The following is a 103,091-nucleotide window of genomic DNA, read 5'->3' on the forward strand; positions in this document are numbered from 1 at the left end:
TACTTTCTTGGAAACACCAAAACATCAAGTTGAACAGTTTGTATAGCCATCAAATCATTTATATACAAGTGGAACGCCTCTGGCAGTCTCGCCTGCATTACTCAGTTCAATATAGCAGCAGTGCTGACTTTGATGGTCAAAGTTCATTAATGGACAAGTCCACCCCAACAAAAACACTGACATGGCAACACACCTGGCTCATGACATACTCCATTGAAAGTGCTTTTGTTGTTTTTTGGAAGCCCCCCAGTTATGGCCGCCACAAGTTACAGTGAGGTGAAGTCGAATTCACCTATACTTTTCTTAAGCCACTTCAAAAATTTTAAAGTGCCTTTTAAATCTGAAGTACTATTATTGCAACTTTCAATTAGAATAATATTAGCAATGAATTAATATTTTTTTTTTTTGGGGGGGGTGAAAATTAAGATATAGGACCTACTCTTCACTTTAAACCCCTATGAATTAAACCCTGGTGTGATATTGGTTTATAGGCTTCAGGAGGATGTTCTCAATTTATGAATCAACTCTGGAGATAATTTGAGATTCAATAAATCAATTATCACGAAAATTATACTGATGTGTAATCTTCTTTACATTGATGCTAAACAAAAGTTAGCAATCAAAATACTTAATCAAATGGGCAAAATCTAATCCCTTATTCTCATAAGTAGAATTCTATGGTAGGCAATGTTCTTTTCTTAATCTTTCGAAGGTTAGGATCTCACTGTGATAGTGAGTAATACATCATTTCAAAACTTATTAGAATTTCCTGTGTTAAAAGAGAGATTAAATCCAATATCTATTTCTTCTGACTTTTTAAGAGTTTTGTGGTGCCAGGTCTCATATGGCCTGTCAGTTGAGCTATCTAAATGGACATGCCTGCGACAGCTTCACTCACTCACTCAAAATTCTGCTGATATTTGTATAAACCTTAAATGAATTTTAAGCATCAAACTTACCTGGCTATGCTGACAAAGCAATGCCTTCTCTCCAAAAATAGTAGGAATCAACAGAAGTGCTCCACATGATTTGATCACTGCAAAGAAAAAAAAATGAAGACTAAACTCAAGCAATGTAACTCGAACTCCAGAATATCAGTATTTTTGTGGTTGTCCATTCAGAAATATTAAAAATATACAGTATACAATATACATTTTGACCAACTGGCCTGGGTCATCCTTCTTTAACCATTTGAATTGCACATCAGGTATAAATAGAAGAGTACACTTTGGAGCCATGTAATTATTGTCTTTCTCTCTCTTGAAATTAAAATGGGGTATATGGATTTGGGGCTGGTAAAACTCGGGGGGGGGGGGGCAAGTACAGTAACTCTTTAACCATTTTCAAAGTTTTCCTCCCAAGAATAAAATTATTGCAAACCCACTCCTTATCAAACATCTCAATAACATACTTTTCCTGGTGTCTTCATTTTCTGCTGCTGCAGCCAAGATCAGGTTTTTGAGCTCCAAACCTTGCTTGGGAGTCTTGCATATCTCTAGTAATGGATCAGCATATTCAAATGTCCTGCTTCCAACTTCTGCTTAGTTGGGTCCTCTGACAGTCTCTCAAACTCTTTCAACATCAAATGAAAAGAATAAAGAGGGAATTTAAACAGGGCAGTCTTATGTTTCTCTGCGTGAAAAAAAAAAAAAAAGAATAGGTGTGTAAAAAATGGCTCAATCAAGAATAATTTTGAAGACTATGTGCAAATCTCTACACTCTTGATAAAATGACCCAACTGACTCCAGTCTTTCTTTGTCTCCACGAGTTGGAATCACTTTCATTCTATATATACAATAATCAATGTATTGAATTCATATGGAAATTTATTGGTGAACAATTACATACAGTTCTTGAAATGGGCCTATCACTTAACCCATTCACAAAGATAAGTTTTTGCATATGAGATGCTCAGTGAAATTGTCCCTTACTTGTCAGCAAGAACAAAAATTCTATTAATTAAGAACGAAGAGTAAATATTTTGCTCTTGTAAATTTTAGTACTTTGCAAATTTTGATCTCCTTTAACTATCATAATTTTAAGCCTGTACACGCTACTTACTGCATTGAGTGTGAAATGGTAGGACCTTTAGATTCTTCTCGATCAACAGACATGATATGATTGAGATCAGATAAAGATTAAAATTTCAAACTTTCTAAATATTATGTTTTCACACAATTTCTTGATTATTTCAAAGATGGATACTAATAAACTAGGTTAAAATACAGAATGTGATTGCATGATCCTAGAAATGTGAACATACCCATTTCTATAAAACTTATAGCTCCAATTCTAGTTAACCCTAACTAGGCCGGGTTTTTTTTTGGCTGTTCTGTGGCCGGGGGGGGGGGGGCGGGGTTGATTCAACCCCCCGGCCTGTTTAGGGTTAAGCATGGACTTGCTTATTGCAAGAATAGACCCTTGTTACACGTAAATCTAATGATAGATTCTTGAAGTTTCTTGATCTGTATTAACGCTGATTTGAACTTACCTCATCTTCATGGAAAAGGTAAGGGTACATATCCTTCAAGTAGGATTCAGTCCAGTTGCTGTTGATGATACCCTTGCGCCTATGGGCATAAGTTAGTAGATTGTCTATCATCAAGCTGTCCTGTCTTGTTTTTCTGGATTCATTCTGAAGCATCTTGATGTGAGCATTGATCGTTTCTTCATCCTCACTTTCTGGGGATGCAGGAAGGTACTTTCTTTATGCCATACATGTGTTTGCCTGCAGCTTTGTCTGGTTTGGGTGTAGTCCCCTTTCTTTGCTTCCATTTGTCCTAATGGATTATCACGTTCATGACATTTCCTGCAATTCCTGAATCTGTTGCGTAGTGACTTCTTCCAGTAGCCCTGTAAAAAAATAATAATAAAATTATAAAAAACAAATAAAATGTGCAAAAAAGAAAAAAAATGAATTGGAAATATTCTTAATGTTATTTTGATGGGATAAATGTGACATATGCTTCAGATAGTGACTGCATTTCCAAGTTAATAAAAACAAACACCACATCCATTCAAGATGGGGGCTCACATCTCAACATTATCTAATAAAAATATTCATCTTAATTATTGTTGGGAAAGGGGCACTTATCAAATTAAAAACAACTCAGTAGACCAGGAATAGGTCCTACAGTACACCTCTACATTTTTCTGTGAGAAGGAAATGCATGTAGTCCAGACTCACCCAAGGGTTCATTACATGCCTGCCTGTGGGGAATCTAGGACTATATGGAATGCCAATGCTGTACACAGCACACAATTTAAAAAATCATTAAAATATCACTTTTGTGACCATAATACTAATTTCTGTACAGTTGCAATTCATTTTTCATTAGTAGCTTGGGGGTAATTTTCGTATTCACCAGAGCACTTGAAAACTTAAATTTTGGGCATATTTTTGTGTACGCCCTCTATTAGTGGAAAAATAAAGGCAAGACAATTGTAGTTTTTCAATCTCTATTTTTAATTAAGAAAAATTAATTTAAAGAATCAAATTTAATTAAGAGACAAGTTACATGTATGTGATAAATAGCTGTAATGGAACCTAACATTGTCAAAAAATTAAACATTAGTCCCAAAGAAAAGGAGAAAATAGGCCAAACATTGCCAACCTTATTTCACCACACAGGGGGCAGTAACACTAACAGAGAACAAGGTTATATCATAACCTTGTTCATAGAATGAGTGGTCTAGATTTGATCTACCTGACAAAAAAAACATAAGGATCGATATGTGAGAGTCATTTTGAACTCAGATTATATCGATAGGCAAGTGACAAATAATAGTAAGTGCCAGACCTATCATCCAATAAGAGCAAGAATTGAAAAATACAGGAACTTGTTCTTCTCAGTACCGGTACCATCATCAATCATATGGAACCATAAACTCGCCATCGACAAACTCATTCAAGAATGCCATCGAAAAGACCTTCTAATCATCCCTTCGCCCTCCCTCAAGCTCACCCGATCTCAGGCTCATCCGATGCGTTCATGCCCAGGAGGGCCCTGCATCGTACACATCCAGATCCAGATTATAGGCCTAACTGTTAGATGTGGTAATCTGTTTCGTAGGATGTAGGGTCAGGTGTCCGGACATTTTATATTTTTGAAGCCTTCTTTTTTGTCTTTTGATTAGCTTACCCTAAAAATATGAATTCAATAGTTGTAATCATCTTCTATTTTGTAATTCTCTATAATATTTCCTACATTTTGTACTAAAAATTGATGAAACTTCGCCTGTAAATTTCTTTGACTTGCTAAAGTCCTGACACCCAACCTGTCCGAACACACAACAATACATATCTACACTCAATTAAACAGATGCGCAGCGGAGCTACACTACAGCCCTACAAGTACAGCCATATAGCACACACACACATACACGCATCCGTCTGGTGCACGAAATCCCGCACGTAATCCTCTCAAAGTTCCACAAATCATCACCTAAATTGAGAATCAATTATTCTTGTCCACCAAATTTCCTCTCATTCTCTTCAGCAAATTAATTTCTCAGCGGCCTACAGGTGAAATGAACAAAATTATTCTCAAAACTGCAGGATTAAAACGATTTTACTCACAATATTCTCTTGATCCAATTCAGCAATGGCGACGTCAAACGGGAATGTTCGCGCGATGGTTGACGTCATAGCGTGCAAGTAGCGCATGCGCGCACGGCTTTATTCTTGACTCATTTTTTTTTGTAAATGAGTCAATCGCCGATCTTGACTCATTTTTTACAACTATGTGAGTCAGTCGGAGCATTCTGCAAGTGAGTCATTTCGTTATTGACTCACTTGTTAATTACAGATGAGTCAACTAAGACTCATTTAATTTTGTTAGTGAGTCAAGTTTCGCCTGACTCACAAATATTATACATAAATGAGTCACATGACTCACTTTTATCTGTGGGTGTAGAGTTGACTTGATGGCAGTATCTATCTTCTCTCAAGGTCGACAGTATTTGCAGTGGCGTAACTACGGGGGGGGGGGGGGGGCATGGGGGCACGTGCCCCCCCCCCATCGGCTGGCCAAAGAAAAAAGAGGGAGAAAGTGAGAGAAACGTATTGGGAAGGAAGAAATTATTGTTAATTATGTTATATTACATTATAATTATGATATGTTATATTACATGAAAATAAAAAAATATCATAACTTTATGAAACATAATTTGCTCAGGGCCTTTGTCTTCATTGTTCCTGATGCTCGCATTGTCTGTTTAACGAGATATATAATCCTGTTGTACTAAAACCTCCTGTTTTCAAGTCAATATACACCAAATATGGCACATATCCACCAAAGGTGGATATGTGCGCGATATAAATACCCTATATTATGATTATTATTATTATTACATATATTTCCTCGCACTTCGAATTATTATTGTTTTATGTAGTGACATATGATTTTAAGGTCTTAATGTAAAAAAATTCCCTTCCGCGCTTACGTTCGCATTAGTGGATTAATGAGATATGTCTGTTCATCATGAATTCCTAAAATCAGTCCTTAAAATGTCCCTTTTTCTGATCTGAATAAAAAAAATCAGCTTGCGCTCGCATCGTTTGGTTAGGAAATACGCATGGTCTACATGAATTCCTACAAACAAGCCTTAGAATGCCCCTCTTCAGGTGTGAATTTCCTAATTTTTCAGCTCACGCTTCGCGCTCGCAATATTTGACTAGTGAGATGCGCACGATAATCATGACTACAATGACTTCAAAAAGTATGTCTCTATGTGTAATTCTAACTAAATCAGCATGCACTTGACACTCGCATTAGATTACTATGGTGAGATATGTGTACTCATAATGGATTTTTTCAAAAAATATTCCTTAAAATATCCATGTTTGGGGTCAATTTATACAAAAATTTCAGCTCGCGCTTCGCGCTCGCTTCATTTGGTTAGTGAAATACGTATGGTCTACGTGAATTCCTACAAACAAGTCTTTAAAATGTCCCTCTTCAGGTCTGAAGTTCCTAAATTTTCAGCTCGCGCTTCGCGCTCGCAATATTTGCTTAGTGAGATGCGCATGTTATCATGATTACAATTACTACAAGTGCTTTATGTGTTTGGATGCATATAATTCTAAAAAAAAATCAGCAAGCGCCTGGCACTCGCATTAGATTACTACGGTGAGATATGTATACTCATAATAGATTCCTAAAGTATAGTCCTTAAAATGTCCGTTTGGGGTCAATATATACAAAAATTTCAGCTCGCGCTTAGCGCTCGCATTGTTTGTTTAGCGAGACAGGTCATATCATGATATAAAAATTTGCTTATAATGTCCCTTTTTATGTCTGAATATCAAAAATTTTCAGCTCGCGCTTCGCGCTCGCATTATGTGATCAGTGACAGAAATATTCGTTTAATGACACTGTCCTTAAAATGTCTCTGTTAGATCAGCAAACCTAGCAACTGAGCGCGCTTCGTGCGCTCACTAGGTAACTCAAAATTGTTGACGGTGCCCCCCAATGCCGTGACTCACGGTACGCCACTAAGTATTTGTAATGGTGGACCTTAATTTTGTGCACTAAAACTGAACATTATTGGATTTTTTGAAGAACCCCCACGCACGGTAAAAAAGAAGAAGTGATGCGATTTCATTTAATAATTAAAAAGCTCACTTTATCTGTATCACACGACGATGATCATTTGAAAAAATCAATTTCTGCTATTTTACTAAAATTGAAAAGTGCATAAGGTCGCCATCGTGGACGGGGTAGACGAGTCCCACATAAGAACTTGTGAGTGTGGCCCTGGAAGGCGCGGATGCCGCAGGTGCTTCAGCCCCCCCCCCCTCGATTTTTCAAGGAATGCTGCCTATGGTGAAAACCATAGGCAAATGAGATTGACAAACAGGAACAAGAAGAAGAAGAATTGGCTTATTGCTACCAAGTGTCGCAGATTTTGGAGCAATAACTTAATTTTTTTCTGACGACAATCCCCTAAACAAACCCCCAGCACCCCCCATCTAAAAATGCATCCTATTTATAAAGATATCATCAATTATATCTGTGAATATAATAAAATATTGACTACAGAAAATTTATGATTTCTTAGAGTTCCAGGGATATTTGTTTGCTCGTTCAAAGTTTTCACTAAATCCTCATCCATATTTACTTTTAAAACACCCCTTAGCTAGTGCCTAAACCAAAGACCTTATAGACATTCACTCCAAAGTGATATGTTTTACAACCAAGTTATAGAAAAGTGAAATAAGTTGAAGTTATTAAATAAAATCAAAATGTTCCTACTAAATCTCATGCGTGACAGTAATACAATTAGCTTCCTTTTCGGCGGGTTTTTTCCCTCATGCATATCCTCATGACAAAAAAAATATCCAGTGCAATTCTTTGCACCCCCCCCCGGAAAATGGAAAGATTTGTCTTGATGATTATAAAGGGAGATTCCTGGCTGAAAATCATATGATGCAAACAAATTATAAAAAAAATCAGACAAACGATCACTGAAAATTTGATCAAAATCGGACAATGACTAACAAGGTTATGGCATTTTAAAGATTTGCATTTATTCCGGTGAAACAGTTCTAGGCATGTCTTCATGAATATTCAGTGAGCAATTTGATGATGCCATATCTCCACTGTCTTGTTCTTTTGTATTTTATTTTATGAAATTAGGTTTATTTAATTTTTTTCTACCAAGAACTTAAAAAATGGATTTAATGAATTATTAATGGCTGCAACTTATTTCATTATAAAGAAGACACATTGTTCACACATGTGTGAACAAATGAAACAATTATGATTTCGTATGAAGAAAGTGTGGATGTGATATCACCAGCCCACCTAATGAACATTCATCATGACATGTATATAACTATTTTCACAAAATATTACTAAACTTTAAAATTCAATAACTTCGTTATTTGTTATCCGATTTTGATGAAGTTTTCACCATTTTGCTATGTGAATTTTACTCTATGTATTTAGATATAAATATTTTCAGCCCGGAGTACCCCTTTAATATGACAAAAAATGGTATCTTATTTCAGATTTATCAAATTAAAAAATAAATAATTAAACAAATTATAACTTTCCGTGCACACAGGTTTCCAAATTTGGCACATTTTGCCTCGTCAAAATGATTTTATTTTATCACCATATAAAAGGGAAATGAAACAGAAAATACCATGAATGGAATGACTATTGTTAGACTTGAGTTTACTTGAAAACAAAAGGGAACATTTCACGGTGGTTAATTCTTATCGTGAATAGCAGATATTTTGTGGTCTATTTTCGATTGCGGTTCCAATCATTTCATGTTCACAATGTTTGTATTCTTAGAAGGAAATAAAGAAGTTTTAACATTAATATAATATCATAAGGGAAACTGAGCATGTTATTTGTGTATGTGTGAAACCATTTTCCCTCTATATCCTTTTTCGTTCTTAGAAATTAGTATGCATTATGAACCTATTTGTGTTTTTTTCTGGATCAGGTTTCGTAGTACACAATACCACTGTATAAACATGCACCAACCACAGTTTTACCCGGAAAAAAGCTGCAATTTTCGATTGCTTTAAATACTTAACTGTCGATTTATCCTTTTATTCTTCTGTAATGGAGCGAAACAAGCGAGCTGAAATTTAATTGAAGAAATAATGGAAAGAGTTTCATTTTTATCTCACCTGCATAGCAGAGTGAGACTATAGGCGCCGCTTTTCCGACGGCGGCGGCGGTGGCGGTGGCGGCGGCGGCGGCGGCGTCAACATCAAATCTTAACCTGAGGTTAAGTTTTTGAAATGACATCATAACTTGGAAAGTATATGGACCTAGTTCATGAAACTTGGCCATAAGGTTAATCAAGTATTACTGAACATCCTATTAGAGTTTCATGTCACATGACCATGGTCAAAGGTCATTTAGGGTCAATGAACTTAGACCATGTTGGAGGAATCAACATCAAAATCTTAACCTGAGGTTAAGTTTTTGAAATGTCATCATAACTTAGAAAATATATGGACCTAGTTCATGAAACTTGGACATAAGGTTAATCAAGTATCACTGAACATCCTGCATGAGTTTTATGTCACATGACTAAGGTCAAAGGTCATTTAGGGTCAATGAACTTTGGCCGAATTGGGGGTATCTGTTGAATTCCCATCATAACTTTGAAAGTTTATGGATCTGATTCATGAAACTTGGACATAATAGTAATCAAGCATCACTGAACAATTTGTGCAAGTTTCAGGTCTCATGATTAAGGTCAAAGGTCATTTAGGGTCAATGAACTTTGGCCAAATTGGGGGTATCTGTTGAATTACCATCATAACTTTGAAAGTTTATTGGTCTAGTTCGTTAAACTTGGACATTAGAGTAATCAAGTATCACTGAACATCCTGCGCGCATTTCAGGTCACATGACCAAGGTCAAAGGTCAATGAACTTTGGCCGAATTGGGTGTATCATAACTTTGAAAGTTTATGGATCTGATTCATGAAACTTGGACATGAGAGTAATCAAGTATCACTGAACATCCTGTGCGAGTTTCAGGTCACATGATCAAGGTCAAAGGTCATGTAAGGTCAATGAACTTTGGCCATGTTGGGGTTTTTTGTTAAATAACCATCATATCTCTGTAAGTTTATTTGTCTAGTTCATAAAAAGTGGACATAAGAGTAACCATGTATCACTGAACATCTTGTGCGAGTTAGAGTAGTTTTCAAATTCAGCACTGCTGCTATATTGAACCGCGTGATGCAGGTGAGACGGCCAGAGGCATTCCACTTGTTGTCATCAAAATGTATTTTTTAACTATTGCACATAGACGCGATTGGTCTGAATTCGTTCCTTTTACATGTTTTACTGAAATTGGAATGATAATGATATCAAATACCCCCCCCCCCCCCGATCGCCAACTAGCATGCCTTTCCATCTGGTTTTGATATTTTTATAATATAATAATAATCAAGTCGTGTTATGATGGAATTGGTTTCCTATAGGGTGGCATCATGCAAAAGGGTGCTTATCGATGCTGAATTTCACCAAGCACACTCATAAAAGATCTTCTTTCGGTATATGGAATCAACAAGGTTATAATTCAAAGGATTCTCCCTTTAAATACCGATTTCTAAAATATTAATATTACTATGTTTATCATTTATCGGTTTCACAATTATTGGTCAAACAGTGAATTGTGAGCGAAGCTAGTATTGTAACTCACAATTCCCTTTGTAAAGTGGATTTATAATCAGTTGATATAGCCGGTCGAAGCAAATAATACCAGTAATAAAGATTGACTGTAATATCTGGCGGAATTATTCTCCTGATTAAAATCATTTGACCTTCGATTGCATAACACGAGAAGTGACCCTCTTGATTGGATTCTCGGAAAAAATAGCGTCGCTTTGTGATTGGCGTATCCTCTCGGCGTATCTAGATATAATATCTGACCCCTCGGAAAATACCGATTGCCCCCACCCATGTCCTACAACCAGTTGGTCTATTATACAGTTTGGTCTTATTCCTCATTTAGCCCATTTACAATTTTGTCTTTTTCCAGTTCGGCTTTTCACAATTTTTTTGTCTAACACCACTTTGTCTGTTATGGTTTAATAGATGAACTGTTTGGGTACCAAATTTTAATTTGACAACATAAAGTGGAAATTGTGGACCAACTGCGAATTAGACTCAATGAGAATTCGACCGAGCGTGTATTAGACCAATGTAGGGTAGACCAAATGGCAATTATACCAAATTGATGCAAAATCAAAGACCAAATGGGTAGATTAGTTGAGAAGTATAGACAAAATTTGATTGATGACAAAGTTAAAATAATAATCATGAGGCATCGATTATCTCGTTGAATAATTAGTGGAAGTGCCGTGGCCGAGTGGTCTAAGGCGCCTGGCTATACATGGAAAGTCCGGGGTTCGATCCCCGGCCTTGGCACCTATGCCCATGAGCAAGGCATTTAATCTGCAATGCTCTTTTATCCTGCTCTCAAATAAATGGAAATGCTATATGCATTATTGCGAACTAGGTGTGCACTTGTTTTTTTTTTTATAATAATAATAATGGCGGGCACCATCTACGGAGACGAGTAGGCCTACCCATAGCCAGCGAGGCAGGGTGTACACAATAAATGAACCACTATTCATAAAGTGGAAAAGGGCATAGCTATTCATAATTCGTATTCACTATTCCTAAAGACAACAACAGACAGTTTCAACACATGGTTGTGATTAACAGAATGATGATTATGTGCGGGGCGCCATATAGTCTAGTGGTTAAGACTATTTCGTCTTGCAATCTGAGGGACGTGGGTTCGATTCCCAGCCATGGTATGTTTTCCTTCAGCAAGAAATTTACCCACATTGTGCTGCATTCAACCCAGGTGAAGTAAATGGGTACCGACAGGAAGTAATTCCTAAAAAAAAATATGTGAGCGCCGGAATCGGTAAACTAGCCTATATAGTCGCCTAATTTTGCCGGGGTAATTGCGCCTTGAACACCTAAAAGGTGGATGCAATGGATGTGTGCGCTGTATACACATCCTATATTATTTATGTATTTTATTATATCACAAATAATAATTACAATTATACCAACAACATGTCGGACCTACTCATCTATTCAAATTTATGAAGATCTACGGGTATTTTTTTTTTATATCATCAGCTGACCCGATTGTGGACCGATCGATTTCATGACACTTTTGCTGTATGATGAGGAAATTGTAGAATTCTGAGAATGATAAGTACTTATATACTTTCGATTTCACATGCAATGAGGATTAATCACAGGAATAGAGATATGAAACTTGTTAATTTTTCTAGTGTCAGAGCGTCGTGATTTTAGATGATAGAAAAATACGCACACAATGAAGTGCAATTATGGACGGCTTACTTTGCAAAATCATAATAGTCTGATATCATTCTTGGATTATTTGAAAATTCTACAACAATCCGTTAAATCTGAATATTTATGTTTCTGTTTCTGTATGTGTTAACTCCCGTAGGAACTCGGCAGGACAGCATTTTCTGCTGGTAAACGCCAAGCTGGTATAAACCAATTACCTTGGAAACATTTTACGTCTAGGTTAATCAGTCATAGTGGCTGACGTAATAGACGGCAGATATCACTCTTGGGCCTTTTTAATCAAAGTGGAGACAATGGCAGAGTTGGGATTCGAACTCACAACCTTGCGATTATGAGTCCAATGCTCTCACCACTGGACCACACGACCCGTGTATGACGGATTATTATTTCAAAGATTCATTCCTTCATTTCATTGTCATCTTCAACAATGATAATGAGCTTCGATATCAGCTCCTTGGTTTGATATTGTATCAAGACAGTGCTGGTTTCAACCCCCCCCCCCCCAAAAAAAAAAAAAAAAAATAGCAACTCGCACTTTTTCATTTTTTTTAATAGATTATGAAAATACCATGAAATTTCAGGACGGTGGTATTATTTTCATTGAGGTCATCGACATGACTGATTCAAAGTTTGGTTTCCTCTTTTTTCTAATAGATCTCACTAACAAAATCCCGGGTCTGATTTAACCCTGAAAGCGATTGAGTCAAACTCTGTTCCAGATGACCCGGAATAAAGTCTGTTTGAACCATTTCTTGGTCAGATCTGGCCATTTCTCTGAATAGTTATTATTGGACATAAATTATTATTCCAACTCATTAATTTCGGCTCAAAACTGACCTTTGATACCTCATTGGGGCTTTTTTGCAATTGAAAAAAAACCAAGAAGCTATGCGTTATCTAAAAATAGAGAAATGGGGACACAGACAAGTAATAGATGCGTTATTATCAGAGGGAAATGGAGAATTAAGAAATGTTTTAGATAATTATACATTGAGTGCACCGAATAACTTTTAATATGATAAATTCGACAAAAGTAGATTGTAGCTTTATTATACAAACTGACGAATTCAAAACTTAAAGTAAAATGCGAAATGGATAGAGAGAGAGGGATAAACGGGAGAAGAAAGTAGGAGAGAGTTTGGTGAGAGAAGAGTGAAGGATTTAACTATTACCATCATGACCAGGGGCGTTTCATAAAACTTCTTATATATAATTACAAATTTGCAATAACAGTTAAAAGCTATTGAAATCCCTTTATTTGATTGGCTGACGATAAATTTGTTAGAAAAATTGTGCATTTCTTACTATAACACGTTTTTATGAAACGGGCTCAGGTAAACAGTTTGACTAATCCAATAATGATCATAGTAGTTTGATACGTCATTAAACTATGGACAATAGTTTGATGGGTTGATGTGTGCTTGTGGTTTTAAGCCTATACGACGAGTCGTCTATCTGGTTAGGGTCTGGTATAGAATTCAGAGAAAGGGGTTGATAAAAGAAAAAATAATCAAGATCCGGAATAGAACTTAAGAGTTTAATCGGTGGCCCATTGACCTTGTAGGACAGTGCGTATGAACTTTCGTTGTAAAGCATTTTGCATTACAGTCGGGCCAATGAGACCCTGACACCAAAGTGTGCTCCGAAACGACATGATAATTTTGATCGGTATTATTTGGTTTTAGATAGTTTGGTCGGGCCTTTTTGGTGTGACTGAAAGATTAAGAGAAGAAATAAGTGTCAGTTATACTCCCGGTCATGATGATATACTGTATGGGGGTTTGCATTACTTTTCGTTTACTCTTGAAAAAAAATCAATTTCATTAGTCTGAAGATCAGTAAGATAATGGAGGGGCACTACCACTCTCGCTTCGGGTCCAGCTTTGGACTACTGAAAGGGAAGAGGGCGTATGAGACGCAGATGGCGCTGCTCCGCTGATAATAACATAAACACTTCTCTCGAGGCGAGGATCCAGGTGCAGAAGATGTGACTTTTTTTGCTTATCAATTTTTTGGGGACAAAATGCAGCCCACCCCCCCCCAAAAAAAAAACCCTCGTGCACATAGATCTGCGCCTGCTCTCTGTGCTAATATCCTTAATTTTGTAATACAATGAGATTCACAGTGGCCTGGGGAGCGTTTCATCAATATTTTCATCCGACAAGTTGTCAGATCTGACATCTTTCCATGATTTTGATTGGCTGAGAGGCACTGTTCCTATGGTAACTGTCGGATAAAATGGGACTTGTCAGATAAAACGTCCGACAAGTCCTTTCATGAAACGCCCCCTAATGGACTTAACCTTTCAAATCGATAGTTCTGATACTCATAATTATTATGTAATTGTTTGATTGTTATTTTTTAATTGTTTATGTTAAGGATATTTTTGTATGTTTTTCCTTATTTTTTTTTCTTCAAAATGAGATCTGAACTGGATGTTTCTGCAATTTTACTCCGAGGGATGATACCGCGCATGTGAGACTCGAGATATCAGTAATGAAATATAATTATCAGCCTAATTTCCTCTCTCTTTAATATATAACAAATCCTGATCGGCTTCCAGTAAATGTATACTAAAAGCATACATGTTAGAATTATGTGGACGATATTCCCAGTTGAGTATTCAATCAGAAATAATAATTAAAAAACAATTGACAATATTATAAATTCAGGGTATGTTGGCCTGCTGTCGCCCGTATACTATCTCACTCTCTCTCTTCAATTTCAGATTCCACGAAATCTGGAATAATAATGAGTCTTGAAGGATATAACCTTGCGACAATGACCTCTTTCCAGCCACGTTCCAAAGTATCTTTATAAACAATGCACGTCCATTTTTTCTCTCACTCTCGATCTCCATCTCACTCTCTCCTTCCCCTCTTCCAATGATTATACCTCGTTTCTTCTTCTGATTCTTCTTTTCCTTCCTTTTGTTCATCTTCTTATTGTCATGATTGTTATTCTCGTTCTTCTTTTTCTCGTCCTCCTGATCCTCATTCTTGTTCTCACTCTTCTCGTCCACTTTCTTGTCTTTCTTGCTCTTCTTCTTCTAATTCTTCTTCTTCTTTCCTCTCCTTCTTTTTCTGCTTCTCACTCTTCTCTTTGTCATTCCCACCGTATTCCTTCTCCCTTCCCCATAAAAGAATAAAATATAAATCCTCTCCCCCTTTTGACTTCCTGTACAATTTTACTGCCCCCTCTTTCTCTACCTCACACGTAGTTCAGATTTGCTGCCCCAGTTTCTTTGAAAGTGAATGGGAGGTTATGGCTTTACTACGTTAATCTATAACATTGACCTTGGGATTAATTTCCTTCACAAAATTGAGATGTTCCGTTTGACCTATTTTATCCCCTCATTGACTGCTACCCCTCTCATCTCATTTAGTGCTATCTGTTACGAACACCGGTTATGCTGATTTGTTGTTGATGAAATTATATTATAACATTGAATAATGGCCTGATTCCAGGGACCTAAACTGTCGTTAGAGTTATAACTTGGCATGTCAGGAATATAAGTCCTATCATGGAGAAAGCTTCCATTTTCTACGTACGGATTTTAGGCATTTTAGGCATGAAGGGGAAGTTCACACTTGGGTCAAGTTGGCTTCAGTAAAAAAATTGAAAACGGCAGAAACATTAAAGTTTTGAGAAAATCCATTTATGATTATTTTATTACATGATTGTTTTATTACGTGATATATGGGAGCAGCTCCGCCTTTATCTTATTTTTTCAGATAATTTTCAATTATCATTATTATTTATTTATTTTTGCATATTTATGGATTACATATATATTCCAATGTAGAAAAGAATATTCAGTTATCTTGAATCATTAGCAATTTGCGATTTATGTACAACGTACGCGTTTGGCATGCTTGGGAGAACTGATCGCATGTGACGTCACACAATTAAAAAAAAATCAAACTCCACAACATTATTAATCTTTGACGGATTTTCACCAAAACTTCGTTGACGTGGTTCTCTCATGTTATTATTTTGTTTTTTATGTGTGTTTTGAAGAAAAAAAAGTTAATTCAAAGATGGACTTCCTGGGTGCGTTTGTCACTATTTTGTTACCCTATAGAATCATGATCTGAATTTTGAAAAACGTTTCTGTAGAATTAGCCGTTCAGTCTCTTTGCCAGAATGTAGGGTCATTAATGATTCATTAGTGCAATTTAAAAATCCATGGATTTGAACCAATAAATAATAACGAACGAAGAAAAGGCCTATAGTGAAATCCCAAACAAAATATTCAAACTCAGAATCAGAAAATTATTGCCAATTAAAAAAAATCCCTGAGGGCTGGAGGTAATACCGTGAATCATTTTTTTAACAAATGAACTTTTTATGTCCTCAGAATAAAGGCTGTTCGAAACCGCTAATTCTTATGGTTCGTATTGTAAGATAAGTGTTTCTGAGACTGCTCATTTCAGTGTTCCATGCACTGATGGGTATACAGATTGTCAGTGTCCCTCCCCAAATATTGTAATAATTTTGTCGCATGATGGCGACATTTCATTTAGAATTGTCTACACTATAGAATTGAAGGTATGTAGGTTTCCATTCCATAGTTTGTGATTAAAAAAAATCCACAATAAATTTACCATGTGAGGGAAGTACAACCGTTTCATGTAATCAATGTTGTTTGGGATTCTTTGACGTAAAATAGATAATAATGTTTATTTCATTTCCTTAGATTTCATGGGCACAGCATAAGAGCCATAGTCAAACGGCAAAATACTTTTAGTACATTCTGATTCCAATGAATCACTGATTTATAAGGAGCGCGAAACAGGATACATAGGCCTTCATAATTATCAATTAATAATTCAATGGTATATACGGATGAAGCTTTCTGATCTCTAATTCGATCAATCCATTTGAATTCCTTTCATAAGAAACATACGACTAACACGATAAAACAATATATTGGATCAGTAAGTTTGGAGGATAGAAAGTTCAGCCTCCTTGTCAAAACCAAAATAATTATAAAGGTGGATAATTTATCCACCTCCATGAAATAAAGCAACAGCAAATCACTGGTGTTATTTGGACAAAAGATGACGCTATCGCACTTTCAATTCTTGAGTCATGAATAAAAAAAAAACTGTTGCCTTTGGAAGGATAAATCATTGAAGCAGACGCTTTTTGACAAACTATATTAAATTACAGTTGCCACGGGGGGGGGTGGACTGGTAATAATAATAGCGACAACAATAATAATAATTGTACATTTATATTGTGCAATTTCTGTATGTATATACTCAACTGTGTATTACAATAATGTTATTATTACCCCAGCTACAGCCGTGCTACCTACATGCGCTTTGCATGGCATTCGAGGAATTTCTTTCAGACGGGTACCCATTCGCCTCACCTGGGTTGAGTGCAGCTTAATGTGGGGAAATTCCTTGCCGAAGGAAAAGACACCATGGCAGGGAATTGAACCCACGTCCCTCAGATTGAAAGAATAACCACTTGACCACTACGCAGCGTGACGCCCCCACATGCATGGTACAGCATGGAAGTCTAAAAGAGAATTTCTGGGGAGAGGGTTAATTGACAAAATATCAACATTTGTTACTGTACCTATAAAAAACTCAGTCCGCTCGTATGCCTTGTTGATTTGGTGTATTTCATATAGACATGATACAGAAAATCATTACTTTAGTTTATTCGGTAGAAATTATGTTTTGGACGACAAATTAAGATCATATCAGCAGAAAAGGTGATCGAAAATTAGTAATTTTTAAAGTATTTTGTTGATGATAATATATATGCTCACATTTTTACTCGGTCGCTGTGCTTTCTCATATTGGATTGCATGATATTTTGGAAACAAAGAAATGCATACAAATGTAAGGTGTGAAACAAAAGCAAATTAAATATGTAATTACCAAAGCATGTAGTTACAATATGGGTTTTAGTGGCGGATCTAGGGCTGGCTCCATGCCCCCCTCCCCGCCTTTTGAAATCCCTGAAAAATGTATTTTTTAGTGTCAAATGCCATGCATACGCAATATATATATATATATATATATATATGTGTGTGTGTGTGTGTGTGTGTCTTATTTTTAACTTCTGGATCCGCCCCTGGTTTATCTTCTGCCAGCATGGTCAAAATATTAATTTTGTTCGGAAAGGACACTTGTGAGGACAGAAACTGATTTAATTTAACAGCATATTGGAATTATCATACCTACCAGATTTGCGGGGAGTGCTGCCTATGGAAATTAACACGCACAGCATGCACCCCCAAGGAAAATGTTGCACCCCTGTTTCCCAGGGCCATGAAATAATGAGTCGAAAGTTTGATGAATATGGCGCTATACAAGTGTTAATTTCATAAACAATTATTAATCAAGACTATGTGTAAAATATCGAATTCGGAGAGGATATTTTTTATAATCAAATTTATAAGGTTTTCAGGTATTTTTCAGTTTTAAACAATCGCTACAATCGCATTTATCGATCGGTTAAACATTATTCCTAACAATAGCTGATAATGAAGGAAAAAAATAAAGGGAAAACTAACCGAAAATCGCCAGAAAAGGGGCCCCTTTCAAATGATACCGGCCGGGGGGGGGGGCACTTACATTGACGAGTGGATACCATGCGCGATGACCAAAAAAGGACGAAAGGATGTCTTGTTCAGGATAGGGCACATTATGCACGTAACGTAATAAGGGTGTCAAAAACACCAAAATAATGAAAAAAATCTATTTTCGCTAGGAAAGCTACGTGTTTACTGAGGGTCACATTTGCGAGGGTACAAACACTTAAGACTAAATGTTTATAAAGGATGTACTTTTTGAGTCAACACTCCCGGTCAACACTACGTGTGTCGAGTACGATTTGCGCGAGAGGTGGGGCTGTACTAAACCCAATTATGTAAGTAAAGGTAAAACGGACGATTTATTAATCGCTATACTTGTTTATTAGGGGTTCAATTGAGGGTTGCCAAGAGTAACGTTTTGTTTTCAGTACTTAGTTAAGAGTTTCACACGCCATAAGGGGTGAATTTTCAGAATATGGAAAATACGTGTTTAGGGTGATTTTCGAGACCCCTTGGTCGCGCATGGTATCCACTCGTCAATGGAAGTGCCCCTCCCCCCAGATACCAGCCCAAATAAACACTCTCTTTTGTATACATTGTCATCTATCGGACAATGCTATATTATTTTCTCGATATAAATCATACCTTTGACATGATACTATTTTTCAGAACATTTTTACTTCAGAATGCAAGTGCTAGAAATGCCTACAAATGATATGCAATGTGCGTTTAATGATTTTTGCTGTAATTTACTTTGGCAAAGAAATTAGTGGCAGCGGTGGGATTCGAACCCACGCCATCGAAATGACTGGTGCCTAAAACCAGCGCCTTAGACCACTCGGCCACGCTACCTTCGTTGCCATTTGGGGGCAAAATAACACTTAATGGACAAATTGGAATATTTATTCTTGGGAGGTTACAGTTTAGGTAAATGATGACGGTGAATGCAAATTTACCACTTTAAGATTACCGCTTGCTGCATATTTCGGAATATTTTTAGAAGATAAACTGAACAACGTGATTTTTTTCTCATCCAATCACACAATCGTTTACTTGCTGCAATAACTTCCGGGTTAAGCAGCGGACAATAACAATAATATTCACTTCACGTGCACACATAAATATACACGCAGAGCCACTTGATTCATGCCATGCATGCACTGCACCACTGACACAGTCACAGAGCTCGTCCATCCCGGCCGGCCAGCCGACAGCGCACCTGTACCTCTCAGCTCACGAGGCGTCGCACGCCGATTTTATTGCGGCCCAAATTGTAAGTGAACTGAACTTAATTCTGAAGGAATCGTGAATTTGCTACCTTGGAAATCGAGCTGACACCAGGCAAGACCGTGCCGATGTCGAGTTTCACTTTGAGGTTAATAAAGGTGGCGGATGCAATGCTTAAAGCCTCGGCTTTAGCTAATTAATGGTAAGTTTAAAATCATTCATAAACTTTATGATAAATTATTAAATAGGCCTCTAGTCTAGGGCTAGGCCTAACTTAAACTAAAGTTTAAAGTTAAAGCCTAGCCAGGACATGTCAACCCCAACAAAAACTTGATTTGAATAAAAAGAGAAAAATTCAACAAGCATAACATTAAAAATTTCGGCCAAATTGTTTGTGGTTTCGGGAACCACTCGTCAATTATATACGGTACGTGCACTTATAAAAAGTCGAAAGTGATTGGAGGTGGAAATAGGGAACCGTGCGTGTGACTGAATAAATTGCTGCTGAATGAAGTGAACGGTCATGACGGTGGTTCCCAATATCACGATAATGCCAAAATATCAAAATCGGATGTAAAATACGAAAGTTATGACAATTTAAAATTTCGCTTCATTTCACAAAACAGGCCTACATGTACCTGCATGACCTGTATGTATCATATGCACATCTTGGTCGGTATGCAAATGAGGAACTGATGACATCACTCACTATTATAATTTCTTTTGTATTTTATTATATGAAATATTTTGATTTGCTTGTCATTGTCATGTGAAATAAAGTTTCATTCATCCCTGAACACGTGGAATTTCATTATTTTAACATTTTGTGCTTCAGGCAAGGAGGTCCTAATCAATAAATCCTCAAATTCGTAAAAATTGAAATATTGTAGATAATTAGGAAGAAGCCAGTACGACAATACACCAGACGGTGGACTGTACTGTTTCCAGAAGAAGAAGAATTCAAACAATAAAAAACAAAAGAAAAAGTGAGTGAGTGACATCATCGACTTTCTCATTTGAATGTAACTAGCTTGTTCACATAACTACTTTGTTAAAAATAACCGAAACTTTGAAATGTCATTTACATCCGATTTTTATGAAATTTTCAGCATTGTGCATGTCTGATTTTTCTCTATTGATTCAAATGAACATTTTTCTGAGGTGGACTTGACCTTTAATTCTTGATATAAAAAAAAGAATATAGACCCAGGCTAAATCTAGATCTAGTTGTGTAAGACTATTAAACCTTTAATTTTTTTACGAGTAACGTTACGTGTAAATCAATGTAATGAACTTTGAAGAAAGGGGGGGGGGAGGTAGGTCTACAAAAAATGAAGAGGGGGAAATCAGGCATAAAATAAATGCTAGTAAAGGGTCTATAATCAGGGTGACCAGACGTCCCATATTTCCTGGGATCATTACTGTTACCTTTATACCGCATCTACTGGGAAAAATACAGCTGGACTGGTTGTGTCTGCAGTCAAGTTTCCAGGTCTATCTTGTACTGTACTTTGTCTTCCTATATTGTAGCTTGGATAAATTGCTATAGGGCCTACTGCATCTGTGCTATTTGTGCTTTGCTGTGCCAATGCAGTGAAGAAATCGCTATTCCCATGCGTCAATGCCACGCAGACCAAAACTTGTCTATTTTTGTTTTGAAGTGATTGACTGTTGTGTTGATGCTGTGACTACTTCAGCTGGCAAAGAATTTCAAACGCTGACCACTCTAACACTCCCGTACAACTGTATTTTGCTCCTTTGCCCCTGCGTCCCGACAAACCTTGTCCCGCCATATTTCAGAATATTGAACAAAACATAGATCTGAATTATAATTAAAAGACTCTACAAAGAAAAAAAAATTTCATCAAATAACTAAAGGAACAGATGATGAAGTACAACAATAAAATTGTTGTAATTGGTAATTGTAAACTTTTGCAAGTTGTGACTTTTTTGCTACCCAATACATTGCAAACAAACTGGCCTTCTGCGTGTGTGTGGCGGGCTACATACATGTAGTACTGGAGCAGATTCTCAACGGTGCAAACAATCTTACATGCTAAACATTTTTTTCACCAAAATAATTTCAAAAAAATTGGCAGGAAATTTTTATAATTATATCATGGATTCTTAGATTACTGATTTGGTGATGTAATCGGAGGAGCAAGTTATTGAGTTTTCATAACTAGATCTAGATCTAGTTTTTTCTGTTTCGTTTTGAGTCTTGTGATTGGTGCGAACTTGTAATGGGATGAGAGATGCCTGTGTGTGATGACACAATGTTTCATCTAATTTTCAAGTTTGACAATGCTTCATTTTGAAAGTTTATTAATTTCTAGTACATTTCATATTTTTAATTTTTTAAATACCTGGTATATTAAAAAAAATATATATCATTAAAGGTCAAGTCCACCCCAGAAAAAAGTTTATTTGAATAAATGTCTTGTGTGAGTTATGGTAGTTTTCAAAGTCAGCTTTGCTGCTATGTTGAATGGCGTGATGCAGGTGAGACGGCCAGAGGCATTCCACTTCTTTCTTTCTTTCTGTCTTTCTTTCAAATAATGAAGGAAACATTTTCCTTTCCTTCATTCTTTCTTCCTCCTTTTTTTCCTTTCTTTTATTTTTTCTTTCTCACATCTTCCCTTCCTTTCCATCACTATTACCCCTTTCAGTAACTCGCTGGCCCGGGCCAGGCCCGGGCTAAGTCGTAAAAAATTGGGAGTTTATGAATGGCGCAGGCCAAAATAGCCTGCGCCAGGCCCGGGCTATTTTGGTGCTGCTTTTATCAGCGCCAGGCCCGCACCAGGCGCCGACCAAAGAGTTTATGAACGGATAGCAGCACCAGGCCCTGGCCAAAATTCCTCGCACGGTCAAAGGTCACATAATTCTGGCCGTGCCTCCGCATCGCGTGTACATCAAATTTACCGCGCGAATATTCAGCGAATACGGAGCACTTCCGCTCTGTATATGGCGTGTTCAGTTACCATGACAGTTTGCCCGTACGTGCCCGAGTTTTTGAATGGGTGATCGTAAAAGTGGCGCGGCTCTGCTATAGTTACTGAAAGCATTTTTTATCGCTTGATGCGGACTATTTTAGCGCGGGCCTGGTACGGACCCAAAAATCATGAGTTACTGAAAGCAGTATATGTAGCCTTCTTTGTTGATGTATATTTTTTTATTAAGACCTCGCTCGTACAGCGTGCTTTGTCGATTGTCCCTTATTTCATTAGTTGTAAAATCTAGTTACCCTGAGTCTTATATAGGGGTCTAATTTTAATTTACCAGGAATTCGACATGTGCTGCCATTCTGTTTGACATGTATCTCTTTTTGTCATAACTAATTTCACAAGCAGTACAGTCACTGAGTCAGTCACCAAAACACACCAAATACCCCCCAACAAATGAGTTTTTGGTATCCTTTCTTCAAATTGTTTTTTCTCATTGCATGAATGAGGAATAATCTAAATAATTTCAGTTGAAAGAGGAGATTCTAAGCTTTACAATGGTACATGTAGGTCACTTGTCTAATGTATTTGTGATTAAGTTATGATAAATTATTGATAAATCTCAGTTTCGTTTTGGGTGGGATGCACTGTATAGTCATATTTATATAATATTGGATGGCCTTGAGGTTAATACAAGGAAATATTGGACGAGCTTTGCATAAATATTGGACGAGTCGAAGACGAGTCCAATATTTTGCAAAGCGAGTCCTATATTTCCTTGTATTGACCGAAAAATGGGACATCCGGTATTATGATTATTATTCATACAGAGAATTTTAGCAAATAATTTTTAACTTACCCTCCCGCCCTGAGACTCTGACTCTGCTGTGTGATGGGGGGACCTAAAGCTACGCACTTTGTTTTCAAACAATAAAAACTGTCCCAATTTTAATATTTCAACAAATTATATTTCACTAATTTGTGGCAAACATTCTAAAGATCATTAACCAAGGAGAAAATATCACAAAACTCACTAATACGAAAATCCCGTCGTGTTTTTCGAAAACCTCTTAATTTCGCCGCCCGATGTAGAAGGGGTCCTAAAGCTACGCACTCGATTTATCATGCAAAAAAATAGTATTTCCTGTGCCTCAATTTCTAAAATATATTCAAATTATTATAGGATAAAATGAAATTAAAGCGAATATAACTCCAAACTTCCTAACAGTTGTTGGTTTTCTCTGCATTTAGAGATTTACTGCAGCCTCTAAAGAAAAAATTTAATAGGAATTGTTCATCACTCTGCAGTCACAGTTCCACACACAGTGCGCATTTGCCATTGAAAACTGCATGCGCGCGCGATGAGTGGTGCGTACACTTCGGGAATTCCCCTTCTAGTCGTCCAATATTTTCAATATTGTGTCACCTCGGAAAAAATATTAGGCGAGTTCAACAAACTTTTTAAGTGGGTCGAGTGCACCAACAAAATAACACTTGTATTTGGGCTCTAAAATTGTCTGTATGAATAATAATCTTGAATATTCATGAATAAAGTTGCGATTTCTGTGCAAACGCAATTTGCAATGTTTTGGAATTAGCAATGATAAATACGTGTGAGGAAACTGATACTGGCTCTAAATTACCAATTTTGAGACTGATAGAAGCGTGAAACTTTGTGAAATGTGAGATGAGTTGGTTTTGATGAATTTTAAGGTTATTTTCTTTCATGTGTTATATATTTTCCCCCATAAAGTGACGGACTAGCAGAGCGAGTTACCATGATGTTTGCAGAGCTACCAAGTCTCACGCATTATGCGTGAGACTCAAGCATTTTGGACTCTTGTTCATCCCCTCAAATCTCTGTCTCACGCAACTATCACAGCCTATCCCCATATAAATTGTACACAATGTCTGTGATCTCACTCAAATTCACAGAAAATCTCACGCATAGCTGGTCTTTGAACTTGGCATCTCTGTGTTCGGGTAGGTGTAGCATAGTGTAGTGGTACATGTAGTGAAGTGGGGTGGAGCCTGCATGAACATCACTTGAGGTACAGGGTGATATGCACTGGCATAGGCCTACAGATAGAGGGGGCTTGGGGCCATGAACCCCAACCCCCCCAAAAAAAAAGGTTTCTCGAGGTTCTGCAGCTCTAGTCGCCTTTAAATGCATCGTTTTCAATGTTTCATGTTTGCGTTTGCAAGATGTAAATTTTATTTTTATGACCGACAAAAATTGATTGAATACAATTGTGGTTAGAACTTTGTAAAATAGTGTCAATTGCATGTCAATCTACATGTACATGTACATGTAGTCTACTTTTCCAGATGAGGAAGTTGAGTTCAATGATAGATCAAGTGATGACGGAGCCTGAATAGTTTTCATTGTGCTCAGTATCATGTATCTAGGCCTGCAGTATTCCAGCAAAACATTGCCAATATTATTTATGATGGACAGATATTTAGAGAGAGGGAGGAGATGGTGAGAGGGGAGGAGGAGTGCATGTAGGACGGTTGAAGTTTTTGGGAGGATGCAAGGCATTGAACCTCTAAATATTTGGAAACCTGACACTTGTAGGACACTCACTTGAGGACAGGTTAGTCTCCAAGCATGCCAGATATTTTTACTACACTAAGGAGTATGCTTTTATCCACCATCAGACCAAGATTGATCTTGCTGGAAATAAATCTGGGGTTGGGGGTACAGATTTTTTAAAATATACTGATTCTCCATAGTTACATAAAACTCTTTATATTAGAGTATGGAATATGACATTTTAGTTTTGAGACCTGGGATTAAAACAATCATGTATTTTTTTCACTTTTTGGTGGTCAGGACACGTTAAAGTTACTGTTATGATAAACTTTGTCATCCAATGGTAACTACCCTAAATGCTGATCAACAGCCAATCAGAATCAAGGATTCCATGGAAGTTACCATTGGATGGCAAAGTTACCATAATTGTAATTTTAATGCAACGGGCCCAAGACCCTGGTACATGTATGACAAAGTAACCCAAGCTAGAGAGGAAAGTCAAGGATAATTCGAGATATTGCGTGAGATTTTACTTCCCAAGGTTTCTATTGGAATTTGATGTAAAAAAGCAAAAACAAACAAACAAAAAACAATAAACAAGCAGTGAAAAAAAACCTTTGTACATGTATTACAAAATGAAGAACTCCCACAATATATATGTGTATTTATGAAGAACTCCCACAATATATATGTGTATTGCATTAGTGACATTATTATGAGCCATAGAGTTATGTACTAACAGTCATTCAGATTTTTCTCCATACATGTATTACAGTCATATGCTGCATGTACCATCTGAAACATTTACATCCTGCTGTACATGTACAAGACAACGCAACTCTTGTTCTTTCATGGTTCATCCTGACCTCATTATGACGAACTCCAATATATGATATTGACCTTGTCCTATTAGAATGGCAGGCTGGTTTTTATGTACACAAAGAGCGGCTGATATCTGCAGAACTGCACGTATGCACCAGCGCCACCCACTGCCATGTTTGGGAAATCAATTGTCATTCAGGGCCTGTTGTGATGATGTCATCAAGGGTTTATGGGATTGTTGTCTGACTATGTGACGTCAAGATTTGTTGTGATTGTTTGCAATAGACTGGTACTAGAAACTTCTGGTGCTGTGTTGTAAACAGAAAGTAATCAGCTTTATATTGTGGCTGATCTATCCAAAATGGAATGTGAACTTGAGTTTCAGAATTATCTTTATTCTTTGCCGATCATTCTCGAACATAGTTAATTCAGGGGCGGATCCAAGATTTTCCATAAAAGGGGGGACATTTTTCCACTGATAAATTGACAAGCAAAAAAACGATGTCTTCTTTTTCAAGGGGGGGGGGGCACGGGCCAGCTGTGTGCCCCCCCCTGGATCCACCAGTGCCCTTCTTGGATATCATAAGCCTATTTTGTATAATTGTTCTGGGGCATGTATGAAAATTTTTACCATTTTTTTTTCATTTCAAACCCAATTGCTCCCTCTGCTGTTTCACTACATTTGCTGTTTAATAAATAATCCATTTGAAAATACAAAATAAGTACCGTGTGATATCATTTTCTCTATTTGCCTGATTCACTTTCATGATGGTCCAAATGACCCCTATAATTCTCCAGGTGGAATGCTGTGGGGGTGAATATCATTTCAAAAGTCGCCCAAGATCTGCTACAAACTATTTTCAACTTTTTTAATATATTTTTAAAATCAACATTCTCTATTTACATTGCAGAATAATATTTACTTCAATCATATAATTCCTGATTACACAAAAAAGAGTAGCCCCTTTAAACTTAAGAAATAGCATGTAAAGCTCAGCAACTGCCTAAATGTGTAAAAAAAAAATTGCTTCTCAAAAGTAAATATTATTTCATTCACGTACTTGTGCAATATTGAATACATAATGGCTTGGAAATATATTCAAGGTGAGTAGGTCGATTCAGCCTAGGCCAAGTAAATTTTTTTTTACCTAGTTTCCTGTTTTTCAGTTCCAAATCACTAGCTTCCTAGGATGTTATTTTCCTCCAGTGCTTTATACTCTCCAACTTCCTGTTCATCTTTCAAATTTACATTTTGTTGTGTCGTTACAGGAATGCCCTTAGTACCATACTGTCGCGCATTGCAAACGTGCAGAAACATCCTTAGTTGTGCACATTGTGTACATGTAAGGTGAGGTGCGCGGAAGTGTGTTGCTACGGGCGTTCCTACACCAACACCACAATTTACAGTGTATGTTGCAAAAAAACATCCCTTGTCCAATAGGCCTTCTCTATTACTCGCATGTACTGGTACACTGTTTTATTTTGTTTTTTTTTAGTCCACACTTAATATTCCAAAAACCTAGTTCTCAGTGTGTACAGTGTACATATTGAACATAACTGACAATGGTGTAGAACTTTCATTGTTTATACTAGCAATCCACATCGGATTTATTTCATCAGGATGTCATTTAAATCCATTTTAATTGTAATTTTATTTTTTTTTGCATTGTATTTCTGGAGATAACTATATTAATGATGTAGCATGCAAAGGATTGATCTTCAACCACTCATCACATTAAAAAAAACTGAACAGTCCTGTTAATGGTTTGTGCAGTACAGTGCATGTAACTCGGCAGAATTTTTGTTAAGTTTGGGTAATATCTATTAATTTATAGCAACATTAACATCTAATTACATACATAGTGTATGAGAATATGAGTCCTTTTTTTTCTTCTTTACATTAAAACTAATAATCAAAACAAAAATGTGTACAGTAAAGGGACCACTATGAGTTTCATATCCTATATATTATGTTGACCAAAATAGTATTTTTGCTGTGTTTGATTACAGGTACTTGGTGCTTTTATAGGAAATGTCTCTTTAATACTTGCTTTCTTTTGAAAATGTAGGGAAAAGAAATTTCAATATTGTACAAATATCAAGTCTTTGTATACCTGTTCACATATTTGTATTTGAAATTCTTCCCCCGTTGACATTCTAATTAGAAAGTTAATAGATCAAAGTTACAAGATGGAATTCTTTAAAATAGAGTGGCATATGGTAGAAGAAACTTAAAATATTACAAATTACTATTTTATGTCCTTCCCATAATAAGGAATACTTTGTGTGCTACTCACAAAATTTATTGCTTGAAAATGTAATGATCCTTGTGAGGTCAATACTCAGTCAAAGTTAATTATGGCCATGGTTCAGCCCGGGAAGCATTTCACAAGACTAATTAGCCCTCAGCCAATCAGATGTAAAGATTTCTAGGAGCTTTAAAGATAAATTCCAGTTCTGGTAACAATCTAAAAATGACTTTTTTACAGAATCGAATATAATGACCACCCAAGTGTCTGTTTGTTTTAAACAATATGTGCCAAAGGATTCTGGAAGAAATTGTGTAATTGCTGAGAAATAAGCAAAATAAGCGCGGATTCAGTCACTTCTGTCGAGTCTTTATTTCAGCAATAATAATACACTGTCCCACGTGTGCCTATCTGTGTTGGTGATCTTCAGTGTGAACATTTTTCAGGGTAGATTTCAAGATTTCACAAAGTTCAGTTTATGTAACTGTACCAGGTCTAGATCCTCGATGGTATACTGACAATTAAGCCTGGTTTTACAGACTTTCTCATGAAATCAGTGTTTACTGCAACTCCTGGCATTTCTCTTTAAAGGGGAAGTTCATCCTGAAGAAAACTTTGTTGTGAAAATAGCAGAAAAAATAGTAAAAAATATTGGTGAAGGTTTGAGGAAAATCCGTTAAAGAGTAAGAAAGTTATTAGAGTTCAAAATTTTAGATTTGTGACGTCATAAACGAGCAGCTGCCCCATGTGTTATGTAATATAAAATGTATGAATTTCAAATTTTGTATGGTTCCTGATGACTCAATTTTGTTTTCTTTTCATGATCGGGTGTGAAATGATTTGTCTATTGATATACAAAAGTTACAGTGAAAACCATTTTCAATTTTCTGAGAAAATGACATTTCATTGTCTTGATTTTTTACCATTCGCTATGTAGGAATGCTGCTCGCATATGACGTCACAAATCAAATAATTGAAATTCTAATAACTTTTTAATTATTTGATGAATTTTTCTCAAACCTTCGGCAATATTTTTTTATTTTTTTTTGCTATTTTTACAATAAACTTTTTGTCAGGGTGAACTTCCCCTTTAAACAAGTGAATGAAAAATCACTGACTGTATGTTTCATGAAATGCTGCTCCCCAGGCCCTTCTCAGAATCACAGTAGGTTGCCGGTGCTGTTTTTTTTCAGAAGAGAGATATTGCATTTTGATTCTTGTCCTGGTTTACCAATCATGCATACATGTACAAACAAGCAGCCTTTGGTCCATGTTGTGATTTCAAATGTAACTTGTCTTTTGGAATTCATCATTTTTATGCTCCATTTGTATTAGGGTTGCAAAATTCCCGGGAATTTTCACATTGGAAACTTTCCATGGGAATAAACGGGAATTTATTGGGAATTTTGGGAATTTTCGGCAATTTTCGGGAATTTTCAAGAAGTGTTGGGAATTTTCAAAAAGTAGCAATTTTCTGATATTTATATACAGGAATTGAAAGGATTGCCCTGGCAGATGATGCTTGATTGTGCTTTGTCAGCAAGTTTCAAGCCAAATATAATGCTAAGACAGTCAGACAAGGCAGAATTTCATTTAAAAGATGAATTACAGTATTAATTACTAGTTGAATGATATGTGCGATGGCAGTTCATGTAACACTGCAAATGCTTTACACAAAGGATATACATTGTTCAAGGATTGATGCCTCTTGGATATTCTGATCTTTTTGCAGATGAGAATCATTATTAATAATTATGACATTATTGTTATTAGCATTATATTATTATTATTATATTATCATTACTTTATTTCTCATTTATTTCTGCATAACAGAAGTGAGAACTTGGTGCTGTTTGCAGCATTAATCTGATAGGCCAACAGTTTTCTGGTCCAAGCTTAAAGTTAATTCCAGTTCAATTATCCCTCTATTTTGTTCATTATTTTCAAAATACTAGATCAAATTAAATGAGATTGTCATTTAATATTACAAAAGATATGAGATTGATAACAAGTTTCTCAATCTCAATCAAGGTCAAAAGTCATTTGAGGTCAACAAACTTTAATAGTGCATTTTTTTCTCCCTTTGTGAAAAATTATTCATCTTGATTGTTTTCAATGTCAGCCATTATAATATTGTTATTTCTTGCCCCTCATTTTTTTTGGGGGGGTGGAGGGGGCATCAGAAATAAATTGGTAATTCAACATTTTTCGTTCCTGGACCTGATTTTATCGCATTTAAAGACTCAAGCCAGTGCCATAGCTGCTGGTGGGATTAGTCTGCTGTCCAAAACTAGTCTGCAGGCACAGGCCCTGATTGAAACTTTGATCAAAAAGTGGGTCTCCATGCAAAGACTAGCACATAAAATCTTGCTGTTTCCTGAGTGTGAGGGCCTTCAGTTTACAAGGCATGAGTAGGCTACACATTCAGACCTTTAACTCGAGTGAAGGCTTTACACAGCAGAGTAAGTGCAAACCCTTCACTCGAGGAAAGTGGTCAGAATATGCAGCCTAAGGTTTCTGCCAATGACTTGTGTACAGAAGGTCCTTTTGTGAAACAGAAAGTTGTATTCGTGCTAGTCTTGTGTGAAGTCCCACTTGTGGATCAAAGTTTTAATAAGGGTCTATGCATGCAGACTACATGCAGGGGGCAATGTTCTCCTTACATTATATAATGGCAGGATCTCACATAAAAACATTGACATTTAAAGAAAAATGAAAAAAAAGTGTATTTTTTATTTTTTTCATTGAATTGAAAAGCTTAAATTTTGTACATAATGCTCTACATGTTACTGGATACATACATATGTACTCTAATGTATTTAGGTACAGTTTGATGAATATTTTATACCCTGGGCAATTTAAAGAATGAAGAATAGTATAAATACAAATGGAAAGTATGATATTTGAGAATATCAATTTATAAATTTGTATTTAAAAACAGAATTTATCACTTTTCGTGAAAAAATGAAAATTCCCGAAAATTCCCAAAATTCCCGGCAGCTGAAAATTCCCGAAACTTTCCATGGAAATTTTCCAAAATTTCCGGAAAGTTTCCAGCCCTTTGCAACCCTAAGTTGTATGTTGTATGGATGAATGAGAGAGAGAGAGAAAAAAGACATTGAACACTTGCTTGTATTGAATGTACATTAGTGATTAAAAGATCTACAGTTGTAATTCAATCTTTCTGTTCATTTCTTTGTAGGCCTGTACTTGTGTTCATATTTTAGATATTGAGCTATCATTTATCTGTTTATTTATTCTGCAAGACCTGCATTATATGAAAATGTTTTATGGAATTATTGTTTCCTATTGTACCTTTGCTAAGTACATGAATCAGTTGAAGCAAGGACTCTACCCCCGGGGGGGCACTCGACCAAAAAAGTGGTGGGGGTGCGCTGCGGGCGAGACAAAAAACGGGGGCCTTGGAGCGGGCTTATTGTAAAAAGGAGGGTCCTTGGAACGGGCTTCGGAACGACAAATGTTTGTGAAAACGGGGGTCCTTGGAACGGATCGCCAGCATATGAGCGCGTATGCATCCCAACGGAACGGTCATGCGTGCATGATGCAGCTAGCGCGGCCTCCGCCGGGGAGCTCTGCGGCCGCTTTTCAACAAAATTGCAGCTCATCCAACGCGATCGGAGCGGCGTAACGAAAAATATGCGAAGCTTTGGAGCGGATTTCTCTCTTCTTTTTTCTCGATAAGAAGAAAATGCTATGCCTTGGAGCGGCTTTCTTTGTTCTTTTTCTCAACAAGGCAAAAATGCTATGCCTTGGAACGGAAATTTGAGTGTAAAAATGGGGGTCCCCTCCGCGGCACATACCCACTATGCGTTATATACTGAGTGCCCCCCCCCCCCCCCCGGACTCTACCACAAGTGGCTGGAGCTTGTCGGACCAAGAAGATATCACCTCTCCTTGGTCAGATCATGGACCTGCCATGGTCAGATCTATAGTTCCCAGTTTCCCTTTGTTGACCTCACCCATTGTCCACATTAAGGTCACTCAGACCCCAGGGACTGACCAGACAGTCTGGCTACCATGATTGGCCAGTTTCTCAGAAACCAACTAGCAAGTAGGTCATTGTGATCTGAGCTGACCTTCTGTTATTGTCTTAGAACCATTGGTCATCCTGTTGTCTTGTGATGTCACACACAGTGTGGTCAAGTTAGTCCATTCAGGCCGACCAACACAATGGCTGGAAGTTTCTAGAGGAGGGATAAGGAAAAGCAGGTCACTTTTTGTGAAGTACTTCAACTTCATCTTGTCTTTCATATTTTTGCACAGGTCTTCATTTACAGTATGTACAGTTATCCTCTTCCACTTTGGTATTAAATTTAATTTTAATTTTCTAAATGAAGTAGAGATGTGTGATATTTAATGTAGTGCCTATTCTATGGATAGTGCCCACAAAGACAGACCTCAACAAACAAATAATGCTTGACTTTACATCTAGGTCTACATTTAGAACATGTTAAAAATAGTACAACATGTATTTAATTTATTTTAGACATGCATATATTTGATCAAATGTTCTGAGAGATTCATTTACATGCATGACTCATTTATAATTGATTATGTCCTTCTCAAACTATATTGTAAGTACATGTATCCGCATTTGGATATCTTTTTAATCGCATTTTCTGTATCAGATCAATAGTTTTATCAGATCACCTGCAAATTAAAGCATCCATATTGCATGTGAATGTATATCCACATCCCCAATCCACACAGCTACATGTATACTTGTTTATGATGACGAGCATTATCCACTCTTGGCCAAAACAAACCTCAGGAGAGAAACACGAGATCGTGCCACACTGACCAATCACAGAAGAGGTCATGTGACGTTACAGACAGAATGGGATGACCAAGTTCAACTTGCAACCAGTGTATAGTCTTCAGAATTCAGACTTCATGTTATTTGAAATTGAAACCCAAATTAATTGTAATAAAAATGGTGTTGTTTTTTTTTGTTAAGCACACACTGTCCAGATGCTCATAGGGTAGTATGTGTTTTTTTTTTCTAGCAGCATTTCAAGCTATGCAAAGAGTCTTCAGCACAGAGCTTTGTAATCTCATACATGTATACTATTTTAGAAACTGATTCATAATTCAACAAAATACATTTATATGTGGTTTTGGTCAATAATCTCTATTAAAACTTTAATCCTTAAATTGGCAGTATGAAAATGTCAATATATATGTATATACATATAATTGTACTACACTATACAAAAACTATATTTTAAAAATCATATTGTTTCTTCCATCCAGATTGGTAATTTTCATTCTAAATATGGGCCAAGTTTTTTGGAAAAAAAATCATTCAGCCAGATTTTGATGGTCAGCTGAGTTATGCTGTACTCAGTAGGTTGATGGCTTGCAGTATGCCTACAAAAGATAATGCATGGACATACATGTAGCAACAACAGTATTTGCATGAACCATGGAGCTATCAAATACAGAAAATAGCTCTGTGCATAAACCACCAGCTAGACAAGTGTTGTTCTTCTGTGGAAGCCCCCAGTTACTCAACTACATGTAAAGTTTAGTGCTCTTGGCCCAGTCTTACAAAGAGGTACGATTGATCTGATCAACCTCAATTCTATGGAATTCCATCAATGTCATATTTTTTTCTACAGGAAATTTGCTGCACAAAGTCCTTTGTTTAAAGCGAAGAGGAGCACACTAAATTTTCAGGAAAACAATGGATGTATAGATATACTGCATATCAAGAAAAATCTTTGAACAAACATGCATTTTAGATGTTGATGTTGCTGGCTTTCCATTGGTGTGGTGGATCAGATCATTCCCAACTCTTTGTAAGATGGGGCCCTGAAGTTGGAATCATGAATCTTTTAATAGCTGGTGAGCCTGGTGCAATGATATAGGCCTATATCGCTGAATGTATCTTCATTCTGAATAGTTGATGTGGTAGTACAGCAATTGGCATGAGAGAAAATAATTGGCACATTTGACATTGTCAGTCATCATGGTGTTTCCCAGACCTCAAATCAATCACTGAAGTGACATTCATGTACTGCATTTACAATGTAGTGCATCAGCATGGAGCTATTAATACATGTAGCTCCATGGCATAAGCATGCTTGATGTAGATCACTCATACATATTTTGATTTGCTGCCAAATAGATTTAAATCTCCTTGATCACGCTAAAGGGTCAGTAATGTGATTTATACTTGAGTATCATCCAATTTCAGTCTAATACCCTTTTCATAAACCTATCCTCCAATTAGCCGCCTAAGAGTAATGCGGATAATTCAATAAAAATTGCGTTCATAAACTCCAAAAATAAGCCGCATTATTTTTACGAGCGCCCGTCCTGAAAAAGGGGGATAATCGCCATGACAACTGGACACGCCCCCTCCGGTGTGGTTGTGTTGGAAAAGGGTGACCTTGTGACCGCACCATGGCAATTATCCGCATAATTTGGAAATGCGTTCATAAACTCAAAATCTTGTCCCGATGCTGCTATTATGCGGATAATAGCAGCATCAGAGTAATGCGGATAACTCTTGTCCTCCTCCAATTTTACGACCAAATTATGCTGCTATTAGCCGCCTAATTCATTTTAATGGGGTTTATGAAAGGGGTATTAAAGAAGTATAGCATAGCAGCCAATGAATTCTTTCTCAACTGGAAATTCTTCATGAAACTGAAAATTAGAATTTTGGATTTTGGCGTAGGGCCTGTCCATTGAATATCGCCCTTTATTCTTTTCAGTGATTGGATGTCAAAGAGGTACAGATATGTCCTGAAATTTTCAGCCCATTCCATATCTGAGATTAAGAAATGGGTTTATATCGAAAAAGAACAAAAAATACTTCGATACATTATTTTGATCTAGTACCTGATCAAATTGATGCTCAGGCAAAAATGCTAAATTTTTTATGAATTTTCACTTTATATCCTTCACTTAATACCTGTTGTAGGGCATACACATTTGAGGGAGATTTCATACCAAAACTTGAAATAAACTTAAATAGGGGCTAACATTGATGCTTGTGCATGAACAAATAATTGTCTGGTTCAATGAATTCAAATTCTAGAATATTCTATACAAATAATCTCTTTCCATCAAACCACTAAAAAACCATGACTGCCTTGGGCATTTACATGTACACAGGCAGGTATATTTGCATTTGAGCCACAAACCGCAGGCTTTGTGACCTGAGCATACAGAAGGGTTGTTTACCAGAGACTATACCAGGGTTCAATGCGTGGGCAATGCGTTTACCAGGGTTGTACATGTATTTCCATCCTTTGCAAGCAGCACTAAAAGAGCATGCAGCGTGAGAGACATTGTTTTGGTCGGCTAGCGAGGCTGTAACAGCGATTTCAACAACTCGTGTATTGCTCCATGCGTAGTGTATGTTTCCCCCATATGGTTCATGTGTCGCATCATATTCGTCATTGAAGTGGAATGTTTTGGCTGTTGTTGTAATTATCATTGCAAGTTTTTCAACAATATTGGTGGATATTGGAAATTTTGATGTTCATAAAGGTAAGTTAAAGGCATTTTATGAACATTATTTTATTCTTGATATTATTCAGCTGAAAACCTTTACCCTGGATCGTAAAATACGTCATATGTTTATTATACAGGAAGAGTACCTGGATAAATATATCTCTTGGAAAGATCATGTTTTTTAGATATTTGTTTGATACAGTAAACAATATCAGACATACAGACAAAACAAGATTTCATCTTATTTTTCATATCTGAAGCATGAAAACATCAAGATTTTTGGTTTATGATAAGATGAATTATATGATTGATTTATAACTCTTCAATAAGGAATTAGGCTTATGTGTCATTTGGTAATTTGTACTGAATTATAAATTTGTACAATGTCCAGCCTACATGTACATGCATAGTTGCATCAAGGAGCTTCCGAAGCTCATTGGTTGCATACATGTATGTATTGTTATTGATTACATTAGACTCCTTTATTCAAATGGAAAAATCTGGATATTGCGAAAGCCCTTGCCACTTTGGCACCCTGTAACACCATTGTTGTATGATATTACATGTAGCCTAATTATTTATTGATTTTTTTTTCCAGAAATTTGTTTTAATTCCATTGGTACATTTACAGTTGAAGGAGAAATCTAATTCACAAGTGAATTGGATGGAATAAATCTCTTGCAAAAGGATTTATTGAAAAAATTGTGTCGGATTTAGGTCAAGCATGAAAAATACTTTTTTTAGTGTATATTATAGTTAATAAATGAAATAACTTTGAAAATTTTGCTTCCTAACGTCAAATATGTACCATACCTTTCCAATTGAATTTATAAGGAGATTTTTTGGGGTATTGAAATGTCATTAATTTTCAATTGTTCAAATATAATTTGAAATATATTTCTATTTTTTTTTATCTTTTTTTTTTCAAATGGAGAACTCTTTGGGCTCAACTTTTGTTCAAAGGCCCTGGATTTTTCAAGCTCGCAGTTTAGTCGAGAAATGCTTGTATAATTGAGAAATGAATAATGGAATAACACAGATTCAAAGTCCATCCAAACAGCTGATTTAGTTTGTATTGGCAGCATTTCAAGTAGATATTGGAGCGTCCAGCTGATTAATATTCCATAGATTTATTATATCTATTTACATAATTTTCTATGTTTGCAGATTTCAGCTTGAAGGAAATTGTAAACAATGGAAGAAAAAAAAACCCTAGATGCGATTATTGTGTCACAGAACTCTACTGGTCGGGTGGGGTCACAACTTTGTACTTTGGACTATGATTCGTAAACACTTAATACATACATGTATGATAGTTTGCGTCATGGACTCGTACATAATGCAGGTATAACATCCCCAAGAAACATTTGGATTTAGCTTAGTAATACTTATTTTTTCTGAAAAGGGTGTTTTTTTTTCTTTGGGAGTGAAAATGGGAAAGGAAAGGGTTTTCCCAAGATTAATCAAATTTTCTGAATACGCAGATGTAATATTTGTTAGTTTGTAAAGACAATATGAAAGCTTGTATAATTTTGGAAATTGTATTTTTATAGGGCTTACATGTATATCCACATGTACATCTTCTGTAGTCATTTAGAAAAACAATATATAGTGAGTGATTGTATTACGGCCTTGTACTACCGAATGCGCGCATTGTACACATCAGAAAATAATTTCATATGCTCAAAATTTTGCAACATTCTTCCAAAGGAATCGAAAGATGATGAAAAATGGTCAAAACACACTTTTAAAGTTTGTATATTGTCAAAATGATAAGATAGGGTCAAAATAGCTCATCAGTGATTTTGATGTTTTCTCAACTTTTTCCCATAGAAAACACATGTTGGGTAATACCACATGTGGAGTTGAATAAGATACCTTTTCAAGTAACCAAAATACATGCACATGTATTTCACATGCTAAGAGGGGTCCAAATTTTTGTTTACATATTTGTATTTTGAGGGTATTTGTGTATTTATGGAGAAAGTTTGTTGAATTTGATGCGAATAATGTGTTTGATATGATTAAATTCATGAAAAGTATTTGGTAATAATACTATTCACTACCATATAGGCCCTAGTACATTTAATCATGGATGTATCATGTAGAGCTTGTACCCTGGAATGGTTTAAAACCGACATGAAATTATGAATCATGGGATTCAGCAGATCTAGGAAAGATACTTTGCATTGCAATGAAGAGTAAGCCGATGGATGCATGTACATGTATCACAGATGCTAGTTTCAGTTTAGTTCAGTTTCAGTTTATTTATTCAACCAATCATAAAAACAAAGAAAAATACAATGTAAAACAATTAAATGAAAGGTTTGGACCCCTATAAGAAGCAGTGCTTGTGAATTGGGGCCCAACATATATACAACACATTAAAATTGATACAATACAATACATAATATACAAAAGGGGCGGGGGAAGAAAAAAAAAAGATAAACAAATTGGCTGGCCATCATTCAACACTCTCTCACACACACACACACACACCCACACCGAACACACCATACAAACACATATCCTAATCATCTGAAAGCAGATCATGCAGAAAGAAAAGTGAGAAAGTGAGGTAGTGAAAGCTAGAAAGAGAAAAGGAAAAGGAAGAGAGAGAAGATGAGAAGAGAAAAAGGAGATGGTTAAAAAGAATGCAGCAATACATCAACAATGGGTTAAGTCTCTGAAAAAATCTCTTTTACATAATTCCCTAAACCTTGACAAAGTGGTACTAGACCTGATATTATCATCTAAACCATTCCATTTGCTTAGACCCCTGTTACATCTGAGAGATTCCCTACCTCGGGCCGGCCCGGGGCCTACCTCGGGTCGGAAAGAAATCAGATGTAAACATCCCAACCCTACCTCGGGCCACCTTTTAGCGAACCTACCCGAGACCACATTCAGAGGTAGTCTCGGGTAAGTATCGGGCCGGTCCACCGATTCGTAGATGTAAACGCACACAAGCTTTCGAACCTATCTCGGTCCGTTCGCCAGCTGTCAAATTACGTCATAGCGCGCGCTATCCCCTCCCCAGCCCCGTCGTTCTTCGAATGTTTTTGCGGCATGCGACACGTGAATTGTGATTGATAAAGTCTTTGATTTGATTGAAAAGAAGCATTTTAAACGTACATGTATCCTTTTCAAGTCGATCATATCTTCAACGACTGCTGGGATCATCAGCATTCTTTCAGAATCTCGGGTAACTTCAATTATTCGGAGCCTAGATCAAGAGCGCCTTTTAAAGGTGTCAGCAATCGGATGCCGCTCGAAACAGTACAGATAGGGGAGGGAATAAACACTGTGATGTAAACAGACCACATTTCGGACTCGGTCCGTTCGCGAAGCTAATCCACCAATAATCCAGTCAAGGTTGCAAGTGGACTCGGTCGGGTCTCGGGTAGGAAACTTTCAGATGTAACAGGGGTCTTAGTCCTACATACAAAAATGAATTCAATGTTTTGGTAGTGCGTACACGTACACGTGGTTTGTGTAATAAAAATATTTGCCTAGTATTTTACGAATGGATGAGAGAATTATTTACAAACATATTTTTAAAGATTTGAGGAACATTACCAATATGAAAATTAAACATAAATATGAGTGTGTTTAGTGTTACATGCTCCTGAACTGGAAGAATCTTCAATTGTACAAATAAAGGATTACTATGAGCGTTGTAATCAGAATGAGCAATTATTCGAATTGCTTTCTTTTGAAGAATTTTTAATTTGATGTAATGAGATGAAAATGAATTACCCCAAATGATATTGCAATATGATAAATGTGGTAATATGATTGAATTGTACATGTACAATAACATTAATATCTTAGATGGAACAAAACACCTTAGTTTATATAATATGCCAATACTTCTTGATATTTTTAAAGAGATATTATTAATATGAGTCTTCCAGTTCAGGAACTCATCCACAGTTATACCAAGGAAGGTTATCGATGGAACACATTGAAGTGTAGTATTTTCAACAAGTATTGCCTCAAGTATTGCCTCAAGATTTTCTATTCAATGCTATTCAAAGACAGATAGGATTTCCAAACTGTACAAGGTACAGTTTCATCTCTTTTAATGAAAACACTGAAAAGGATTCAGCATCACTTGAAAAATTCTGGATGTGGTTTCATGTATTGTTTGTTTGAATTGATATTTTAATCAGTAGGATGTGCTTTGTGCAATATACATGTATGCATATAACTTCAGGCATTTATGCACAGATAATATTAATCATTATCATCATCATCATCTTTATCAACATCAACACCATCATGAACAACGTCATCATTCTCATCATCACCATCATTATCAACATCAACACCATCATCATTATCAACATCACCATCATCATCATCATCACCACCATCACCATCATTGTCATCAACATCAAATCCAATACTGTTCTTACAATGTATATACAGATCTTTGTAAGTTTGTAGGGCCTATACTTGTTTTATTTTTAATCACAATTCACACAAAATCTCTTATTATGAAGTTTAATATGGTATTGATGGCTCCTTAAATGTTTTTCTTTTGTCAGAATTATTTCCAATCATTTTGATATCGCTGAAGGTAAACATACTTGAAGTTGTTAAAAGCAAGGATGGAAGTAGAGGGCAAACGATACTGGCAATGACTGATGTGCCACGTGCAGCCAAGATTGGCTACAGATTGTTTCCTTATCACGTCACACACTGTATGGGGTCATGTGACCTGGATTGACCCAGATTGAGAGGAAAGGGCATACTGTATTCACCAGAGTACTACATCGCTATCATGCATTCAGTAGAGTTGGTATTGGGAATGGCAATCAACATTGTATGATTTCAAGGCCTACATTATGAGCCTTGTCTTCTAGTGTATTCCCATATTACAAATTTTTATGACAAAGGTTAAGCTAATTTGAAAAAAAAGCTACATTATGCTAGTGAATGCCATATGTTAAAGCTTTTCAATATACATGTAGTCAACATACATATTTCATGTACATTCATTTAAATTTCTTACAGTTTAATGCTGATTATTTTCCTACTTTTCATCATTAAAATCACTATGTTCACATTATCCTCCCTTCAATCACCATAAAGCCTCTTCAACAATCTAAGATAATTGAATGTCATTATACGAATCTCAATGATAGGTGGACTTTGAACTGTTTGTGACAAACTGTTCCACTACCTTGTTGTTCAGGGAGGGACAGAGGTCATATTGGAGGTCAATGGTATTGATCGGTTTCACAATGTCAAGCTTGCTTTGTATGCAATATATATTAATGTGATGAAGTGAGTGATGCTGGTTGAAAGAAAAAATATACACATACAATGTACTAGTTTGGTTCATGTACATTTAATATAACCAGCAATCTGTGTGCTTTAATTGAGCATTGACTGGAACCTACATTGTACATAGGTTCTGTGTTTACTTGTTCAATGTTGCTTTATCAGTCAAGTTTTGGTTTGACAACCACCCACCCCTTATTTTGACAAATTAATGTTAGACATTTATAATGTAAATGAGTGCATGAACGTGTATGTACACTTGTATCATTAATCAAATGTGTTTCACTTTCATTCATAAATCACATTTGTTTTGAGAGAAAAAAATTGTTTGATGTTGGTATTTTTAGGATAACAGAAAAGTGCCACCTGTATCTCCATGTACAAAAGTCTGTTCTGAAGTATGGTACCTTTAAAGGACAAGATTCACCCAACAAAAACTTGATTTGAATATTAAAAGAGAAAAATTCAACAAGAATATCACTGAAAATTTCGCTTATTTTCAACAAAATAGTTAAATAAATGAGCCAGTTACATCCAAATGAGAGAGTTGATGACATCACCCACTCACTATTTCTTTTGTATTTTATTATATGAAATATGAAATATTTTTATTTTCTCGTCATTGTCATGTGAAATGAAGTTTCATTCCTCCCTGAACACGTGGAATTCCATTATTTTAACATTTTGTGCTTCAGGAAATGAGGTCCTAATAATCAAATTCGTAAAAATTGAAATATTGTATAATTCAAACAATAAAAAACAAAAGAAATAGTGAGTGAGTGACGTCATCGACTCTCTCATTTGGATGTAACTGGCTCGTTCATATAACTATTTTGTTGAAAATAAGCGAAATTTTAAAATGTCATAACTTTCTTATTTTACATCCGATTTTGATGAAATTTTCAGCATTGTGCTTGTCTGATTTTTCTGTATTGATTTAAATCAACATTTTTCTGAGGTGGACTTGATCTTTAAAAACATGTAGTAGAGGGAATTTCTTTTAAATTTAACTGTAGGGTAGACCAGGGTTAATTGGAACATGGGGTAAGTTGAAACATTGTAATTTTCTTAAACGCTTGTAAAATAAATTTATGCAATACTGCCCTAAATTTATTGCAATATTAATTCAACACTGTTGAATTATTAATAGCAATAAATTGAGGGCAGTATTGCATAAATTTATTTTACAAGCGTTAAAGAAAATTACAATGTTTCAACTTACCCCATGTTCCAATTAACCCCGGTCTACCCTACCACAGATGATAATGAAGGATAGGAATGTGATGCTTCTTCATTACCAAATAATCTTGTAGAAGCCGTAGCACTAGAGAATTGGCAATGTGATACAGTTTTATGAAATTCCCACAAACATTAATGAAGTCTGCATGCACTTTGTTGGTATCATATTGTCCTGTACATGCATTCCAAACACAATACTGTTATCGTACTATAGTGTCACTGAACTTGCACTCCATTGGGTGCCCAGGTAATGAAAGGGGAAGCATCAATTTACAATGTACACCTTCATATTCGTGTAGGCTTAATCCCAAATTAAAATATTAACATATTTTATATTGCCAGCTTGGATATCCTATCAATTCAGAACCATAAAGCTATTGTTGAAGTGGAGAATGCATGCAGACAAAATGTATATAAACTAGAATTTAATTCGTCATGCGGACGAATTAGGTGGTCTGTCATGATTTTTCATTCAGAGTCGGCTAATGTATAAAATGAATAATTTAGATATGATTGATAATCTTGATTCTAGACATCCTAAGAATAAATTTTGACCATTGCTCAATGTGATTATTAATGTTTCCCATAGACTTTACACGTAAGCAATTTTGAGAATTACAATTCCAATATTGCAAGTGAAAAACGGGCATGATCCCGGCATCTGATCAAAAAGTGGGGGGCACATTACCGAAAGCCCAGAATCTCAGCTATAACATATTAAAAGCTCCGGCAAAACTGACAAGAAGAAATGGAGATATGGCTCACGAAATAGAGGAATGTCGAATCTAGTTTTGAGAAAAAGTCATGTCCCATAGAGATTACACACAAAATACATGTGATATGAAAAAAACAATTATAATCTGTTTTATCTTGCTAAATTTTAACTTTCATACCTTTTAATTATCATAAAGGATCATGTAAGAGATGGCAAAAAGAAAAAAAAATGAAAAAAAAATCATCTTTTCTACCCCAGGAATCGAACCTCCGCCCTCGAGAAAGCAAGTCAAATGCGTTATCCATTGAGCCACGATATTCCCCATAGAGATTACACGTAAGCAATTTTGAGAATTACAGTTCCAATTTTGCAAGTGAAATACGGGCATGATCCCGGCATCTGATCAAAAAATGAAGGGCACACTTCCGATAGCCCAGAATCTCAGCTACAACATGTTAAAAGCTCAAGGAAAGCTGACAAGAAAAAATGGAGATATGGCTCACGAAATAGAGGAATGTCGAATCTAGTTTTGGGAAAAAGTCATGTCCCATAGAGATTACACGCAAAATGAGGAAAAATGACATGCCTCTTTTCATCGCTGTTTTACGCAATGATGCGTTTCTCAAAACGAATATTCATGTTAACTGAGGAGAAAGAGTACATTATAAACTACAACATATTGAAATCTGGGCGAAAAATGATCTATATTCGAGAAGTTACAGCCAAATTTGCATAAATTTGATGACGTCATTTTTGAAAAAAATGAAATTTTTAGTTTGGGCGCCTATTTGATGACGTCACGATATAATTTAGGGACAATGGTGACATGAAATCAAATTTACAATTAATACTCTATCGATATATGAAAAAAAAATTGGGGGTCAATGGACTTTTTAAAGAGCTACAGTGAATTTACAATAGGCATGTTTTTGCCCATATATGGCCTATAGTGAGAGCTCGCGCGCACACGTGCTGCAAAGTTTAACGGGTGTTAATTTCGTTATTAATGGTTGTAGAAGGTTGATCAAGGTATCAAATTGCTCAGAATTTTATTAGCGATCCAATGATATTAAAGAAACGGTTTTTCTGCGTTGCGTTAAGGTGAAACGCGCGAAAACGCGCGCGCATACGTGCGCGCGCGCAAATTTTTGAATTGCTTAAAATGACCTGAAACGTACCCAAAAAATTTTATAGGTCATTTGGACGATTTTTTTACCTTTGACGCGCGCGTACGCGCGCGTCATGACCTCTACATGACCTTTGATGACATTGACAGTTGACCTTTGACATGAAGTTAATGTCATGTAAATATTGTTAATTTTTGATAATTGATAATGAAGATATGATCAAATGAAGAATTTTACAAAATGGCGCGTAGATGACGTCATCATGACCATATGACCTTGAAAAGCTTATTTTGCCGTCTCTATGATAGATTCTATATATGACGAAAAAATCAGCAAAATTGATTCAGCCAATTTCGAGAAAAGTTGGCGACAAAAAATAGGTACCATGAATAAAGAAATAAAGAAATAAAGAAAATTCTGACGAAATCAATAGGTGATCTGTCGTAGACAGACCACCTAATTAATATGTTTTCATACAAAGCTGGAATTCCTTTAACCCTGTATTCATTGTCCACACTTTAGCAGAATTTGATTTATTGTCGGGCCAGTATGACAGTTCAGTTGTACATGATTGTAAGCCAATATTTTTTATACACATATTTGTTATATATTTCATCCTGGGGGGCCACTTACATTGACGAGTGGATACCACGGGCGACCAAAAAAACATGTAAAAAGGATGTCTTTTTCACGATAGGGCACGTTACGGTGTCAAAAACACCAAAATAATGAAAAAAGGGTATCTGTTTTGCTCGGAAAATTACGTGTTTAGGGTCGAATTTGCGGGGATGATAAATCAAAGTTAAAGTGCTTTATAAAGGATGTCCTTTTTGCCCCAACACTTCGGGTTTAGAGTTCGATTTGCGCGAGGTGTAGAACGGTGGGGTCGTACTTAACCAAATAAGGTAAAGCCGACGACCGAAGGACTCGTAACAATAAAACACTCCTATACTTGTTAGGGGTTCATTTCAGGGAATATTTGCCAAGAGTATCGTTTTGTTTCCAATACTTGTTAAGGGTAGGGTTTCACACGCCAATACTTGTTAAGGGGTGCATTTTCAGAATATGGAAATTACTTGTTTAGGGTGCTTTTCGAGACCCCATGGTCGCGCATGGTATCCACTCATGAATGGAAGTGGCCCCCCCCCCCCCCCCGGGATTTCATTGTCTAATTCATCTGATATTTTTACAAGTTGATGCTTTCATGGTTTTACCTTTACATTCATTCACACCAGTAGGAATTTAAGGGGAATTTTGGATGTATGAAAGTAACAAAACTGAAACCGCCACAAAAATACTTTAATTTTATTGATGATAACTGAATGGCTCATTTTTATGGTTTGATTCATTAATAATTGAATAGTCAGTTCCATTCACCTGCAATATGTTGTGTTGGTTATAGTTTTTTTTATTGAACCCATATACAGTAAGACCTCCTCCAATCGCTTCCATCTGATATTTTCATGTTCCTATCTCACTTCCTATTTTTGCTGCAGATCCCGGGAACTTTCACTGCTCAAAGACAGATATCCTGTTTACGGTAAAACTGAGTTGGCTCTGCTTCCTCCCCATCCATTGCGATCATCATTAGCTAGTCTCACGCTTACTCCAAACTTCCATCAAGAAATGACTTTCACCGAGGTCTCAACCTGACGGAGAGAGATAGGTTTAAGGGTTGACTGACTGGATACATATAGGAGAGAGCAAACTCCAATCTTTGGTTGGAGTAAAAAGTAATTTTCGTGTTCTGTTAAAGCACAACCTTAAAGTATCATATCACAGCACCAGAAGTATTTAATCCCTCTTCAGCACTTGAAACCAGACCCTGACTTGTTGATAGACACCTTGATCCTGATAGCTTCATTCATGTATACGTCGAACGCAAGCTTCCCAACAAGTCGACCACCTTTACTCCTCTCCTTAGAACTACAGTACCCATCCCCCCTCCTCCTCAAACCATCCCCGCCCTTTGCTCCGGGTCACCAGTCCCTAGTACGCCATGGCGGAGCTCCAGTTTGAGATCACTGACCTCCATGGGGATGGAGACTGTCGGGTCAACGGCAGCTACAACGGACACCATCATAGCAGTAGCAGTGATGACGACGATGAGGAGATGCACATTGAACCCCTGCTGGACTACTTGCTCAAGGAACCAGATACACACAGTACACCTTTGAAGAATGAGAATATTGACAAGTAAGTCATCAAGTCCCTCAGAGAGAAAGTAGTGTTGCTAGTCTTTTGTATCTTGTAGGGAGATTTTTCATATGCACCCAAGTAAAGCAGTCCAACAACTTGACTGTTTTAATGCCCAGACACAATTTGTTTCCCGCTTGTGTCTCTTTTCAGTGCTGGCCATAATTAGGGCCATTCTGGAGTTTACATTTTGGAAGTTTAAAGTTCTATTTGATGTTTTTGAGTATGATCAGAGTATCAGATACAAGAATATTCAGACTTTGCCAGATATGATATCAAAACGTTTGCCAAGATTCTGGCATAACTATTATGCTATCATGATGGTCAAACTACAAATTGTAACTTGCCTGGCAGAAGGGCATACATCAATTCCCATTCCTCTTGGTCATGGAGAAAGGTTGTTAATCAACCTATCATGCACACTTAACATTTCATGTAGAGTGTGGTTTAACTACTGCCCTTCTATCAGCCAGGTAATGAAACTATGAAATCATAATTAAAATGGACATTAGCCATGATGATGAAGAGGCACAATTTCTTTGTTTCCCTCTCCAGGACCAAGAAGAGAAGTGCCACATCAGCCAGGAAGAAGTGGAGATGGGCATTCAGACGTGTCAGGCTGATGAATGATCCTTGGAAGGAATTCCATCTGGAGGACCTTACCTCTGAGAAGGCCATCAGGCATCGCTATAATGCCATCGACAAGACCTGGGTTCAGGATCAAGTTGAGGTCAAGATAACTTCAGAGGTTAGTCTATTATCCGTCCCTTTTTGTTTCTGTTTAAATAAAATTTATCAGTAAATGTAGAAATTTGTTTTTACCAGGATTGTATGAAGATCTTACACAATCCTTTAATCAATATTACAATGCCACAACAACTTTTCATAGGATCAGCTTGAATCTTCAACTACATTCTGTTTCTTAATGATTCCTCATCCACAATCCAATATTTTTATCAGTTGGTTTCAAAATATATGCACACTTGAATGATGACTAATTTGTCTATTATTTACAATATTCATGTCAAAATATGTTACAAAAAGGAACAAAGAAATAATATTAAAAAAAAACTTTAAAAAATAATTTAAAAATGTATTAATAAAGGTCAAGTGGAATTGATTTCGTAATCTCTACTAAATAAGCATTATGTTATGAGACATCAGAACACGCTGATAGCATCTCAAATATTGATGAGTTATTGCGGTAACTTCCATGAAAACCTAGATGTGGATAGGCAACTGACCATCGTAACAATCATAGTTTCCATTTGCAGTTGCAAAGTTACTATATTTATTAATTCTTTATGGCACAGGCACTTGAGATATTGTGACTCATTAGGATATAACGAAAGCTGTAATTACTTTCTATTCTCTTTTCTCAGCCCTTTGCCCATGGAGCCATGAGAGAGTGTTTTAGAATGTAAGTTTCTTTCTTTCATGTATCAACCTCAGTAATACCATTGAAAGAAGTCCCTTTGTCAAAAAAGACTACCTTTGATAGAGAGACTATCACATTATTTGGAACAGGATACCATTAAATCTCTATGGATGTAATGAGATTAGTGGTTCAATTAATATCTGATACTTGAATATGAAAAAAAAAACTCTATCACAGGTTCTCATGTATCAAAATATGTAATCAATCTGATATCTTAGGAATGGTTGTCTCCTGATTTTATTGTCACTTTTTCAAAAGCCCTTCACTGAATAGCTTGCGTTTTACAAATATTTTGATGGGAGTATTCTTGTCTTCAGAGAAGAGGAAATTATCAGTTCATTGAACTTGTATTGAATTCAAAGCGTTTTTGACATTGCATTTATTGCTGAGTATATTGGCATAACATAGATAAGAAAATCAAGACAATTATCACAATTTCAGACGCTGATTATCAAAATATGTAATCAATCTGATATCTTAGGAATGGTTGTTTCATGATTTTATTGTCACTTTTTCAAAAGCCCTTCACTGAATAGCTTGCGTTTTACAAATATTTTGGTGGGAGTATTCTTGACCGCAGAGAAGAGGAAATTCTTTAGGTATTTTCAGTTCATTGAATTTGTATTTAATTCAAGGCGTTTTTGACATTGCATTTATTATTGAGTATATTAGCATTATGTAGATAAAAAAATCAAGACAATTATCACAATTTCAGGTGCTGATTCAGTTGATTGTTTGTTTTATCTATTATAGGAAGAAGAAGTCTAACTTCAGCAAGGCTCAGAACTGGAAGAATGCGGGTAACTTTGTAGCTAAGCGTTACATGGAAACGGTGGATCGAGAGGTCTACTTTCAGGATGTTCGTCTTCAGATGGACGCCAAGATCTGGGGGGAGGAGTTCAACCGTCATAATCCTCCTAAGAAGGTGAGTCAGACCTGTCAATCCATGAAACTGGTAAAAATGGATGATTTTGTTTAAAAATAGGTAAATTTACAGGATTTCCCCTAGCTAGCATTGTGTAGTAAAGTTATCAAGAAAGAAAGAAATGTTATATCAAAACAAGAGCTCAGAATGATAATATATTCATATTCTTTCCTCTCAATTCAGAATGGTTGAGAGATGTGGGCCCCGTCACACAAAGGTTAATGATTAATTGATAATTTGAAAGAACGATTCTGATTGGTTCCTAGTCAGTTTACTGAGCGAAATGCGCATGCAAAGATGATCGTGATTGGCCATTTTATTCAGTGATAACTAGCAAAGCTAAAAAAGAATTCACATTTATTGCTTGTTAAATCACTTTTATTTGACTTTTTTAATGGATTTTCGATTTTCGGACATAGTATTTTTTTATTATTCATATTCCTTTTGCAGGTGGATATCTTTCAGATGGCAGTCATAGAGTTCATGGATCGCCCTGGCAAGCCTTTGTTCCATCTGGAGAGCTACATAGAGGGAAAATACATGAAATACAACTCAAACTCTGGTTTTGTTAGGGACGAAGCTCTCCGACTGACACCACAGGTATGATTCTATACAAAAACACATAGTATAATTCAAAGGGTTCTGTGACCTATCACAAATATGAGCATAGTTTGTATGTGCATGTTGATGATAAGGGTTAAATTCAAGATGGTAAATTGCCAATTTGTCTGTTGCGAATTTGTTCACTCATCACCTGGTCTACTTCATTTTGTCTAATACCATTCCGTCCAACATTTTGTCTAACAAGTGTTTAGGCCAGTAACCATGTGTTCCAATACCGGTAATCACTTTGTCTATGATCATTTTGTCTCATAACCAGTTTGTCTAATACCCAGTTTCTTTTCACTCATTTCACCCGATTAACACTTAATATGATTAGACCAAATGGTATATGGACCAAATGGATATTGGACCAACTGGTTATCAGATGAAATGATGAGTGGACAAAATGGCAATTGTGGATAGTGGACGAACTGAATGTAGACCAAATGATAGTACATGAGTTGTAATTGCACAAATAAGCATTAGACCAATTGGAAATAAGCAATTTAAGATTTTTTTTTTCAGAAGGTTCTAACGTTAGTAATCATCAGTTTCAAATCATGTATCATGTCAATGTTTTGTGAATCTAGATTTGAAATAGAAATGCCTAAAAATGATGGAATCCATGAGATTTGAACCGGCCATCATCTTGCCAGGTAGTAACTCTCTCACAGGGACATTGCAGTATCAATAGAGTTATCACACAGTTTCATGGAAAATGCAATATTATCTTCTAGGTTGACTAAAAGATAATTATTAAAATCTATACATGTCCACAACTTAATATAAACAATGTGGCTGTGAAACAATCTAAGTTGGAATCAATTATGCAACCTTATCCTTCATAATCAGAAAATCCATTCTTATCCTTATCTCCTTTAGCCCTCTCATCAACAAAGGCAGAGATAGAGACTTGTATTCTGAAGTTGAATCCAACGTATACCATGGTATCACTGCTTTTAAAAATTATGGGAAGCCAAATGTGTCCAAATTTGTTTTGTATATTTATTATGCTCTTTCCCAATGTTTAAATGGTGAAGACAGCCAACTTATTTATCTTTCCCAGACAGTGATGAATGATTGAGATTCAAATGAGCTGATGCAGTGAACCTCTACTGCAAGACATGTCTTAATTGGCTATCCATAGTTAATCCACAACTTTTGACCAGAGTTTGCATTAAACCAGACTTCAAAATAGGGGCCAGAATGTCCAAAGTCTAAGTAATATAGCAGGAAAACAAACTAGTGCTGTGGTCTTTAAATCATAATCTTCCTGTTTATTTCCTTTCAGGCATTCAGCCATTTCACCTTTGAGCGTTCAGGTCACAAGCTCATTGTTGTAGACATCCAAGGTAAGTAGTGTCTCAGACTGTGTACTTATCAATATTAGTTTTAAAGATTTGACAGACACAGTCGCATTTGGGCATTAGCACATAGGTGTACAAATTCGTCAAACCTGGAAATGATTGTCTTTCACTCCTTAATAAATTATTGTTTTTACTCATAGAATGTTTGGTAATGAAAATGGATGTAAATAATATAAATTAAAATAGATAATTAAATAATTCCAATTTACAGATTTGTTATGACTTGGTGCTATTAGCGAGTTTTTTTTTAAAGGAATGGCCTAACTTATTGCATTTGGGAATGGTTCCCTTTCCTTTCATTTTTAATTAGCAATGCGACTGGTACTTGTACCATATACTTCTATACTAAATAAAGATCATTGTAACATAAATTTTAGCTAATATTCTTACTAATAGCATTGTGATATTAAAGTGAACTTTTGAATCCTGCAGAGAACAGGATGATTGGTAAGATGTTCAAAGCATAGCTTTTAATGATAATAATGATAATATGCAACATTTATATAGTGCTTAATACAAATGTTTCTTAGCACTGCATACTTAGCTTTTCCCCATAAGAGATATCTTAAATATCAAGTAAAATACAGATCTTTTCAAGGAAATATTGAACTGAATACAGACCCTTGGATAATAATAATCTGAAAAAAAGGATAAATAGAAAAAAGTTTTAAATTTCAGAGGGTTGAACTTTCCTGAAACAATTTCACCCAACTGCGTTATAATGGAAGGTTGTTTTACCTTCAAACATTCTCAATCCCATCATGCTTTAAATTGAGCAATCACTGTTTTTCCTGATTATCCATAGGTGTGGGTGATCTGTACACCGATCCTCAAATCCACACCTCCACTGGCAAGGAATACAACGATGGTAACCTTGGATGCCGTGGGATGGCGCTCTTCTTCGCTACCCATGCCTGCAATGAGATCTGTGATCACTTAGAGTTGACACAGTTTGACCTCCACACCTCGGAGTTCAGTGATCATGAGAAATATATCAAGCTTCAGGTGAGATCTTGTCTCTTGTCTTGTCTTGGGTCAAGTCGGCATATGCAGGCTTGCTTTACTCCTCCAACAGAGAAATGAAATGGAATGTGCATGTGTTTTCTTAACCCAGACCTGTTTCACTAATATACAAATAGCGAATATGCATGAGTGTGATGGTGCGAGATTTTTTTTACATGAGGTGAAAGAAAGAATGAGGCATAACCGAGTTGAATAGAGTGTCTCTCTATTTCACCGAATGTGAAATGTCGCACCATTGCACGAATAAGAATCTTCGCTAATTGTGTTGTACAACACCTCTGAATTTAGCAAAAATATGAAAAAAGATTGAGTTTTTTCCATGCATTAATCTATGAAAAAGGAGCAAAAATATTGAAAGCAAAAAGCAAATTCCCACAAATATGCATGATATCTAGGGCACCATTGCGCATTTGGCCTGCAGGCCATACACGTATTGCACCTTCATTCTTTACTGAGTGCAATGAATTGAATCGTATATCACATCCTAAAAACTTGTAAGAAACTCTTGATACTACAGACAATATATTTGATTGGCGCAAGTGTCTGTTGTCTTTTCCTGCAGAAAAGCTCTAATACCATCTGCCGAGGTACCGAGAACCGGGTCTTCAAACCTCGCGCCAGGCCCTCCATCTCCCCCCTGGACATGACCCAGTTTGTCATCTTTGAGCGGTCCAACTCCCAGATGTCAACAGGGTCTACCAACTCCAGCGTAGTCTTATCTCCTCTTGCCGAGTCCCCTCCCAGGCGCATTTCCTTCCAGGAGCTCCCTTCATCACCAGACGACGTCGCCATGTCGATGTCTCCACCTCCAAGCATGCTGAATCAGTTCCGGAGGACGGCACGGTTTAGGCTGGATTCGGAGAGCGAGACGCTGTCTAACGTGAGTATAACTGTTCCTGGCAGTCAAGTAACGATACAGATAAACCTCTATTGTTTAACCTTAAGAGCTCGATTTTCTGTTTTCTTTGATAAGCATACAAACAAAACCTGTCCATGGATCGCACCTCCCCATAAAGACTACCTTTTCTTGTTTTCCGAGAGTAGCATATATACCCAAGATTCAATGATGGTAAAGTACATATATCTATGAAACCCAAAGTCATACAGCATTTTACTTACCCCATCACTGTATAACCAGAGCCTCATGTTACAATGAGGTGAAATTGATCCCACCAACCACAACAGTGGAAAGCCAGCAACTCAAACTTCTGAAACGCATGTTTGTTGAAACTGTTTTCTCGATACGATGTACATCAAGGCTGGGCTGATAAAACCTTGTCTCAAAATAAAATAAAAATGAAGGCGGCCTAGAAAAGGCTGTATTATAAAAATATAGCAATGGTGGCAGTCTCATATTGTCCGAAAACAGTCTCCCGATACCTGTGAAGAATTCTGTCAAGGCAAAAAAAGGTTTCTACCCTTGTTTTAACTCTAAAATCTAGCTTATTCTGAGCTGTCATCAAAATATTTAAATTTTAAATACTAGGTTTTGTCAGCCATGATATGTATCTTTCCATATATCGTTTTCTTGACAGTTTAGTGTGCTTCCTTTTTGTCTCCAAATGACATTGTGCAAATTTCATGTTGAAAAATTGAAAAAATTATGACAATGATGGATTTCCATATAGTTGAGGTTGATTGGATCAATCACAAGTGTTTTTTAAGGTAGGACACAAATCTTCTATTGATGTTGTTGTTTCTTTGACAGGATGAAGAAAAAAGGGCCAAATTTCTGGAAAGGAATGTGAACCACAGACCATCCTGTGTGAACCTGGAGGTTCAATTGAGAAAGAATCTCTTGATGACCAGCACCGGAGGATCCATCCTAGGACAGGTAGGTAACAACTCATCCTTGTTATGTATCATGGTAAAATATATTATTGATAACAATAATTGTAATATGGAACATTTATAAAGAGATTATTAAGCAGCGCATACTATTACACCAGCTTTAACTTGGCTAACCTTATCGGGGGTCCCTTTCATAAAACTTGTTACAGTAACAAATTTGCAAAATCTTTAAATTTTATTAGCTGATTGTGAACTTGTTATGGGAATTGTGCATTTGTTACTGTAACAAATCTTTATGAAGTGGGACCCATTTGTATAACAGCATTCAAGAAAATTCTTCCTATTTGGTACCTATTTACTGTACTGGGTGGAAGTGGAACCCTGTACCTTGTGGTTCAGAGTTCCAAGAATCAACCACTGCGACACAACACCTCAACAAACTGGCATTGAATAGTCCAAATATTGGAACATTGTTCATACAAGTTGACAGCTCTGATAATATCAGTGACGTAATTATCAATGAGCTCTGATGATATCAGTTAGATGCTAGGTTTTGACTTGCTGACACCCCAAGAGAGAATGATAGCTGGTAAATGTACACAAGCTTTATGATATATAATTTCTTCAAGGCTGTCTTTAACGTTACAAAACAAATTGTATGAAATGATAGATTTCTTAAGGGGGAGGGGCAAGTGCCCTTGCATTAATTTGCTTGATTTCATTGGAGCAAAAGAGGTGAAAATAATATCTTGATACATGGATGTAGATAGTATGTGTACATATAGCAATAGAAGGGTGTGTGGAGGGGGAATGGATGGAGAGAGAAAGAAATGACAATTGAAAGAAAGTTGGACAATCAAGAAATCTATATCATGTGAAAAAAAAAGGCAGGACTCTGTGTTGGAGGAACCAGTGAGACATTTGCTCCAGTGACAGTTGATCTAGACATATCGTCTAAGATATAGCGTAAGGGTTACAGTGAGATTCAGGGTTAGGTTTAGAATAGGGCATAGTGTTAAATCCAGTCAGAGCAAATGTCTTGGAATCTGAGGAATCAGAACAGAAATATTGAGATGAGAATTTGTAAAAACTGCCTTTAATTAGATGAGAATGATTAAGACATATAATGGTACTGATAAGTTTTAACGAGATTGCATAGGGCACATGTTTAGTGATATGGTATTCCACTAACAAATTGTCATTCTTGTTACTTTTGTTCCCCAAGATTCATCTGGATATGGCTAAATACCATGAGCTTGGACGTTTTGTGGCGGATGATAACGACCGTAACATGGAGGCCGCCCTCTATCATCTGCGTCATGCTGCGGATTGTGGTGTCCTTGAGGCTATTCAAGCCATGGCCAGGATATGCCTCCAGCTGAGCCATGATGTACTCACAGAGGTGACCGTACCGGTAGGTAACACCTTGTCGTACTAGTAGGGTTGTTTTAAGGTCATCTTATGGTGATTTCTCAGTGTTTCATGAGTAAACCAGGATGTGTCACCTGAGCGTTTGAAAGTCAGCAACCAGTATGATGCCTGCTCTTATACACATATCTTTAGAGATCAGGGGGGTGTTTCACAAAGATTTAAGTATGACTTAAGTCGCACTTAAATGCCGATGCGTACATGATATTCAACGCGGGATCTTATTGATAGATGGCATTGGTGCACGTCCTCATGACACAATCTGACCAATATGGTCAAGCCTTTTATACTGTACGCAACTCAGTATTAAAGTGCAACTCTAATTCATCTTTGTGAAACACCCACCTGGTTACAAAGACAATTTCTGTAGGAACTATGCACCTGCATAGAGCAGTATAATGGGCATTACTCTGGAGTAAACAATAACTCTGGCTTTTAACAGCAGAGCATTATATGGAATTCATTATGAACTAGGTCCTTGCTTATTTCTCTGTGGTCAAATGTTGTTGGTATTAATGTTATGGAGTGCGGTTGAAATATTGAATAGTTGTTGGGGAAGATGGATGCCATTTTGAATGTCATTTTAGCAGACACCTGGGAAACAGATTGCAGGTTTGATCTGAAAATTTAGTTGTAAGAAATTAGATCCAAGCCACTGTACCACGACACTTTCAAACAGGATAATTGGAGAGAATGCACCAGTCAGCGAAACGTGCACTGCTCAATCAATATTTCATTTTCAGGGACTACTTTTGACAACCCACTGCCAAATTCTGCAACTTTGGATAAGATTTAATATTTGATTTGATTCTGATTTATTGTTTTCTTCTGCATCCATAACATTCGTATAATACATTTTTCATAACATAATAAACACAATACGTCAGCATTTTTGGCATGAATCATAAATAAAGAGTACTAAAAAGATAATTCCAGACAAAAATGATTAACTATATGATATTCACAATTTGCAGGAGAAGGATTGTCATAAGCAGATTGCTTGGAAAAAATGACAATCCCATTGTAATGAGTGAGGATTTCAAAGACTCTTTTGAGCCTCTCGGGTTGCTTGAAAAAAATGACAATCCCATTGTAATGAGTGAGGATTTCAAAGACTCTTTTGAGCCTCTCGGGGGGGGGGGCAATTAATTTTTATTACTAATTTTCGAGGGCTACTTTTGACAACCTACTGCCAAATTTTGCATCATTGGATAAGCTATAACATGGCAGTGAATGGGTCCTTTTGAGCATTTGGGGGCTGAATACCCCCCAGCCCCTGTGTAATTTTTTCCCTGATGTACTGCTTTCATTTTTATGGGTCCCCATTACAAGCCACTTCACCATTTTTATTTATTTACTCATCATCTTTACAGGATGATGATGATTACATCAATGAGGGAATGGAATACATGGAGACAGCCGCTGTGGCAGGGGATAGAGCAGCCATACTGATCGTGGCCAGAGCCTACGACACCGGGTACAACCTCGGAAGTGCAAGGTAAAAGTTTGTCTTTTCAGGGACTGATTCACTACAATCCATCTGGAGAATCTTTGAACCAATCCCAGCTAATTTGGGATTGATTTTGACCTGGTGAATCCCCACCCAGATTCCTGCCAATATAAGTCAAATCTAGACTCTCGAAAATGTATTCTAGCCAGGATTGCCCATGCAAGAAAATCTTTTGGGAGTTAAGGAATAGACACAACATTATTCAAAAAGAGCATTAAATGCTAAACATAGGTTTGTTAATAATTCTAACTTTTATTTCTGATTTACATGTAGTTGATAATTGAGTGATCAAATTCAAACCTGGCTCAAGTATGCTTATGGGAGTAAAGATGATCTGGTCCCTGTAAATCAAAGGATAGCACATGTTCCCTAATTTGAAAGAACAGTTCTGATTGGGGTCTAATCAGTCTATTGAGCAGCATAATCTTGATGGGCCATATTATTTAGCGATTAATCAATAACCTTTGTGTTACAGGGCCTTGATCAGATTTGGGGTCACAAGGTCAAATCATTGAGGGCATGGCCATTTGTCACAGTAACTTGTAGATCCAAGGGATAAATAAAAAAAACTTACCTTGGTCTGTGTGATGTATGCACATGTAACAGCCTGATTACATTGTAAATTTTTTGAAAATTCTAAAATTACAAATGGAATTCATTTCTGATCTGACAGTGTCAAAGGCATTAAATTCAATGGAATGCATTGAATAATCCATTGTTTCACTTACTGTTACTTCTGCGTATTCACAAATCTCTGTGCTCATTGTTTTGATGTGGCTTTCATATCCTGCAACAGTATTAAACTTAAGTTTTTATTTTCTTCCCTTAGACAAAAGTCCTGGTTGGAGGCCATGCACTGGTATGAAGAAGCCGTCACCACGGAGACTCCTGATGAAGACGGCCATTTTGATTCCACTATGGACGATCCAAACTACCTGATCCAGGCTAGGATGGCTGAAATGTATCGTTATGGAGGACCAGATCTTGATAAGAAACCTGAAAAAGCTGGTAAGTAGTCCTTTTATGATACAATCAAATGAAAATAAACAGTTCTTGGGGTATAATGGATAAGTTTCTAGATGCGAACCTATATATCAAAGGGATGGATGACCATATTTTGATAAGAAACTAGAGATTGCCAATAAATAGACTTTGTGCTGATTGACATAAACTACCTGATGATGAGTGCTAAAATGGCTGACATATATTGAGCTGGGGAACATGAGGGAGCATTTCATCAACATTTTCTGACAACTTCCCTTGATTTTGATTGGCTGAGAAGCACTGTTACCATAGTAACTGTCAAATAAAGTGTCTTACAAATCCTTTCATGATAGCTCCCATGATTACGATAAGAACCTGAATAAGGCTGGTCAGGAAACATTGAATCGTCAGTGATTGTGATCAATGTGACTCATTCCCAGGGGTGTTATTTTGATTGAAATTGATTTTAAAAAAAATCAACATTAAGATTTGTGAAACACCGCCAAGAGGAAACCTTCAGTGCTTGTCAGTTTAATAGAGACAAATTGAAACATACCACATGGATGTTATCAAATGAACTTGATCATCAGGGGACCGTTTTATAGAGGACTTGCAACTGTTGTAACTTTGCCAACTACCATGGTAACCTTGATTTTGATTGGCTGCTGATCCTTGTTACCATGGTAGTTGCCATAATGGCAAAGTTACAGCAGTTGCAAGTCCTGTATGAAACGAGCCCCAGATCTATATCAAGATCAGGATTCCCTGGCTAGTTCAATGGAAACCATAAAAAGCAATTCCTTGCAAGAATTTGCGAGCCAAGCAAAAGATCGTGCCATAGCAACTGCTTTATTTTGTTTGCATAAACCTTTGCCTGTGCCTAAACCATTTTCTTGCCTTTAGAAAGCAATTGCTAGAGGTTCGAACAATAGCGACGACACACTGCAGCGCGCTGGTGCAAACATGACTCACAGTACAAAGGTGGGACTCAAATGCACAGGTGTGGTAGTGCTTCTCTCTTATAAAATCCTCTCTTTAGATGTGGTCTCAAAATTATTCCTTTAACATGTTTCTAATTGATAAATATATAGTTGGCATTCGGTTGGCACTTACTAGGAAGAAATCTTGTACATGCAAGCTACTGAGTACACCTTGAGGTTCTCTCTCAGGTGCATATGCAAGATTATAAAACACGAACGCTCTGGGCGAGAAAACGCTCAAGCTGCTCTGATGGATCTTGAAAAACCCCAAGCAAATGCTTAAATGCATAAGTAAAACGTTTGCTTTATGCATATGCTTAATCATCAAGCAAATGCCAGCAGGCAATTAGCAATTACTCGAGCTAACCAGCAAAAGCATTTGCTCGCTTATTTTTATGCACATACGGAATCAAGCAAAAGCCAACAAAAGTGCTACTTTTTATGCATCTGACCCTATGGCATGATTAATTCTGTAGTTTGTGAAAGTGGAGTCATGTTTCTCAATTTAGCAAATTTTTTTGTTTTCCCCTATTTTAGCTGAGCTTTACAATGAAGCTGCAGAAGGAGCAATCGCTGCCATGAAAGGTCGCCTCTCCAACAAGTACTACATGCTCTCTGAGGAGTGTTACGGTGAGATGGAGGAAGAGTAAAGAGGCTCATGGGGAAGCCGTATCACTCCTCTTGTATATTGTATTCATCCTACTGTGGCTCCCCCACTCCTACAAGCAAAGTTTTATGTGGGGTTGATATGTCTGACCTTTCACAATGATTTCAGACATTTCACAATGATTTCGTTTGAAACTGTTACATTAGTTTTATAAGATCAAGCTCCCATTTTATGAAAATGTTTCCTTTTTATTTCTAATTGGCATTTTTTCTATTGATTTTCTTTTCTATTCCGTTTATAATTACTATCACTTTTTAATATAATTTTTACCGCAAACAGCCAGAAACACATTCCTCCTCTTTTGTATTTATTCACTGCAATTTGTCTTCAAAAAGTGCAAATTCATTACTTTTTTCTGTCATAGCACAATTCATATTTCACATGCATCATTTTCAGCAATAGCTCCATGATAAAAAAGGAGATTATTTTAGTACTTTTTGATTGATAATAGGGTCTTCTTGAAATGTCATATTTTAATCATCGACAAGATTGTATGCACAATTTTAGATTTAAGCTGTTTTTTTCTGAGAATCTCTTATTTGTAGACTTACTGTAAGATAATGTAAGTTTTTTGTGTCAAGGCAAGTTGGCCGGTTCATTTGCCTATAATAAAAAAGGTCATGTTAAATTTCTCTTTTGTACATAAGTGTATGTTTTCACTAGACAAAGTTCGGTGCATACAGATATATTTTTTTTCATTATTTGTCGTTGTTTAAGCTTATAAAAGTGAAACTATTCTATTTTGAGTCCACCTTCAAGACGGTATGATGTCTGTCTGTATATTTTTGTAAATATATATTTTTGTGGAAAGGCCAGGAGTTTTTTTCTGATTTCTCATGATAAATTATGGTGTATAACAAAACAAGGAATAGAGGGGGAAAAAATTGTGAAGTAGAGTAATGGGTAATGGGACGATTTAAAATCAAATTCAGTTTAATAGAAATAACCAGTTTCCCCAAAATATGATTAATTAGGTGTTTATGAAAGATTAATGTTCGAATCAGAATTTTTGCTTGAATAGTTACTTTGGTAATTGACCTCATCCATTATAAGCAACACCAAAATATTCAAATTCATCATACATATTGGCATGTTCTTTAAACATGATTCTATATGAATAACTTGATTTGCACTTTGGCTAAGGTTGTGTTTACATAGTAATATATAACTTATCATTTCACAAGTTGTACATATATCATCATTTCTATATCATAATGCCTACCTCACTGTGATACACAGGCCATGTAGAAAGCAACTCACTGTAACTGCACTGGTAGCAGAGAATATAACCATTTAATTGGAAGAAACACTGATCCTTGATATCATATCAACTATTTTTGTGTGTGTTTAAACTTAATTTTGGACTGTTAGTTGGATTATAACAGTGGAGACATTATACATGTGACACCTTAATCTCATAGCGCCCTCCCTCAGAGGCTATAGGAATACACGTAAACAGAGTTGTCAGAGATGGGCCAGCTGCAAATTGGCAATGGGACTGACATCTAAGATGGTGATGACGCCAATGCATAAGGCCTCTCGACGAAATAAGATGTACATGATTGGAATCTTATGGGCATATGAAAGGGTCGTGTGACTGTACTACTTGAAGATATTAAGATTGAGGTAAGAATATAGATTTGTCCAGAGAGAAGACACCACATTTACGCACCTTGCCGAAAGTTTCTGGTGCATCCTTAATAGCAGGAATCCCACTATGAAGGTGCTCAAGCGTCTCTCACAGTGGCTTTTCTGTATATCCCATTGTTTTGTCTTTGATACGGTGGTAAGATAAGTGATAAAGAGATACTCGCAAGATTCTTGTAGGAAAGTTTGACTTAGGGTGAGATGCTTTAACCTGTTGACTACCTGAACTGGGCGTTCCTCTTGGAATAACCAAATTCTAAAAGTCGACTAGTTTGATACTTGCAAAGGAGGCTTTCTGTGGTATATTTGACTATTTATAGTACACTTCAAATGTATTAATTTAATTGAATGCATAATGACATTGAAGACAGCTTATGTATATACATGTAACTGCAGGTAATGAAATAGCATTGTATACTGTTTTATATGATTCATGTACTTGAAAGTACTTTCAAGCTCTCTGTACCTGTGGACACTGTACATACAAGTAGCACAAATACAATAGTTCCGGTTTTGTTATTTTACTGTGTTGACTTTGATGCATGGCTAACAAGTAGACACAGCCCATTGATGTGCATTCTGAATTGCGTGTTAATAGGTACTATACCATGTGTACATGGCAATGTTCGTGTTTAGGCAATTGAACGTTAAGTTCCCTCGTGAGGGCGTTCTGGCACAGTATTTGATGAGAGGCAATTCTATTTTCAGGAGTAACCGTAGATAACGAGTACACCTTGAGGTTCTCTCTCAGGTGCATAAGCAAGATTCTAAAGACACGAGAGTATCTCTGCCAGTCTTATGCAGCATGTTACTCAACATACTTGAGGGAAATTTAAGTTGCACAAAGTGTACCGGTATTACCTTCCCATCTCCTAGTCACCGATAATGATAATATAATTAATAGGCATTTGTATAGTACCATCTATATATAGAACTATATAGAAATAATCTATTCTCAGGCGCACTACTAGTATTATTACCATGGCTTTAGCTCGAGCTGCCTTCCAGCACTCGGTGCATTCAAGGAATTAATCCTGCCGGGTACCCATTCACCTCACCTGGATTGAGTGTGGCACAATAACAAGTAAGCTTGGCACCATCCAATGCAAGTATGATTGGTTGATTTAGTGTAAATATTGAGAACACTTAATGTTTTGTCTTTGTTACTGATGACAGTGTACTTGATCAACTCTGAGCTGACTTAAAATTTATTTCTATTTTTCACTATTTCCAATATTTTTCTATTGTGATTAATGTTCGTGTTTAATGATGTCCAATTGATTTGTTGATTGATTAGTATTGAAAAAAAATTCTGAAACTAGTATGAGCTTTTGCAGTTGTATATTCAGTGCCAAAATTTATTTGAATGAAATAATCTTTCTCCTTGTGACAAAATGGGGATTTGTAGATTTGTATGTAAATTAATTTCTCGCCAAGTTTGGCTCGTAAATGTTAACATTTCTTGTGTGCTCCTCCCTATGAATATCAATCAGATATTTTCCATTCTTTCAAAGTTGGATCAGTCGAAAGTTTTTGATGAACATGGAAACATTGATTCTGTTGATTCTTGCATTACGATGTAGAGTACATAACCCTGTAGCTTCCACCATTATATATTGTAACTAATAAATGTCTTTACCTCTTATTTCTATTCATTAATCATGAAAGAACAATTAATTATTTGTGTTATATGATAACTTCTACAAAATGTCTGCATCTCAAGTAAGAACAACTCTATCCCTCCTCTTTCTGTTATTGATGTTGATTTACTATGTTTTAAGAATTAAAAGTCATTGTCATATTTGTATTTTATTATGTGATTATTTTATGATTCTTCCCTCCAAGTGAAAGAAATATTTTTCTTTTGTAGGATGTATCAATGGAGTTGTGTTGTTTGTAAACATACAAAATTTGTACATGTACAAGTTTAGATTAGTTTAAAAAATACATATTTTATCATAGGTCTACATTGGCTTGCATTAATTTTTTTTCAACACTGCTTATTTGATGATTTGTAACTCTGTCTGTGCAGTTGATTCCATTTTGATATTATCATGATACCAATTTTTGAAATATTTTGAATAGTTTTTGACGAAACTCTAAAAAAAAAAAACTTCTGCTTCCACAGAAAATGTTTACTTTTTTTCCTCCCTTTAGTTATGATATTCTACTACAGCTGTCTGCTCATTAAGGTCATTTTTCTTCCGTCCCCCATTCCATCAGCTGTGTTGACCCCAAAGGTTGACCCCCCTTATTGGAAAGAAATAAGACTGCCTAAATTTGCTAAATTGCAAGGAAAATATCAGGGGAAGGAATTTAGTTTAAGAATGTTTCCCCCTGATTCCTTTGAACTGCACATTTGTTCATATCAACTTTTACAAATTGGAGAAGATTTGTGGGACATGATATTTTGTAAGCATTTGGATTTACACTTTCTTATCTAGACTGAAATGATATTGTATGCTTAAAAGGTACATTGTAAATACTTCTCCCTTTTGTGGCAATTCAATAAAACTTGAAGAAATTATCTGTTTTGTGGTGTTTTAGTAAATGTATTATGCGTTTTATTTACTTCTTGTCCATGGGAGGGGAGGGCTCAAAGCAGAATAGATTAAAAAACTAGACATTTAAGGGCAGTAGAGAGGGGGATGACGGAAGATTGCATGGATGAGAGTCAGAGCGGTCGTAAAGATGTTGCTGAATTTCACGGGTGGTCAACAAAAACAAATAGTTCATGAGATGTCTTTGGCGATAGACCAAAAGATATAAACAGAAAATTCTAATAGAATGAAATGTACATGATCAAGTATGAATTTTACTGGTACAAAAGAAATACTCATGATGATTTAATCAATAAATAATATCTGCTTCTGCCCTATAGCCCACTTCAGTCAGAGGAGCAGTAAATTTTAGAGCCCTTCCCATTTTTTCCGGGGGGGGGGGGGGTAATGTGCAGTGTTGATAGTTTGCTGTATAATGTCAAATTATGCAGTGAGGTGCTTTATGTGCTCACACTGCGATCGGAAAGAATTCACAATTTCTTGCTCTTCGGGTTTCATCGCGTTTGGCATCTGCCGAGCCTTCATGTCTTCGGTGAAGATCGAGTTTCTTCGGGTAGTTTCGGCTTCCCGATGGTGCTTTGCTCCGGCAAGATGAGCAATCTTTGACCCTGTAGAATACTGGAGATCGTGTAGCTCATGCTCTCGATCCTTTTCCTGTGTTTGTGAGAAAAAAAGATCGGATTGGGGAAGGATGTATTCTTTTATATCCATACTATTAAAGATGACTTGAATATATTTATTATGGGAGATATTATGGTCTACCGACGATGATTTACCTTGAGAGGAACAAGTCATTTTGCAATTTTATTAAATTTCCTTATTTCGGTTTACTTTGCTAAAATTAAAATTAGATGAAAAAAGTTTTCAAACATACAAATTGGAAAGAAAACGACTTTTTAATCATGTTGACAGATTTGCCATACAATTTTTATACTTAAATTTGGAAGTACTCACTTTCAGATCTAAAGGGGTAAACGTTGGGAATTTCGTCAAAATGTGATTATCATAATTTAAGGCTACTTAATGGAATATAACAATCTTCCCTTTCAAGGAACAACATTCTGTTACAACCTTAATTTCTCAATTTCCGTAATCACTAACCTTGCTTAATTATTTTGAAGAAAAATTAGTTGTATGAGATTATTGTCGTCAATAAAGAGGCCTTATTAGGAGGAAATCATAATTTGTAAAGAAATTTTCGGCATTACTCCTATATGTGTTTAAGATCGCATGCTCGATCTGTAATGAAAATCATAAGTCAGAAAACATTGGCACCAGTGGGATTCGAACCTGCCATCTACTGCTTTCCGGGCAGCGACTTAACCACCAGGCTATTCTGGTTCACGGCTAAATCACGATGAACTGGAATTCAAATACCCTCGATCCTCTTCTTTCTGACACTATGTAATTCCAGTCCAACGTGGACAATAGATAGTAAATAATAAAGAGGCTTTAATAGGAGTAAATTATAATTTGTAAACAAATTTTCGGCATTACTCCTATGTGTTTATTATTGTCATTATCGATATTTGCTCTTTTAACGAAAGTGACAATAGATTAACGAACCTGAGCACGAATATTATATGAAGTCAAATCAACTGATGATAGGTTGATTGTTGAACCGCCCGGTTGTAGTTTACCACTGTGAAGAGCGATTGAACCGCGTCGTAAATTAGACAACCGCGTCGAATTCGCCGTCTGCATCAGTAGACTGTTCTTCCGCGATACTGCAACGCCGGCGGTACGGCTCTCGGTCTGCCAGCATGCTTTACGCGGAGCCAGGCTTTGACGGCGTGCCGCTCCACCGACGCCACCGCCAGTATGAACTCTGGTGACGCTGGCTTTCAACGCAGACGTCGGATGAGCGTTGTGATGTTGTTGGTGAGTTTGATTCAAATTGACTGTGGAATCAATTGGTAGACAAATTATTTTTTTTTAAATGAAATTTTTAATTCGAATAGTGTAGACAACAAGAATAAAAAGATTCACTAATTCTGACAAAATGAAATAATAAGCAACAAAATCGTAATCGAAAATTCAATCTCAATATCAGGGCAGGTTTCATAAGGATATCGGGTTCCTTAGATTTTTCAAGTAATAAAGAAGAGAGGAGAGACAGATGGGAAGAAAATGGGAAAAGAAAAGAAAGGAGTATATAAGAAAGAAAAATGGTAAAGGTCACGTAAACTCTATAATTAAGAATCCTATAATTCAATATATATATTTTTTGTAAATATACGCCGTCACCATTATGTATTTTTGCCCCTCTCCAACCCATTTCTCTCTTCCGTCGGGTTTCACTTTTTTTCGTGCATATACTATAGACTGTATTTATCGAAATTGTTGGGAAATGAGAAAAACATCACTTGAAATAAAAACTTAACTGATCTGAAACTGGAAATAATCTTACTATTAGTTTGACTGAGTTGTACACTGATCCTGCGTGCAGCGGGCCCCTTTAATCCTATAGAGTCGGGTGCAAAATGATGAGGGCCGTGACCAATAGGTGTGTCGAGATTTTTATGGACGCTCATTGGACTCTCTCCCGTTCTGGTTTGAAGAAAAGGATAGAATATCACTTGTGGCAGTGGCGTCGGCAATGGCAACAAGTGGTGCCTATTAGAATTAACAAACATATACTGAATGGGTTTGGGGGCAGTTTTTGTTTTCGTCAACATTGGGGGGGGGGGGGGGGGTGGACAGCGGGTGTATTATTCATTTAGCCCTGAAAAAGACACATTGATATATTACATGAGTTTATAATTGAAAATTTATTTTTAAGTGATCATAAAGACAACTGAACTGTCAGGACATGTAGAAAGTAAAAGTTTGTTTGTAAGCCGACAACTTCACAACGTTTCAGATTTCTAGAAATAGGGACCATAATTACGTAATACAAACAAACCAAGGCCAACATAATCAAACCTTAATATTTTAAGAGCCCCCTCCCCCTCATCTCACTCCTATGCAACCCCCAACCTCAAGCAATTACAACCTTAGGTCTTTCTCAAAGTTGGGCCCCGTTGCATAAAAGTTACTATCATGGTAACTTTGCCATCCAATGGTAACTACCATGGTTGACGAAGACAATAAGCCAATCAGAATCAAGGATTCCATGCAAGTTACCACAATGGCAACTTTTATGCAACGGGGCCTTGGATTTTTAAAAAAAAAATTTCAATTGGAAGCCACTGTACTTACGCATGTCTGATAGCCACTGCTTTCAACACGTCTGTAACGACGGCACCCCCTCCATCCTTCTTTCCCGCCTCTTTTTGTGATTCAGAAAACCCATGCTCCACATTGGTATCGAACGACACCGTCTGTCTACCCTTCATGCTGCACGATTGTAACATCGCATCTGCAGATTAAAAAAAAGACAATTGATGAACAATAACAGTTCTGACAGAATGTGAATATATTGCTGCTTTATTATTAGAATTCCAATCATCAAAAAGAGCATTGCTTGACATAACGATTGATGTTTACTAAATTTCACAAGGTCAAGTTTTTTTTTTTTTTTTTTTTTTTTTTTGGAGGGGGTTCACTTTACTTCAGCTGGATCAAATGATATATATGCCCTAACAGAAATGATATCTTCGATGCAAATCATTATATATATGGGCCCATGTCTGGGAAACTTTTCTTTCTTTGGAAAAAAGTAAATATGTTCTTTGTCAATACCTAACGAAAAAGGGTGGGTTCCAATGTGGCACTTCTGATGTGTATTGGTTTAACCCCCCCTACACACACACACACACACCCACGTTTGGTTATAAATCCATGCTTTGTAAAATCATGGGGCGTTGAAAAGAAAGTTACATTCAAATCCGAATCAGGCTCAAGTCCAAGCGCAAGTCTTTTCATTAAGAAAAAAAAATTAGAGAGTCTTAGTCGGAACTTGAACTGGAACCGCAAATCCTTCCTTAAGTTTCGGAGCTGACGAAAAATTACAAACATGTCAGTTTGTCCAGAGTCCAGGACGAAACTGCTGCTTTTATTCATCGATCTTTGACAAAGAATTCTTGGCTGTTTATTGTCATGAAGGGCATTAAAAATAGCTTTTCTATTTTCTTGAATTGGTCGTGCGTCATGGAGCGAAAAATCCCTACTTTTATTATTAGTAGACTGTCTTGCAATGCCCCGTTAGTGATTTTGGCCCGTATTCTGAAATCAGGTTTAGTTTAGACCATGGTCTAACTCTGTGCCAAAATTATAGGAAGCCAAAAGTGCCAACATTTTTATTTAGTTGCATGTTTCTTATATTTGCTATTTCCTGATTAATCGAAAGTGAAGACAATCATCTATTCATACTTCCTATAGACAAAAATGAATGATTTAAGAGCCGAACGAGCTGAAATGTGTTATCTCTACTGTTAGTGATTTATGTAACAATAATTGGCTTTCCATACTTAAACCACAACTTTAAACCTCAGTTTAAATTAAACCCGACTTCAGAATACAGACCTTTGTGTTGAACCTTCATCTATATTAGATGTGAACATACCAAGGGATGCACCCGATGAAGCAGCTACACATCCATCGCTAACCACTCCTTTTTTGTATTGTGATGTCATAGTAGGTGCTGACGTCATAAGTGTATTTGCTGTGATGGTCGGGTGTGCTAACCATTCCATTTTACCCAGGTCGCTCAGTTTGGCTCTCCTTTGGGGATCGGGGACCAGCAGTGCATGAACAAAGACGCGACAATCTGTTGAGAGACGTAATAATGACATAATATGACATTTGTTAAGATATCCCCCAAAAAAACAATTTAAGTAAAACTAATATCTCAGTATTTTTTAAAGTTCAATTTTCAAATTTTGTTACTTCGTGAAATTATTACAGGTCTGACATAAATTAGCAAAATATAATACAATTTCCCTTTCTCGTGGCCCACTTCCAACTTCAATCATTGTCAAAGGCAATCAATATTCAATGAATTTCCCTCGAACTTGAACATCATACTCATCATAGAGGTAAATAACAGAAGATGGTTCGCCTATACATTATTTACAATAATACCTATCTTTCAATCCCCTCCACACCCCGGTCTATTTTCTCCTCTCTCGCTCCCCCTCTCCAAATCTCTTGGTCTCGTATAAATTCTAAGACTCGCCTTTTGAGACAGAGTTTGGGAAGCATAGTTTCTCTTGTCGGTTGTAGACAGAATCCAGAAGGATGTCAAGAGAATCCTCGTGGTACGGCAGACGACCACACAGCATAGCATACAACGTCACACCTGCATGGTTATAAAGAATTTGAGATTGAAAGAATTTGAGATGAGATTAGGACAGTCTGAAATGGAGACAGACAATAAAGAGAAACTTTCATGATAAAAATAGTCATCCATTTTGCGGGGGTGATTTTGTAACATAGTAAACTGATAGAAATTGTAATAAATCGTTCAAAGATGTAAAGTATACGAAAGAAAATGATAGATCAACAAAATGAAATGTAAAGATCATGAATAATAGACCAATTTTGAAAGAGTTGATACCAAAACCATGGGCGCCACTTCGACTTTTAAGGACTATTTGACATGTAACATAGAGGGCATACGGATGACAGTAAAGGGGTTGTTTGGGCGGAAAGTGTAATTTTTTAGTTACAGACTTGACATTTAAGCTCTATTTTGTAATCATGAAGAGATGATTTATTTAACTCTAAAAAATTAACGCAAGCGCGATCACATGCCTAGATTGAAATGCTTGATATATTAAAAAAAAAGATTTCAAGGACTATTTCTGGTAATCCATCGAAAGAAATACATATCTCACTAATCAAATAACGCGTGCACGAAGCGCAAACTATTTTTTTTATTAAGAACTTAAAACGGAACATTTTTAACTCTTTTGTAAAAATAAATATGTTTCGTGTGAGCTGAGATTCCTCATACAAACCCGAAAAGAAGCATATTAGCATTGTTGAAGTGCAGGAAAATAAAGTTATAACGCGCATATACGTTTGTCAGTAAATTAACCGAAAATAGACCAAATATCTTGGGATGGAACTTTTTTTTTTTGGGGGGGGGGCGAATTGACCCCCTGTCCCCCTTTTCTGACTACTATGACCATAACAGTTAAAAAAACATTTTAAGGTTCGATTTTGAACACTGTTTGGACCTCACTGGTCTCGGAATGACTTTGAATGTGTTTTCTTACCCATAGAGTCAATCTTCGAGGAACTCCATAAATCAGTAGGTTTTCCTTCATACGGATCACCTTCTAATATCTCTGGAGCTACATATCCCATCGACCCACATGCTTCCGTTAGCTTCTCTCCATCTGCACACGTAATTGCAAACCCAAAGTCTGAAATAGGAAAGAATACTTCAGTAATGACGAAATATAACACTGCTATTACTCAAAGATATATATTTCCTTTGGGTTTTTGTGCATATTGTCAGATTGTGAATAATTCTTAGGACCAAATATTTTTGGTCAAAACAAACTAAACAGATTTGTTGTTAAAGCCAATATACGTTTTGAACGTATATTTTATACATGAAAGGAGATAAAGTTATTGAACATGTTGGATTCTTTCTTCTTTGCTTTCCTGTCGATGATCTGGTCCCTATTTCATTTTGTTTGATCGCGTGGATTATTCTTCGTTCTGTTTTTATCTTTAATGATACCCCCATTACGGGGAAGGGGTTGAAACCGTGCTTTCTCGTCGGTTTATGCTTTATATATTTCTATATATTTTTCATACAAAGTCATTTGCCTTTTTTTCAGATTCAGATTTATTTCCAACATAGGCCTAAGTGACATAAATATTGATACAAATCATTTTCATACATTTATAACAAATATTTACGAAATACACATCAGTGTCATTACAATTATATCTAAAACATCATTTTGCACACAAATTATAACATACTATAGATAGAAAAAAAGGTATCTGTGGAAATGGGAGATTCACTCAAAAGCATAGCTTGTATAATGTGAACCTCCATCAAGGAAGAGAAAAGAGGAGGGAGAAAGAGAGAGAGGGAGAGAGAGATGCAATGGTTGCTATTTGCCCACGGAGACTTACTGAATAGATTAAAAAGAACAAGATAATCCACAAGACAAAACGAAAAAAGGTAAAATAAAACGAAAAAACAAAAGCAGGACGACAAAAGGAGAAATAAAATAGAAAACGGGACGAATTGCGACCGTAAAGAGAGAATAAAACAAACTGATAAAGACTAATGAAAATAACTTGATGTCTGAGAGGAGATGATAAATCCTGCTTCTTGTAAACTTACCGCATAACTTCAATCGATAATCCTCGTCGAGTAGGAGGTTGCTACACTTGACGTCACGATGAACGATGTCGATAGAATGGAGATATGTGATGGCGGACTGCAGCTGATGAAACAGAAATCGAGCCTCGGGTTCCGATAGATGACCTTGGACTGAAGGCAATAGAGGGGAAAGAGGAATTAACTTTGAAGTTAAAAAAATCATTAGTAAATATCGTCACTAATAGTAGGCCTCATAATAGTCCTACTTTGGTCAAGTAACCAAAGTGTTGGTTTGGAATATCTCGCGAGGTAACATACAAGAATAAAATGAACTTTAATAACATGTCTCCTGCTATTTGCTTGTTGAGAATCAATACAGATCGACGAATCGGACAAACCGCCCTTTCACAAGGTAAAGCAGTCGTAATTTAAATGATGATTCCAGTGAAAAAATAATGTTCATGACGAATATTTAGCACGTGTGAAACCAAACTTAAACTTGATTAGAATAACGAACGCTAATCGCAGTCACAATCGCAATCAATTTTGGCAATGATGATTCAAGATTCACGTGTGAAAAGGCAATTAAGACAGTACTGTACAGCTTATGGCGGCCATAATTGGAAGGCTTCCAAAGAAGAACAGGATTTTTCGAAGGGGTTATGCAATGAGCCAGGTGATATCAGTGCATACTTGGGCTTGCAAGAAGCTATCCATAGCTACGCACGTTCCTCATTGTATAACCCATTGAATGTACTTCTTTTGAAACCCCATCCCTCCCCATTCTAATTCGTCTATATAAGCCAGTTCGCTGTTAGCTGATTTTCTCAAATGACCTTTGTGTGATTTTTCATTAGGATGAGCGCTAACATTCTCAAATGAAGATGTTGCGTAAGTTTTCCCCGGCAAAGCATTCAAATTCTAAGAATGAAAGGCATTGTATAGAGCAGGTGACTAGAATAGTATATCAGGGGTAAAGTTTTTTTTAATCTGTTTGTTTTGATGTCTGGTCCTGGAACATTTTAGTTTGGGTTACTGTCAAATGCCAGTGATGAAGAAGACTTTGTTACTCTTCAGCTTGGATGTGATGAAAAGAATATTCTAAAAAGAATACCCGAATAATCATCAAACCACAAATGCCTATATCAGTGAATTTGAAAACCAACTTCATGGTTTATCTCAAATGACCTTTTACTGCAGACTAATGTGATCCGGAACAGCAGTTATATACTTGACGTTATAAGTTTCGGAGCTGACGATAAAAGTGCAAATATTTCGTTTCTTCACAGTCCAAAACGAAAGTGCTTGTTTTGATTCATTAATTTTTAACAACTTCTTGGTTAATTTTTCTATTTTTATTTGCCATGAACGTGGTGAAGGGCATTTGACAATACGTTTTTTATGTTGTCGTACGTCGTAGAGCAAAAATTCCCTACATGTATTTTCACATTTCATGCATATTTTTTAAATAAAGTGAGCTCGTAAAAATGAGATTCCATTTTAAAAAAGGAATACCGCTTTACCGAGTTCAAAGGAACGTTACATCATTTGTAAAGAAACCAACTGTCAAAGAATAAAACGCAGTATTATGTAATAAGCCAGTTCGTAGTTCCTATCTGCGCATGATCAGAGGAAGGTCATTTGTACTAAAATGACATGGTGCTTTAAAATCTAATGAGATAAGCACCAACGTTGATGTCTTGAGTATTCAAATATTTTTTTGACTTGTGTTTTTCATTTACATCCGAAAACAACAACAATGCGTCCACGAACGACTGGTATTTCACACTTTGCCAAGTTCAAAGTAGGAATGCAACAAACACCTTCATAAAGTGTTCGTTGGTGTGCTATTCTAGTCACCTGGTCTATCCATTTTTTTCATCCTGCTATGTTAGGCATGCTTACATAATATCTTGCTTTGTAATCTGCCTTATCATAATGAAAGAAATGATAGGTCATTTGAATCAAATGATTTGATCAAATTTGTCCATGAAGTAACTACGAACTGGTCTATTGGAATTCCACGCGTGATACACTATTGTACATGACATGATGATTTTATACCTGCATGTACCCTGAACGCATGCGAAAGAGGAATATACGGTTTGGTCCCCAATACCATAATTTCATCAAGGATGAATTGTATTTTCATTCATTCATTTCTGTTCGTTTAAAAAAAAGCAATAAGAGTAAAAATGCAATATAGGATACATAACAAATCCGTCTAAATATCAAAAGAGATGATCTTAACCTTGTTTGTTGATATATGAACGAAGATCACCATTAGGCATGTAATCCATAAGGATGAAGCCTTTACGATTGGTTAGAAGTACCTCAATCACTCCTAACTGAAGTCACAGAAGAAAAGAAAAAAAAATAAAAGGGGTAGAGAGTGGAAGGATGGAACAGAGGGGGAGAGAGAGATGGTAGAAAGATAATTGTCGAAAGGAAAAGAGCAAGTTAATTCGTGGAGAAAGAAACTTCAGTTGAGGAATGATAAATACAATACAATACAATACCGATTTTCGTTAGTGCTTTCGTCTTCAGATCTTTGTACATTCTTGTTTTAATATATAAATGACAAAGCTTGCCCGACTGTTTTAAGTTAACTCACTTTTCTAGAATGTGAAGTACAACAACAAACAATATGCAAATCATCAATATAAACTTTAACATGGTAAGGGTTAGTTTTGTTAAAAGGTCACAAGGCCACGAGAACGACCAGAATATAGGCTGGAAAAAACACGTGTTAGTGATGTTTTGATTTGATGAGTGTTTCTTACATTTTCATTGTTGTTAATGGCAGTCTAATATGATTTCGGATGTATATAAAAGCGTTTTACTATTACAAATCGATTACTGATTATCAATATTGAGCAAAGCATGGAACCAATATTACATCACTCACCACATGATCATGACAAAGTTTCTTGAGGATGAGAATCTCGCGCGGGAAGAATTGTTTCTTGACGATGTCGGGAGCTTTCAATTTACAGAAGATCTTCATGGCATAGTCACAGTTCCGCTTCTTACTGTAAACCTTCTTCACCTTCATTAATGAGAAAAATATCTGATCATATTTTTTTTTCATTAAGGAGGGAGCAGGTACAACGCATATACTTTTATAAGTTTTTTTCTCTGATATTTGTTTGTTAAATTCATCTGGTAGTGGTACGATGCAGTGTCTTAGATATTATTTCATGATGTGCATAATGTATACGAGTTTAAGAAATTTGTTCGAATTATTTTTTACAATTGTTACTTTGTATAAACTGCATTTAATGAAATTTGATTTGAGAGAAAAACAATAAAACATCTTTTAAAAAATTGTTGCATTTATCTCTACAATTTGCTATGCTTATTTTCATTCTTCAATTAGCAAAAATGTCCCAAATTGAAACGAGATGTTATTAGTTCCTGCAAAGACGAAAGCGTAGTTCTCCAGTGGATTACTGCCAATTTTAATGCAAGATTATCATTCACAGGGTGTAATTTTACCGTAGGCCTATATAGGTTTAGAAATTATGATATTGATATGTTTTGTGATAAGAATAATCTCAGTCGCTCTGTTGGATAGTCAGAAAGGCGATGCGCATACCTTTACCTTCTGAACAAGGTAATGATGAGGGTGATGATGATGATAGTGGTGATGATGATGATGGTGGTGATGATGATGATGATGGTGATGATGATGATAGTAATGATGATGGTGATAATGATGGTGATGGTAGAAGTGGTGGTGGTGATGATGGCAATGATGATAATGATGGTGATGATGATGATAGTGATGATGATAATGATGATAGTGGTGATGGTGGTTATAGAAGTGGTGGTGGTGATGATGGTGGCGGAGATGATGACGATGATGGTGGGTGTGACGGTGACCGTGATGATGATGGATATGTTGACGGTGATATCTATGACAGTGACTGTGATGATGATGAAAATGGTGGTGATGGTGGTGATGATGCCTTATGGGAAATAAGTTTCATTTATTTATGAAAAACTAATTTGCTTTTCTTGGTTTGCTTTTCTTGGAATCTTGGGTGCACAGTAATAATTTCTCACCTTAAAGTATTGTCCTCTCCCAATAGTCTCTCCCATCACGAGGTCTAATCCAAGTGTATCTAGGGGCGACACTTTCTTATTCGGTAAATATATGTTTCCTTTCTTGGTTAAACTCGGCACCTCATCGGTATACAGTACTTGATCATTTCCGCGTGGTTCCATCTCCTTTTCTTCCTTATTTTTACGTTTTTCTTCATTACTCATGTTTTTTTAAATATTTTTTAAATTCATTTTAAAAAATAAATGTACTTTAAACAATAGACATCATATCAAAAACTTGATTTTGATATTTGTTTTAAGACTTTTCTTGGTGTACGTAATGAGATTGCTATTTGCTGTGTTGGCGTACGTAGCCGTGATTGTGGGTGAAGTAACGCGTTTGTTGCGTCACAATACAGACAGCTGATCGTTGCGCAGATTGCACTGTTACGCCATTTTGCGCAATCAATGATGGGCATTGTGTGTGCGTGTCACTGACCTACTTGGTGTGTGTGTGTGTGTGAGTTTGAGTTTTGTCAGACGTGTGTCAATCAGGGCAGTGTTTCATCAACATTTTTGTCTGAAAAGTTGTCAGATCTGACATCTTTCTTAGATTTTGATTGGCTGAGAGGCACTGTTACTGTGGTAACTGTCGGATATTATGTGACTTGTCAGATAAAACGTCCGACAAGTCCTTTCATGAAACGCTCCCCAGATTTGATTATTTACGTCTGGGACCGACCTTTAACGTCACCATCCGAAAGACGTGACCAGGGCTCGAACCGCTGCGCTGCATCAATTTGTAACTTCCCCACATAGCTTGGATTACAGGCGCACGCCACAACGCCCAGTTGTGGTGTGTGTTCGGGATTAATATGATATTTTGATCTTCAATATTTTGTGGATGTCGATCGGTGTTCATAGATGGGGGGGAGGGGTGACTGACACAATTCTGTCCTCTGTGCGATTTTTTTTTTAGTTTGAGAGGTTGGTGGGCCATTGGTGCAACGAGTATAATTTTTAGGGGGCTGACAATCATGGCATTAAGGGCAAGGTTCTTTGAAAGCCGTGAGTTAGCGACGTGAGCGAGCAAAAACAAATCTAATTTTGTGATATATTTTGACATGATGTTTAAAAAATATATACCTCGCGGGTTTATATTCCTTTTATCCTTTCTTTGTCTTGTATTTTTGAATTCATTTATATATCTATTTATTATTATTAATATTTTTTTCTTTTTATTTATTCATTTATTTAATATATTTATTCATTATTATCATTATTATTATTATTATTTTTTTTTGGGGGGGGGAGTCCATGATCCCAAGCGCCACATCTGCACGCCAAGGGGGTGGGGGAGGTTGTTAGCTTTATAGTACAGGTACTATGTACCTGTACTAGATCAATAATGAAAACGCGAAGCGCAAGATGATTTTTTTTATTTTTTTGAAAGATTAACCTCAATATGAGCTGTTTTGAGGACTCCGGTAGGATTCCAAGGTTATTTCACTTTCAAGCACTCTTTGCGATTTAAATTCCCATTTCTTTCGTATGTTCCTCACTTATTTTATATCATGAACCAAGATGAAGAACAAAAATTAAGTGATATTCAAACGGGTGGTAAAATAAACGGGACACACCCCATGCGCTTGGTTTCGTGGAGGGGTTAAGCGCCTCTGGAAGTCTCACCTACATTACGCGATTCAATGTAGCAGCAGTGCTGACTTTGAGAACTACTATAAAATAACTATTCACAAAAAACACCATTCATATAATGATACAATACAACATTCACCGACCCTAATTGACATTTGACCTTGATCATGTGACCTGAGACTTGTCAGTGACACTTGATTACCCCAATGTCCACATTTCATAAACTATATCCATAAGCTTTGAAAGTTATGACATTTCAATATTTATATCCAACATGGCCAAAATTCATTGGCCCGTATTCTGCAGTCGGGTTTAACTTAAACTCAGGTTTAAAGTTGTGGTTTAAGTATGGAAAGCCAATTGCTACATAAATCACTAATAGTAAAGATATCATACTCAGCTCATTTGGCTCTCAGATCATTCATAATTGTCTAGGAAGTATAAATAGATGATTGTCTTCACCATCGATGAATCAGAAAAGAGCACAGTGAAAAATTAGAAACATACAACTTAATAAAAATTTTGTCACTTTTGGCTTCCTATAATTTTAGTACAGAGTTAGACCATGGTCTAAGTTAAACCTGACTTCAGAATACGGGCCTTTGTCCTTAAATGACCTTTGACTTTGGTCATGTGACTTGAAACTTGTACAAGATGTTCAGTTATATTTGATTACTCTTATGGCTAAGTTTCATAAATTAGGTCCCTATACTTTTGAAGTTTTAATGACATTTCAAAAACTTAACCTTCGGTTAAGATTTTGATGTTGATTCCCTCAACATGGTCTAAGTTCATTGACCCGAAAATACTTTTGACCTCAGTCGTGTGACATCAAACTCTGGCAGGTTGTTCAGTGATAATCATTATGTCCAAGATTCATGAACTAGGCCCATACACTTTCTAGATTATGGCGGCATTTCGAAAACTTAACCTTCGGTTAAGATTTGGTGTTGACGACGACGCCACCGCCGTCGGGAAAGCGGCGCCTATGGTCTCGCTCTACTATGCAAGCGAGACAAAACGTATGAGTTTTTACGGCTTCAGCAGCTCTATACGTCGCTTTATCAATCCACAAATAAAATTTGCAAACCTAAATGCTTGAAATAAAGAAATGACATAATCCCGTAATTATCCATTAAATTCCCTTTTGCAATCTTAATTAGATATGAACGTAGAACATCGACAAACCTTTCTCGTCGTAATGAATTGATTTTTTTTCAACTCGTTTTAAATACGTTTCGCATAGTGATAGAAACATGGGCACATATCCCTTGGACAAACGGGGTCATGCCTCCTATTTTTTTTCCGAGGGACGCCCTTCTTTCAATTTAAAATCTTAAATTTTTAAAGATATATTTTTGTGGAATCTAAAAGTCAAGTCGAAAAATAAATGTGACTCTTTCTTCGGGACGTTTCAAGCCGTTTCTGTTTATTGAGTTTGAACGCGCACTTTATGAAAATATTACGGTTTCAAATAGAGTGTAATCTGACCAATATAATTTTTATACTAAAATTGATGAAAAATAAATTAAATTAGGTCCCTATACTTTTGAAGTTTTAATGACATTTCAAAAACTTAACCTAAACTTAACCTGAAATCTGACCAATAGAATTTTTATACTAAAATTGATGAAAAATAAAGAATTGAAGTTCTACTTTATTGTTTTAGTCAGGTTAGTTAATCAGATGTATATATTGCCATGAGTATGCAGTGAGCTGATGTCTCAACTTTTCCCTTTTAAAAATCATTTGTCATACGCATCCTCAATAGTATTTGACGAAAATTAATACTACAGCAATGATGATCTTAGATAATCAATCCATTCGGCTTCAGGAGCTAAATTGTCCACATGGGCAATGAATCCCAGGGCGATATCAGGATATTTTAATAGGGAGATGGGGGGGGGGGTGGGAATGATCAAAAGGTGCATGAGTAGCATGACATCACATTTTTTTTCTCAATCAAATTATAGGGTTATTGTAGAATTCCACAGCCCACGCATTTCCTTTTGTATTCCCTTCTTCCCCATGCATTCCCTTTTCTTCACTCTTCTCTTTTTTTTTTCTTCAGTACTAGAAATATCATAAATGGGTGGGGGTCATCCACCCAGCGCCACCCTGGATGAATTAATCTTAACTTTACAGAAAAAGGGGAGGGTTGGGTGCGCCACGTCGCTCTGTGCAAGCATTGCAGGTGATTGCACGCAACTCACCCGCAACATAGTTCTGAGCTTGCTCAAAACTTCTCTGCGTGTAAATCAGACCTGCATGGGACCTGAAGGTAGCAAAAGTTAGTGGTTACCCTATCAAAGTCAAATGCGGGGCTGATACGGAACGATGTAAAAGGGCCTAGGAGAGGGGAAGGTCAATGTGAGAGTAATAGTGAGCAAGAGAGAAGAGACGAGGGACAGAGTGAGGACAAGAAAGAGAGAGAGAGAGGGGGGGAGGGAAAGATCAAGAGACAGGTCCAACGACAGTGACAGCAATGTAGAGACAAGGAGAGAGAGAGAGGGGGGGAGGGGGGAGGAAAAACAAGAGCGCCTCTGGCAGTCTCGCCTGCATTACACGATTCAATATAGCAGCTGATTTGACTTTGAAAACGACATTAGATTATAATACTGGTAATTATTCACGAAAATACCATTCACGTGAAAATAAAATAAAATGTTCTTCGACCTTAAATGGCACTTGACCTTGATCATGTGACTGAAGACTTGTGCAAGATGGTCAGTGATTGCCCTTATGTCCACATTTCATAAACTAGATAATAAACTTTCAAAGTTATGGCAATTTATCAAATACCCCCAACACAGCCAAAGTTCATCAATCTTGGTCATGTCATGTGACCAAACTTTCATGGACTAGATCCATATTCCTTCGAAGTTAAAATATTTCAAAACTTGACCTTGGTTAAGATTTAATTTTGATTCCCCAAAATAATCTAAGTTCATTGACCCTAAAGTACCTTTGACCTTGGTAATGTGACCTCAAACACAGCCAAGTTCATCAATCTTGGTCATGTCATGTGACCAAACTTTCATGGACTAGATCCATATTCCTTCAAAGTTAAAATATTTCAAAACTTGACCTTGGTTAAGATTTCATTTTGATTCCCCAAAATAATCTAAGTTCATTGACCCTAAACTACCTTTGACCTTGGTAATGTGACCTCAAACTCAGGATGTTCAGTAATACTTGATAACCCTTATGTCCACGTTTCATAAACTAGGTCTATATACTTTCTAAATTATGATGACATATGAAATATTTAACCCTAGGTTTAGATTTAAAATGTTGACGACGCTGCCACCATCGTCGCCGCTGCCGGAAAAGGGGCGCCTCTACTAGTCTGAGAGTGACTATAAAAATGTGCATCTTACTGTACAGACCAGTAAAAGAAAGTTTACAAGATCAAAAAGAAGGAATAGCATAATACTGAGTACTTTGTCTTTTTATTAAATTTATATGCCAGCATAACCATTATCTATCTTTGAAATAACCAAATACATACTCTGTTAAACATTCATATTCAATATTCATAAGAATTAGAATTAAGGAATACAATGCCATGTATTATTATCAACATATTCCCTATACACTGCAAAAACTCTGGTGTTGATTTAACACCAGCCCGGAATCTATATGTCCACACCAGAGAAGTGTTAAACAACACCAGTTTCGTTTTGGTCTAACACCAGATATGTGTTTATATAACACCAAGTATTAAAACAGCATCGGTTTGATACAAAACTGGTGTTGTTTCAATACTTCTCTGGTGTGGACATATATAGATTCTGGGCTGGTGTTAAATCAACACCATAGTTTTTGCAGTGTAGTGTTATTGAAATCAATTCCGACACACATCAATTAATGAAACATAAGCATGTCAATCAGAAGACAAGACAGATTTAGCTCATCGTTTTCAAAAATGATTTCTATTTGGTATACTATAGAAATGAAAAAGAGAATAAAGAGATTTGTCATAAATACATGTCAAAAATATCAACAGACATTGAGACCACAATTATGGAGTTTGACTTGCATCTTTCCTTCTATGTGAATCAATAATCTGACTATTTATATTCAAGTAACAGCACACATGAAATGTACATTTTTCATATGCCAATAGCCTTATTACAACAAAATAATTGCACAAAGTTTATTCACCTTTATATTGGTAACATCCACCATGAGGCAGTGCCCGGTTTTATCAGTCAGTTGATAATAATATCATTTATACAATTTCAATTCAATTCAATTCGGCTTTATTAATAAAAATACTAATCAAAAAGTCTGAAGACTCACAATGTGAGTTCACAATCAAAAGCATAAAATATAACAGATGAAATACATAACATGCAGAGACCATTAGTGAACCAATTACACAAAGAAGAAATGTATGAAAATACAATAACATTATAACAAAGTGAAATTAAAATGAGCAAATGTATATAATGAAACAGATTTCATTCTTTAAAAAAATGGACAGGCAAGTAGGTGTGGAACAGAAAAGAGGAGCAAGCATGGCAAGGGTGAGAAAAGAAAGGGGAATGAAACAAGGATACAAGAAAGAAGAAATAATGGGAAGGAGAAAAAAGTTCAGACTCTTGCAATAAAAATAAAAAAGCATTATTAATAAACAATAAATTACAGATATTACAAATATTACATGAATATCGTGACATATGATATATGCCATAAGAGGATAGCATTACATAGAAATAAAAAAGGGAAAAAAGTGACATGATGGTGATTATAATAGACGTTAGAATGAGAAGAGCAGGAGGAAGAGATAAAGAGAGATACAGAAAGAGAGAAAGAGGAGGGTCAGACAGAAACTGAAAAAGGACATCATAATTATCTGTTCAATGTACATGTAGGTTACAAAGTTTGAAGTATATATGATTTCAGTTCAAATGAACCCCCCTTGCTTTTGATTGGAGAGATTTACTATTTGTACAATATAATTCTACCATTATTCATCATTTGATGGAGCACTGGTAACATTCCCAAATCATGTTTCATATATTAGAAATGAAAACCGTTAATTTATCAGAGGATAATCAATATTTTTAAATGCAAGACCCAAATTTTCACACCTCTATGCTGAAAAATACTTGTTTTCCTATTTAATAACTCACAGATACTACAGCTCTCATACCCATCCATCCCAACGTGTTCTTTTGAACATTTCTGACAAAGATTTCAACAGGGGCTGCGGAATGATTTTGAAAGTTGGGGGGGGCTGACCATGCAAAAAAAAATCACAATTAGATGGTCATTTTTATGTTTTAACACAGTTTTTTAAAGAGTGGGGGGTGAGGCTGAAAGTCACCCAGCCCCACCCCATTTCCACAGCCCCTATTCAAGTCATATTAAACTCTTTATTTTTAGCTTTTACTACATAATCCCTGGTTTTAACAATGTAATGCTTGATACAAGCACATTGATATAATTCAGTTAATAGATTATTTCAGTTATGAATAAACAAAATGGAAAAACAGTTCTCTCTGCCTTCAGCAATGTACAAAGCGTCAAGGGTGACCTGACGTCCCGGATTTCAAGGGACAATACCGTATCTATCCGTACCAGAATAATCAGGAATTTATGCATATAGGAATCAAAAGGAAAAGGGATGAAATAGTTTTCTGAAAATTATGCCAAAATTGGACTATTTTGTTATTACGAAGGTAAAAAATTTGTGCTTGTTCGCTTTGCTCCCTCAGAGTTCTTTTTTTAAAAGAAATTTTGTCCTCAATGCCATGTGCATACCTCTGAAAATACTAGCTCACTACACCTCTGATCTGACCAGTATTTTAAATGTCCAAATCTGGGTCAGAAAAACACAAGGGGCCCATTTCACAAAGGACTTGCAACTGTTGTAACTTTGCCATCATGGCAACTGCCATGGAAACATTGATTGTGATTGGCTGCTGAGCCCTGTTACCATGGCAGTTGCCATAATGGCAAAGTTAAACCAGTTACAAGTCCTTTATGAAACAGACCCAAGGTTAGCAATTGATCATACACTTGATTTTCACAATTGATTGTACATTGTAGTCAATGGAATCAATTGTAGAAAAATGTTCTATGATCATTGCTAAGCTTTGTGTTACCCTGGCACCATTAGCACATGAATTAGAAAAGACTTTACGCAATTGTATAATTCTTATTCACAGTATCAGTTATTAGTACTGTAACATCTGGGATAGGGTCAACCGGTCAAGAAAATACCCAGAGAATAATACATACATTCTATTAAAAGCAAAAAGTCCAAATGTATATCATTTAAAAGAATATGCAAAAATGCAAAGATGAATATTAAACTGAAGCACATCAAAATCATTGACAGCAATATGGCAATAAGAAAACACAGCAACAAGTAGTAGAATCATGTACAAATGATACACTATTGCTTTGTATGAAATTATTTGCAATTTCAACCCACCCATCAACGAGTGAGCACCTCAAACATTGTAACGTCAGTCAGACCTGAATCTGCATGATTTATTGTAGCAATGATACAGCAACATGAATAGCATTATATTTATTATCAAATTAGGATATCAAACATGTTACCAAAACAATCAATCAATCTCTTGTTATGCCTGTTCAATGAAAATGTCAGAATGTTAGAAACATAGCCCACTTCAAAACAATAACTATGGGAACATGACAGTATTAAAATTAACCCAAAGCTAACCAATGAAAAAAAAGAGAAAATAGAGGAACCCAACTAAACTGCTGTAACCCAATTGACAAGATAAACCAATGAGAAAGAACTAGGATGAGGAGGAAAGGGTAAATGACCAGGGTGATTATGTAGTGAAGAATGTTCAACAAACGAATCAGATGAGGATGGAAAGAATGAGCACATCCTTACAGGAAAGGAATGAAGATGACTGAAGAAGTAGGAAGGATACCGACAGATGCCATGAATAAGAACACAAGTATCTACTGAAAAGCTAACTGAAATACCTACCAAGTTGAACTGAACAGATGTCAAACAAAAGCAAAATGTGGACAAGAAGAACAAGGACTGGCACTGCTTTAATTCCATTGCCATCAAGAATAGGGTAGCATTTCCTGTCAAACATTAGGAAGCCAACTACCACCATGCAAAAGCCTGCTTAGAGGCTATGGTATCTTCAATGTAGCTTCCAAGATTGGAAGACTACATGTCTCTCTGGTAAATTATGATCACACAGGCCGGGTGTCTGATGATGAGTGAAGGTTTAATTCAGAGAATTCCAATATCACAGTCTTCCAACTGAATCGTTACAGAATGTGTCCCTGAATTAAGGTTATAAGACTGCGATACTGGAATTCATCTCAGTGTAAGAATTTTTTAATGATAGTATATTTATTATCATTATTACTATTTTATTACATTTAACATATAGCATAATTGTTCAGAGAGGTCTGTAATTTGTCAACAAATAAATTGTTGTGTCTTGCAAGTTTTTGTTTATATTCTTTTTATTTGCATTCCTGCAGAATATCTCTCAATACCAGCCACTAGAGGCTATGCTATGTTGGAAGTTAATAACACATCATTGTATTCCAAAGGAGAAGTGGCTGAATGTGGCAAGGGCTGCACTGGTGACTTCTAGAAAGACACTGTTCATCCTGTAACTACATGCGAATCAGGTGACCAGAAACGCACACGATGGAATTAAATAACTCATAAAGACGTTTCTATGTTCAGGGCTGACGGTTTGCATCTGGCCGAGGAAGGGCTGGATAGATTTATCGTCGAACTCAAATCTGGCTTGTCTTATCTTAGATGAGTATTTTATGCATTTCCCTGCTGTTGCTCCTGGGGGCCGACTCCTGACCGTCCAAGGTTATTTGCATTGGAAGCATGTGAGGTGTTTTTTTGGACGGTAAGGAGCCGGCACCATTGGAGTGATTGCAGGGGCATGGCTATCTTTGCTGACATTTGCTGTTTTGTGTTTAAACTTGAGTATGACGATGTTATTATGTACATGTACGGGGTGTTTAATGTTAAGGTAATATGAGACCCCCCCCATTTGTGGTTTCAATAAGGAAGAATTTTAAGCTGTCATCAGTGTATGAACAGGCATATGACTATTTAAAAAAAAAAAAAAAAAAGGTGTTCTTTGGTTGGGGTTTATTGAATACATTCTATTGAACCATTTGGAGTGTTTTTGGCAGCGATCATATATAAATATATTCTCGTTTGGTGGTAATTTGGCAATTATGTCGCCTAAAACACGTTTTTCATAGAATAAGAGTAGGGTATTCATTCCCATGCCAGGCAAGGCATGTGGATTTTAATTATGTCCTCATGTTATGTAATTTGCAGGTCCCCACTCGGTACCTACATGAGGGGGACCTATTTCTACATACAATTTTTAAGAACGTTGTTAAGCTGAAGTGTCACGCTTAAAGTTTAATCTTTAATAGCCTCACCTGATCTTGAAGGCAGGGAGGCTGGTCTATACATGGTCATCCATTTATTTCTATATGCTATACATGTAATTGTGTCATCTGTAATCAACCGATAGCTTAGTTACTAGCTGTACTGGCATTCCGGGCCGGCTAGCAGGGAACCAGTGGGTAAACGGCAATGAATTTAAACCCTGAATTTAGGAGGGGGCCTTCTAGCCGGGGGTTTAAGGCAAAGAAAGGAGATGTGTCAATAAGTTTGACTGATGTAATTTGAAGATGATCAGACTGCAAAAAAACTAGGGCATATCAAATCAAGGTACTAACGGATGATTTGTTTTTCTGTTCCAATCATCAAAAAGCAAAAACAGAATTCTGCCCTGTAGTTTGGTTTTTGAAAACACAAAAATGAGCCACAACAATGAAAATGTGTTGTGATTTCGTTTTTGTAGATCAAAGACCGAAAATTGAAATCAGAAATACTCTGGGCTTTTTTCTGATTTCTCATTCTTAATTTGTGTTTTTATATATCAAAAACAAAACCAGAACAAAAACACAAAAAGCGAAAACAAAATCGCAAACTCGCTTTCCACTTCCTGCTCTCTGGTTTTGTTTTTCGCACAGCCAACAGCGAAATCCACTCATCTCTGAGATGTCCTTTCATTCAGAGCGCCCTCTATGTTTTTGATCATTATACATGCATGTGTGTGCGTTGAGCTAGATAGAGATGACCACGTGCAACAAACTTTCTATTTGACAATGTGGATTTTTACTAGAGATAAAGATAACATTTTCTCGCATTTTTTTTCAAGGATAAACAATTTACAGTGTAACATGCCGATGCAAATTGTCAAAATCTTGGAAAACTCTTCAAGGTCAGTGTTAATGTATTTGAATAGAATTTTAAGTGAAGTCAAAGTCTAGAAAAGCGTAAAGTGTAACGTTTTATTTTTTTGACCACAGATTGAACATGGCGTCAACTCAGTGCAGACCAGGACCATACTCAAAGAGAATTACTGAATGAGTACTGTCGTTGTTGTTGAGACAAGGCCACCAAATGTGGACAGGAAACCTGATCATAATGAGCTTTATACTGATACCATTCTGGATGTGCTTTCTCTGGATCTACATGGTGAAGATTTGAACATCTATCCGCCTTTCATTTGCAAGAATTGTGAGCGGAACTTTGCACGCTTTTGAGCCCAGAAAAGGAAGAGGAGAGTCTTTACAGTGAACATTCCATTGCATGAATTCCAGGCACATGGTAACAACTGCCAAATTTGCAAGGATAAAGACGATGGCCATGGAGATAGTGTTCTCAATTCTTCTGTAGAAGAAACAGCAGGACAAGGTCTCTCCACAAGTAAGCAGCCAGACCGGACACTGTTTTTCTCTGTATGAAGGGGGAGTCCTTAACAGTCCCAAAGTGCTCGACTGTTTTTAATGATTGCACATGGCACTTGTCAGTAGTAGGAAAATTGTTGGAATCTAGACATGACATTCTGAAAGGTTTCCTGTCAGTTCTCAATGAGCAATGAATCTAAAGTTTTAGGGGCAAGATATGTCATAAAAGGGCTAAATCAATTCAAAAACGCTTTGAGCGAAGGAAGCAACCGAGCCAAAAATTGCATTTTTACAATTGCGTTCAAACGCGGAGACTGGAGATGGGTAATCTGTCTCCAGTACTGGTTGCTGCGAAGCACCTTCGAAGATCCCGATTGGGTATTGCAAAACATTCCCAATATCGAGGGGCGCCATAATGTGTCCGAGGAGGGGATGGACGAGTGGTCAATTCCCCCAGATAGGGACTAACCCAGCAGGACGAGGAAGATTATGAGGAGCATGTAAAGAGGATCGGGTGTGGGCAGCCACAGATGCTGTAGTCTTGCTCCACTCTTTGTTCATGTGCCGGTCAGCAACCAAGATGTCAAAATTGGCATTTGAATGCTCGACTGTTAAGCAACATGGTTTGCATTCAGACGCGGAGACTGGAGATGGGTAATCTGTCTCCAGTACTGGTTGCTGCGAAGCACCTTCGAAGATCCCGATTGGGTATTGCGAAACGTTCCCAATATCGAGGGGCGCCGCAATGTGCCCGAGGACGGGATGGACGAGTGGTCAATTCCGCCGGATAGGGATGAAGAGCTATGGAGCCCAGGTGCAGAGATTCCGCCTCCGAGGCCCTATCAAGACTGTGGCCAGCGAGGCAGGCAGGGCGATGGGTTTCGCAGCTCGGCCTGATATGCTGATGTTGCGGCAGGCAGGTGGGGTGGAGTGTCCCGCCCACCTGCATCACCCAGCACGGCGGCAGGAGGAAAGTCAGCAGAGCAAAGATGCTTGCCCTACTCCAAACGTGTAGGCTCAGAGTGGCACAGCAGGAGCAAAGCACAGTGAAAGTGCTCACCCAACTCCCAATGCCCCCACTCAGAGCAGAGCATCAGAAGCGAGGCCACATGATCGCCCACGTCTAGCTTCAACTGGTAGGGTGAGCAGTCCTCGAGAGGAAAGGTGGGGCGAGTTTTCCAGGCCACCTCCAGGACCAGCTTCCAGGCGGTCCTCAGGATGGGCAAGAATGTCCACCAGACCACACAAGGTTCAGATAAGGCGAGGAAGAGGTCCCGGAAACAGAACCGCTCCAGTAGCCGTAACCGTGGTGGGTCAGCTTAGGTGTGGAAAAGACCCATGGGTTCTACTTCCTGCCTCCAGAGGCCTTGACCCAAGGATTTCCGTAAAGCCACCTGAGTCAGAGGCAAACCCAGGAAGTAGGGCATTGTTTCTGCCGTGGAATGTGGGGCCTAGAATGCACCTCCTAGAAATAGCCAGCCAATTTCATACATAGAGCTGTTCCTCAACCAAGAAGTTTTGGTTCACATGGTACGTGAAACCAATCGATATGCGAATGCTTTCTTGACAGACGATGAAGTCACAGAATGGATAAGGGAACAACCTAATTCTAGATTCAAAAAGTGGCCCTCAAATGGAATCAGTGTGGTGTTACTCAAAAAAGTACTTGGGGCTCAGCATCAATATGGGACTCATTAAAAAGAAGCATCTTACCAACTACTGGTCGACACAACCGAGCCAGGCCACCCTGTACTTCAATGCTGTGATGCCCTTCTGGCTGTTTTCTTTGATAAACCGTATGATTCATGTTATTGATAATACAACTGAAGTTCCATGAGGTGCGGATGGCTTCGACCCCTGGCACAAAGTGCGACCCGTCCTCGATCAACTTCATCCTCGAATCATTCAAGCGTCACTATGTACCATCAGAGAATGTAAGAATAGATGAATCCATGATAAGAATGAAGAACAGGATCGTCTACATTCAGTACATGTATATGCTGAACAAAAGACATGCCAGGTTTGGCATAAAGAAATTTGAATTGTGCGACTCGAATGGCTACGTGTATCACATGGGGCTATATGCCGGGAAATAATTCGATATTGGGCATTACGAGGGCCAAGCGCACAGAGTTGTCATGACTCTCATGAGCAAGAGTCATCTCCTGAACAAGGGGTATCACTTGTATACCGACAACTTTTATACGAAGCCATACCTCGCAGAAGTATTGTTTCAGAATGATACATATCTTACAGGTGGGCATAATCACCTTTTTTCCATAAATTATTAGTAATTTACTATCCATACAATGTTATTTATCTTTTTTTGTAACAAAAAATACATTTTTGTGAAGTGCTAAGTTTGATTTTTATGATTTGGCTTACCTGCAATAATTTGAAGAAAAAATTAATATTTTTATTTTTTATACAGGGCTCCACACTAACCCATTTTTTCTACTGGTCCAACCTATTCATGTCGGACCAGTAGATACCCAGTTTTTCAAATTTTTACTGGTCCGAACCTAAAATCTACTGGTCCCCCAAAATAAAGAAAACATTAAAAAAGGCGCAAGTTTATTTGTCTAGCCTTTCGTTACCACCCCCCCCCCCCCCGCAATGAAATGAAGGAATGAAGGACAAAAAGAAAGCATGACAGAAATGAAGAAGGAAAGAAAGAAAGAAAGAAAGGAAGGATAAGGAAGGAAAGAATAAGAGAAAGGAATGGAGGAAAAGAAAGAATAAAAAAGGAAGGAAGTAAAAAAAGAAAAGGTAAAGAAAGGATAGATGTGAAGGAAGGAAAAAAGAAAGAACTAAAGGAAAGGAAGGAATAAGATGGATCAAAAATAAGAAAGAAAGAAAGGAAAAAAGAAATGAAGGAAAGAAATGAAGCAAGCAATACAGAAAGAAAGAACAAATCTGGAAAGTAGTAAAGGAAAGAAAGAAGCAATAAAAAAAGAAAGGGTTAAAGGAGAGATGGAAAGAAGGACAAAAGAAAGAAAGGGGAAGGAAGGATTGAAAGAAGGAAATAAGGAAGAAATAAAGGAAAGGTAAAATGATAGATAGAAGGAAAGAAATAAGTAAAGGAAGGGAAAGAAGGAAAGATGCAAGCAATATAAAAAAAAGAAAAGGTAAAAGAATAGATGAAAGGAAGAAAAAAAGAAAGACAGAGAGACAAAGAAAAGAAATAAAAAAAGGTAAATAAATGATTGGTGGAAGAAAGAAACAAGAAGGAAAGAAAAGGGTAAAAGGAAGGAAAGAAAGGAAGAAGAGATGAATATACTATAGGATGGATGGACTCAAGAATTAAAGAAAGAAAAATATAAAAAAGAAAGGAAGGAAGAAAGGAAGAAGGAAAGAAGAAAGGAAGGAAGGAAGGAAAGAAGGAAAGAAAGAAAGAAAGAAAGGAAGGAAGGAAGGAAGGAAGGAAGAAAGAAAGAATTAAAGAAAGAAAGAAAAAGAAATAGAGAAAAACATTTTTTTAAAGGATAGAAAGAATGAAAGAACGAATTAAAGAAAAAAAAGGGAAAAAAAAGAAAGTAACCCCAAAAATTAGGGAAGAAACAAAGAAAGATTGAAAAGAAAGAAGGAAAGAAAGATAGGAAGAAAGCTAAAACTATCATCATAAATAATTTATCAATTTCTTTTTGGCTCAATTAAAATAGCTACGAAAGAAAGTCAGAAACCAAGTGTATCAACACACACATAAATGCATATGTGGGGCTAACTTGTATTCAGACGATATCACCCGAAACCCGATCTGTTTGAACCAAACAGAAGTGAAAATTTATCCTTTTACTGCTTACAAATGACAGAGTTACTCCAATTTTTAGGAAATATGGACATTATAAGAGCCTTTCATGAGTATGAACCGCGAATTTTGACAGTTCTGTGAGAGATTTCTGCCAGAGTTTAGCTAAGCTTCGTTCGTGCAGCCAGTGAAGAATTTACCACGTGAGTTGTGTTGTTGGCTAGCTGTACACTGTACTGTATTTGCTCTAGTAGCAATTACGTGCGATTCATTCTGTGTGTATTCTGTGTGTGAATGACAGAATTTATCGGGGGGGAATGGTTTGCAGTGAATTTGACCATTTCTGGAAAAGTTATTGGCCCAACAATGGTTTATATTACTGGTCATGTCGGACCCTTAAAATCTTGCTATTTTTGAAAAAATTACTGGCCCGACAATGATATTTTTTACTGGTCATGTCGGACCAGTAAATCTTCCTATTTCCGAAAATCTACCGGCCCGACAGCCATTTTTACGGTCCGGGACCGTCGGACCGCCGCTAGTGTCGAGCCCTGTTTTATAGCTAGATTTCCCTAGCCTCCTTTCTCTCATTAAAAACAAGCAGCATAAAGATGAACGTGTAGCTTCAAGCAACTGAATTGCAGTGGTGGATCCAGGACTCACAAGGGAGGGGGGCGAAAATTTGGCCGACATAAAAAATGAAAGGTAATCGGCTAAAAAGAGGGGGCCGGTGCCAATTCGTCACCCCCCCCCCCCCCCCCCCGTATCCGCTACTGCATTGGTTTGTTTGTACTGCAGGTCCTTCATAGCATTTTCTATATAATATGTATAATGTAATGCATGAAAGTTGTGCAGTTATTAGACTGTATAATTTATCATTATATTCATAATGTTTACTCTTGTTGCATTTTTATGAATTTGAAGGTACAGTACGAGCAAACTCACGGGGCATGCCAGCTGAAATCACCAAGGCATAACTCAAAGTTGGTGAGACAACATATCGTCACAAGGGGGGCGTTCTCGCTGTGGCTTTTCACGAAAAAGCAGTTCCAAAAAAAAAAGGCAGTCATCCTCCTTAGCACTCGGTTCACCGCAGAAAATATGACAAAGGAGAAGAGGGGGGAAGGAGGTGACCAAGCCTGTTATGGTCTCTCATTAGAACAAATTCATGGGCGGTGAAGATGTGAGTGACAAAAAAGTTTGTCAAGTAGCAGCGGAGCGAAATACACATCGCTACTGGGTAAAGGTTTTTCGGCACCTCATTGATATTGCTCTCCTGAATATGTACAGGATCTACCTTCTCAATGCAGATGGTCGTAAGCTCAGCAGACACGATTTCTTGGTATCAGTTGTCGAGACTCTCTGCAGTGCCACTGACGAAGTACACCAGGCCACACCACAGCATCACCTGGTGCTTCTGTCAGGACAAAAAGAAATTGACTGCACCATCTGTAGTGATTGTAAAGGAGGCAAAAGACATAGGTCCCGCCACTGGTCCCCAGCCTGTGATGTTGGCTGCCACGAAAAGTGTGCTGCATGCCTGGACCATTACCAGGGGACAGCCCGCTGTGGTATGAAGCACAGGGTAACTGATCAGGATTAGAAAGACTTGGATTGAACTGTGAACTAAACTACTAAAGGAACATTGATGTGGGACTGATGACAAGCTCAGCTACACATATAATTGGCTTTTTAGTTTTTACACATGTGTCATTGATGTTTTACTCTACTTACCTCCATGTATGTATCTAGTATTATCATTTATTTTTTTACACATTATTAGCTATAATAGTTTTTATAGATTTTGTGAAGTACAGCCAACTCTACCGAAATCGCATAAATTGAATATCACCAAAGTCGGAGATCGATACCAATCATCTTTCTTTTATTTTCTATTGTTTTTTACCTCATATAAGTCAAATTTTCTCAAAGTCAAACCGATGTCATCTTTCCCAAGATATTTGACTAAGGCTGAGTTGAACGTAGTACAGAGAAACCCCGTTATAACAAGGTCAGTGGGACTGTATATCCAAGCTCGTTATGACAGGGTTTCACTGTACTTGATTATACAGGCCATAATCAAGTCTATCACTTGTTCATATTGCTTGCCATGTAACTTTATTTGTCTACAAGGTGCTATAGAAATATTTTATTATTTATCTGAAGAGAATTGTGTGTGTGAATTACATCATTCAGGTGATGTACTGGGGATCTTCCCAGACTACCAAAGTTCATATTTCTTGTCAAACAATTGCAAAAAAATTTGAGCAACTCCTGCTGAAACATCTTGTGCTCAGGTGATTCAATTAGGTAATTTTTTTTGTTTGAAACATGTATTGCTGTTTTGAAGCCTTGAACCTTTTTTTTGTGTGTAAAGTCACAAAACTTATCCTTGTAAACACAGCGGAACCTCGTTAAATCAGGGTTGAAAAAAAAATTAAATACAGAGGTGGGATCAGAAGCCATGGTATGAGAGTGTTTTCCTATAATAGCTGGCCTCTTTATAACAAGGTTGCACTGTACTGAGTTTGAAGACAGTAAATCACTTGGGTTTATCATGTTACTCAGGCATAATCTATTTACCTTTTTACTTCGAGAAATTCTTACAGTATGTTATGCATATATTTTCTGTTAGTGCCACATTACCTGAAATTTGTTGTTGTTATTTTGAATAGGCAAACTAGTCGGGTTTGAATATTGTTGCCTTGTAAATTTGTTTTCCTTTTTTGTTCAAAATAGAATAATTTCTTTGTTCAATCTATATCATTTAGAAAAGTAAAAGAAAGAAAGGAAAGAAAAGTTATCAGGAAATCGTGCAAGACCACCTCTCCTGCCCTGTATTAGTACGTTATCCTGACAAGCCCGCTCAAGGTGCATTTCGAGGGCGTCTCAGGAGTACAAACAAATTGTATTCCCTATTCCCGAAGTCACTAGAGGAGCAGCTTTTTAATTACACACGTAATATGGCTGACATGTTTTATGGGCTAACTCCCACTTCTTTAAGATCACTTGCTTATGAAGTTGCTGAACGCAACAATCTTAAACACCCCTTTGACAAGGTAACAAAAATGGCGGGAAAGGATTGGTTATACAGTTTCTTAAAAGTCCGGCTAGATATCCATTGTCTTTAAGGGATCCAGAACCAACCAGCTTGACAAGAGCTATAGGCTTTCGAAAATCAGAAGTAGATAAATTCTATAGGCACCTTGAAGATTTGTATGCAAAGCACAATGTTCTTGCATCAAACATTTATAACTGTGATGAAGTTGGGATGTCGACTGTGCAGAAGCCTCAAAAAGTTTATGCACAGAAAGGGGAAAAGCAAGTTGGCAAAATTGTGAGTGGGGAAAAGAAAGAGACAACAACAGCTCTCGTCTGCATAAATGCAGCCGGTAACTATATTCCACCTATGCTTATCTTCAAGAGAGTACATATGAATAACCAACTGATGAAAGCTGCTCCTCCCGATGCATTAGCTGGTACATCAAGAACAGGCTGGATTATCGCTGAGCTTTTCACAAAGTGGATGGGCCACTTTATCAAACACAGCGGTGCTTCACAAAACAACAAGGTGCTTCTAATTCTTAATAATCATGAATCACATCTAAGTATCGAAACCTACAAACTTTGTCGACAGAATGGTGTGATCATGGTTTCTTTACCACCACACACTTCTCATAGTCTGCAGCCACTTGACGTCACAGTCTTCAGTTCACTGAAAGTCGCCTACAATGAAGAGTGTGATCGATTCATGAGACTTCATCCTGGCCCAAGGATCACACAATATGAGATAGGCGGCCTGTTTAACGCCGCTTACTGCAGGGTAGCTACCATGTCCAAGGCAACCAATGGCTTTCACACTACAGGAATACTTCCCTTTAATCCTCATAGGTTCACGGAGGAAGATTTTGTTCCAGTGAATGCTGTGATGAGTTTTTTGGAAAGCTCTGAAGACGAGAATGAGGCTGAAGTACAGGATATCGACGATAGGCCTTCAGCAAGCACAATCCAGGCCAGCCAAGAAAAAAGAGAATTTGATCCTGATATTCCCGGGACCAGCGGATCCATGTCTGCCTTTGAGTTCATCAGATCTATTGTTGATGATGTAGTGGATGCTGCATTATCAAAATCCTCTGAAGAATCCAATGATCTAGAAGTGAGTGTTATTGAGGTCGCTTCTTTCCCCAAAGTGTTGCCGCGATCTAAATCTTTGAGAAAGAGAGACTGGGCAATCTGAAATACTTACATCAACACCAATCAAAGAGCGACTTCTGCAGAAAAAAGCCAATAAAGAAAAGAGGGAAGCAAAGAGCCAACAAGAGAGCGTGAAACAAAAGAACACAGCTGGAAAATACAAGTCTGCAGCACCGGGAAAAGCCAAAGGGAAAGTTCAGAAGAAGTCTACCCACAGAAAGGAGACTCCAACAGATTTTGAGGATGACGAGGAATATTTTTGTATTTTTTGTGACGAACAATATACAGACCCCCCAGAAGAGGACTGGGAAATGTGCACTGTGTGCAACAAATGGGCCCACGAGGGTTGCACGAACATTACTGGACTTGAGCGGGAGATAATACATGTGACCTTTGCATGTAGTTAACTATTTGCATATGTGTTTGAAATTCTAAGATTGTTTCTATATTATACATTCTATGTTATAAATGAATATTAAATGCATACCTTTTCTCTCCTATTTGGTTGTTTTTTTTTTGTTGTATCAAACTCCCAATAGTAATGCTTTTATAAAGCTGCAATTTGCGTTAGAATTTCTTTATAGGCCTATCAGTCATTGCAATATTTTTTATGATATTGTTACAAATTTTATTTAACGAAAATAGGCCCTACAAATGGTGAACAAGTTTGCAAGTGTGACTTGAAATGAAGAATTCTTATTGTGATTAGACGATATTAGGACAATATGCTCCTCTACGGTGACATTCCATTGACAATAAGGCGACAAATATGGGCAGGTCCAAGCTATTTGACTTGTGACGTACAGGATATTTAGAGACTTTAAAGTTGTGTAACATAAGAAATAAATGCACAACAGAGAATCTTTTATGGATCTTGGAAGGCCAGTCCTGCCCTCTTTATTTTAGCAAGGTCATATTCCCAGACAGTGTTACTGAAGACCATACAGACTCAGAAAAATTGGTGCTAATCTGGGCATCAGTAGCAGATAAAGTTTGCTTCAGGTACATCACAACACCTCAAGCTTTAGATTTGTCTAAATTATTGTAGGTCACATATCCCTGTAAGCCCACCGATGCTGGATCAAGTGGAAAAATTGAGCTTTTTGGATTAGCTTCCGTAATCAATATACAATCAGGATCATGTACATGAACAAGTTGTTGCAGGTCAATCATTTTATTTACAAGTGAGTCAGCATTAGTGTAGAGTGCTTTGAAACCATTATTGTCAATTCCATGTCTATGACTGTTATGAATGCTGACTTCATTCGACCCGAGTCAATGTGGAGGAGATACCCCTCCTTCTGCACCCTCAGATCTAGGAACGTTATCACTTGCGACATCCTTGTCAACTTCTTGGTCGGTTGTTGCGGTTATTTCATGATTTCTGTTACGATTCTTTCTAGCTACAATCTTCCCATTGCGTATGAAAATGTCAGATTCACCCTCACTTCTCCTTTTTTTGAGTTCTACCCACAATGCTCTTCTTTCCTTTCGTTGTGATGGGGTTAAATCTGGCGAGATGTATGTGTTAGCCCATCTATCTGTGTTCCTCAGCTTACGAGCAGAAGAAAGGATGTCACTTTTATGACCATCATCCTCGAGCTTCACCAGCAGGACTCTGGGTTTGTCATTACTCTGACGGACCCCACCAAGCCTGGTGACACTCTTTATCTTGACGCCAGAGATCTCCATACCGCTGGTGATAAGACTCTTCACAGCGTTAAAGTCCTCTCTCTCTCGACTTGCTGCCACATCTGCCTTTGACTCAGGAAGGCCATATATGACAACATTGTTCTTGCGTCTCTCCCTATCCATGATTTCTTCCATCGTGGCAACATTAACACATTCTGTAGGAACAGATGATAGTCCAGATCCTATTTTGAGTAGTCCTGGTGGCGAGCGAAAAGCAGAACCAGTACCAGAGGTGGTGCTATTACTAGCAGTACCATTGCTAACAACATGAGCATAGCTAGTCTTCAGAGTTTTCAAGCTTTTGATTTCTTCCTTGACCTCTACAATTTCCTTCTTAACATCAGAGATGATTTGCTCTACTGTCGGCATTGGTTTAGCACCAGGTGCTAATGAAGCACATGCATTTCTAGCAGCTACTATAGCTCCAGTTTCACACTCCTTGCAGAACCAATGAAGGTTAGCATGGTTGGTCAAAAAATCATACATCTCAATGGATACATCCTGACATTTGAGACAAGCCCAACGCAGGCATGACTCACACTCAATCATGAGATCAACTGCACTCTTTTTACAGTACTCACAAGTGTAGTTTCCATTCTTTTTTCTATGTGAATGCTTATCAGTTGTTCCAGTTCCAGATTTACCTTTGCCAGTTTTCTTTTGATTTTTCTTGGAGCTTTCTTCAGATCTTTCAAGTGATCTCTTTGCTTTATTGACTGAACCACTACGACTTCGAGTGCTGACTTGTGTTTCAGCAGATTCTTTCTCGGCTGCACTTTCCACAATTTCTACGTCATCATCGGTATTGCTCTTGCCAAAAGGAGATAATTTAGTCAACTTCTTCTGCAATTTCTCCATAGTTGACGATTCCTGATAAGCATGATCCATTCCATGACTCAGAATTTCGAAAATAATCTTGCTTAGTCAGACAAGTAGCGAAAAGCCCGCTGCTGATTCACGTACGCGTGACGTCACTATACAGTATACACGTAATACTGCTTGAAATCTACAGTCCCATATACTGCAAGAGGAGTATGGTGTTGAATATTTTGCCAGCCAGCTAGTAAAATCGAGGGCAGATTTCTCAACTAAATCACAGAAAAAAGTGCTCCAATGAACAAATTCCAAAATATATCCACAACAAAATGATGCAGAAGCAAAATTAAGCTCCAAAATGTATTCCAAAATTGAAATTTTGAAGATTAGTCAAATAAATCTCGCGAGCCAAAAAAAGACACGTCCGACATCCACGCACGCACGTCTATCTTTGAAGTAACAGTCAATCAGAATGGAATTAAGAAACCAACTAATACCTTGTTTCTAACCTTTAACAGATCTACCATTCTTCCATATATCAAGGTTGGCTATTTGCGAGTAAAGGTGGATATTTAAATCCCAAACCCCATTCGGTGCTTCAAGTGCCAAAAATTTTGCCATTTCAGAAGCTATTGTCAACTGAATGAGTGTTGTGAGAATTGTGGCAAGGATGATCATACTGGTTCTTCCTGCCAAGTTCCATCAAAGTGTATCAACTGTGGTGGCAGTTATCCTGCTAATTCTTGGTCGTGTCCAAAGTGGATCGAGGAGAAAAGAATCCAAGAACTGAAAGCTTTGGGTAACCTATCCTATCCTGAAGCTGTATCAAACAAAACATACTCAAAGTTGTTCATACGCAGATAAGGCCAAACAAAGTACTGGAGGAACTAATCAACAATCTAAAGTAACTCAACAGCCTAAGACTACAGCCACTACCCAAACTGACATAACTTGGTTAAATGGTGATTTCCCTGTGACTCTTGAAAATAATAAAGCAACAAATACAGAGAAACCTAAATCTCAAACTAAAAAACAAGATCAACAGAAGAAGGGGCAGACTAAGACTAAGGATGGTCGCCGAAGTCGAAGTCTCTCACGGGATCCTCCACTAGAAATACTTCAAGTAATCAAGAAACTAAAAAACCATCAACTAAAGTGAAAAGTAAACCTCAGATAAATGTATCAAAACCAAAGTTAACTGACTCAGTAGTAACTAAAAATAAATATGATGTGTTATCATTGGAGGGAGATGAAGATATAGATATTTCTCCAATTCATCAACCCTCCTCTAAAATTAAACTGGTTCAAAAATTAGATAATACGTAAATGTATTATCATGGGAAGGAAAAAGCCGTTGTTCAATGGAACTGTCGAGGAGTAAAACCTAATTATGAGGAAATGAAATGTCTTTTAATTAATCATAATCCATATGTTATGTGTTTACAAGAAACATTTTTGAGAGATTCAGATAATATTTCATTTAGGGGTTATGATATGTTTAATAAAACTAGTACTTCTTTGATAGATGGTAGACCTATTTGAGGTTCATCAATAATGAATAAGGAGTTCCTCATGAAGCTATTGAACTTCATACAAATCTACAAGCTGTTGCAGCTAAGATAACTCTCCACTGCACTTTTACAATATGTTCCATATATATTCCACCTAGACATGAGCTTTCAGAAGCTGAATTAGATAGACTAGTTAACCAGCTTCCTGTACCTTTTTTGTTAGTAGGGGATTTTAATGCTCACAGTTCCCTTTGGGGCTGTCAGAACTCAAATAGATTAGGTAATATTGTTGAGCTAATGCTTGAACATTTTGATTTATGTCTTTTAAATGATGATTCTCCTACATATCTTCATCCAGCCTCTGGTTCCATGACGGCTATCGATATATCTATTTGTTCACCTAATATTTTTATGGATTTCCAATGGAAAGTCCATAGTGAACAATGTGGTAGCGATCACTTCCCTATTCTTATTGAAATTGTAAAACCTTTGCCAGAGGAAAAAGTTCCTAGATGGCAACTTCACAACGCAAATTGGATGCTTTCTCAAATCAGTGTTCATGAAGTATTAATAATGATAATTTTCAGGATACAGAGGATCCTCTTGCTTTGTTTTCTCATACATTACTTGATATAGCTACCAATACGATACCAAAATCTGGTTCTTCTCATCGTAAACATAATCCTTGGTTTAATGCTGAAGGTAAAGAAGCTGTTAAATGTCGTAAAAAGGCCTTAAGGAAATTTAAAAACTACCCAAATAATGACAATTTGCGAAAATATCGAGAAACAAGAGCAAACACACGCAATATTATCAAGAAAAATAAACGTCAATCTTGGAAAAATTATGTTTCTAAACTGAATATTCATACTAACATTAATAAAGTGTGGGAAATGGTGAGGAAAATATGTGGAAAACATCTTAGTAATTCTGTATCTTATTTGACTAAATCGGATGGTGATAAATGTACAGAAAGGACAGATATTGTTAATTTACTGGAAGAGGAATTCAAACATAACTCATCATCTAATCATTACTCTCCTACATTTCAGATTTATAAAAATCAAGCAGAAAGCCAGGAACTCAATTTTTTATCAAATAATGTAAAGGATTATAATATCCCATTTACTATCTCTGAGTTGAAAAACTCACTCGGTAAATGTCATGATACTGCAACTGGTCCAGATGAAATTCATTATCAATTTCTAAAACATCTACCAGAAGCATCTCTTTTAGTTCTATTAGATATATTAAACAAAATTTGGAGAACAGGTGACTTCCCACATTCGTGGCGGGAAGCATAATGTTGTAAGATATTAACAGTCAATACCGCCATCTACGGCGAAGGTTATCCAGCTAACATGTCTGCCAGTCAGCAGAATGTTGTGTTCAAGTTTGTTGAATAAATAGCAAATAAACCGGTAATCCTGACTCATCTGACTCTCTGTCCGGGTACAACAAGAACGATATTACAGAAGCTACCATTATTCCTATTTCGAAACCTGGTAAGGATGCATCTAAGCCTACGAATTATTGTCCCATTTCTTTGACTAGTTGTCTTTGTAAAACCATGGAAAGAATGATTAATGCCCGATTAGTTTGGTTCTTGGAGAAGCGTGGTTTGATTTCAAGGTTTCAAAGTGGTTTTTGTCATAATCGAAGCACTGCTGATCAACTTATTCGCCTTAATCTTTCATTCGTGATGGCATTATTGTGGTATCTGTCTTTTTTTATCTTGAAAAGGCCTATGATACTACTTGGAAGTATGGAATTATGAGAGACCTTTTCAATCTTGGGTTGAGGGGTAGGTTGCCCATTTTCATTCACAATTTTCTTTCAAATCGTGTGTTTCGAGTCCACCTTGGGTCAACTTTTTCAGAATTACACAATCAGGAAATGGGTGTTCCTCAAGGTAGCATACTTTCTGTTACTTTGCAAACTGTACTGCAAGCTAGCGTCGGACCTCGGCCAATGTGGCCCTGGAGATGTGGGTAGGGGAGAGGGGTCCATACCGCTCTAAATTCTTGGAAAACCACGACACACAGCGCCTCCCCGGGGGTCCCGGCTCCGAGCGAGATACTCGGCACATGACGTCATGGGCGAGATCATGCATATTCATGAAGGTGTACTACGTCAGAATATATTAGGGTGACCTTTTGACCCCGGGAGATGGCAGGTTCGTCTGGACCTTCGGTAGGAAGGTAAATTCGGGGATCGTGCGATCAATGGGTTAGTGCAGTGTGTAGGAAAAGCGAACAGTGGTTAGAGCGCAGTGTGTGGAGGAAAACAAAATCTCGAAGGTCCAGCATCTGGACTAGAAAAAGTGCAATATACCAGGCTCTGCCATTATCGTTTGACTTTCTACGTTCTGAAACTGAGAGTGGGAGCAGTGAGACAGAAGCCGCCAGTGCCAGCCGCAGGGAAGACCACTTCGAAGCGGGTACAAGATGTCAGAGAGAAAACAAATAATTGTTCAATTAAGCTCTAAATAAAATAGAGTGTTCAACACAAAACCCCACGCTAGCCTTAGGCTAGCATGGGTTTTAGGGCTTTTAGGCCTAGCCGCCTAACTTGTTTAAGATCTAGACTAGGCCCTAGATAGATCTTACGTTGAATTCGGTTCATAAAATATATACGGATTGCTTTTAATATTAGAGACACGGTTGTTTCTTTCGGCTCGCGCATACCGCATCGGCCAGACCATGCCCCTGGGCATAGTCGCGTTGCGGTCCCCTTAAGCCTATAGAAACCACTATGCCTCTCAAAGCAGTCTATATATCTATACTATGTTTGCAAAAAGCAATGCCAAGAAAAAAAAGAAATGTCAAAAACTTATCCCACAAACACCTCAAATGCAGAGCCTATGATGAGAAAACATCGACCCAGGTTAGGAAACGGATTTAGCAATCCCCCTACCTTGATGTATTCTGTGGTTATCAGGGTGACTCTTGATAAGTGGGGCCAACAGTAATATGATCAGGGGGGTGTTTCATCAACAGTTTTTTCCAACAAGTTGTGAGATCTGACAACTTTCCTTGACTTTGATTGGCTAAGTCTAGAAGCACTATATGGTAAATGTCAGATAAAAATAGGACTTATACTTTGGATGTAGCATGTAAAGTTGATAACTTATTTGCCTCTCAGTGACTTCTCATGAAGAATTTCAAAACTATTAACAGCACTGCACACTTGTCGGACAGAACATCCGACAAGTCTTTTTATGAAACACTCCCCACTGCTTCCACAGTTTAACTCTATCTAGGCCGGGGCATTTTGGGAGTTCATATGGCGGGGGGGGCCTCCCAGGCCCGCCCTTGAGATCTCAGCCGTCAACCGCGCCGAAAATTAGCACGCAGGTTGTCTGGGATATAATCTACAAAACTGTAGAGTGATTTAATTCATGTGAATCATTATTACATAATTATGCTAATTTATGCGTAATTAGTATGCAAAATCATACTTTTTCCTCTAACTCAATAAATAAAGCTCCAAATGTTCTAATTTTTGAAATAGAAACTCTTTGTGATGTTCTTAGCAAGTGTAAATGAAAGAAATTGTGATATCAGATCAATTTCTTATGTATTATATTGTTTTTTGCAATTTCTTATGTATTTCTTTGTTTTTTGTACCTTTTGTTTTTCATTGTTTTTTCAATGAAATTCATTGGGGACTCTTCTGAGATCATAAACAGCATACATGTAAAATACATACATTTAGGCCAGCAAAACTAAAAATAATCATACATTTATGATTTTTGCTTGAAAACACAATTTACATTGACTTTGTACACGTTTTTGAGCAATTTTTTGTCTGACATGCACTTACATAACATTGCGTAACTTTGGAACCGCGTACCCGGGTGACGCACAATTGGTCTCAAAAGTTGTGCAAGACTTGAAAGTAAAAACTCAGAGAGCAGCACGGTTAAAAAATATCGCGCGACTCGTTGAGGGGGGTGGCCTCCAAGGCCCCCCCCCGCCTAGATAGGGTTAAATCTTTGTGGAGCATCAATAAGCCCAGTTCCCAATCTGCCCATCAGGTTGATGGTTCTCCCCCCCCCTTGAGCTAATGGGTGAGACTCAACTGTCTTTCACCTGGGAGGGTAAGCAGTAAGTGTTTGAAGAGATCATCGCTGAAAATCTGGACATTGAAATTCTCGCAGGTGCTCGTGCAAGAATACATCCTGCAGGAGATATGATTGATAACTCCAGGGCCTCCATGTATTCCAATTCATTTACACAGGAGAGGAGATAAAATTCTGAAATTGTGACTGCTTGTAATTTAGATCAGTACACAAAGAATACAAAAAAATATATAGTTTGGAACAAGCAACAACAAAAAAACGACAACAACAAAAGAGTTCCAGTCGAACTAGTCAAGCTGAAGTAGTACCCCTGTAGAAGTACAATGGTCTTAAAATTGTCAAAGCCTTGTGGTTCAGACAAAAGACAGGTAAACCTAGGTTTGTACATCATCATGGAGTTTCAAACCAAATTGGTTTACTCTTGCAAAAGGGTAAGCAACTTGTCATGGTATAAATAACAAGTAACCTAATGGCATTGACAGGTGCACCAAGCTATCTATGGAAAAAGATTCATTAAACAAAAACCCATGTAATTACAATATTAGATACATGTAAGTGTAAGAACTGAATGAAAATGTTATTTGCTGTAAATAAGATATCATTTAACAAATTTCTCAAACGTCATGTTACTGTTGCTTGTATTGTCATGCTACAGATGAAGCCATGCAAGACCCTGGAACTGCGCTTGATGAGGTGAGAATACTGGGATCGATCAGGGCCCCGTCTTACAAAGAGTTGAGACTGATCCGATCAACCAGAAGTATGGACGGCCAGCAACGTCAACGTCTAAAATACAAATTTGTTCAAAATATTTTCTAGATATGATGTATACTCACTGTTCTGAAAATTCAGTGCGATTTTCTTTATGCAAATTTCCTATAGAAAAATCATGGTACGGATGGATTTCCATAGAGTTGTGATTGATTGGATCAATCGTAACTCTTTGTGGGACAGGGTCCAGGGACCCATCTTACGAAGAGTTATGATTGTTCCGTTCAATCGAAACTATGGACGGCCAGCAACATCAACATCTATTATGCATGTTTGTTCAAATTATTTTCTAGCTGTGATGTATATTCATGCATTCATTGTTTTCTTGAAAATTCACTGCGCTTCTATTTGCATATAAAGGTCAGGTCATTGCGCATATTTTAGAAAAATATTGACACTGATGGATTTCCATAGTTACGATTGA

The 103,091-nt window shown here is 37.0% G+C and overlaps 3 protein-coding genes, 1 long non-coding RNA gene and 1 other non-coding gene across 9 annotated transcripts in view; 2 read left to right on the forward strand and 3 right to left on the reverse strand.

Annotated features, from left to right (window-relative positions):
* LOC121422550 overlaps nt 1–4,164 on the reverse strand; it is a 4,555-nt gene extending 391 nt beyond the window's left edge. Inside the window, exons 1-4 of the long non-coding RNA XR_005971173.1 lie at nt 3,966–4,164; nt 2,492–2,853; nt 1,412–1,572; nt 960–1,036 (exon numbers count right to left, since the gene is read on the reverse strand). This is a non-coding gene — a long non-coding RNA (uncharacterized LOC121422550). The remainder of the gene's footprint in view (nt 1–959; nt 1,037–1,411; nt 1,573–2,491; nt 2,854–3,965) is intronic.
* A 15,007-nt stretch (nt 4,165–19,171) lies between these two features.
* Nucleotides 19,172–19,253, reverse strand: TRNAL-UAG. Its single transcript has one exon. It is a non-coding gene; the product is annotated as a tRNA-Leu (tRNA).
* A 266-nt stretch (nt 19,254–19,519) lies between these two features.
* On the forward strand, nt 19,520–59,050 carry LOC121423095 (eukaryotic elongation factor 2 kinase-like). 4 transcript variants are annotated; one of them, XM_041618381.1, is made up of 14 exons: nt 19,520–19,830; nt 45,535–46,234; nt 46,790–46,982; nt 47,617–47,654; nt 48,426–48,597; nt 49,048–49,197; nt 50,492–50,552; nt 51,373–51,572; nt 52,153–52,470; nt 53,299–53,424; nt 54,607–54,795; nt 56,183–56,307; nt 57,149–57,327; nt 58,821–59,050. In XM_041618381.1, the coding sequence occupies exons 2-14, from the start codon at nt 46,038–46,040 to the stop codon at nt 58,931–58,933; spliced, it is 2,061 nt and encodes a 686-aa protein (XP_041474315.1). In that variant the 5' UTR covers nt 19,520–19,830; nt 45,535–46,037; the 3' UTR covers nt 58,934–59,050. The 4 variants fall into 4 exon arrangements, with proteins under 4 accessions (XP_041474315.1, XP_041474317.1, XP_041474318.1 ...); XM_041618383.1 differs by having other exon boundaries at nt 19,520–19,776; XM_041618384.1 differs by lacking the exon at nt 19,520–19,830 and adding an exon at nt 32,373–32,474.
* Nucleotides 59,051–63,258: 4,208 nt separating this feature from the next.
* Nucleotides 63,259–70,878, reverse strand: LOC121422963 (maternal embryonic leucine zipper kinase-like). Of its 2 annotated transcripts, XM_041618212.1 has the most exons (8): nt 70,414–70,878; nt 69,323–69,472; nt 68,278–68,400; nt 67,666–67,869; nt 66,360–66,519; nt 65,569–65,708; nt 64,725–65,059; nt 63,259–63,812 (listed from the first exon to the last, which is right to left on the reverse strand). In XM_041618212.1, exons 1-8 carry the CDS (start codon nt 70,613–70,615, stop codon nt 63,582–63,584), a joined length of 1,545 nt encoding a protein of 514 aa, XP_041474146.1. In that variant the 5' UTR covers nt 70,616–70,878; the 3' UTR covers nt 63,259–63,581. The 2 variants fall into 2 exon arrangements, with proteins under 2 accessions (XP_041474146.1, XP_041474145.1); XM_041618211.1 differs by lacking the exon at nt 69,323–69,472.
* A 21,992-nt stretch (nt 70,879–92,870) lies between these two features.
* LOC121422665 lies at nt 92,871–93,836 on the forward strand. The gene has a single exon (XM_041617827.1). The coding sequence runs from the start codon at nt 92,871–92,873 to the stop codon at nt 93,834–93,836; it is 966 nt and encodes a 321-aa protein (XP_041473761.1).
* The last annotated feature ends 9,255 nt before the right edge of the window (nt 93,837–103,091 follow it).

Source organism: Lytechinus variegatus, chromosome 10, assembly GCF_018143015.1.
Source record: "Lytechinus variegatus isolate NC3 chromosome 10, Lvar_3.0, whole genome shotgun sequence".
Lineage (NCBI taxonomy): Eukaryota > Metazoa > Echinodermata > Echinoidea > Temnopleuroida > Toxopneustidae > Lytechinus > Lytechinus variegatus.

Coding starts and splice junctions, on each gene's coding strand:
- LOC121422665 (XM_041617827.1), top strand. CDS start 92,871: ATGTCGACTGTGCAGAAGCCTCAAAAAGTTTATGCACAGAAAGGGGAA.
- LOC121422963 (XM_041618212.1), bottom strand. CDS start 70,615: ATGATTTTTTTAACTTCAAAGTTAATTCCTCTTTCCCCTCTATTGCCT. Junction 69,473..70,413: donor TTATCGATTGAAGTTATGCG/GTAAGTTTACAA, acceptor TTCCTATTTCAG/ACTTTGGGTTTGCAATTACG. Junction 66,520..67,665: donor TTCATCGGGTGCATCCCTTG/GTATGTTCACAT, acceptor TTTAATCTGCAG/ATGCGATGTTACAATCGTGC.
- LOC121423095 (XM_041618381.1), top strand. CDS start 46,038: ATGGCGGAGCTCCAGTTTGAGATCACTGACCTCCATGGGGATGGAGAC. Junction 49,198..50,491: donor CTCTCCGACTGACACCACAG/GTATGATTCTAT, acceptor ATTTCCTTTCAG/GCATTCAGCCATTTCACCTT. Junction 52,471..53,298: donor AGAGCGAGACGCTGTCTAAC/GTGAGTATAACT, acceptor TTTCTTTGACAG/GATGAAGAAAAAAGGGCCAA.